This window comes from Mangifera indica, chromosome 2, assembly GCF_011075055.1.
Source record: "Mangifera indica cultivar Alphonso chromosome 2, CATAS_Mindica_2.1, whole genome shotgun sequence".
In the NCBI taxonomy this organism is placed as follows: Eukaryota; Viridiplantae; Streptophyta; class Magnoliopsida; order Sapindales; family Anacardiaceae; genus Mangifera; species Mangifera indica.
In genome coordinates, this window is record NC_058138.1 from 23256872 (window position 1) to 23401050 (window position 144179).

General features: G+C 32.5%; 10 protein-coding genes, 1 non-coding gene and 1 pseudogene across 15 annotated transcripts in view; 1 reads left to right on the forward strand and 11 right to left on the reverse strand.

The window, feature by feature from the left end:
• Positions 1-22202: 22202 nt before the first annotated feature.
• On the reverse strand, positions 22203-29010 carry LOC123205229 (UPF0481 protein At3g47200-like). 3 transcript variants are annotated; one of them, XM_044622166.1, is made up of 8 exons: positions 28957-29010; positions 26364-26486; positions 25374-25742; positions 25111-25156; positions 24911-24996; positions 24652-24697; positions 24494-24537; positions 22203-23583 (listed from the first exon to the last, which is right to left on the reverse strand). In XM_044622166.1, the coding sequence occupies exons 2-8, from the start codon at positions 26466-26468 to the stop codon at positions 22300-22302; spliced, it is 1980 nt and encodes a 659-aa protein (XP_044478101.1). In that variant the 5' UTR covers positions 26469-26486; positions 28957-29010; the 3' UTR covers positions 22203-22299. The 3 variants fall into 3 exon arrangements, with proteins under 3 accessions (XP_044478101.1, XP_044478095.1, XP_044478090.1); XM_044622160.1 differs by lacking the exon at positions 28957-29010 and adding an exon at positions 26792-27026; XM_044622155.1 differs by lacking the exon at positions 28957-29010 and having other exon boundaries at positions 26364-27026.
• A 27733-nt stretch (positions 29011-56743) lies between these two features.
• On the forward strand, positions 56744-56850 carry LOC123209850. Its single transcript, XR_006501157.1, has one exon. It is a non-coding gene; the product is annotated as a small nucleolar RNA R71 (small nucleolar RNA).
• A 1883-nt stretch (positions 56851-58733) lies between these two features.
• LOC123208729 (UPF0481 protein At3g47200-like) lies at positions 58734-59633 on the reverse strand. Its single transcript, XM_044626246.1, has one exon. The coding sequence runs from the start codon at positions 59631-59633 to the stop codon at positions 58734-58736; it is 900 nt and encodes a 299-aa protein (XP_044482181.1).
• Positions 59634-79935: 20302 nt separating this feature from the next.
• LOC123207420 lies at positions 79936-81890 on the reverse strand (annotated as a pseudogene).
• A 5529-nt stretch (positions 81891-87419) lies between these two features.
• On the reverse strand, positions 87420-90269 carry LOC123208730. Its single transcript, XM_044626247.1, has 6 exons — positions 90207-90269; positions 89539-90108; positions 88969-89130; positions 88544-88760; positions 88106-88451; positions 87420-88008 (listed from the first exon to the last, which is right to left on the reverse strand). Exons 1-5 carry the CDS (start codon positions 90267-90269, stop codon positions 88339-88341), a joined length of 1125 nt encoding a protein of 374 aa, XP_044482182.1. The 3' UTR covers positions 87420-88008; positions 88106-88338.
• Positions 90029-93081, reverse strand: LOC123209364. Of its 2 annotated transcripts, XR_006501059.1 has the most exons (3): positions 92100-93081; positions 90539-91006; positions 90029-90108 (listed from the first exon to the last, which is right to left on the reverse strand). XR_006501059.1 is itself a non-coding variant. In XM_044627370.1 (2 exons), the coding sequence occupies exons 1-2, from the start codon at positions 92961-92963 to the stop codon at positions 90656-90658; spliced, it is 1215 nt and encodes a 404-aa protein (XP_044483305.1). In that variant the 5' UTR covers positions 92964-93081; the 3' UTR covers positions 90538-90655. The 2 variants fall into 2 exon arrangements, 1 of the variants encoding a protein (XP_044483305.1); XM_044627370.1 differs by lacking the exon at positions 90029-90108 and having other exon boundaries at positions 90538-91006.
• Positions 93082-94215: 1134 nt separating this feature from the next.
• LOC123208731 lies at positions 94216-95495 on the reverse strand. Its single transcript, XM_044626248.1, has 3 exons — positions 95275-95495; positions 94736-94884; positions 94216-94628 (listed from the first exon to the last, which is right to left on the reverse strand). Exons 1-3 carry the CDS (start codon positions 95493-95495, stop codon positions 94216-94218), a joined length of 783 nt encoding a protein of 260 aa, XP_044482183.1.
• Positions 95496-104863: 9368 nt separating this feature from the next.
• Positions 104864-106384, reverse strand: LOC123208733 (UPF0481 protein At3g47200-like). The gene has a single exon (XM_044626249.1). The coding sequence runs from the start codon at positions 106329-106331 to the stop codon at positions 104955-104957; it is 1377 nt and encodes a 458-aa protein (XP_044482184.1). The 5' UTR covers positions 106332-106384; the 3' UTR covers positions 104864-104954.
• Positions 106385-114907: 8523 nt separating this feature from the next.
• LOC123208734 (UPF0481 protein At3g47200-like) lies at positions 114908-115707 on the reverse strand. Its single transcript, XM_044626250.1, has 3 exons — positions 115686-115707; positions 115148-115517; positions 114908-115079 (listed from the first exon to the last, which is right to left on the reverse strand). Exons 1-3 carry the CDS (start codon positions 115705-115707, stop codon positions 114908-114910), a joined length of 564 nt encoding a protein of 187 aa, XP_044482185.1.
• A 6722-nt stretch (positions 115708-122429) lies between these two features.
• LOC123203380 lies at positions 122430-124501 on the reverse strand. Of its 2 annotated transcripts, none has more exons than XM_044619742.1 (2): positions 123680-124501; positions 122430-123404 (listed from the first exon to the last, which is right to left on the reverse strand). In XM_044619742.1, the coding sequence occupies exon 1, from the start codon at positions 124426-124428 to the stop codon at positions 123772-123774; it is 657 nt and encodes a 218-aa protein (XP_044475677.1). In that variant the 5' UTR covers positions 124429-124501; the 3' UTR covers positions 122430-123404; positions 123680-123771. The 2 variants fall into 2 exon arrangements, with proteins under 2 accessions (XP_044475677.1, XP_044475669.1); XM_044619734.1 differs by having other exon boundaries at positions 122430-122929; positions 123013-124501.
• Positions 124502-124892: 391 nt separating this feature from the next.
• LOC123209548 (UPF0481 protein At3g47200-like) lies at positions 124893-127123 on the reverse strand. Its single transcript, XM_044627643.1, has 2 exons — positions 126894-127123; positions 124893-126292 (listed from the first exon to the last, which is right to left on the reverse strand). Exons 1-2 carry the CDS (start codon positions 126923-126925, stop codon positions 124996-124998), a joined length of 1329 nt encoding a protein of 442 aa, XP_044483578.1. The 5' UTR covers positions 126926-127123; the 3' UTR covers positions 124893-124995.
• Positions 127124-138619: 11496 nt separating this feature from the next.
• LOC123208735 (UPF0481 protein At3g47200-like) overlaps positions 138620-144179 on the reverse strand; it is a 7616-nt gene continuing 2056 nt past the window's right edge. The window contains exons 3-4 of the mRNA XM_044626252.1: positions 139934-140272; positions 138620-139130 (exon numbers count right to left, since the gene is read on the reverse strand). Coding sequence (XP_044482187.1) covers positions 138620-139130; positions 139934-140272 — 850 coding nt within the window. The remainder of the gene's footprint in view (positions 139131-139933; positions 140273-144179) is intronic.

Genomic DNA, 144179 nt, shown 5'->3' on the forward strand with positions numbered 1-144179 from the left:
ATGCCTCACAATTATAACGTCTGACAGAGCAGCACATGTCAGACAAGATGTGTGGGATTTTCCCAACAAATCAGTGGCTTTTCATTTTGTACGATACGTGTTCCTAACAGTTCAGCCACGTCAACACATTTAATAAATCGCCGATCCATTCCACACAAATCGGAAAAAAATCAGTTGTTGTTAAACAGCGCTCTCCACATGTCAGGATTATACGAGATAGCGAAAAAATTTTTGAATATCCGCCGCTGCAATTAATTTTTTTTTGTAGATTTCTTTTGCCCCATCATATGTAGATTCCACACATAGTTTTGAAAAAACAATATTTTATTATTCGTTTATTAAAACGAAAACAATTTCAAGTCAAGAGAGGAGCATGCCCTTTTTCCTGACGTTTTGCGTTGAAGTTCACTCTTCATGGGGTTTTTAATGGTTGATTAATGGGAATCTGATAAGACCGTAAACTTGGGTAGGAATATCAAAATTCAAAGTTGTATCACCTTGTATATATTTTTATTACCTCAAAATTAAGAATAATGCCCCTATTGTTCAGTTTGTACCATAAGAAGGTAAAACTATGAAGTTATTAATTGAAAGACAATTCACATCTCACTTTGTATACAAACTTTGTAATACTATTGATCAAAATTTAAAATATCTTTGAATAGAATAATTTCATTATAATTATTAGGAGCTTGTATTGATTCTTTTATATAAAGTAGAGATGAAAGTTTGTGTTAATAATGAGTTGTGTTTATGTTTTAGGATAAAAGACACTCAATTTGAAGTTTACTTAATTAAAATTGTGTCTAATAAAACACTCAACTTAACCCTAATATGTTCTATAAACAAACTGACATAATACGACTTAAATTACTCTGTTTAAGAAATAGATTGTCATGTTTTATTAAAACATAATTCATTTCAAAAAATTTACAATAGATATACTTAAAAGTTATATAATAATTTTTTTTATAAAACATTGGAATGGTAATCGGATGATGAAAAGTCAACTCAAACAAGATCTAAATCACATGAGTTAACTTTAACTTAATCTAAATTTTAGTTCTTGTTAAAAATAATCAATCCCAATTTTTTACATGTCAAGTCATGTGGGGTTGACAGATCAAATCGAAAATTGTCAACTCTTATACAAAGTGATATGTGAGAAGAATAATCTTATATGTATATATTTTTAGTACATAATTTAAATACACAGATGATGTGTGATCATGTGATTTGGTGTTACTTTATTTTTAATTCAAAATTATTCAATCACATAATGATACATTATTTGTATATATAAATTATATATAAAAAATGTATACATATAATTTCATTAATGTGAAAATATGTTATAATGAATTAATATAAAAATACTTGAGTTAAATCATGGTAAAGAAAATGAAAAATCTTGCATGCAAGACTATATATATGTTATTAACTATTCGAAAACTAGTTTATATGGGAGTAATATGATATGTACATAATTTTTTGTATATAATTTGTATATATAAGTGACATATTATCATATGATTGATTATTACTTTAATTTTAACATATAATTATATAATTATATAATAATATATTATCTATATATTTAAATTATATTAAAAAATACGTATATTTTATTTTATTAATAATTACTCCCAATTGATTATCACATGTGGAACGAAGTACATAAATAGGTAATGTAGAAGGAACCTGAATATTTTTGCACAGAAAATTAGAGTACCAGCTTCCCAAGATATCCGCCTCTAGCTTCAGTACATTGTCTCAGCTGAAGCATGTGTTTTGTACGTATACATGGGATTATATGTCATTGCTCTTATATATCAATTTAAAGATTAAATTAACACTTTAGTTAAGTCAAACGTCAGGGAATATAAATTAAAATAGTTATTTTTTTATTTTTTATATGTATGTGACTATTTTTTTATTATACAAATATAATCACTTTTTAGTTTGATTTTATCCTTGAAAAGAACAAATTTTAAGATATAAGATTGGTTGGATGGTTTGGCTAGCAGGTCATGGCTAGATAGGTTGGTAAGATAAATTTGTCAGCCAACTAAGTGTGCTATTTTATATATTGCTTGAGTGAACAGAAAGTCTAAAGATATTTTGGATATTTTATATTTTAAACTATATATATATAATAGGAAAAGAAAATGGCCACATATGTATACAGAAAGTAAAATAAGACTATTTTAATTGATATTTCAACACAAGCCTATAAGCAAGAGGTCGCTAAAGATGAATTAGACTATACTGGCTCCACTAACAAAAAATGGTCTTTAAAAAGAAAACATTAATGAACGGATAAAGAATTTGTTATTACAACTATTATTTTTATAACTTTAATGGTAAATTATAAATACTTTTGTTAAAACTGAACAAATTTATTTTTTTAACAATATACTTTTAATTTTCTCACTAAAACAACTTACAAATTTGTTGTTATCGGTCTTGTTAGTATATAAAAAATTAGGTGAATCATATAGGTGGTGTTAGATCTTTTAAGTTTTCATTCTTTGGATCTTCACACCAACTTATAATGAAGTTTTCACCTTATGCATAAAAAACTTACAACACCATGGCAAAACAGTATTTTTTAAGTTTGAAGTTTTACATATCACACCAAGGCAGTACCACCCCCTTAGGGGTATACCAAAAAATTTTCAGTAAAATTATCCTTAGAAATAATAACGAAAGATAAGAAAGGAGTAAAAGGAGGTAGGATTAGTAGACTCCAAATATCTCTTAAAAAATATTAAACTTTCTTATAGTCTCAATCTCTAAATTCTCCCACACAATTCCAATGGATTCGGTTAGATCCAAAGACAAAGAAAAAGACCGGTCCATGGATTGCTCAACCTCCTCCGATGACGACAAACTTTTCACCGGCATTGTAATGGTGTCAACGGCCTTGAGAGAGTCATTTTACGCAAGGTCTATGGCTCATCTGTTGAGGTATTGTCTATTCTTCTTTTTTTTAATTTCTTTTTTTCTCATTTTAGTTGTTTCGAATGATCTTGATTGATTCGTTTCCACATATTTGAGCGAATTGTGTGCGAATTGATGAATTCAATGTTAGTTTTGATAGTCTTGTGTATTTTTATCGATTATGTGAAGTTAATGATTGTGAAATTAAGTCTGAGAGTACTATAGGTTACTAACGTGTAGTGGTTCAGTTATGATGTATATAGAATCGATTATTTGTTGTAATTAAAATTACTAATGCCTATGATTTGATGAATGTGTGTAAATAGGGAGCAAAATCTAAAATGACGATATGTGATTCTTCAGTTTTGATGATGGAGAACGCAGGGAGTTGCTTGTGTTCATGCATCCTTAATTTTGTGAAATTTTTGTATTCTTTTCATAAATTTTGAGTATTGTTCTTAATTATTATTATTATTATTATTGATAGACTAAGTTATTGTTGTGTCTATGCAGATGGTATAAATTTTGGGAGAGGCACGTTGGTGGTGATGAACCATTGATTGACAAGCTGTCATTGGATTCTCAACATTTAAATGTGATTTCTTTAGAGGGGGCTTGGACCCATTGATAATTCTGATTTGATAGAAAATAGTAATGGTCCAGTAGGTGATGCTCTAGAGCTTCATAGAAATTTGGTGGAATGGTAGGACTATGTTTTAGTTCCTTAACAAGTTTGGGAAAAGCTTTTTCATTGGTATTTCATTTTCTTCTAATAACCTTTCCTTTCCTCTCCAGCCATCTTCGGCGGAGACGAAGGCAATTTCATCTTTGTCTCAACCAAAGATGACCAGAGAAGGAAATGAGAGAAACTGAGAGCGAGAGATAAAACGGAAGGAACGATAGCCGACGAATGGTGTGACAAATTGTTGTCGAAAATAAGAAGAATAAACCCTAAGGAAAAATTGTCACTTTTGAACTTTGGATAAGAGAAAATTGTGAGATTTTTAAACCTGAAAAGAAAAATATAATAAAATTTTTATTTTTTAAATTTTTTAATAAATAACAATTTTACTGTTAACTATAATTGAGATTTTTAATAAAAATTGGCTCATAAGTAAATATTTAGGTTTTTAAAAATTAGAGAGTGTAATTTTGAAATTTTACTATATCTTATACGTGAACAAGTCTTTTGGCCAAAAAAGATAAATAAAAGCATATTGATAAAAATGCATTTTCTGTTATGAGAAATTTTTAGTTGGAAACAGATGGACCCAGCATATATATATGGTCCATACAAACTAATAACTAGGTCTAATAAAAATTTGAAAATCTTGATTTTTATTGTTCGATTCTTTATTTTTTCGGTTTATAAAGAAAATCTTTCCAATTTAATAAGTTAAGATCCAAACTCTGTCTTAATATCATTGAATTTAAGATTAAGTCAAATACTATTCCATTCCGTTCAATTAGATTAATGAAAAGTACTTCATTGAATAATAAATAAATAGAAAGTCCTTATCATGAATTATCAAAATCACAAAGCTTCAAATGCAACATAATTCATTAATCTAATGTAGCCATTCCTTGACGTTGTACATGGTTTGTATATGAAAGGATATGTGAGATAAGCCAGCTAAGGATTTATGTATCAAGATCTAACCCTAGATTTACGAAAGAATGTGAAACGGAGAGAGTGAGAAACTCTCTGGAATGTTTTAGAAGGACAGAGAGAATATTTCTTTTTTTTATTTAATTGCATTAAAACTAAAATTAAAAGCACCACCGCCTTTTATATGCATGTGGTTAAAGTAAAAAGCAACGCCTCAATTGTTTACAAATAGCAATTAAGTCCACTTCATTTTCGAGTTAACTCTTAGTCCCTTAGGTTTGATCACCTTGCAATGACACCTTTATACTAACATCCACCCCCCCCCCCCCCCCCCCAAGCTTGACCCTTTCTGTAGGTCTATCTTTCACTAGCACTCTTTCTCCATCCTAGAGTGCACCTCAGTTCGAAAACTGGAGCAAAGCTAGAGGAGAACAGGTGTTGTGCCTTAGGTCACAAGCTAACCATGAGCAAATCATTGTAACCTCTAGGGCTAAGCAAATCATTGTAACTTGCAGAACAATACACGTTCATAGGAAACCAACACTACTGCAATGTCTTGAGTATAGTTTCCAAACTGGTACAAGATACTGGGTGGGGATAGACTCAGACTCTTCCCTTTCTTTCTTCTCTCCTTTTTCTTTATTTTTCAATTTTTTCCTCTCTTTTTTTTTCAACAACTTTTTTTAAATTCTTTTCCTTTTTTTTTCTCTCTCTTTTTTTTTCTCCTCTTCTCTTCTCTTTCTCAATTCTTTCGTCTTTTTTTTTTCAATTCTTTCCTCTCTTTTTTTTTTCTTTCCTTTTTTTTTTCACTAGCAATGGCATCTAGAATTACTCAAGTTATATTTGAGAGTTTCAAAAAATTACCTTTGTATACCTTCTGATTGACAGATTTCTCTCTTCTGATTAGCAATGTTTTCAGGTTCCTTTCCTGTCGTTTTCTTTGCTCCCTTATTATTATTTTTTTTTTTAAACTTTCATACTAGTAATAATATCACAAGTTATAATTGAGGGTTCCAGGGAAACTACCTTTACATACCTTTCAATTGACAGTGCTTTCAGATTTCTTCCTTTTGATTAGAAGTGCTTTCAGATTTCTTCCTTCTGATTAGAAGTGTTTTCAGATTCCTCCAGTTCTTGGACATAATGTCACTCTTTTGCACCAAGAACCTTTGCATACCTCCAGATTAGTGGTCTTCAAATTTCACCACATAACTTACTCACAACCTTCCAAATCAATATGTAGTGATTTTTTTTTTTTTTAAGAAAAGATTTAAGAGAGCACACCAAGAGTACACAAAACAAATTGTGCACAATTCAGATACCAATATCAAAATAATTCAGATCTCACATATTCATGTTACAGAATGATTAATCAATCAATTGCTTTAAGCCCAATTCAGATGCTGATGCAGACCAATGCATACCTCACAGCTTCATGTTCACAATATGATTAAAAAAAAACTTGTAAACAATTCAGGCACTAATACAGATCAGTGTAGATACTACTACAATGACTTGTAAACAATTCAGGCAAACAATTCAAGCACTAATACAGATCAGTGCAGATACTACTACAATGACTTGTAAACAATTCAAGCAAACAATTCAGACACTAATACAGATCAGTGCAGAAACTAATACAAATCAATGCAGAAACTAATACAAATCTATGCAGATACCAATATCATCACACACAACAATCTGTATATAATTCAGACAATTTAGACACCAAACAATTGCAATCAAAACATGATCAATCACTATTCCTAGAGTTTTCCAAGCAACTCATACTGCCTTTTGGTGTTTAGTAGGAACATACTGAACAACAACATTTTTGGTAGTAACTTGGTTTTTTATATAGTGAGCATTAATTTCAATGTGTTTTGTGCATGCATGAAAAACAAGATTTGCAGAGAATGCATTGGTATTTTGGTTGTCACACTAGATAACGGGTGGTTTGAAATACTCTAAATGCAATTCACTAAACAAGGATTTTAACAAAGCAATTTCAGTTGTTGTATGTGTGAGAGCACGATACGTAGCTTCTGTGGAGGATAAGGCAATCACCTTTTGTTTTTTTGAACTCCATTGAACTAAATTTTTACTAAGGAAAACATAGTAACCAGTTATGGACCTTCTATCATGCAAACTACTAGCCTAATCAGAGTCAGAATAACATTCCAACTGAAGATTAGATGCATTATAAAATAAGAGACCATAGTCAAGTGTTCCTTTGATATATCTTAGTACCAGTTTACAAGCCTTCCATTGTAATTTAGTGGGAACTTGCATAAACTGACTGAGTTTGTTTACAAATTATGTAATATCTAGTATAGTAAAGGTTAAATATTGTAGACCTCATATCATACTCCTATACAATGATGGATGTTCAAATTTTTCACTATCTTCTAGATACAGTTTGGTTTATGTTGAAAGAGGAGTAATACAAGGTTTGGACTCAAACATATTTGTTTTTGACAGAAGGTCTTTGCATACTTAGTTTGACTCAAATGCAGACCAGTATGGTTGCGAAGCACTTCAAAGCCCAAGAAGAAATGCAATGCGTCAAAATCTTTTAATACAAATTCTTGATTTAATTGAGTAATGACTTAAGTGATCATGAAACTATCATTGCCAGTTAACAGAATGTCATCCACGTACACAAGCACATACACAATCACATGACTAGACTTATGGATGAATAAACTTGTATCAGAGATTGACAAAGTAAAACCCTATGTCATCAATGCATTTCTCAACTTCTCAAACCAAGCTCTTAGAGCTTGTTTGAGCCTATATAAAGCTTTATTTAGCTTGCACACCTGCTTACCACTCTTAGACCACTAAAAAAATCCTTCTAGTTGGCTTATAAACACAGTTTCAGTAAGATCACCATTTAAGAAAGTATTATTCACATTAATTTGTTTAATTTCCCAATTGTAGCTCACAACAACACTTAAGATTATTCTAATAGTGGCAGATTTAACAACAAGACTAAAGGTTTCAAAATAGTCAACCTTAGGTGTTTGTTGCAACCCCTTGACAACCAACCTGACTTTATACCTCTGAATAAACCCATCAGGATTGTGTTTAACTTTAAAACCTATTTACACCCAACTACATGCATATCATCAGATAATGGAACTAAAGTCTAGGTGTTATTAGCAACCAAGGCATTATATTCATCTTGCATAACTTACTTCCAGTCTGAATCAAGTAAAGCTTCTGTAACTATTTGAGGTTCAGTTTTGGCAACAGAGGAAGTGACAGACATATGTATAGAACATCTTGTGACACTAGAGGTAATGCATTGTTTTGGTTTTGGAAGTTTTCCTATTTTAATTCTAGTTAACATAGGATGTGTGTTGATTACAGAGGGTTCAGGTTGGTTACTTTGACTGGTGGAAGTAAGACTTGGTGAATTGGATTGAGTGGTATTTGAAAAGGTTGTGGTTAGGTAGAGTTGGATAGACCTGGTTGAGACATGGAAACAGTAGGTTCAGATTGTCCTAGAAGAGATGTTGATGTAATAGGGGATAGGATGTAGTTCTTAGAGAATTGTTAAACATCATTAGGTGCACAAGCAGATAATTTAGCACCAAAAATACTGGAGTTTGATCTGTTTAACTCTAGAGAATAGTTTGTTTGGGAACTAAGACCACATGACTAACTCATTTGTGGAGGAGGAAATTTATATGTTGTAGTACACCTATCTTCAGGTTTAAGAAAAATCATCTTTGAAGATAACCTAGTTTGTTTAAAGTCTGGATCATGTGAAAAGGAAAGACAGTTTCATTAAATTTAACACTTTGAGTGATGTAAATTTTTCCTGAGAAGGATAAACATTTATACCCTTTGTGAGCTAGACTGTAACCAATAAAAGCACATTTTTCTGTGTGAAAGCTAAATTTATGTGACTGATAAGGTCTTATATAAGGAAAAACAACACACCTAAACACTTTGAAGGCAAGATAATTGGGACTTTTGTGAAACAGTAATTGAAAAGATGACTGAAAATTAAGGACAGGAGAAGGTAGTCTATTACTAAGATACACAACTGTTTGAAATGCAAGCCACCAGTATTTAAATGGCATACCACAATGAGCTAACAGAGTGAGATCAGTTTTAACTATTTAACTATGCTTTCTTTTAGCTCTTCCATTTTGCTGATGAGTATGAGGATAGGGATGCCTAAAGGCAATTCCAAGACTAGCTAAGTATGAAGCTAAGGATCTATATTCTCCTCCCCAATCAGAGTGGACATATATAATTCTAATATTGAACTGTCTTTCAACTAATCTATGAAATGTCATGAAGGTGGTCTTAGTTTCAGATTTGAATTTTAAAGGAAAAATCCATGTGAACTGACTATAGTCATTAATAAAATGGATGTAATACCTATATCCTTCAGATGACACAGTTGGAAAAGGCCTCCAAAGATCAGTATGTATGAGTTCAAGAGGTTTAAAGGCTATAAACTGAGACACAGGAAAACTAGACTGCTTTAGTTTACCAAATTGACATGCATTACAGAAGAAATTCATGCTAGAGTAATTCTACAAGGGACAAGCAGATTTGAGAATTACTGTAACAATTTTGGGACTAGGATGACCTAGTCTAGAGTGATAAAGAGCTTGAGTTAATTCAGACTTGGAAGGCTTAACAGTAGCTTCATAAGTTGTACCTTTATCTGTCTGATTCTTAAGAGAATTGTCATTAAAAGTATCATGAACAGAATTGCAATCAACATTATTTGTTGTAAAAATAGGAGTACAATCAACTTTGTTTGTAAAGTTGTCAACATTGTCATTCAAGAACTATTTATTTTCAATAGTAACAATATTATCATCATGATAGTCATTATTCTTGTGAATTGTATACAAAGTAGACTGATTTGTTAAGGCAATCATTTTATTTAGAATGCAGACAGGACAATATGAGATCCTTTGAGCCACTATTATTTTTAATCTTGCCTTGAGTTTGGGAACCAGATGGCTTGGGCAAAGACAACATATAAAGGCCATCTCTAAGGGTTCCCTGCAATAAGATAAAATTACTCAGTCTATCTTTAATCACATAATTGTCAGCTGAAAATTCAACTAGAACATTATAGTCTTTGGTGATTTTAGATATACTAAGGAGATTCCTAGTGATATGGGAAACACAAAGTACATTATTCAAGTGCATAGTTTTGTTGTGGATAAAACTTGGTAAGACTAACTGACCAGTATGGGAGATAAAGAAATTCTCACCATTTCCCACTTGGAGTTGATCAATGCCTTGATAGGTAGAGGTTGTTACAAGTTGAGAGGGATTAACAATTACATGATCAGTGGCTCCTGAGTCCATAAACTAAACACCATCTTAAAGAGCAATAAAACTAGTTATAGATGTATTGGGAACACCTAGAGCATTATTGGAAGGGGCTCTGATAGTGTTGTGAGGAGTGACATTGGGTTGAAAATAATTCTAGGTAAGATATGCTTGACAAACATTAAGAGATGTTTGTGTAGTGCCAAAATTCGTGAATTGAGTTGATGGAAAATTTGTATTGTACTGAGGTGCATATAGAACTAACACAGGTTGGGATTGTTTTAAATGATGATAGGTATTGTGAGATAAAGACATAGGATGAGAGTAATGAGATTGAGTTGGTAGAACAACAACAAGACCAGGATAGAATTGAGGCATGACATTTTGAGTACTGTAGTTTGGATTATACCTATGGTAACATTGTATGGCAAAATGTCCTGGTTTATTGCACAGTTGACAGATGACACGACCTCTTCCTCCACTTCTTCCTTTACCCCTAGTTGAACCATTGTAAGACTGGTAAGGGAAATTATTCTGACTAAAATGTCTATAGTTATGAGGATTAGAAAATTGTGTCTGATTACAGTAAGGTGGTGGAGTCTGATTGTAAGTGTGTTGACCATAATTCAAGGATCCAAGAGGGACACAGTTTTCAGTGTATGGATGTTTGTTCCCTTTAGTAGGAGTAGAAGAAATTTTGTGGCTATTTATTGTAGGTTCAGATAATTTATCCAAAGGTTTAACTAGATTGACAGAGTAAGCACCATGAAATTCTAGAGACACATTAGATGTGAAAGATTGCTGAGCTTTAGCAAGTCTAAGTTCATGTTTTTGTAACAGATATTGGGCATCTTGAAAAGTAGGTTTATCATATTTAGATTTAATTCTGGAATTGAGGGTGATTACAGTCGAGTCATAGTTAGAGTCTAATCCATTTAAAATGTGACTTAAGACCTCATCATCAGTAACATTGTGTCCCCCAGACATAAGAATCTCAACATACTCTTTCATTTTCTCAAAATATTCAGTGATGCTCATATTGTTCTTTTTGTACTTTGTATTAAGTTTTTCACATGCAACAGTTGATACTTAGACTCAGATAAGAACTTATTTTCAAGAGTGACCTATAGATCATGAGCATGTTGACACTTGAATATTACCCCAAACATGCATGCAAAGATTGAAGATAGAAGCCAACTCATTAACTATTTATCAATCTTTTGCCACAGTGAGTACTCAAGATTTGGCTTTTTGATGATTAATTGATCTTTAGTTTGGATTTGTATGTAAAGAGGAAGGCAAATTGAGAAGCCTAGAAGGTGATTATCTAGACCATAAGCACCAACAGTAAACAGGACTTGGGATTTCTAGAAATTGAAGTTAGACTTATCAAGTTTAAGACTAATGGATTGTAAGTAAGAGGAGCACCTAGATGTTCCTACACTAGTGAAGATACCTTCTACAACAGAACTAGCTGAATTTTCCATAGGACAGAGTTATAAGGGCTTAACAGATTCGAGAAAAAAAATACACCAGGATACACTTGGATCATAACTACAATGCACTAACAAATAATAGTAAAGAACCACTTGTATTATTTTACAAACACTGCAACTAACAATATAAAATTGCAATTACAAATGTTATAACCATTGTTATAGCCTGCATCAGAGTTACAGAACCTTGTTATACCAGAGAGACGAGGTTTTTTAAATAGACCTCCTCTTTTGTGCCAATAGCACTTGTATTACAAACAAATAACAGTATAAAATTGCAATTACAGATCCACCAACAAATAATAGGCTAAAATGCACGAACAAATAACAATAAAGAACCACTTGTATTATTTTACAAACATTGCAACTAACAATATAAAATTGCAATTACATATGTTATAACCATTGTTGTAGCTTACATCAGAGTTACAGAACCTTGTTATACCAGAAAGACGGGGTTTTTTAAATAAACCTCTTATTTCGCGTTAGTAGCACTGCACCGTCGGGTTACCAGTTCATGTAACTAGAAAGCAGATTACACACTGATTATACTATCAAGAGACAAATAGTGCACATAGAAATATAGCATCACAACAATCGGATTAGACATATAAAAAAAAACTTTTAACATGTTTTAATCAACCAGATCTAAAGATCATGGGAGCATTTTCTCATTAACACATTAGCAACTGCATCAGTATTGTTCAAGTCTTAAAAAAAAGGAAACGAGCTGTAACCAGGCAAATCTGAACAATTTCATACAAAAAAAAAATAGCAATAAAAAAATCAAACCTATTTAAAATCACACAGATCTAGGAAAGAACTTTAGCATTGAGATAACAGTTTAACACGTTGTAATAAACCAGATCTAAAACTTTGCATACAGAGAGTATATCAGATGCACACAGATCTAAGACATCAACACTGAGATGACATGCAAACATGTTGTAATGAACCAAATCTAAAACTTTGCATATTAAACAGACAAAAAAAAAACTACAGTATATTTGATGTGCACAGATATGAGGAGAAATCAACACTAAGATGACATGTAAAGACGAGTAATAATGAATCAGATCTAAGACTTTACATATTAAAACGACCAAAACAATTTCAAATATATTGGAATCAAAACAGATCTAACAAAAAAAAATGAATAACATACAAATCTTGCAGATCTAAAAAAAACTGAATAATATGCAAATCTTGTAGAGAACAAACCATTCGTTATCAACAAACAAGAAAAAAAATTGAATAACATGCAAATCTTGCAGAAAACAAGTCATTCGTTATCTAACAGACAAGAAAACAAATATATACTGAAAGAGAATCATTATCACAGTGATTGTTTGTTGATACCTTAGCCTTTTTTTTTTTCTCTCAAGTCCAGATTTGAAGACACGAGTCTTTGGCTTTGATACCATGAAAACATATGTGAGATAAGCCAGTTAGGGATTCATGTATCAAGATCTAACCCTAGATTTGTGAAAGAAAATGAAAGAATGTGAAATGGAGAGAGTGAGGAACTCTCTGGAATGTTTTAAAAGGAGAAAGAGAATTTTTCTTTTTTTTATTTAATTGCATTAAAACTAAAATTACAAGCGCCACCGCCTTGTATATGAATGTGGTTAAAGTACAAGTAACACCTCAATTTTTTACAAATAACAGTTAAGTCCACTTCATTTTCGAGTTAACCTCTTATTCCCTCAAGTTTGATCACCTTGCAATGACACCTTTATACTAACAGTATAAAAGTGAGTAACAAGATGATGACAGCTGCAACAGTTGCTGTGCCTTTCCAGATATCGCCAAAATACACGTTTTTCAATCTTGCCTTGTTGCGGTTGAATGGACTCTTATAGTGACCCTCCAGTTGCTCGTATAGTTTATCATAATGATTTTCTGCAAAAGGAATTTCTAGGCACAGCTTGTTGAACAGATTTGCTAATGCCTTACTGTCGCCCATCCAATTGCGGATAATTCCCTCGTCAACAAGCAGCTGCGCATCCCTTTTGTCTTCTATAAGAAAGTCCAGAAGTTGAACATAAGAACAGACGAACAGAGAATCGTGATAGCAACATTGCTCCAAAGCCATGATGTTCCTTAGAATGGTGTCTGTCTCGTGGAAAACGCTTAGTTCTGAGATTCTCAGCTCGTCTTGCTTAAATTCTATCTCGAGTGGGCATTCCTCTTCAGAAGCACATTCTGAATTTCACTTCTGATTCTTGTAGCTTTGTGGCACAAGGTAAGTGGCGAAAAGTAGACCAGCCTCTTTCGAAATTTCCCATTAGAACAGCTCTTTGCATATCGGTGAAATGTTTGAACTTTCTTTCGAACTTCTTTTCCTTGGCATTCTCCGGAAAATACATCTGATCACTGAAGAAGTTTAAACAAAGTTTCCTGAAGGACTGGCCACTGGGGACTAATAATTTGTATAAGTCCTTGAGTAAAAAATATGGAAGTTGATTTTCCAGTAAAAGCAAGTCCAATTGTAAAGCATACATTTCTGCTGATATCTTTACGAAAAAGTCCCTTTCATGTTCTCCAGCATTCCTCATGAGGAGCTCTATAATAAAAATAGCATCACGTAGAATCATCTCAACATACTTTTTACTGTCGAGCTTGCATTCCTCTGAATAAAGGTTTCGTATCTCTTGCTCGTGCCTTCCGATGAAAGCTAAGACTTCCTCACGTTTCTTGCCAGTTCGTTCAAAAAACTTTGCTACGTAATTCTCTTTTCGTTTTTCCATGCCTTTGAGATCTGGTCGATCGTAGTGAAGAGGGCCGATTGAAACTATTTGAGGAGTGTAAGCCTCTTGCTTTCCTTTGCGAATGCTTTTGGGGACTCTATAATTACAAAACTGATCAGGATGGGGCTCCAAGTCAGGATTGGGCTCCGAGTCTCCCGTTATGTCGATCGAGCCAATCTCTGTGCACATCTTCACTGGACTTTATGTTAATCGAAGAACTCATCTCACTGTCCAAATTGTCGTACGTCCTATAGTTAAAAACATAACACCCAATGATAAAATTGAACCTCAATCGGAGACTCAGAAACTCTCTTAGACCTTCAAAAGTCTAGACACCAACTAGATATAGGCCCCCAAAATATATAGCAAAATATACAGATACACACACTCGAAATTAATACTGTGCATCTTGTAGGAATTAATCCAACCAATTATTCATGAACAAATTAAGAACATGAATAAGTAGAGTAATTTGAGCCTGAATAATTTGGCCGGAAAATAAGAAATAAGAGTACTGTGGTTGAGAGCAGCAGCTTCCCGTGATCCTCCTCTCCAATATGTCTAGGAAGGAATATCAAAATAACCCAATATTTCTGTTTTTCTTTTTTTTTTTTTTAATTTTCCCTTCCTCTTTTTTCCTGCCTACTTTCTTTCCTCTCTTCCGTCGCTCTGAGCCTTTTTCTTTCTCTCAGTCTTTCTTGATTCTCCGCAGCCACAAAGACCTAACGTAGCGGGCAGATCTCTGGCAATCCGGGACCAGCCTCGCTCCGGTATGTATCATACTTTATAAATTTTTTAAAGGTAAAAAAAGTTATTTTAAAATACTTGACAAATTTTGTTTTTTGACCAGATTAAACATAATACAGTTTAGATTCGTATATCCAAGACTGACAGGTGTTTTTTAATTTCAAATAATTTTGCGTATCAGTATAAAAATCCTAAGATCAAATAAACATTTGATTAATTTTGGGTGGATGAAAATGAATAAATGATAAGAATATTCATAAAAACAACTAAACAAGTGGAATTGAACCTGAATCTTTTGGCCCCAGAAAATAAGAAACAGTTGTGTGGCAGATTGCACCAGAAAACAGCAAGTTTGCCGAGAGCTAACTTATATAATCCATCTATGACGAAGTATGGAAGTTGATTTTCCAGTAATACAATGTCTATATATATGTCTAAGTACATTATTAGTTTATCTAAATAAAAATCATCCTCAGCCTGGAATTTCCTCACGAAGAGCTCCAAGATGAAAAAAGCATCATATATAATCACTGTTACAAAATCAAGACTCTCAAGCGTGGAAGACTCGGCATAACAATTACGAATGCGTTGCTCATTGTTTTTTATATAACTTAAAATGTCATCCTGTTTAGCAATAGATATTCTCTTAAGAAAACGTTGTAAATATGAGGGTTTTCGCTTTTCCATACCAGCTAATTCCTCTTTACCACGATAAAGAGGCCCTATGGAGACTAATTGAGGAGTGAAGGCTTTTTCATTTACCATGCGAAGGCATTTAGGTACCCGATAAATACTACACTCAGGAGATGGCTGGGGTCGAAGTTTTCTCTTATGCTAATTAGCAACCCTCGGCTCTGATCCGGATGATCTCCATCTTGCTTGCATCACCTTGGTGATACCTCCAAAAGTGCTCGATGATGAAAATTGCATCATCTACAATCATCTTTACAGATTCATTCCTTGGAAGCATGGATGTTTCAGCATAAAAATTACGAATGCATTGTTCATTGTTCCTTAAAAAACCTGAAATTTCCTCCATCTTAATCACAGTTATTCATTTAAGGAAACGTTCCATGTTTCTTGGTTTTCGCTTCTCCATTTCAGCTAATTCTTTTTTACCATGATGAAGAGGGGTCTATTGAAATTGCTTGTCGGATTTGTGAGCAACACCAAATTTGGATAAAAAATTTTCTCCATATCGTATCGGAGAACAACGTCAAGACCATTTTGCAAGTGTTCTAGAACATGAAGCCCACAATGATGATGGCAACGTGCCCTTGGGTTTCTCCCACTGAGCCTGAATCCGACTCGGGATCGAGTCAGGCTGCACCACATCTTTTTTCAAGCTATCAGCTTGGCGATTGAAGGAAAATTTAATCGGATCCAGTGATTTTACAGGCAACATTTCACTGCAGGAGAACGAAACGGGTGTTACAAAATCACCCCAATCGTCATCAATTTTATCTTGAAGATCAGCGCCTTTGGTTATGGGATTTGAATGGCTGATAATTGGCGCGAAGGTGAATTCCCCAAATCCCTCGTCGTCGTCTTCGTCTTTTGTCGTTGTCATAGCTTGTCTCAGGTCTGGCGAGCTCGTAGTCTCCGAATCTCAAAGTTCTTTATATATCAAGGGCAATAATGCGTAGATTCATTTTGTGCACTCCACGTATTTTAGCTAGTCCCACTCTGCTTGGAAGGGAATTTTAGTAATCATTTAATTAATTTTTTAAAATATAAATATTATTTTGCAAATGTGATCCAACAAGGCAACATAATGGGGTCTTAGGTGGAGCCATCTATGCTTCCACGTCGGCACTAATTTCTCCCATTTATTATTATAATTGCATTAATTTTCTAAATAAATATTTCTATAAGCACGATTGCTCCATATAAAGCACTTTGTAATAATATCAAATAGTTGTACATAAGGTTGTAATCCATCCAGCCAAATTGAATATAGTTAGATTTAAGGTTAATTCGATTAGGTTTATATAAAACTCAAGTTTGAAATAAAAATGGTTAACTAAAATTTTAAATTCATAACTTCAAAATTTTTGGATTCTCCCTTGTATTTAGGGTGTAAGATTTTATGAATTTTACACATTAATATTATATTCAAATCAAACCACAAATTCATTAAGCCAAGCAAGAGTAAGCTTGAGCTTCACTCAACAATAATTGAATCAAGCTCAATTCAACTTATTTATTGGCCTAGTTGTGTGTTGTCCAATTTGATTAATAATGAATTCTTCTTCAATTGTCATATATAATTTTATTCAAGAGTTGTTATATTGTTCTTTTAGGTTTTCTCATATATAAGTTATATGTCAGGATTTCAGGTACAATCATTGTGGCATGGACAACAATGTGAGAAACGCATAAAAAGTTGTTGGTTTCGTGAGATTAATGGTGAGGACTGGTTTTAGGAGTAGGGAGTATAGGAGTGGATGATCATATTCAAGATTGAAGAATGTATGAAGTACTTATTCTTATACAAATTGGTCCAGAGCTTAATCCTCCTTGCTCATGAATTCAAGACATCGAAACCAAAAATTCTAAGCCTATAAAAAGTGTATGGAAATCAAGGGTAGGTGCATTTGAGATGTTGCATGGACAAATCCAAATTAATTCTTAAAAAAGAATCCAAAGAAAGAGGGAGGAAGCTTCATGAATATTGTTATGCAAAAGAGTAAGTGAACTAAGATTTAAAGAGAATAAATAGTCATTTCTTGGCCTAATAATCTTCATCATTTATAGTAAAACATTTTTCCAACTAGTACGGTGATTTTCCAGATTTGGGTTTTCTACATGCATGAGATGGCACTGCTGTGGTGGATCTTGTTGTTGGGTAGCAAACCCACTCCTGATACGAGTTCTGCAAAAACTGACGCCTACCTCCCTCTCTTCTTCAATTTCCTTATGCCCAACTACTTTTTGTGTCTTTCACTTGTGTTGGCCGGCAATCATAAAGTTAAATGAATTTATTCTGGTTGTCCCTTTGCCTAGCTTTTACGGCTTCAATTTATATATAGTTATACAATCAACACACACACACACACACACACATATTTTAAGAGTAAATTCATCAATGTGATTATATGTAAGCTGCACCTCCTGTTATGGACTTCCTTGAACCATGTTGTATTGTTTATCTGTAGAACTTTTTGGTGCCTTGGGGGTCTGGTTCTATATCGAAGAGGAGCATTCTATAACAAATAAAGGATAGGAATTGATTTATGGAGACAACTATATTTGGAGAATAAATTACTGATTTTTATCGAAGAATGAATTTAAATTATATAAATTGTTTTTAATTTATAGACTCTACAATTAACAGACTCTCTATTACTGTATAAACCTCCCTCTAAATAAACTCCCACTACTGTATAAATAGACTCTCACTATTATATAAAATTATCTCTAAATAGACTTGGCATAAAGTTATCCCTAAATAGACTCCCACTACTTGCACTACAAGATAAAATAATCTTTTATTTATATCTCACTTTTGAATTGGTCATGACCCAAAATAATAATAATATAAAAATACTTATTAATAGAAAATAATATCAACACGTAAGTTGCATTAATTTATAATACTCTCCCTTAGTGCAAACTTATGATCAATAACTCTAAGACTAGCTCTGAATTTTTCAAATTTAGTCTTTTTTAAAGACTTCGTAAATATCTCTGCAATTTGATAATTGGTAGGAATCGCTTTCAACTCAATTTCTTAGTTTAACACTTTTTCTCGAACAAAGTGGTAATAAACTTTTATATGTTTTGTTCGCCCATGAAAGATTGGATTTGAATTAAGTATGATTGCACTCTCATTGTCACAGTAAATCTTCACCACATAATCAACTTTACAAAAAATATCATTTATCAAATACTTTAACCAAATGTATTCTTGGGTAGCCATTGTTGTCGCCATGTATTCAGCTTCAGTGCTAGACAAAGTAACAATAGATTGTTTCTTGTTGCACCATGAAACAACAGGTGAACCAATATTGAAACAATATCCTAAAGTTGAACGACGATCAATTTCATCACTTGCCCAATCTGCATCAGTAAATCCTCTCAACAAGAAATTATTGTCTTTCTTGTACTTAAGACCATATACAAGAAAACCTTTTTACATAACAAAAAATTCTTTTTGCAACATCTAAATGAGTTTTTGGACTTTGCCTAAATTGAGAGATAATACCAATTAAGTATGCGATATCTGCTCTTGTGATAGTTAAATAAATTAAACTACCAACAAGTTGTCGAAATCTTTTCGCATCCTTTGACAAATTACTTTTCTTTTTCTTCAACTTGAGATAAGGCTTCATAGGAGTACTCATTTCTTTTGACTCTCCCATGCCAAAATGCTCCAAAAAACTCTAACCATATCTTCTTTGAGATATAAATATCCCTAATCTAATTTCTCCACTTTTAGGCCAAGAAAACACCCAACCTCACCTAAATTTTTCATTTCAAACTGAATGGACAAATTAGACCACAACTGTGAAATTTCAGCTTCATTATCTCTCGTAATTATCATGTCATTCACATACAGTAAAACTAGCAAATGCATATTTGATTCTAATTTTACAAATAAACTAGAATCAAAGACCCATAAATAGTTCGCAATTGGTTTTACATTGTACATAATTTCAAATGGAGATTTTTCTTTACTTGGCCAAGGAGGTAACCTATTTATCATGTGACATGCACATTGAACTGCTTCTGCCCAGAGTTCCTAAGAAAGCTTTTTATCATGAAGCCATGAAAGACTTATCGATGTGAGATGTGCCAATTTCTTTTCTATATCCCCATTTTGCTAAGGGGTGTTAAGACATGTCATTTGTCATTGAATACCATTGTTATCACAATAGAGAAAGAAATTATCTGACATGAGTTCACCGCCATTGTCACTTCTCAAACAGTTAATTTTTTTGTCCAAACTCTTTCCTTATAGTATCGTTAAATTCAATAAACTTGGATAATGTTTCACTCTTTCCTTTTAAGTAAAAAACCCAAGTGTACTTGGAATGGTCATCCACCAACACTATAACAAAGTGATAGCTGTTGTAACTTATTGCTTTTGTTGGTCCCACTAGATTCGTATGAACCAATCTGAATAATATTGATATGTGATTTGATGAGCTTTTGAAAGGAAGACGATGTGATTTGTCATATTGACAACCTTAACAAATCACATTTTCATGTACATTCTTCAGAATTGTTAAACCATCTAACAACCTTTTTGATGAAATTTGTTATAACATTTAATAGCCTACATGACCCAATTGAGCATGTCATATTGTTTATTGTCAGTTTGGTTTGTCTTCTTCACATACGCCTCCCTTATGACATGATAAATAAAGAGCTTTTCTTTTCACCAACAAGAACAACATCAGTCATAACATTTCTCACATTATCAAGTACCTTTATATCATTTGGACCAAACAAAACATATTTTCCAAAATTAGTAATTTGAGATACTAAAACTAAATTTTTCTTCAAACTTGGGAATGATAGACAACATTCAGCTTAGCACTTGTATCATCGGCATCTTCACAATACCTTCTTTCACTAACAGATAAGTTGAGTTGTCAATTTTAATAATAACTCGTTCTCCATTATGTTGATGCAGCTCTGAAAATAATGAATCATTACCCATTACATGATGTGAACAACCAGAATCAACAATCCATTCCTTTTGGTAATTTACGTAGTTGACCGAAACTTGATTTGATGCTGATTTGGGAGCAATATTGTTTCTTCCTACTATCACTTCAATAGTAAAACATTATTCCCAATTAAGCAAATTATCTTGTTCACCTTCACAAACAATATTGACTTTGAAAAGCTTAACACAACAATTTTTCTTGATATGCCTAGGTTTTCCGCATTTGTAACATTTGAAAGATTTGTTACCCTATGGTTTGCCCTTATTAGCCTTCTTTTCATTTGAGTTTTTCTCCGAAATTTCATTAAACTTTTCTTTGAAAAAAGAACAACATCATGTTCAAAATTAAAATTTTTGGACATATGCTTGGCCAAAACCTCTTGATTAGAGAGTAAATTCTCTAATTCTTCAACTGATGGTTGATTTGCCCATCCTTGAATAGAAGTCACAAATGGTGTGTACTCCTTCAAACCTGTATGAGAAATCATTGCAAACGAGCTTCACTAATCTTCTCATCCGTATCTAATTCTAAAATTTTTGTACAAATGTTTTTGACTTGTAAGAAATACTCTAAAATTGACATACCTCCTTGTATCATCATTGCCAGTTCATTTTCCAAGAACTGTATTCTTGTTGTGTTCTTCTTAGAGAATAGTCCCTCAAGAGTTTCCCATACTTCGTTTGGTGATCTGACATCTCGAACATGATCAATGAACTCCTTGCTAATTGATCTTCTCAAAGCAAACAAAGTTTTCCCACATTTGATCTTCCACTTCCTTCGTGGTTCAACATTGTCAATAGTGTCAACTAGAATCTCTTAATCAACCCTAGCAATTAATTCCCATAGGTCTTGACCTTGAAGATAAGCCTCCATACACATTCTCCAATATTTGTAGTTTGTGCCTACAAGCTTCTTAACACCATAACTAGTACTAGAATTGCTTCCCCATTGATTAACTCTATATTACAAAACAAAAAAAATCCTTCCAATTTTTAATCTTCTTTAAAAGGGAAAAGAAAGAAAATTAACGTGACTCTAATACCATATAACAAAGAAAGGGAATGAATTAATTTATGGAGACAACTATATTTGGAGAATAAACTACTGATTTTTATTGAAGAATGAATTTAAAATATATAAATTGTTTCCAATTTATAGACTCTACAATTAACAGACTCTCCACTACTACATAAAATTCTCCCTAAATGAACTCCCATTACTGCATAAATAACCTCCCACTACTCTATAAAATTATCTTTAAATAGACTCTCACTATTGCATAAAGGTATTCTGAAATAGACTCTCCTTACTTACACTACAGAGTAAAATACTCTTTTATTTACATCTCACTTTTGAATTGATCATGACCCAAAATAATAAAAACATAAAAATACTTATTAATATAAAATAATATCAACATGTAAGTTGCACTAATTTATAATATATTCACTCATCTTTTAATATTATTTTTGTGGCCAGAACGGAAAAAGAAGAAATCCGAGGCTTAGTCATATCTTCTATGAAATTTTTGGAATGCATGTTGACTAACATGTTAAAGATCTGCAAAACCTAATTTTTCTTTGTGCATGTAAATAGTAAGAACTGAGGAAGAAGCAAGACAACCTTATTTTGTGATCTTGTCATTTTAATTATTGAACTAGAAAAGTATACAAACACATATTCTTATTAAAAACAAGGAGCTTGAAACTGAACATTACAGTAATACAAGTGGATTTTGGATCTAATACAAGTATCACTTAAAATTACACAACTTGCAAGATAGAAGATACAGTTTGTGCAATAGTAAGAAGCAAGAGTATTATTGCTGCGATAGTTGCAGTGCCTCTCCATGGATTGTTGAAATATACTCTTTTCAAAGTTGCCCTGGCTCTGTTCCAAGGATTTTTGTAGTGTATTTTGAGCTGCTCGCATATGTTATGGTAAGAGGATGGGCGTGCAAGTACATATTGATTGAGTTTGTTAAAGGTAGTTGCCACTGAAGCTTTGTCCCCCATATTATTTGAAATAATTTCATTTTCAATGAGCAAATCCACGTCCTCTACAGTATTGATAAGGCAGTCCATCAATTCAACGTAATTGCAAACCTGGGCATCCTCTGGGTAAAGACATTGCTCCAAAGCCATAATGTTTCTGAGAAGACATTCAGTCATGTCATTTACTTCTAGTCGTGGTATCTGCAATTCATTGACTTCAAAAAATGAGATCAGATGCTTTGACTTTTCATATCTTATATCAAGTACGCTCTGATTCTCTTCAACTGTAATAGACTTAAACTTCAATCCTGACTCATGTAGCTTCACTGCACATGGTAAATCATCAATCCATCCTTTGGCTGACACTGATCTCGGGTAGTTTTCGAGTAGACTAATTCTTCTCCAATCTGTGAAATGTTTAACTCTCAAATGGGGGGGTAAACGACTTAATCTTACACCCATAAAACAACCAAAGAAATTATCAGAAAGGTTCATGAAGGAAGGTTCACGGATGCTATCAAAAGCCAACTTGTATGTTTCCTCAAGAATAAAATATGGAAGTTGATTTTCAAATAACTGTAAATCAGTCCATAAAGTACTGTGTACTGGCTCTATATCTAGTAATGTATCCCATCTATTTCGAAATTTCTTGCTTAAGAAGATCTCTATGATGAAGATAGAATCACACAGAATCATCGTTACAAACTCAAGACTCTTAAGCGGAGATGTTTCTGTGTAACAAGAACGAATCTGGTTTTCCTTGTCTTTGATAAAACTTATAATCCTGCATATTTTCTCTGTTGTTGTTTGTCTAAAAAACCTTTCCATATACTCTTTCTTCTTATTTTCCATGTCAACTAATTCTAATTTGCCATGGTGAAGAGGACCTATTGAAATTAACTTAGGAGTGTAGAGTTCTTCATTTACCCTACGAATCGTTAGAGGCACCTTGTAAATACAACACTGACCAGGAACAAACTCGAGCAACGGGCTTTTAGGAAAGTCATTTCGCAACTTTTTGACCAAATCTTCCGGCTTAAAGGTGGCAGTCATCTGCATGTGTTCATAAAAAAAAAGACTTTTACAATGTCATATTGTGAGTTAGAATAAACAACTCTAATGCATTCAAGATTGTCATGCAACATGTGGCATTTTCCTATTATTTTTTTCCAAAGACAAGAACCAGAAAAAAATATAGGCCAACGGACTATTTCCCACCAAGTTTTAGCTAAAACTTAAAAGTATACCCATGATATTTCAAAAACTCAAATACATACCCATAAGTTAACTTATATTAGAATTTTATGTTATAAAAAGGAGTAAAATCATTATTTTATCATTAAATCCTAAAATCCTAAAAAATTATATCATTTTCTCTTCATAGATTTTTAGTTGAAACTCAAAAGTACAAATGCGATAGTTTAAAAATTCAAATACTCACCCATAGGCTAATTCGGTCAAAATTTGCTATTAAATATAAGGATAAAATCATCATTTTATTATTAAACTCTAAAAATTTATATCATTTTTTCCTTATAATTTGAAAAACTAACCATTTTACCTTAGGATTAAATTTTAAAAAATTATCATTTCGCCCCAAGGTTTGAAAATCGTTTCCGGCCAAGCAATCTGACTAACAGACAATGGTTAGAACAAAAGCAATAAGACGTCTAAACAACGAGAAAAACTCAAACACCCTACACCAAGAACAAACTCGAGCAACAGACTTTCATCAATGTCAATTGGCAACTCTTTGACTAGATCTTCTAGTTTAAAGATAGCAGTCATCTCCATGTTCATAAAAAAAGGACTTTTACGGCGTCATTACTATTAGTTAGAATAAAAAACTCTATTTCATTCAAGATTGTGTCGCAACATATGGCACTTTTCGATTATTTTTTCCGAAGATAAAGAACAAATAAAAATTTATGAATGTTTGAGGGGAAAAAAAAAAGACCCTTACTGTGTCATTTTCTCGAGGTCTACTCGGCTCTCCCTCATCGTAGGCTATACAAAGAAAATACAAAACAAAGTGAAATCAAACCAAACAAATTTCAAATAATAACTCAAAATCATAAATTGAAATGACAGAAGTACACTTAATTAATAGATAACCATTACCCCAGTAAGGAGGAGGAGGCGGAACGACATTCTCAGTGATATCTCTCTGTCACATAACGATGGGATAATATCATCAAAAGACATGGAGACACAAACATATCAAGTAATGATCATATCATCGATAATTAAATGGTTTAGCAGCTTCCAGCAAGTAATATGATTCCACCACACGAAATACTCAAGATTGTGAGGTAACATGTGGCATTTTCCTATTAACCAGAAAAAAATATATGATGTTTGAGGAAGAAAAGACCCTTACTCTGTTATTATCACGAGTTCGAGTGTACACTTCTTCTCTGCGCTTGGGATACTGAGACAGAGGAGGGTATCCAGCATCCCTTGGTGCTATTAGATAAAGAAAATACAAAACAAAGTGACCAAATCAAACCAAGCAAACTTTAAATAATCACTCAAAATCATAAATTGAAATGACAGAAGTACACTTAATTAATAGATTACCCTTACAACAAGGCGAAGGCTGAACTACATTCTTAGTGATACCTCCCTGTCACATAACGATGGGATAATATCATCAAAAGACAGTCCATGAAGACACAAACATATCAAGCAATAATCATATCTTCGATAATTAAATGGTTTAGCAGCTTCCAGCAAGTAATATGATTCCACCACACGAAATACTCAAGATTGTGAGGTAACATGTGGCATTTTCCTATTAACCAGAAAAAATATATGATGTTTGAGGAAGAAAAGACCCTTACTCTGTTATAAACATCAGTTTTACCCGAGCGTTGACAACAAGGAGGAGGCGGAGGCGGACGTTGACAACAAGGGGGAGGCAGAGGCGGACGTTGACAACAAGGAGGAGGCGGAGGCGGACGTTGACAACAAGGAGGAGGCGGAGGCGGACGTTGACAACAAGGAGGAGGCGGAGGCGGACGTTGACAACAAGGAGGAGGCGGAGGCGGACGTTGACAACAAGGAGGAGGCGAACGCGGACGTTGACAACAAGGAGGAGGCGAACGCGGACGCGGACGCGGACGCGGAGGCAGAGACCGAGACCGAGGACGAGGCCGAAGCTGAGGCAGAGACCAAGGTGGAGGCGGAACTACATTCTCAGTTATACCTCCCTGTCACATAATGATGGGATAATATCATCAAAAGACAGTCCATGAAGACACAAACATATCAAGCAATGATCATATCTTCGATAATTAACTGGTTTAGCAGCGTCCAGCAAGTAATATGGTTCCACCACACTACTTCCTCAAGATTGTGAGGTAGCATGTGGCAATTTCCTCTTAACCAGAAAAAATATATGATGTTGAGGAAGAAAAGACCCCTACTGTGTTACCATCACGAGTTTGAGTATACAATACTTGATTACGCTTGGGATAATGAGACAGAGGAGGGTTTATAGCATCCCTTACCTCCACTAGATAAAGAAAATACAAAACAGAGTGACCAAATCAAACCAAGCAAACTTCAAATAATCACTCAAAATCATAAATTGAAACGACAAAAGTATCCTTAATTAATAGATAACCATTACTCGAGAACAGACAAGGAGGAGGCGAAACTACATTCTCAGTGATACCTCCCTGTCACATAACGATGGGATAATATCATCAAAAGACAGTCCATGAAGACACAAACATATCAAGCAATAATCATATCTTCGATAATTAAACGATTTAGAAGCTTCTATCAAGTAATATGATTCCCCCACACGAAACACTCAAACACCCTACCCTTAAACCAGGATCAGACTCGGACTCCGAGCTTTCATCAGTGTCATTTGACGACTCTTTGACCGAATCCTCTTGTGTCGAGGCAGCACTCATCTCCTTGTTCATTATTCTGAAGTCAAAGGTCTGTGTATAACAATAGTCAATAACAATCAACTGATAATCACCCTCAGAAGAAATTTTTGACAAATTTTGTTTTTTGATCAGTTTTAACATAATAGAGTTTAGATTCGTTTATTCAAAACTAACAGGTGTTTTTTAATTTCAAAATAATTTTATGTGTTAGTACAAAAATCCCAAGCTCAAATAAACATTTGATTAATTTTGGGTGGATGAAAATGAATAAATGATAAGAATATATCATTAATTAAAATAACTAAAAAAATGAAATTGAAACTGAATCTTTTGGCCCCGGAAAATAAGAATTGCACCAGAGAGTTCTTCCTCGCTCTTGATTATATTTCAGCTCGTACCATAATATATTTGATTTTATAGATGTGTCACTTAAACTTATGCTATCTCACTGCCTCATCTTGTATTGCTATATTTATCTGTAATGTGCTTCCTCTTCTGGCTTTATATTTGATTTTAAGGGTGTGTATAATTTACTTCAAATTGTAAAATTAAACCAAACTATTTAAAAATTACATTTTAGTTCGGTTGATTTGTAAAACAGTTTAGTTTAGATTAAAGATTTTTCAAACCATTTTTTTCTGTTTAAGTTACAGTTTAAGCAATTTTCAAATCAAAACAAACTATAAACTATATATTTTTTTTAAATATATGTGTTTGATAAAATTTTCTAATAAGTAATTAGATGTATAATTTATTTTTATATTTATTTTATTATTTTCTTTAAATATATATTATAAATATATTTTATATTTATATTATATTTTAAACAATTATAATTTTATTAATTTTATTAAATATTATATATATAAATAAATGGTTTTAATATAACACAAAAGAATAATTTTAAAAGATTTTCATTAAGATGATCCGATTATATATTAAGAATTTTATTTTTTATTATATATTTTATATACATTTTTCAATAAATAAAATATTAAAATATTATATTTCATACACCATTATTTGGGTTATTGAATAAAATAATTTATTTTTTTCATATATATATATATATATATATATATATATATATATATATATAGAGTCATTTTTTTAATTATACATATATATCCTACAATATAAAATATTTAAAATATCTTTAAATTTTATATTTATCCAGTTAAGATTTACCTAATCAAGTATAAACTCACCTAATTAAAACATAAGACTCACTCACTCATCCAATTAAAACATATGACCAACCATCAGACTAATTCTAAATCTTATAATTTTTTTCTTTCAAAGATAAAATCGGCTTAAAAAACAATTATATTTATATGTTAAAAAAATAATTATATATATAAAAAATAAAATAAATAACTATTTTAATTAATATGTCCTTCATCATTTTTATTTGACAGCAACTCTTCTAGGTGGTCCAAATCTTTGATTCACGTTCACTCAGACCAATTAAATTAAGAAAAAATAAATACATGTTGATAAAAGAATATTTGCTGTTATGAGAAATTTTTAGTTGGATACGAATAGATCCATCAGAATTTCATTTTGCAGCTTTGTCAGAATTATTGAACATACTTGCACCTGAATCAGCCATAATCTTGATTCTTGCAAACTTTTTCTTTTGAAAATTAGTTACATGTGGTTGTGCATCATCGTATAATGACTTTTGCAAACATGTTTTAATTATTTTGTTTCTTTTTGCGTGAAATTTTGTTTCTTCAAACTTTGTTTAGGGAATTTTTGTATTTTTTCTTTCTATCACTTTTGTTTTTGTTTGTAAGATGGATAGGTGGATAGTACCTTTTTTGAATAATTTTAAAAATATTTTTGACATAATAAATGTCATTTGTGTTATAAATATAATTGAATAAATTACAAAATGAGTGAGTTGCAAAATGAAAAATATAATTTCATTAAACCAAGGCTGCAGAAAAGAAGAAGAAAGAAGTAAGAGTGAAGAAATAGGAAACAAGAAGCAAGACTGTTTGGATGAAGAGGTGTGTAAACAAATGAAGGTAAGGGGATGTTTATATAGACAATTCACTGTCCCCATTATTGACTAATTTGCATGCTTATATTCTTGCATTCCTACCAATTTTTCTAAATTTGTGGCATATGGTGGAAAATTCATTAGACATGCAACACTCTTTTAGATTTTTACTATTTACAAATAATTATATTAATCTTGTTAAAAAAAACTTAATGAGATAAAAATCAAAACAAAAAAACATAAAGATAATTGAGATATCATAATTAGAATATTTGTATTTATAATATACAAATAATATAATGACATAATAAAAAGATTACAATATACCTGAGTTGATCGTATTGTTAGATTTCTACTACTTACAGATAATTATATTAACCTTATCAAAGAAAAACTCAGTGAGATAAAAATCAAAACAAAAAAACATGAATATAATTGAGACATCATAATTAGAATATATGTATTTGTAATATACAAATAATATAATGACATAATAAAAAGATTACAATATACCTGAGTTGATCGTGTTGTTAGATTTCTACTACTTACAGATAATTATATTAACCTTGTCACTACCCCCCATTATTAACTAATTTGCATGCTTATATTCTTGCATTTCCACCAATTTTTCTAAATTTGCGGCATGTGGTGGAAAATCCACCAGACATGCAACAATTTGGATAAATTTAAATACTAAAATATTTTCACACATCAATTAACATAAAAAATTCATTAATTCTTTGAAAATCCATAATAATTATGAGCTTATATTTTTGTTTGAACAATTTTTTTGCCAAACAATTAACGGTGTCCTGGATGCCGACCCTCGAGGAGCAGTCTTGTAGAAATTATAATCATTAAGCATCTTGAATCATTGCAGACAAAATCTGACAGAAATCTTAATTCTTGCAAGCTTCACCAATCGAATATTTATTTTGCAGGAGTGTTTGAGCATCTTTTCAGAAATCTTAATTCCAGCAAACCTTTCTTTTGAAAATTAGTCACGGGTGATTATGCATTATTTGAATTATTTTACAGCAGCATTGATATCTTTGATAACTTTATATGAAGTAAACTCTGTTCTTTTTCAATATGAATACCCTTAAACTCTATCCTTGACTCATGAACCACTTCTGTGGCTGGCATTTGTAGCTTCATTGTACAAGCTAAATCATGATCCACTTTTTTGGCTGACAATGATCCCAGATAATTTTTGAGTAGACTAATAATATTCTTGTGTCCTCTCATATATACTTTCCATCCAAAGTTCTTCTCACCACTTGGTCATTTGGACCTACAAAACCTTGCATTTTTTTTTAACAGGGAAAAAAAAACTGAAAGTTTTGGTTGATGCTCATAACAATTGAGCAAAGTCAAACAAATTATAACAACACCAAATACAAACATTTAGGGGGCGTTTGGTTTGGGTAATGTTTGATTACTAAAATAGAAAGATTAACTTAAAGATAGATTAATTAGAAGATTACTGGATATAAATGATTACTATGTTTGATAAAATTTGATAGGTATGAATAATTATTGTGTTTGGTTAAAGGTAATAAAAGATTACTAGTAAATTATTTTATTTAAATGCCCTTGAATATAATTATTTTTAAATATTTTTTTATATTATTTGTCATATTAATTAAAAATAAATTTATTTTTATCTCAAAAAATTAATAAATAATAATTTTTCTATAATAAACTCAAGATTATCCCAGTAATCTTTAAATACCTAAGGTGAAGGTGGTAATCAGATTACCACCTATATTACCTGTCACGTCAGCATTGGTAATTAAAAATTACTGTAATCTTTTATTACTGACAAATCAAACAAAAGAATAAAAGATAGATTACCAAGGTAATTTATCTTCCCATCAACCAAATGCACCCTTAGGGAATAATAAAAATTTTGAGTGAACCCGAGATTTCGCGTGTATTGCAGATAGATTATACGGTTGAAAAATTGACCTCCATTATGTGTAACTAAATTGCCTTAAACCCTCCAATATGTGTGCTATTCACCAAATAACCCTCCAATAAGAAAGTCTATTTCATAACCCCATGCATAGAAAAAATTTCAATTACCTTCTCCTATGTTTAATAATATTACAATAAACCCCTAAGACGATTAGTGAAATTGATACGCTTCGTCGGATTTAATTCCCCGTTATAGTGTACTAAAATTACCATAAACCCCCCAAACGCATGTGGTCAAATTTCACTTACCCCCATTATACATACTTGTATTCCATAAACTCCCCATTATGGGACACCATTTGTGGGGCCTAATAAAAGGAGAATTGAAGATGAAGTGGGCCTGATTTCACGTGATTCCGTAATTATATACATTTATGATTAAAGACGTGAAATCACAGTCACCATTTTGGGGCATTTTCTGATGTCTTCAACTTCAACCCCACCATTGATCTGTAGTAAAAAAGACAGATTTGATTCCTCCCATATGAGATCTACCTGTCACTTCCATGAAGACCTTCTCCTTCCACCGATACTTGCAAAATGAAGGAGAAATCTCAAACCTACCCTCGTAATTTCAACTAACCCTAATTCAAATTAGAATAGATTTGATTTGAATTAAATTTTTAATCAATTTGAATTTAAATTAAAGTTATAATATCTAACTCAAGTTTGATCTAATGGACATTAAACATCATAAATTGAACAATATTATCGAAAAAATAAATTATATAATCAACAAAATAAATAATATTATCAAATAAATAAATAAATTGATATCGGTTTGAGCTAACGAACTAGAGCTCCCATTCAAGACATGCCATGTGCTATGTTACCATACCTTGAGAAAGACATACAAACTGCATACGTTGAAAAGTCTTAGAGGTCGATGTCTGTAGTTTTCAAAATTTAAACATCTTTATCATCCTGCTTAGCATTCAGAAATATGTTTGTAAATCGATGACTTTCCACCAAATGACATGACCAGCAATTAAAGCAGGGCCGCACATAAATAACTTTGGTCGCTGACTTGACTTTCTTGGCTGAAGGGGCGGTGGAAATTTTGTATAAACACACCCCCTCCATTGCGTTTGGCAATGAACTTACAGTAGTTATTTCGCTGTAATATTTTCAACCCATTCCTTTACTCTCCACATATTCAGTTTCCGTTTCTTTGAAATTTCTCCCTTTAATTTTTTTTAATTATTTTCTATTATATTCACGATACGTTATCAATACGATTTGTTTAAGTATATTTATTTATTTAGATATAATATTTAATATATCTAAACATATCATACTGATACCATATTATAAATATAAATAAATAAAAGAAGATCGCGCAACTTTTTGCCGTCTGTCTTCATTGTTCTGACGTCAGAGCTGTGTGTATAACGAAAGTCACTGCCTCACCTTGCGCTATATATGTCTATAATGTGCTTCCTCTTATGGCTTTATATTTGATTTAAAAAATGTGTATAATTTGGTTTAAATAGTAAAATTAAACTGAATCATTTAAAAATTAAAGTTCGGTTTAATTTGTAAAATAATTTAGTTTGGATTAAAAAATTTTTTAAATTATTTTTTTCAATTTGAGTTGTAGTTTAAACAATTTTCAAATTCAAACAAACTATAAATAATATCTCTTTAAAATATATATATGTTTAACAAAAATTTTTAATAGGTAATTAGATATAAAACTTTTTTTTATATTTGTTCTCTCATTTTCTTTAATTATATATTGTAGATATATTTTATATTTATTTTTTTATTTATATTATATTTTAGAAAATTATAATTTTATTAAATTATATATATATATATGAATGATTTTAATATAACAGGAAAGAATGGTTTTAAAAGGTTCCAATTATAATATTAGAAAAAAATATTATTTTTTTAAAAAAAGTATATTAATTTATATCGATAATATTTATTATATGATATGATGCATATTATATCGTATGAGATATTTTTTGAATTATATTAATTTAATACATTTTATGATATATATCATTTTTTATATATATTTTATTATATCGTATTATAAGATATATACTATATATTATAAAATATTAAAAATTGTTATTCAAATTATAATCTAAATTAGAGTAAATTATTTTTATTAATTTGATTTAATTTATTTTTAAAAAATTTTAAATATTTTTTTGGAATCCACCGTATTTAATTTTATATAATAAGTGCCTGTCCGAAAATGTATACGAATTAAATGAAGTATATAATTCGTATACGTCATTTTAAATATTAGTGTTTTATTGATTAGTTTTCAGTACTTCTTCCACATAGCTTACTTTCAACTTTCAGCACCAAAAATCTACATTCACATTGGAGTGTATTAATTAGTTTTCCATTGATTCCCTTCATTTTTTATTTTATATAATATTACTAAAAAAAAAAATGACAAAGCGAAGGAAAGTTTAGCCTAACATGAAAATTTTGAAAAATGATGTGGAGGGATTTGCTCAAATTTTAAAAAGAAAGCTAACCATTATTTAGAATTTTTGCACTCTTAAATTAGGTAGCTTTGTTTGATATTTAAGGCATAATAGCATAATTTAATAATAATGACATTGTGATAAGACAGTTAAGACCCTATTGAAGCCCTTGGATCAACAAGCAATGGTCATGTCGAGGTTGATCCAAGGGCATATATCAATTGACATTACCTCATTTGTTACATGAATTTTCCAGAAACCACAAATATATAGGTGGTAAATTGGTAATGTTCAACTGCAGTGAATTCATGTTGTATTATTTCTTAATTAAATTCATCAAACTTTCGTCTTTAATAACATATGAACACGCCTCCATGAATTCTCCTCCTGCCCTTCATATGGTGTAAATATTTTAAGAAAAAGGTATGTTTAGTCTGCTGTAAATATCAAAAGCAGAATACAGACAGGTCCTGAGCTTGAATATGTATAATCGTATTACCTTTTAACATCCTCCAATGACAATAAAAGAAAGAGACACTGGACAGCAGCTTCAACCAAACTTTTATTTATAAAATTAAAATTAAAACATTGAATATTAATAAAATATATATTATAATTTTAACATGTTTTAAAGATGTTGCTTTAAATAATTTTAAAATGCATTTATAAGAATGATTGAATTCAGTCTGTATAACGTCAACATATTTTAAAATGCACTTATAAGAATGCTAATTCAACACTTCGTCAATCTGTGTCCTGGCTGCCGACCCTCGAGGAGCTAAGGGATGAACTGTCAATACATGTAGTGGTTGACGTGTCATGCATCACAGAGCTGTCTTACATTAATATTTATCGTACTAATACACGACAATAATAGTTTAGTTTGACAACAACATCTGAAGGATGATTCACGTTCATTGGGACCAACTAAATGAAATAAAAATAAATACATGTTCATGAAAGTCTATTGTCTGTTATGTGAAATTTTTAGCTGCACACGAATAGATTTCAATGATTTTAAAACTAGATCAGATTAGTTGATTTGTTTAATTAAATTGAAAATTAACTTTAAATTTAATTTAATTAATATAAAAAATTAATTTTATTATTAATTTAATCATATTTGATCAAATTAGATTTGATTAAATTTTTAAATTTTAATTTGATAATAAATTAAATCAATCAATATTTTTTTATTAAATTAATAAAATTACGAATTAATAAAATATTTGATTTAATTAGCAATCTAAATTTTAAAATATTGAGAGACCCATCAGATCCTCATTTGTAGCCTGGGACAGGCGAATTTGTCAGAAATCTTGATTCTTGCAAACTTTCTTTAGAAAATTAGTGACGGGTGATTGTGCATCATTTGAATCATTAAGCAACATTGCGTGTGAATTTGTCCAAAATCTTGGTTCCTGCAAACTTTTCTTTTGAAAATTAGGCACGGGTGCTTGTGCATCATTTGAATATTTATTTTGCAGGAGCATTGATATCTTTGATGACTTTTGCAAACATTTTTTAATTTTTTCTTTTAATGGAACATGTTTTTTTATTTTTCAAACTTTATTCAAGAAATTTTGTGTTGAAAGATCTTCACCTTAATTAAAAAGACTAAAAACTTTCGTAATATGCATACATAAATAAGTTATGAAATTTAGATTTTTTTTGCTTTGATAATATTTGAACTTACAAGAGTCGAAATCTACCGAAATAAATTCATAAAATTTTTGTAATTTTTTAAAATCAATTGAGACATAATGAAACCCTTTGGAAAAACAATTTTTATTAAAAATTTTAGATCTTCAATTCGGAATTTTTCTTCTAGGATCAGGACGATTATTGATGTTTATTTTAAAAAATATTTTTATCATGGTTTTAAAGATTTTTGAAAAGTTTTGTCAGTTGCAACAGCTGCAATTTTTTTGTGTTTGAAAGAGCAACTTCAACTGTTTTGTTTATATTTTTAAAGGATTTTTTCCAATATTTTCATAAATATTTGGATTTGTAAAATCAAGTTTGAGAAATTATTCTAGAATTTTTTTCTTTTCTTCCTTCAGAGGTTTCTCTTCAACAATGGTCAAAATCACTTTTGGGGTTTGTTAGAGCATTTAAAATATTTTCTAAAATTACTTCTCACAAGGCTATAAATAAATCATTCAGGAGTGTTTGAATTAATCATATTGATATAATAAAGTATGAAACTATGCTTTTTGATAGTCTCAATAGGTGTAACAAGGAGACTTAAATATTTAAAAAAATTTCTTCGATCTTGAAAGGTCTTTGCTTCAATAAAAAAGACTAAGAACTTTTACGGCGCATCGTGGACACAATTATCTAGTTATAGCCAACGCATAATAAAATGGTAAATAGAGTGACTGACAGACAATCAAAATGACAAAACTAAATAAACAAAAAAAAGTACAATAGATAAATAATAATGTCAATCCATTAAATTAAAGTACAATTAATGCATAATTAACAAAAGAGTAAATATAAATGATAAAAAATAACAAAAACTGAATGAATAAGAAAGATTACAGGAGATAGATACAGGTGAAGTGTGATTATTAATCTGTTAGTATTACCAAAGTGGTTGTTGGCTTGCCATGTATTATACAGTTGTCTGACAACAATAATGATTTAATTGTTGAGCGATATTGAATCTATCATATGTCACTTCTATCTTGAAATCTCTTTCTTTAAAACGAAATTGTGATGGAGATAGAATTATATAGAAACATCATAACAAATTTACTTTTCTCAAGAATAAATACTTTTTTATGTAATAAGAACAAATCTTTTCTTTATTATCCTTAATGAAACTGAAAATCTTTTCTATTTCTACTATCATTATTCTTTCAAGAATACTTTTCACATACTTGATTTTTTTTTCTTTTTTTGTAAACTAATTTTTGTTTTTTATAGTGGAGAGGATCTATTAAAATTAACTGAGTGTAGACTTCTTCATTTACTCTACGAATCCTGTTAGGCATCCTGTAAATACAGCACTGACCAACAGCAGAGTCGGAGTGTAGGTTTTCACCAATGTCATTTGGTGGAGAAAAATGAATAAAATTTTAAGAATATATCATCAAAATAATTAAGCAAGTGCAATTATATATATATATATATATATATATATATATATATATATATATATTTCATTCTTTAGATTTTAAACCATTGTTGCTAATAAGACAACAATGGCAATAATTTATGGCAATAAAATGCATTGAATAAAGGAAAAAGACATGGCCCAAGCTTGTCTTCAATCTGTGTCCTGGATTGTTAAGATGCATTAAAAAAAGATTTTGTTATAACAAAATCGTAGATTGATTAAACGGTGTGTGTAATGGCTTGAATAAAGAGACTGCAGAACTCTACAAGATATTTTTCTCTTTTCTCTCGATGGTTCCTGATTGCATCTAGGTTTGAGCGACATCACGGTAGATCCGACGGCTACGCAGAGCTTGGTTGATCAACAGTGAGTCCTTCACTATTTTAGCTTTTGACAGACTGTAATCGGCTGGTGTATATATATATATATATATATATAAGTTTTATGGTGCATACACAATTATTGCATAATTAACAAAAGAGTTAATAATTACAATGGTAAAGAGAATGACATACTGACAACCAAAAATGACAAAAACTAAATAATCAAAGAAGACTGCAGGACATAGACGAAGATGAAATATAACTGTCAATCCATTAATATATTATTGAAATTATTGGCTTGTCATGCATCATAGAGTTTTCTTACAAGGACAATAATTGAATTGTTGAGAGCAACTCTTCAACAAGATGGCCGTAACTCCCCTAAAAAACTCTTCAAGGCATGATTCACGTTCACTGTAACCAATTAAACGAAGAAAAAATAAATACATGTTGATGGAAGAGTATTTTTTATTCTGAGAAATTTTTAGTTGGATATGAATAGACCCATCAGAATTTCATTTGCAGCATTCTCGGAATTATTAAACATCTTTGCTGGCGAAATCTTGATTCTTGAATAGACACATGTGGTTGTGCATCATTTGAATATTTATTTTGCAGGAACATTGATACCTTTGATGACTTTTGCAAACATATTTTAATTATTTTTCTTCTTTTTGCATGATTTTTTTTTTTCCAAACTTTGTTAAGGGAATTTTGTGTTTTTCCCATTTCTCTCTTGTTTTTACCTTTAGGACGGTTAAGTGGCCATCACGTTTTTCAAGTAATTTTAAAAATGATTTTGACTCAACAGATATCAATTAGATAAGTTTAAATGGTGAAAGAATTTTGTAGAAATATATCAATACCAAAAATTCGTTAATTCTTTAGAAATTTATAATGATTGTGAGTTTGATATCTTATTTGAGTAATTTTTTATTTTAATATATTGAGCTAATGATTTTTTGAAAATTTTGCCTTGATTAAATATTTTGAAAATATTAGACGATTTCATAGCGGCCATCCTCATTGTTTTGAGCATAATTAACTGATGAACTTAAACTTTTTTGGCTTGACTCTTCACCATCTTATAATTGGAACAACAAACTTTTTAATTGGAATTTGTGTTCTTCTTTTGATTGGGCTCCGACCAGAGAAGATAAAGCCATTAATTTGTTTTGCAAGAATTTTTCAATTTCTAAAGTGATGGCATTTGTCAATTGAAGGGTGTTTGACAAATATAATTGAATTTTCTTTTTGGTTACATGGGAATGAGCGTATTTTTCCCACCATTTGACTATAAGTTTTCTTATTAATTAGGAAATTTGGGCACTTAATCTAATAATTTAATACTCTGATGAAAGAATCCATGAGAGATAAATTTTTGATAAAAAATGAATGATTGTTGGAAGAGAGCTTCTTTTTTGAAGCATTTAAAATTTGATTTAAAGAAATTGTAGGATTCTTGGATAAGTTGAAGAAGGATATATAGTATAAGACCAAATAATCTCCACTATTGAATAAACCAATTTGAAAATTTGAATATTGTGTTTTGTTTGAAATGGATCATTCAGAGTACTTGAATTGATCATTTTGATAGAGTAGAACATGAAATTATGGATTTTGGTAGTTCCAATATGTGTAACTAAGAGAGTTAAACATTTAAAAAAAAATTTTAAGTGTTAAAAGATCTTTTTCCCAATTAGAAAGACTGAAGAGTTTCATAATGTATAGACATGAAAAGGTTATGAAATTTGGATCTTCTTCGCTTTAATAATGTTTGAACTCACAAGAATCAAAATCTACCAAAATGAATTCATAACATTTTGTGTTTTTCTTAAATCATTTGGGACATAATGAAATCCCTTTGGAAAAACAATTTTTATAAAAAAATTTTGATTTTTGGCTTCTAGAATTAGGATGGTTGTTGATGTTTCTTTTGAAAAATATTTTTGTTCTAATTTTAGATATTTTAGAGGACTTGCATCAATCACAACAGTTTCAATTTCTTTGTTCTTTGAAAGAGTAATTTCAATTGTTTTATTGATATCTTTAAATTATTTTTTTTTCCAATATTTGCATAAATATTTGGATTTGCAAAAGTAATTTTGAAAATTTGTTCTAGAATTTTTTCTTTTCTTCCTTTACTGTTTGTCTCTTCAACAATGGCCAAAGCCATTTGTGGGGTTTGTTGGAGCATTGAAAATATTTTCAAAAGTTACATCTCACAAGGCTGCAAATAGATTATTTAGGAGTGTCTGAATTGATTATTTTTACAAAGTAGAGCATGAAATTGTGCATTTTGGTAGTCCCAATATATGTAACTAAGAGAGTCAAACATTTGAACAAATTTCTTAAGTCTTGAAAGATCTTTGCTCTAATCAAAAGAATTAAGAACTTTCATGATGTGTAGACATGAATGAGTTATGAAATTTGGGATTAGTACAAATTGGAATTAAACCATTAAGTATAGAATAAATGAATACTACAATTTTAATATGTTTAAGAGATGTTAGATTTAACAATTTTAAAGATTTACTCATAGGAATTATTGAATCCAACCTATCCAACAAGCCAATATATTTCAATTGTTACCCAAATTATACAGTCTGTCTTGATTACCCAAATATATTAGATGTTTTAACTTTAAATATCAAAACATTTAATTATGATATTAAACTAGGATCAATACCCATAACATGCATTTATAGAGTTCAATACAAAGTAATGCAATCTACCATTGAATCTAGAGTTGTTAGGCATGACTGAAAAGGACACACAATTTTATTACAAGCTGAATTAAGTAGGTCAAACAGTACAATATCAAAAACTATTAGATAATATTCTTTCTTTCATCGTTAATGATTGAAATGAACGTGAATCATACATGATCGCAAGACTTTATAATAGAGTTATGACCATCTTGAAAAGTTGTTCTCTACAATTAAATTTTATGATAAAATTTAATTGTAAAGAGTGACTTTTCAAGACAATTGTAACCTCCTTATAAAATCTCAAGGTCATGTGTAATTTACATTCATTGCAACTATTAATAAGGAAAAGAAGAGTATTGTCTATTATGAGATATTTTTTAAATTAAAAGAAAATTTAGGATTTTAAAGATTAAAAATACTTTAAAAAACATTGAAAAAGCTGAAGTAGATTAGCACAATATTGCAGAACCTGGGCCATTTGGTCCAACAAGAGACCGATGAAAAAATTAGTCTTAAATAATAATTAAAATTCATTTTAACTATCACATTGCATAGACTCAGAATTAAAATAGACATAGATTAAAATATGATTCAGTTTGGTGCAAATTCATTTTTAACAAAAATAGTTGATTTTAGATTTAGAGTGGGTGTGTTAGTGTTGGGGCTGCTGGAGATGAATTCAGAGTTAGGGCTGGTTTGGTTAAATAGGCATGGCATGTTAGGACATTAAAACTAGGCCAAAAGATTTATTTTCATCCAAAGTCTAGTTTATTGACAAATTTTCACTTATTAACTTTAAAAAATTTAAATACCTATTTGTTGTTCAAATAGGTTAATATTTTCTATTAGTTTAAATATAAATTATTAATGTACCCCTATTTTATCATGTAATCATGTATGTATACATACACATGAAATCTATATGGATCACGATTAATTTTGTAAATTTTTTTCTTTTTACTGAAATGCACTTTACCAATATCCACAAACCACACTTTCTTCCAGTTTACAGGCTATCCATCATTCTTGAAAGTTGCAATAATTTTCTTGAAAATTAAATATCATTCTTCGAATATATTTAAATATTTGAAGCTCAAAGAAAAACAGCACAGCCACAACTTGCAATAAAATATTTCTTTGATATATTTCATTATTTTTAATCTTAATTTCTTTGGGACAAAGCACGGTTCAGGAAGAAACAAAAAGGTTAATTCTCAGGGATAAAGAATAGCCATCCTCCTCGCTGCGTACATTAAAGCCAAGCACACTGCTTATGTATGTATTCACGGTCAAACTAGAAGTAGGTAAATAAAATTTTCAACAAGGGTTGGGTTGTGATTCTTCTCCATTCTCTTCGGCCCTTCGCTGTAGTTCCGACCCTTCATGTTTTCACTATCTAACATTCAGGGATAAAATTATGATGAGGGTTTTTTGTTCAAAGAAATAAAGCTAAATGGTGAAGAAAGAGTAACTGAACCTTGGGATGGGAGAAGACAATTACTCTTAGGGTGCTTTTGGTTGAGAGATTTTAAGATTACCTTAGTAATCTATTTTTTATTCCCTTGTTTAGTTTGTCAGTAATAACAGATTACAGTAATCTTCTATTACTAATGCTGACGTGGCAGGTAATATAGGTGGTAATCTGATTACCACCTTCACCTTAGGTATTTAAAGATTACTGGGATAATCTTGAGTTTATTATATAAAATCAATATTACCTCGATAATCTTTAAATACTTAAGTTGAAAGTGGTAATTAGATTACTACCTATATTACCTGTCATGTCAGCATTAATAATAAAAAATTACTGTAATATTTTATTACTAAGAAAACATCTGAACACTGAGAATTCCAAAGAAAGTTTAATGAAGGAAGGGCTACTGGCGACTAAACTGTATAATCCCTCGCGTAAAAAATATGGAAGTTGATTTTCCAGTAATAGCAAGTCCAACTGTAGAGCCAATATTTCCGCTGGTGTATTTATCAAAAAGTCACTTTCATGTTTTTCAAAATCCCTGATGAGGAGCTCTATGATAAAAACAGCATCACATAGAATCATCCTTACGTACTCATCACTCTCGAGCTTGCAGGTCTCTGGACAACACTTTCGTATATTCTGCTATTGGTTTTTGATGAAGGCTAAGACTTCCTCACGTTTCTTTCTAGTTGTTCATTGGAAAAAGCTCTTTACATATTTCCCCTTTTGCCCTTTACATCTTTTTCGCTGTAGTGAAAAGGGCCTACTGAAACTATTTGAAGAGTGTAAGCCTCTTGCTTTCCTTTCCGAATACAGTTAGGGACTCTATAAATACAGAACTGACCAGCATTGGGCTCCGAGTCTTTCTCTATGTTGATTAGCCAATCTCTGTACGCATCCTCACGGACCTCTCCACATCCGAATTGTAGTACATCCTATAGTTAATAACATAACACAAAATGATAAAATTATTGAACCTCTCATCAAATTCAAAAACTCACTTACACCTTCAAATATATATTGCATATATAATATATTTGAAGCAGCAAAATCTATAGTATACATACATACATACATACATACATATATATATATATATATATATATATATATATATATATATATATATATATATATATATATATATATCTCAAAATTAATGACATGCATCCTGTAGGAATTAACCCAACCAATTACTCAAACCTATATACCGAGTTCCAATAATAGACAAAATGAACTACATATATATTATGATATGAGTTTGAAGCAATCCTATGAATTATCTTAAAACAAATTAAGAACATGAACAAGTACAGTAATTTGAACCTGAATATTAAGAAATAAGTGTACTGTGGTTGAGAGCAGTAGCTTCTCGAGATCCTCCTCTCCAATTTTGTCACAGCTCCCTGCAGGGATTTCTTACTTAATTATGGTGTGTGTGTGTGTGTGTGTCCAATTTCATCTTGCTATGTAAAATCAATCATGTGATCACATGTTTCCTTCGGGGCTAATGCCCATGTTTCCATTAAAATGAAAATGCAACTTGAACAATTAAATAAAGCACTCAAATTAGGTCAATGTAGATGACTGGGGTATACCACGTATTATAATTAAGATCGACTGTAATCCGTATTAAACAACAAGGACGGAGCCAAGAATAGTGAAATAAATATGGGTAATGTATTTAACATATATATTAAAGAAAACTGTTAAAACTAAGGGTCAAGTGACGCCCCTTGCCCCCTCTCTCCATCCCTATTGAACAATTAAACATAGATAAAAAAGGAATCTATTTCATCCAGTCTGAACCTCTTGGTGAAGAAAAATAAATAAAATGAGGTTTCTAGCAACCAATTATCACATGGAAATCAGAGAGAATATAAGTGAATATATATGAACCTGAATATTTGGGCAGGAGACGAAGAAATAATGGTGTGGTTGAGAGCAGCAGTTTCTCGAGATCTTCCTCTCTAATATGGTGGAAGCTCACAAGGATTTCTTGCTTCTGGCATCTCTCTGCATACAAACACTAGAGCAATGTGAGACAGGCAGCCTTGCGCAAACAACAGGTTTGTCACATGCTTTCTAATCCTCCTCGGCTTTTGCACATATATATCCCCATTTTAAAATGGCCGATCGATTATGTCCCACCCAAATTTTGATGAAATGAAATTTCTCATTTTAAGTTTGAAATTTTCATTTTTTCAATTATCTATTAAATTTATTAATAAAATATGATAATTTTTTTTTATAAAGCTGGTAAAACAAAAATGGTTTCTGTCTTTACTCAAGTTAAATTATAGTTTATCTCAAAAATTTATAAACTTTTATACACAATTGGTTAATAAATATAAAACTAAAAATTATTAAGCAGTTGGCAAGACTATCCATTTCCAATTGTTACCACCCTTACGTCGTCCTCAATTAGTTGTTGGTGAATATGTTGCTTTTACTCAGATTTACCATAGAAGAACTCTAGTTTGTTTGGATCTTATTGGTTCATCAATTTTGAGATACATGTTACATATACAAACTTTAATAATATTCAGATCTATCAACTATCTTTAAGTATTTTTTAACAATAAAAAATAATAAAAGAAAGAGAAAGAAAAAATATATAAAATAGTTAGAGTGAAATACAATTTATTTGTATCAATTATAGTTTAAGTGATATTAATTATATTATATAACAAAAATATTTTTTTAACTATTAAAACTAACATTTAACTTTTATAAATGGGTGAAAACTTGATTTTTCAAACTTCTAGTGAAGAGAGAATTATTTTATTAAAGTTCAGGTGGAAAATAGTTGTTTGGCATTTTAAAATTGCTAATTGACGACAAGAGAAAAGATACCAGCATCAGCATGCCTATGTAGCACACCTGGTCACGTGCTTTGGTTCCTCCTCGGCTTTCATAATTACCTATTTAATAATGCTAATTAAAGGATTAAAGAGAGACTAAATTAACATCAACATTACATAAACTGGTTCTACTCAATCAGATAAGATGACAACCAATTGGGCTTACAGACAACCTGGACTGCGTTTCATCACAGAAATAAAAAAGGCCCACGGGCCATGAAAAGTTGGAAGGTGTCCGCATCTTATGGGTCAAACATTTATTACCTCAAAATTAAGAATAATGCTCTTATTGTTAAGTTTGTACCATAAGAAGGTTGAAACTATGAAGTTATTAATTGAAAGACAATTCACATCTCACTTTGTATACAAACTTTGTAATACTACTGATCAAAATTTAAAGTTTCTTTGAATAGAATATTTTCATTATACTTACTAGGAACTTGTATTAAATCTTTTATACAAAGTAGAGATAGAAGTTCTTGTTAATAATAAGTTGTGTTCGCATAGTATATTTTTATGTTTTAGCATAAAAGACACTCAACTTGAACCTTATCTGAATTAAAATTGTGTCTCATAAAACACCCAACCTAATCACAATATATTCTATAAATAAATTGACATGACACAACTCAAGTTAATCCGTTTAATAGGTTGTCATGTCTTATCAAAATATAACCCATTTCAACAAGTTAAAACCTATTTTACTTGTTTTTACATAAAATGATGCACTTTGTTAAAATGAAATTACTCCTTTGCAATTTCATTACTTGCTTATTTTGTTTGTTACTCATAAAGATCATAAATAAAGAAATTCTAGTTTAATGTATAATAAAATTAGGTAAACATTTAAATATCATAATGAGAATTAAGAAGCACACCTATTAAATATTACCTTACATAAAACATAATTAAATATCTATTTGCATATATATTACAAAGTTAATTATAAAGAAGTATACAACTGATATATTTAAAAGTTACATAATAATTTTTTTATAAAACATTGGGACTGTATTCGGATTATGAAAAGTCAACCCAAACATAATCTAAATCACAAATGAGTTAACTTGAACATAATCTGAATTTTAGTTCTTGTTAAAAACAATCAATCCACATATTTTACATGTTATGTCTTGTGGGGTTAACAAATTAAATTGAAAATTATCAACTCTTATACAAAGTGATATATGAGAAGAGCAATCATATATATATATACACTTTTAGTACATAATTTAGATACGTAAATCATGTATCATTCTATGATTTAATATTACTTTATCTTTAATTCAAAATTATTTAATCACATAATAATACATTATCTGTGTACACAAATTATATATAAAAAATATGTACGTATAGTTTTATTGATATGAGAATATGTTATAATGAATTAATATAAGAAAACTTGAGTTAAATCATGGTAAAGAAAATGAAAAATCTTGCATGCAAGACTATATATATGTTGTTAACTATTTGAAAACTAATTTCTGTAGGAGTAATGGGATATGTACATATTTTTTTCATAATTTGTGTATATAAGTGATATGTTATCACATGATTAGATGTTATTTTAACTTTAATTTAAAATTATTTAATTACATGATAATAAATCATTTATATATATATATATATATATATATATATATATATATAAAATCCAATTATATAAAAAAGATATGTATATATAATTTTATTAATAGGTATTCCCAACTGATTATCATATATAAAACGAACTAAGTACATAAATAGGTAATGGAGAAGGAACCTGAATATTTTTGCACAAAAGATTAAGCGTAGTTGAGAGTACCAGTTTCCCAAGATATCCGCCTCTAGCTCCAGTATATTGTCTCAGCTGAAGCATGTGTTATGTACATATACATGGGATTATATGTCATTCGTCTTTTATATCAATTTAAAGATTAAATAAACACTTTAGTTAAGTCAAACGTCAGAGAATATTAATTAAAATAGTTATTTTTTTATTTTTTATATTTATGTAGCTATTTTTTTATTATACAAATATAATCATTTTTTCGTTTGATTTTGTCTCTAAAAAGAAAAGATTTAGAATATAGGTTGGTTGGATGGGTTGGCTAGTAGGCTATGGTCAAATAAGTTGGCCAAATGGGTTGGCCAGCCGACTAAGTATGCTATTTTATGCATTGGTTAAGTGAGTAGAAAACCTAAGTATATTTTGGATATTTTATCTTTTAGGGTATATATATATAATAAGAAAAAAAATGGCCACAGATGTATACAAGAATGGGGATGATAATTTGAACCCGATTTTAGGAGTCACAACCCTCCTCGACCCTAACGGGGAGGGGATTCTCCGATAAAAACAGGAAAGCGAACGGGGACGGGGATGAAAAAAATTCTTGTAATCAGGGACGGGCCGGGGATGGGGATACATGTGTCCCCTCCTCGCCCCGCCCCGCCCCGCCCCATCCCCATCCATTTATATTAATATATTTATTTAAAATATTAATATATTTTTTATAGTTTTAAATTATTTATGTTTTTCAAATTTATTTAGGTTTTTGTTGTATATATTAAAATAGTTAATATATTATATATGTGATATTTGAAATAGTGGGTTAATTTTAATTTTATTTAATATATTTATATTGTGTTTATATTTATATTTAATTTTTAATATTTTATTTAACCTCTTATATTTATCTAACAATTTGTTTAACAACCTTTTATGTAACCTTGTATCAAAATATATCTATCTATTCTTAACATTTCATTTAAAACGTTCTTACAATATTTAATATCAAAATATCTCATATATTTTTTAACATTTTTTTAGTCCCCCATACTTATCTAATATTTTATTTAATATCTTCGTATGTTTCCTATTATTAAAATACATCTATTCATTCTTAACATGTTTTTAAATCCTTCATGATATTATAAAATATCAAAATACTCTTATATTTTTCTTAACATTTCATATAACCCCCTACAATTATCTAAACTTTTATTCAATACCATTTTATGCTTTCTTGTATCAAAAAATATCTATCTACTCTTAACCTATTATTTAAATCTTTCATGTATTATGTAATTTCAAAATAGCCCATATTTTTTTTAAATATTTTTTTTACCCCTACAATTACCTAACATTACATTTACCATCCTTTTATGTTGTCTCATATCAAAATACATCTATCCATTCCTAAAATTTCATTTATAATGCTCTTACAATGTTTACTATTAAAATGCACCCCATATTTTTATAACATTTCATTTGACCCCTCATAATTATCTATTTCTTTATTTAACACTCTTGTATCAAAGTATATCTATCTATTCTTAACATGTTATTTAAATCCTTTATATATTATATAATATCAAAATACCCCCCATATTTATCTAACATTACATTTAACCCCTATATTATTATCTAATATTCAAGTACCCTCTTTATATGATATATAAACTAGATTTAACAAATAAAATTAAGTTTTTAGGTTAAGATTCGTATAAATACATTTTTCTCATGAATAGTCTTTTTTCGAGTCGAATTTAAAAATATGAACTTCTTCCGTCTGAACGAACCCGTGCTAATTGATATTGAGTAAAAATGAGAGTGAGAGTGAGTGTTTGAGTGATATGAGAAGTGTGTATAATAAGAGTGAGTAAGGAGGGCTTATATAGATGTGGGAGAGGGTAATTTTGATATTTTAGAAAAAGTTTAGGGCATTTTTGCTTGGGAATAGAGAATTTGGGTATTTTTGCTTAAGAATAGTGAATTTAAGCATTTTTGCTTAATGGAGGGGTATTTTGGCCATTTATTAAAATTTCCAGATATTAAAAGGCCAAACGACTTGTTCACACCCAAAGTTTCCTGCTTTTTAAATTTTCACCCATTAACTATTAAACCCCAAAAATCTAACCTTAACATTTTCTGCTACTCTGTAACTAAAATAATTGTTTTACTCTTTTTCAAAAGAATACCAAAAATATTCTTTAATTAAAATAATTGTTTTATTCTTTCTCAAAAGAGTAGCAAAAATATTCTTTAATTAAAATAACTATTTTATCTTTTTTTTTTTAATGAAATGATCAAAATATCCTCTCATTTAAATTACCAAATTAGTGTATTATTTGAGTAATTTAATTTAAATCATAATAATTAATATTAATAATAGGAAGAGTAAACCCGAATTGCATTAATGCTTCATGCAAGAAAAATAATAAAAGGGTTTACATCTTCCTATTATTTAACATCTTCCTTTTCAGATTACCAAATAAAAGAGTAAACCCGAATTGCATTAATTCAGATTAACAGAAGATAATTATCGATGAAGGAGACACATGGATGAAGAACAAAAGAATCTTGTGTCTTTGAATTTAGACAAAAAGGGAAATAGACGTATTAGATGAAGCTGCGGCCTGGTCCGTGCAGCCCTTCTATTTCAGAGAAAATAAAAGAATTTTGCACCGTCGCCGTGAACCGATCATGGTGTGGTTTTTTCTTTGACAAGAAGAAGGTGAAAAAAGAAATGGAAGAAAGGTTTTTCGGTGACTTCTTCAGTCATGGTGCGGCTTTTCTTTGAAAAGAAGAAAGTGAAAAGAGAAAGGAAAGGGAGAGAGAAAATCTTTGTGCCAACTGCCAAAAGACTTCGTTTCTTCTCTTCAAATTTTGTTTTTTTTGTGTGATGTGTGGCTGTATCCTGTTCGGTAAGATATAAAAAACAATATTTAATTCACCGATTTTTTTTAATTTGAATGTTAAATAATAAAGTGACCTCCAGGTGTCACCACTCTATTAGCCAAATCTTCCCAAGTGAATCAGAACCGTCCATTTTTCTCAAAATTTTACAGTCGTGGATGCCTCAAAATTATACGTCTGACAAAGCAGCACAGGTCAGACAAGATGTGTGCAGTTTTCCCAACAAATCAGTGGCTTTTCATTTTGTACGATACGTGGTCCTAACAGGTTCAGCCACGTCAACACTTGTAATAAATCGCCGACCCATTCCACACAAATCGGAAAAAAAATCAGTTGTTATTAACGGCGCTCTCCACATGTCACGATTATACCAGACAGCGCAAAAACTTTTTGAATATCCGCCGCTGCATTTAATTTTTATCGATTTCGTTTTAATGAAGGCCAAACGCTATGTCCCACCTAAAGTATGCGCATTTCCCAAGCTCCCTCGATTAACTTTAAAAATCTCATTTACCCATCTATGGGTTGTTAAAATTAATTGAGTCCGTTAGTTATATCATTTTCTTCTCCTAAACCGTAAAAACTAATATTTCAACCCCAACACAAGTTTTAAAAAATAGTATTTTTTTTCCCTAGGGTTTCTAGTTTTTCCGGTGGAGTTTCTTCCTCTTCGATGACCTCCAGGTGACGACTCTTTCTCTTCGGCACAGTCTTCTTCTGGCTAGGGGGAAAACGCTATTTTTTAAAACTTTAGTTGAGATGAAATTATTAGTTTTTAAGGTTTAGGGAGGAAAATTAAATCAAACTTAAGTTTATTTTTTATAATACAGATAAAATAACGATTTTACCTTTGAAACTGTTAGTCTTAATCGTATGCGAGTAGGTAAATGAGATTTTTAAAGTTAATGGGGGGAAACTTGAGAGATGCGTATACGTTGGGTGGAAAATAGTCCTTTGGCCTTTAATAAACGAATTTTTATTCGTTTATTAAAACTAAAACCATTTCAAATCAAGAGAGGTGCATTTTCTTTAAGAATAATTCTATATATACCCAAAATTAATACCCAAAATGATACCCACTGATGTGGCAACCAACGTGACAGATGCCATTTCATGTCCCACGTTGACAACTTACCACATCAGCTGAAAAAAAAAAAAAATTAATGAAATGTTTTTTTTTTTTATAAAATAAAGATATGACACAATCTATTAAATTTTTTGAAGAAAATTTTTCCTCTGATGTGGCAAATTGCTAATGTGGCAGATGAGATGTCATCTGCCATGTTGGCTGCCACATCAGTGGGTATGATTTTGTGTACCAAGCTTGGGTACATGTAGCTTTGCTCTTTCTTTAATGCCCTTTTTCCTGACGTCTTGCGTTAAAGTTCACTCTTTATGGATGGCCTTTGGGTTTTTAATAATTAATTAATGGGAATTTGATAAGACGGTAAACTTGGGGTAGGAATATTAAAAAGCGAAAGAAGCATTTCAAAATTCAAAGTTGTGTCACCATATATATTTTTATTACGTCAAAATTAAGCATAATGCTCCTATTGTTATTTTTGTACCATAAGAAGGTTAAGACTATGAAGGTTAAAACTATTGTTATTAATTGATAATTCTGATTTGATAGAACATAGTAATGGTCCAGTAGGTGATGGTCTAGAGCTTCATAGAAATTTGGTGGAAGGACAGGACTATGTTTTAGTTCCTTGACAACTTTGGGGAAGCTTATTCATTGGTGTTTCATGTTCTTCTAATAACCTTTCCTTCCCTCTTAGGCCATCTTTTGCCAACATGAAGACAATTTCATCTTCATTTCAATCAAAGATAACTAGAGAGGGAATAGAGAGAGATTGAGAGAGAGAAATAAAACGAAAAGGAGGACAATTAATAGATGGTACAACAAATCGTCATCAAGAATAAGAAGAAAAAATTTTAAAGAAAAATTATCACTTTTTAAACTTTAGATGAGAGAAAATTGTGAGATTTTTAAACCTGAGGAGAATAATTTAATAAAACTTTAATTTTTTAAATTTTTTAATAATAACAATTTTACTTATAACTTTAACTGAGATTTTTAATTAAAAAATGGTTCATTAGTAGACATTTAGATTATTGAAAATTAAAAAAGTGTGATTTTGGGATTTTACTATATCTCTGGCAGAACAAGTCTTTTGGCCAAAAAATAAATAAAAAAATACATATCGATAAAAAAGTATTTTCTGTTATGAGAAATTTTTAATTGGAAACGGATAGGCCTATCTTTTTATATATATATAGTTTAACTTTCCATACTTCTTATTAGTAAGAATATATTTTGCCGTCTAATCCATTCAAACTAATAACTAGGTCTAATAAAAATTCGAAAATCTTGATTTTATTGCTCGATTCCTTATTTTTTCGGTTTATAAAGAAAATCTTTCCAATTTAATAAGTTAAAATCCAAACTGTGTCTTAATATCATTGAATTTAAGATTAAGTCAAATACTACTCCATCCCCTTCAATTAGATTATGAAAAGTACTTCATTGAATAATATATGAATAGAAAGTCTTTATCTCAATTATCAAAATCACAAAGCTTCAAATGCAACATAATTCATTAATCTAATGTAGCCATTCCTTGACGTTGTACATGGTTTGTATAAAAGTGAGTAACAAGATGATGACAGCTGCAACAGTTGCTGTGCCTTTCCAGATATCGCCAAAATACAAGTTTTTCAATCTTGCCTTGTTGCGGTTCCATGGATTGCCATAGTGATCATTCAGAGCCCTGTATAGTTCAGGATAATGATTTTTTACAAAAGGAATTTCTACGCACAGTTTGTTGAACAGATTTGCCAATGCCTTACTGTTGCCCATCCAATTGCGGATAATTCCCTCGTCAACAAGCAGCTGCCTGGTACGTGCTGTCGTTGACACCCAAATTAAATCCTAAATTCCTGCGACAAAAATATAGTAAAGGAAAGTAGAGATCATTCCCTCGAAGAGCTTTGATTAGTATGCCGTCACAAATAATCGAAACAAAGAAATAGAGGGGGGGTTTTGAAGTGAATGCAAATTATAATGAAAAACAATAAATAAAAATTCAGTAAAATAATTTAAAAGGAATAAATCGATTTAACAAACCTTGGTCTTCGGTCACATCCACCATTGGAACTACGATTGATCATCGAACCCAAAAATATCAAATTAATTATTCAAATATTCATTGTGGTATTAAATTTACCCGTCCTTCTTTACGATTAGTTAACCAAAAACATGTATTCCAATTAACCCTTATTGATTAATAATTCGGATACGATCTCGAATTTAATTAAACAATAGCATTACGAATTAGAAAGACCAACGAAGCAAGACAACACAAACGTACGACGTTGCATTTAATCTAGTTGATTATTTTCCTAGGATTTAAAGTTTCTGACGCAGCAAACGATAAACTTAGTTGCCACTTCGATTAGATGGATTGAACAATTACGGATTCAACACCTAAACTAGCAATAGATTATATTAATTGATAAACTAATTGCGCACCTTAGAAATCAACCAACACAATCATGAAAAATAATTCAAAAAGATAACCAATACTCAAATAATTAAAAGATGCATTAAAGAACAAAAATAAATCTCACAATCATTGTAGTTCCATGGTTTCAGATCCCTTCAACCAAGATAAATTATTCAGCCACTGTAGACCATGTTTTTCTCTCTAATTCCCTAAGTACAATGGTTTTTATTCTCAAATAAAGATAAGAGTATATATATTATCTTCCTACTAAAAATCTGGAAATTGAAAGTCAATCTTAATCTCCTAATCCAATCAAGCAAAGTGATACATATCTTCCCAAAAAGAAAGCAAAAGATATGTATCTTTAATGTATATCTTTCCTCCAAAAATATCTTTCCTTATCTAGCTCAATTAATCCTCTTTTCCAGCTGGTGATTATCCCTTTCCTAGGAAGCCAATCTTAATATTTTATGGACTCTTGCAGCTGATCTGGGCGTTCAGATCTGTTTTCCGAATTCTGCTCTCATCTTTCATGTGCCCACGCCTAGTCTGCATTACGGAAATTCCAGATTAATAGATCTGTTCCAGTTTTTCATCTTTTTGGCCCAACTTATTCCAAAATTGCTCAAAGCTTCCTAAATGCAAAAAGATAAGTAATTCCATTAGATTAAATTAAATTTCCACACAACATAAGAGAATTATAAATCAAAATAATCACAATTAATGGCATTATCAAATTCCCCCACACTTATCTTTTGCTCGTCCTCGAGTAAAACAAAAACAAAAAGGTTCTATCAATCTCTTTTCTCATGATACCAAAAAGTGTGCATACCTTAAAATTCAAACCAACCAAGATTCAAACATCAACACACATCATTATCAAACTTTATAAGGAAATATGCACAAAGACAAATCAAAATAATCACATTCTAAAGCATGTATAAAGTTTTGGTGAATCTCCTCACAATTATCACTCATATCACTCATGTGTTTAAAGGTTCGGTGTTTCGCTCAACTTCTTCCAATGCAAACATTCTACCATAAGCTTGCTTATGCACCAAATCTCCACCACTTAGATTATATACATGCATAAATCAAAAGGACTTTGTTTTAGGTTGTAATGGGGCTTTGGGTAAAGGTGAGGATCAATGGATACAAAAGGTTAAAACCATGAACATTAACAAAGCATTTAAACATCTAAGGGAAACAAAAATGTAAAGCTAAAGCCACCACATTTATCACATTTTCTTTGCTACTTGCTTTTGCCTTTCTCTTCTCTCTTTTTCAACTTTTTTTTTTTCTTTTCTGTCTTTTCTTTTTCTTTTTTTTTTCTTTTCCGTTTTCTTTTTTTTTTCTTGAATAACTAAGAGAATTGGATAGTAAAGATACAACATAAGGCAATCTCAATAGCACTCTTCTTGCCAACTTCTGTTCATCATCTCTTCTTATGCAATTAAGTCCCCTTTTCCCCCACACTTAAATTTCTCAAGATAACAAATTCACCAAACAACAAATTATAGTTTAAATGCCTTGCTAATTTTCATGGTTGGGTGAAGATATTTGCTTGAAGGCTTGGGTTTGTAATATGGTTTTAGCACAAAGAGTCAAGGGCTTTGTAAGGCTCAAGGGGCTAACTAGGGAAATTAAAATAGGTTGGCTTTAAGCTAAAGGGTTCAAACAAGAATGCCTTTATCATTTTCATGCATGCATATTTCAATGTGGTCTCGAAACGGTTCAAAGCAAGTTCTAGAGATATATTCACATGGAAGAATATCACTCATCAAAGAAAACATAGATTGATATGAATGTTTCAATCTTTTTCGGCTCAAAACTCACAGGTTAATTAAATTCACCTCAACTTCAAACAAACTTGAGCACTCAATTATCAAAATTTGTTTAAGTGCATACCCCTAATTAATCTAACAAATCAGTGTACAATGCTCTCCTATTGAATCGGCTAAATTCCAAGGCATGCATACAAATTAATTCATTCAAAGTGAGATTAATGGACTGTTTAGCTGACTAACAACAGGGAAGGATACACTAGCTGCCATAAAAATCAAACTTTATCCAGCAAGGAGCAGCAACATAGACAAAACAAAGCAAAAATTTTAGGCATAACAGAATATGCCTAACACAAGGAAGACAGAACAAAAAAAAAAAAAAACTGACAGAGAAACAGAATAGAATAAAAGCAGAACAGAGAAGACTAGAGCAAAGAAGAACAGAACAAGTAAACAAAACAGAGCAGAAAAAAATAAATAAAATAAAACTGAAGGACATAATAGTACACAACAGAAAAATAAACAGCAGAAAAATAAAACATAAATAAACCCTCCCCCATACTTAAACCAAACATTATCCTCAATGTTTAAACAAAACAAAATATAATGAGAACTGAAATTTAAAAGAAAAGGGAAAGAAGACTTCTCTGGATTTGGGGAAAAGGAACAGTAGTTCGAATTATGAAGAGTTGCAATTGATGGAGAATTCTTCATATTTTGATAACAGCTCTGGTGTAGGAGGCCTCCGATGGGTGGGGTTTTGCTGCTCTTTGATGCTTGTGAACGGGTTCTGACCATGGCATTGTAGAATGAGGAAAGGGGCTGCTAGGTTTTTATTTTAGTTGGAGAGAAATTGTGAGGCGTAGGTTTGGCAAATATGGTCTCTGGAAGCAAATAAACCCAGCCTTATAATTACACTAAATCATATGGCCCCCTTGAATTTAAGAAAATAACAAAGCAGAAGTTGGACTTTTGACAAAAGCACATGACCCAGTTCCAGAATACCAAACTGCAGATTCCTCCCTCGTGAACATTTACAGAAAGCTAATTGGGACCTACAAGAGGAAGAAGACGATTGAACAGTAACATTAAAATAAACCTAAGCGAAAATCATAAAATAATTGCTAATTAAATATCTAAAAATCATAAAACTGAAATTTAAAACTAAAATTGGAAAACATAAACCGAAATAAAAAACAAATTTCTAGAAAATTAAAATTGCAGCATTAATCAAAATAAGATTGAAAGCTTGGGTTGCCTCCCAAGTAGCGCCTTTGTTTACTGTCATTGACTCGACGTAATGCCTTCATCTATTTATCCAAGATCTTTCAGCTCCACTTCTCCGATGTTTTCAACTGGCACTCCTTTGTAAAACAGTTTGAGTCTATGGCCATTAACTTGAAATACTTTTGATGTCGCTAAGCTCTGAATCTCTAGCTTCTTCGGAGTTTGCACCAGTTTCTCTTCTTGCTGCTCATTTAACTTGCTGGAGATGATCACTGGTAAGATTTTCCCATCTCCTAGGTACACATATTTAAGGTGATTTGGAAGAGGTTTCAGTTCCAGCTCTGGTACCTGCAAAATAGAAGGTAACAATTTTTCATTAGGCACTGGCAGCTCAATATAAAATAAATTACCTGTATTTTTCAGCTCTTTGAACTCATTCATCTTTGTCCCTGCATTCTGCACATCTGAAATTAATTTAAATTCATCTCTTTCTTTCAAAATATTTTTATGGTTAGCCACCTTTAACTCATCATCACCGTCAAGTATATCCTGCGCTAGAGAATCAATTAAATCAACTTAATACACAGGAAAATCCATATCAAAATATTTCATAGCATCATAAATATTAAATTGGACAACTTCACCATCAAACTCCATGGTCAGTGTGCCTTTGTGAACATCAATTTTCGTTTTAGCTGTTTTCAGAAAGGGTCTTCCTAGCAAAATAGGTGCAGATTGGTCATTATTTTCCATGTTAAGAACATAAAAATCAGCTGAAAAAATTAATTTATCATTAACCTGAACAAGAACATCTTCAATTAACCCCTTGGGATATATATTTGATTTATCGGCCAACTGAATAATTGTGCTAGTTTTTTCTAAAGGTCCAAGATTAAGAGCAAAATAAATAAAATATGACATTACATTAATGGATGCTCCTAAATCTATCATGGCTTTTTCAATTTTTGTGCCTCCTATTGTGCAAGAGATGCAAAACATACCTGGATCTTTGCATTTTTCAGGAAGATTTCTGTGAATTATGGCTGAAACATTTTCTCCTACCTTTATTTTTTCATACCTTTTGAGTTTTTGCTTTCTTTTCAATGTACACAGCTCTTTCAAAAATTTAGCATAGCGAGGCACTTGTTTTATTGCATCAAACAGTGAAATATTGACTTCATAGTTCCGAAAGGTGTCATATAAATCCGCATTGCTTTCGTACTTCAGTTTTAAAGCTTCAGGAAAAGGAGGAACAGGTTTGTATTCGTTGATAGGAGGATATTTACCTGTCGCTACCTTTTCGGAAGAATTATTTTCTGCTGCCAATTTTTCTCTGTTTTCTGCTGGCTGTGTTGGTGCAAGTTGTGCTTTAATTGGTATCTCCAGCTCCTTTCCACTCCTCAACATTATGACACTAACATTCTCCTTTGGGTTCATCACAGTTTGTGACGGTAGTTTGCTTGAATTTTGTGCTTCCAGCCTACTGATTGCATTAGCCATCTGGCTCATTTGATTTTCCAGATTTTGAATGTTGATTCTGGTTTCCTGTTGAAATTTCACAGTGTTAGTAGCCAAAGTTTTAACAATATCTTCAAGAGATGTACCTGAATCAGAATTTTGAGTTGGTTGCTGCTGTCTAGGAATATAGGGCTGCTGATACGGCTGAAAATTATTCAAAGGCTAATTCGCATTTGCATTCCCATAACGAAAATTAGGATGATCTCTCCAACCTGAGTTGTAGGTATTCGAATAAGGATTATAATTATGATTTCGCTGCTGCTGTCCTAAAAATTCTCCCACTGCATTAGCATGTTCAGAGCAGTCATCTTGAAGTGTTGGGCACATATCAGTTGGATGTCCTCCTATTGAACAGATTCCGCAAACTTTTGCCGCCTCTATTTTTCCTACAGCCATTTGACGTACAAGAGTAGTTAAATCATCAAGTCGTCTATCAAGAGAAGATACATTTACCTCATTGACACGCCGAGATGAATGGTCTAATATATTCCCAAATTGTTGTGAATTCGACGCCATATTTGCAATTAAATTTCGGGCTGCTTCAGGTGTTTTGTCATCCAATGCTCCACCACTCGCTGCATCAATCATATTTCTCTCATTTGATAGAAGTCCTTCGTAGAAATATTGAATAAGCAGCTGGTCACTAATTTGGTGATGTGGACAGCTTGCACAGAGTTTTTTAAAGCACTCCCAGTATTCGTATAAAGACTCTCCACTCTACTGCCGAATGCCACAGATTTCTTTCCTTATGCTGGCTACTCTTGATGCTGGAAAAAATTTCTGCAGAAATAGTCTTTTCATCTCATGCCAAGTGGTGATACTTCCAGCGGGTAGATAATACAACCAATCTTGCGCATCATCTTTCAAAGAAAATGGAAAAGCCCTCATCTTGATTTGTTCTTCGGTTACTCCATTTGGTTTCATTCCGGTGCATACCACATGAAATTCTTTCAAATGTTTATGAGGATCTTCACCTGCGGAACCACGAAAAATAGGTAAAAGATGGATTAGTCCAGATTTTAATTCGAAAGTGGTATTAACATCTAAATTCGGAAAAGTAATGCAGTGTGGTTGTTGATTCAAATTTGGAGCAGCAAGCTCTCTTAAAGTCTGATTTTCAGCCATGTTCTCCTCTGTTTCACAAGCAGATTTGTGTGCTTGCAGTCTCCTTTTTGTTTCCTTTCTCAGCCCTTTTGTCGTCTTTTCAATTTCTGGATCAAATTGTAAACTAGCTTGTTTCGAAGATCGCGTAACGAACATACAAATTAAAAACTCCCCGGCAACGACGCCAAAATTTGGTACGTGCTGTCGTTGACACCCAAATTAAATCCTAAATTCCTGCGACAAAAATGTAGTAAAGGAAAGTAGGGATCATTCCCTCGAAGAGCTTTGATTAGTATGCCGTCACAAATAATCAAAACAAAGAAATAAAGGGGGGGTTTTGAAGTGAATACAAATTATAATGGAAAACAATAAATAAAAATTCAGTAAAATAATTTAAAAGGAATAAATCGATTTAACAAACCTTGGTCTTCGGTCACATCCACCATTGGAACTACGATTGATCATTGAACCCAAAAATATCAAATTAATTATTCAAATATTCGTTGTGGTATTAAATTTACCCGTCCTTCCTTACGATTAGTTAACCAAAAACATGTATTCCAATTAACCCTTATTGATTAATAATTCGGATACGATCTCGAATTTAATTAAACAATAGCATTACGAATTAGAAAGACCAACGAAGCAAGACAACACAAACGTACGACGTTGTATTTAATCTAGTTGATTATTTTCCTAGGATTTAAAGTTTCTGACGCAACAAACGATAAACCTAGTTGCCACTTCAATTAGATGGATTGAACAATTACGGATTCAGCACCTAAACTAGCAATAGATTATATTAATTGATAAACTAATTGCGCACCTTAGAAATCAACCAACACAATCATGAAAAATAATTCAAAAAGATAACCAATACTCAAATAATTAAAAGATGCATTAAAGAACAAAAATAAATCTCACAATCATTGTAGTTCCATGGTTTCAGATCCCTTCAACCAAGATAAATTATTCAGCCACTGTAGACCATGTTTTTCTCTCTAATTCCCTAAGTACAATGGTTTTTATTCTCAAATAAAAATAAGAGTATATATATTATCTTCCTACTAAAAATCTGGAAATTGAAAGTCAATCTTAATCTCCTAATCCAATCAAGCAAAGTGATACATATCTTCCTAAAAAGAAAGCAAAAGATATGTATCTTTAATGTATATCTTTCCTCCAAAAATATTTTTCCTTATCTAGCTCAATTAATCCTCTTTTCCAGCTGGTGATTATCCCTTTCCTAGGAAGCCAATCTTAATATTTTATGGACTCTTGTAGCTGATCTGGGCGTTCAGATCTGTTTTCTGAATTCTGCTCTCATCTTTCACGTGCCCACGCCTAGTCTGCATTACGGAAATTCCAGATTAATAGATCTATTCCAGTTTTTCATCTTTTTGGGCCAACTTATTCCAAAATTGCTCAAAGCTTCCTAAATGCAAAAAGATAAGTAATTCCATTAGATTAAATTAAATTTCCACACAACATAAGGGAATTATAAATCAAAATAATCACAATTAATGGCGTTATCACTGCCCATCCCTTTTGTCTTCTATAAGAAAGTCCAGAAGTTGAACATAAGAACAGACGAACAGAGAATCGTGATAGCGACATTGCTCCAAAGCCATGATGTTCCTTAGAATGGTGTCTGTCTCGTGGAAAACGCTTAGTTCTGGCATTCTCAGCTCGCCTTGCTTAAATTCTATCTCGAGTGGGCATCTCTCTTTAGAAGCACATCTGAATTTCACTCCTGATTCTTGTAGCTTTGTGGCACAAGGTAAGTGGCGAAAAGTTGACTCCTTTCTTTCGAAATCTCCCACTAGAGCGGCTCTTTGCATATCGGTGAAATGTTCGAACCCATTTTTGAGCTTCTCTTCCTTGGGATCATCTGGAAAAAACATCTGATCACTGAAGAAGTTTAAACAAAGTTTCCTGAAGGACTCGCCATCGGGGACTAATAAACTGTATAATTTCTCGAGTAAAAAATATGGAAGTTGATTTTCCAGTAAAAGCAAGTCCAATTGTAAAGCAAACATTTCCGCTGATATATTTATGAAAAAGTCACTTTCATGTTCTCCATCATTCCTCATGAAGAGCTCTATGATAAAAATAGCATCACGTAGAATCATCCCAACATACGCATCACTGTCGAGCTTGCATTCCTCTGAATAATGGCTTCGTATCTCTTGCTCTTGGCTTCTGATGAAGGCTAAGACTTCCTCACGTTTCTTGCTCGTTGGTCGTTTGAAAAACTCTCTTACGTATTTCTCTTTTTGGTCTTCCATGTCTTTGAGATCTTCTCGGTCGTGGTGAAGAGGGCCGATTGAAACTATTTGAGGAGTGTAAGCCTCTTGCTTTCCTTTACGAATGCTTTTGGGGACTCTAAAAATACAAAACCGATCAGGATTGGGCTCCGAGTCTTCCGTCATGTCGATCGTGCAATCTCTGTGCACATCTTCACTGGACTTTATGTTAATCGAAGAACTCATCTCACTGTCCAAATTGTCTTACGTCCTATAGTTAAAAACATAACAGCCAATGATAAAATTGAACCTCAATCGGAGACTCAAAAACTCTCTTAGACCTTCAAAAGTCTAGACACCAACTAGATATAGACCCCCAAAATATATAGCATAATATATATATATATATATATATATATATATATATCTTGAAATTAATACCGTGCATCTTGTAGGAATTAATCCGACCAATTACTCATGAACAAATTAAGAACATGAATAAGTAGAGTAATTTGAACCTGAGTATTTTGGTCGGAAAATAAGAAATAAGAGCACTGTGGTTGAGAGCAGCAGCTTCCCGAGATCCTCCTCTCCAATATGCCTAGGAAGGAATATCAAAATAACTCAATGTTTCTGTTTTTCCTTTTTTTTTTTTTTAAATTTCCCCCTCCTCTTTTTTCCTACCTACTTTCTTTCTTCTCTTCCGTCGCTCTGAGCCTTTTTCTTTCTCTCAGTCTTTCTTGATTCTCCGCTGCCACAAAGGCCTAACGTAGCGGGCAGATCTCTGGCAATCCGGGACCAGCCTCGCTCCGGTAAGTATCATACTTCATAAATTTTTTAAAGGTAAAAAAAGTTATTTTAAGATAATTGACAAATTTTGTTTTTTGACCAGATTAAACATAATACAGTTTAGATTCGTATATTCAAGACTGACAGGTGTTTTTTAATTTCAAATAATTTTGCGTATCAGTATAAAAATCCTAAAATCAAATAAACATTTGATTAATTTTGGGTGGATGAAAATGAATAAATGATAAGAATATATCATAAAAATGACTAAACAAGTGGAATTGATGGGATATATTTATCATAAAAATGAATAAATGATGAAAATAAATAGCTTATATATGTAGCTATTCATGTACAACTTAAAGGAATATTTTTATCCTTTTTATATGCTTATAATGGGATGACTTTTCAAATCTGGCAACTATTAAGAAATCATTTCAGGCTCAGGTGTAGGCATTAAAGAGTAAAGAGTAAAGAACCTTCGTACAATCTCTAAAGGCAATGAACTAATAGAATCTAAAAAAACTTCTTCATTCATCCTCTGGGAATAATTCCTTATAGAACTCATTATCCAACTCATCAAAGAATGTTGTCCAGTCGTCTCTATGACTATTAGCAGGGTCTTCATCTGCACTTGAATTTGTATCAGTTTAAGTCTTGCTTACACTGCCATTATCAATTGTCGTTTGGTAAGAGGATTGTACTTGTTCTTTATCCTCTGCAAATAGCTCCCTATAAACTCATCGTCATTAAAGGAAACACTTGAACCTGTAGCAGTTTCAGACTTGCTTCTACAACCATCACCAACTACATGGAAAGAAGATTGTATTTGTTCTTCTTCGTTAAAAAGATCTACAAGGTCAACACAGTCAAAATCATTAGTCACACCAGGAAAAATCACTTCTACAAGAGATAAATTTGCTGCATTGTCTTCAATTACATCATTATCATTCATAGGTGTTGTGGCTTCCGATTCCACTTGTTCTTGATAATTTTGTGACTTGAAAAATTTGTTAGACCCAAGATTCTCATCAAAATGTTCAATTTCATGCAACTTCCTCCTTTTTTCCAAACCCCTTTTCTTTGCGGTCGATCTTTCTTTCGAATTCGACAGAGTACATATTCATCATGGCCCAATAAAGAATATTCATACATTATCCACCCTCCGTCATGTTCAAACCCTTTATGTTCGTATCTATATCTTTTTTTGGACCCGATTACGTTCCCATTAGTTCGAATTTCCTTAGCTGCATCCTCACCCTTGATGTTGAAATCGCAATCCTTGATGTTGAAATAACTGAACAATGATAAACCACCAAAAATCTTGTGGTGCAAGTAATGACCAATTAGTTCATCATCTTTTGGACGAAACTTTAAGCTGGGAAAAATTGTACTGAAGTTTTCTGGGAATTGCATGGAAGCTATGGAATCAAGATACGAAGGAAAGGATCGGATGGGGAGAACGGAAGAAGGCTGCAGGTGCTGGATGAGGAAAATTGAAAGCAGCATTTTCTGGGGAGAGAAGAGATTCAAAAAGGACAGCAGGATGCAGAAGGGAACTAATATTAGATGGAAGAGGAATCCCAATGGCCGCACGGAAAGCAACTGTAAAAGTCACTGCCATTGGCTTGCACAAAGAAGGAAAGGAGGCAGAAAGACTGAAACTAGATGTCAAAAACTGCTCTGCTGGAAAGGGCTTCCACTGCGGCTATCAAAACACAAAGAGAGAGGAATTGAGTTTCTCGAGAAAACGAAGCAGGGCTTTGCATGTGAGATTGAGTGAGTAACAGTGGCAGCTTGAATGGAATTTATAGAAAACGATTTCAGAAGGAAACTTGGAGAAGTGGGTATTAAACTTTCCTATTTGGCTTTACAAATATTTTGCTTATTTACAGGAAATTAAAACAGGAAAGAAATCTGAGTATACCTGGAGAATCTTGATTGCGAATCTGAAATCGGCGGGAACTTAAAACAGGAAACTTTCTATTTCTTGCTCTTATTTATTAGTATTATCCCGATTTTGTTGGCCTGCTAGATGACAGATGTTCTCATATTTCTTTTCTGTATTTCTTGTGCCTTTGATGCAAATTTTATTGTTCTTCATGCAAGGAGTTTCTTTTCTTTTGGAAACATGACTACCATTGTGACGGAGCATGCAGAGAGCTTAATTTCCGGGTACCACTTTTGGAACAGAACTCAAAGGAGCTCTTCATTTTGCTCAGCCATTTGCTCTTCAGGATTCTGTTGTTGGCTTGAAGAAATAGGAAAATTTTATACGAAATAAACACTCCACAGATTTGACATAATAAATCCTCGCTTACTGTAAATTACATGTCGGTAAATTGAATGACAGAACTTTGATTATTGGCCATTGGTTGAACCAGTATGCTTATAATATGTCAACAAATGGTATTTGGGTATCAGAGCACCCAAATTCCTATTACACTATTTGGCAACCACTTTGCAAGGGAGAGAACAGTGATTAAAATGAGTTTGCTAATTCTGAAATATTTTTGTAAATGCTTTCTGTGTTGCCAATTAACTTGGAGCCATAAATTTAATCATACAATGCTATATATTGGAAGCAAAAAGTAAACAAAAACTACAAAACTTTCGTAAAATATATTTAATCAAATGAATAAAATTGAATCTTTACACTTGAACAGTATTCTTACAATATATTTCAGTAACTAAAATGACATAAAATCTGATATTAGAAGCTTTGTACAATCTCCAAAGGCAATGAGCTTATCAGCTGTCCAGCCAAACTCATAAAATCAAAAAGATCTTCTTCATCCTTTACGAATAACTCCTTATAAAACTCATTTTCTAACTCATCGAAGAATGTTGGCCAGTCTTCTCCATTACTATTAGCAGGGTCTTCATCTACAGTTGAATTTGTATCATTTTCAATCTTGCTTACACTGTCATCATCAACTGTCATTTGGGAAGAGGATTGTACTTGTTCTTCATTCTCTAGGAATAGCTCCTTATAAAACTCTTCATTATTCAACTCAACATTTTCCAAATCATCTCCGCTTCTTTTAGAATCATTGCTTGCATCATAACATTTACCTCTATAGAATGGCATTCGAGAATTGGTTGCAAATAATGTTGTGGAGCTGCAGTATATCAACACTGAGGAGCAACCAGCAGTACTCTCACAAAAGCTATAATTGAAGCCAAATGATGGGTGTTGAAGCCCTTCCTTGAATTAAAGGGGGGAAATGTTGGATATTATTCAAGTGGTTTTTATTTACTGTTACTGTGATTTTTGATTTAGTATTTGTTGGATGTTAGTTCTTAATTAATTAAGGTAGAATAAGTCCAAGTAACGAGTTGTTTACTAAGTGTTTGTCAGAAAAATTAGGAAATTATGGATACGTCATGTAACAACCAGGTGGAGAATCTCTATTTAAACTCTTAATTATGGGCTAAGTTGAATCATCTTCAATTAAAAAAAATTACTAAAATCCCTACTTCCAAGTTTTACACTCCCGTACGATAAACTGGACCTTCTTCTGTTATGGACTTCCTTGTACTAAGTTGCATGGTTTATCAGTAGAACTTTTTGCTCTGGTATTGTATTGAAGAAGAGTATTCACTCGTCTTTTAATATTGTTTTTGTGGCCAGGAGGGAAAGAGAAGAAATCCAAGGCTTAGTCATATTTTTCTTAGTGGAACAAATGTAGATTGACCGACATGTTAAAGATCTGCAAAACCTAATTTTTCTTAGTGGAAACAATAAGAACTGACAAGAAGCTAGATAGCCTTATTTTGTGATCTTGTCATTTTAATTATTGAACTAAAAATGTAAACAAACACATATTATTATTAAGACAAGATGCTTGAAACTTAAAATTACTCTAATACAAGTAGATTTTGGATCTAACATATACAAGTATCACTTAAATTGTACGATTTGCCAGATAGAACATAAGGTTTGCACGATAGTAAGACGCAAGAGTATTAATGCTGCGAAACCTGCAGTGCCTCTGTTAAAATATGCTCTTCTCAGTTCTGCCTTGCCTCTGTTCCAGGGATTGTTATAATGTTTTTTGAGCTGTCTGCATATGATATGGTACGGTGATGGTTGTCTTGCAACTACAAGTTGATTAAGTTTGTTAAACATTATTGCCACTGAAGCATTGTCTCCCATATAATTGGAAATAATTCCATTTTTAACGAGCAAATCCACATCCTCTTTAGTATTGATAAGATAGTTCAACAGTTCAACATAACTGCAAAATTGAGCATCGTGTGGATAAAGACACTGCTCCAAAGCAATCATGTTTAAGAATAGACATTCAGTCTCGTCAGATACTAGTAGTTGTGGTATCTGCAACGCATGGATGTTTAAAAATGGGATCAGATACCTTTCAATTCTTATATCAATTAAGCTCTCTTCTTCAGGTATACACTTAAACTTTATCCCTGAGTCATGTAGCTTTGTTGCACAAGGTAAATCATTAACCACTATTTTATCTGATATTGGGTGGCATTGGAGTCGACTAATTCTTCTCCAATCTGTGAAATGTTTAACTCCCAAATTGGGGGTTAAAGGACAAAATTTTACATCCATAAAATGGCCAAAGAAATCAACAGCAAGGTCCATGAAGGTAGGTACGTCAAGGCCAGAAAAGGCCAACTTGTAAATTTCATCAAGGACAAAATATGGAAGTTGATTTTCAAATAATTGCAAGTCGGTCCCTAAACTATAGCTTACTGGCACTGTATCTAGTAATATGTCACTTCTATTTTCAATTCTCCCTCTTAAGAAGATCTCTATGATGAAGATAGAATCATATAAAATCATCCTAACAAACTCAAGACTCTCAAGTGGAGATATTTCTGTATAACAAGTACGAATTTCATTTTCATTGTTTTTGATGAAACTTATAGTCTCATCTATTTTCTCTGTTGTTGTTCGTTGAAAAAACCTTTTCACATACTGTTTCTTTTTTTTTTCCATGTCAGCTAATTCTGGTTTGCCATAGTGGAGAGGACCAATTGAAATTAACTGAGGAGTGTAGAGTTTTTCATTTACTCTACGAATCGTTACAGGCACCCTGTAAATACAGCACTGGCCAGGAACAGATCGGGACTCCAGGCTTTTATCAATTTCAATTCGCAACTCTTCGACCAGATCGTCTCGTTTAAAGGCAGCAGTCCTCTCCACGTTCATTGTTCTGAAGTCAAAGTTGGATATATAACAATAATCAATAACAATCAACTGACAATTAACCTTCAGAAGAAAATTAGGTTGCATGCATGAGGTAAATATTTTCTTTTCTATAAATAGCTTGCAGAATAATACACAATCTCTCATAAATCGCTTGAAATGTACATTAAATTAAATTATGTTGATATAGTTGCCTAGGAACGAATATCAAAATAACGTAATATTTCTGTTTTATTTTTAAGTTTCTCCTCCTCTTTTTTTCCTGCCTACTTTCCTTCTTCTCTTTGATCTCTAGCAATCTAGGGCCATCCTCGCTCCGGTAAATATCATACTTATTTGTTAATAAGGATTAGATCTGTAATTTGTTTTTTATATTTATTTTGTTATTTTCTTTAAAAATATATTATAGAGATATTTTATATTTATTTTATATATTTATATTATATTTTAAAAATTATAATTTAATTAATTTTTTAATATATATATATATATATATATATATATATATATATATATATATATATATATATATATATATATATATATAAATGATTTCAATATAATAAAAAAGAATGATTTTAAAAGGTTCTAATTATGATAGTCGAATCGTGTATTAAAATTTTAATTTTTATTATATATTGTATTATATAATATATTTTTTAATAAATAAAATAGTAAAATATTAGAAAATTATATTTGATACGTCATTATTTTGATAAAAATAAAAAATATTCATAACATTTTAAAATATTTTATATATACCCTTATTGCACTATCATTTTCTCTAAAAAATGTATTGATTTGTATCGATAATATATATTATATAAAAAGATACATATTATATTATATAATATATTTATTATATTATATTAATTCAATATATCTTATTATATATATCATTTTTTATATATATTATATCGTATTATAAAATATTGATAATTATGATTGAAATTATAATATAAATAAAATCAATTTTTTTTAATTTGATTTAATTTATTTTAAAAAAAATTTAAATATTTTTTTAATTTGATTTATAAAATCTCTCTAAACGCATCAAATCAAATCAATATTACTTTTAACGATAAAATTTCAATTTCATCATAGAATGATTATTTTAAGAGACGAAATCCAAAAACTTAGGATTCATTTTTTGAAGTAATTTTAGTTTCGTCTCAAAATGATAATTTTATGGATAAAATTTTAATTTCATTCTAAAATAATTACTTTTAGGGATAAAATTCCAATTTTTTCCTAAAATGATTATTTGAGGGGACGATTTAAAACATAGGATATCACAAAAAAATTGTATATGCTCATATGTATAATATAAAGCTGTTGCATGTGGCCTGTAACAAGTTTCAAGAAAGGCTATCCATGTGGCATTTGATTTTTGGCCAAAACGCTATTTTGAACTCAAGTTTTAACTCAATCTAAAAACTACACTAATGACAGAAAAAAATCTAAACATTTATCCACCTTAAACTTTTGTTAAAATTGTCATTAAATATAGGGATAAAACTGTTATTTAATGATAATATTGAAAAATATATAATTTTATCTTATTTCTTTCCTCAGATTTTGAAAATTCATATTCACTTCAAACCTTAACTTTGAAAAAGTGACTTTTTTTTTTCAAATCCCTAGGTTTTTTCTTCACCCCTTCCTTTAGCTGTCACTAAACGCCTTGAACTTTGTTGGACGACAAGTGTCGTTCATTCTTGTCATCCAGATCTAAATGACGCTCATCACTCATGTTTAAACGATAAAGCGTCATCCTTGGACGATAGTCGTTGTCTAGAGATTGTCTTTTGGATGACAATGATATCTTCGTCCACCGCAAGGGCCACTGTTTGCCAAAGGAATTAGTCAAATTTTAGGTTTGATATCCTAAGGGGGAAAAGTGAATTTTTCAAAATTTAATTCTAAAAAAAAATTGTTAGTTTTTCAAACCAAAGGGAAAAAATGAGATATAATTTTAATTATTTTAATATTATTAATAAAATAATAATTTTACTACTTAACCCTAACAGAAAATTTACGGGTGTGTCCTAACAAACTAAAACTTAGATGAGTATTAAAATTTTTCATTTAACGCAAATATATATTTGTCATTTCACCAAAACTTGGGTGGGAAATAGTCCTTTGGCCTTGATCTTTCATCTTAGAATTTAGACAAACTTCACAAATTACCTATTATGTATAAGCCAAAGTGTTTGTGCACCTAAATAGTTGAGGGGTCGAGATGGCCTTCCAGTTCCAGAGAGCTTCCTTCTTCTCAGATATCAAAGGTTGCAGAGATTTATTATTATTTGTGGTTTTTTTTATTAAGTAAATAATTTTTTCATAGTTCACAAACATGAAAGAGATTTGATCCTGCGTCTTCTATTTAAAAGTTTCCTCTTTGATAATGTCTTTTGTCTCTTCTTCCTCGGCGTAAGGGATTAAAAGATGCTAATTCCTTTTTTTAAGCTGTTCAACTATCAAAGGAATAAGAATGAACTTCAAGAATCCATATCCCTCTTCATAAATTATTTGCAAAGAATAACTTGAAAACGAGCAAAGAGCATTCATTAATTGATAATTATGTATCTTTCTAATCATGCACAGCTTCCTTTATTATAAGGGAAATTATAAAAACTAGGCAAAATTAAAGGGGTCTAAGCGAAATTGCCCAAAAAATTCAGGTTTAAGCAAAAATGCCCAGGTTTTGTGAAATGACGAAACTGCCCCCATATATAAACACAGCAAATTTTCACTGTGCAATTCAAAGAAAATTCGAATTTTTTCCACATCCCACGGCGAACGTCATTTCCGCCGATTTTCTTGCTTTCCGGCAACCGAAAATGGAAAATAATGTTATCACATCTCCCGTAATCTTGTTTGGATCAAGTTATTGCTCATATTTTTGAGATTTGATTGAGATTTTTCGGTTTGAAATTTTAGGGTTTACAGTTTAAACAATGCTTAAAATGTTTTGTTTATTGGTTGTTTTTGTTGAATTAATTGAGGGGTTTTGTGTTATACAACGTGTAGATTCGATTTATGTGAAAATCGGAGGCTGAAACGACCAAAATTTGGCCGAAAATGACTGCCGAAGAGATCGGCAGTCCGATGTGGGAACAATGGTTCCTACGTCAAAATCATGCATCCCACGTTCAGCCAAATTTAGGGGGGTAAATTAGCTTTTTAAAACTATTGGGGAGTCGTGGGAGACTCCTTAGCCCACGTCGGGTTTTTTTGAAATTTGTCACATCAACGTGAGTTTGGCAAAATTACGAAAATGTCCCTATATATAAACACAGCCAAATTTCTTATTTCCCATGTTAATATTTGCGAATTTACTGTGCATTTCTTCCAAATTTCAAAACTTTTCACGTCACCACGTTCATCCCACGACCGATCAGATTTCCGTCGATTTTCTTGATTTTCGGCATCCGCAAATGGCAAAAAAGGTTAGTATATCTCTCGTAATCTTGTTTGGATCAAGTTATTGCTCATATTATTGAGATTTGATTGAGATTTTTCGGTTTGAAATTTTAGGGTTTACGGTTTGAACAATGCTTAAAATGTTTTGATTCTTGGTTGTTTTTGTTAAATTAATTGAAGGGTTTTGTGTTATACAACGTGTAGATTCGATTTATGTGAAAATCAGAGGCTGAAACGACCAAAATTTGGCCGAAAATGACTGCCGAAGAGATCGGAAAGTCCGACGTGGGAACAATGTTTCCCACGTCAAAATCGTGCATCCCACGTTCAACCAAGATTGGCTGTTTTTAGGGGGGTAAAGTAGCTTTTTTAAAATATTGGGAAGCCGGTGAAATTCCTTAGAACACAGTGGACCTGTTTAGAGTTGGAGTTTTCATGAGGGGGTAAATTGAGAATTTTCTTATCTAGGATTTTTGATTGTGTAGTTTTCGAATTTTATATCCGTTTTTTCTGTTCTAGGGTTTTTCAACTTTTAGAATTCGAATTTCAATTCCGTTTTTTTCCAATTTCACTGTTTTACGAGATATGGACTCGTATTTCTCAGATTTCCGAAGGATTTTTCGATTATTCCTATTTTAGGGTTTTTCAACTTTTAGAATTCGAATTTCAATTCCATTTTTTCGGATTTCACCGTTTTACGAGATATGGACTCTTATTTTTCAGATTTCCGAAGGATTTTTCGATTGTTGCCATTCTAGGGTATTTCAACTTTTAGAATTCGAATTTCAGTTCCATTTTTTCGAATTTAACCATTTTACGAGATATGGACTCGTATTTTCCAGATTTTCGAAGGATTTTTTGATAGTTACCATTCTAGAGTTTTTCAACTTTTAGTATTCGAATTTCAATTCCGTTTTTTCGAATTTTACTGTTTTACGATACATCGACTCGCATTTTTCAGATTTCCAAAGGATTTTTCGATTGTTGCCATTCTATACTATTTCAACTTTTAGAATTTGAATTTCAGTTCCATTTTTTCGAATTTAACCGTTTTACGAGATATGGACTCCTATTTTCCAGATTTCTAAAGGATTTTTCGATTGTGGCCATTCTAGAGTTTTTCAACTTTTAGAATTCGAATTTCAATTACGTTTTTTTCGAATTTCACCGTTTTACGATATATCGACTCGTATTTTTCATATTTACAAAGAATTTTTCGATTGTTGCCATTCTAGGGTTTTTCAACTTTTAGAATTCGAATTTCAATTCCGTTTTTTCCAATTTCACCGTTTTACGAGATATGGACTCGTATTTTTCAGATTTTCGAAGGATTTTTTGATTGTTCCCATTCTAGGGTTTTTCAACTTTTAGAATTCGAATTTTAATTTCGTTTTTTCAGATTTCACCGTTTTCGAGATATGGACTCGTATTTTTCAGATTTCTGAAGGATTTTTCGAATGTTGCCATTCTAGGGTATTTCAACTTTTAGAATTCGAATTTCAGTTCATTTTTTCAAATTTAACCGTTTTACGAGATATGGACTCATATTTTCCAGATTTCTGAAGGATTTTTCGATTGTTGCCATTCTAGAGTTTTTCAACGTTTAGGATTTGAATTTGAATTTCGTTTTTTCAAATTTCACCATTTTACGAGATATCGATTCGTATTTTTCATATTTACGAAGAATTTTTCGATTCTTGCCATTCTAGTGTTTTTCAACTTTTAGAATTCGAATTTCAATTCCGTTTATTCCAATTTCACCGTTTTACGAGATATGGACTCGTATTTTTCAGATTTTCGAAGGATTTTTTGATTGTTCCCATTCTAGGGTTTTTCAACTTTTAGAATTCGAATTTTAATTTCGTTTTTTCAGATTTCACCGTTTTCGAGATATGGACTCGTATTTTTCAGATTTCTGAAGGATTTTTCGAATGTTGCCATTCTAGGGTATTTCAACTTTTAGAATTCGAATTTCAGTCCATTTTTTCAAATTTAACCGTTTTACGAGATATGGACTCGTATTTTCCAGATTTCTGAAGGATTTTTTGATTGTTGCCATTCTAGAGTTTTTCAACGTTTAGGATTTGAATTTGAATTTCGTTTTTTCAAATTTCACCATTTTACGAGATATCGATTCGTATTTTTCAGATTTCTGAAATATTTTTTGATTGTTCCCATTCTAGGGTTTTTCAACTTTTAGAATTCGAATTTCAATTCCGTTTTTTCAAATTTCACTGTTTTACGAGATATGAACTCATATTTTTCAGATTTTCGAATGATTTTTCGATTGTTGCCATTCTAGGGTTTTTCAACTTTTAGAATTCGAATTTTAATTTCGTTTTTTCAGATTTCACCGTTTTCGAGATATGGACTCGTATTTTTCAGATTTCTGAAGGATTTTTCGAATGTTGCCATTCTAGGGTATTTCAACTTTTAGAATTCGAATTTCAGTCCATTTTTTCAAATTTAACCGTTTTACGAGATATGGACTCGTATTTTCCAGATTTCTGAAGGATTTTTCGATTGTTGCCATTCTAGAGTTTTTCAACGTTTAGGATTTGAATTTGAATTTCGTTTTTTCAAATTTCACCATTTTACGAGATATCGATTCGTATTTTTCAGATTTCCGAAATATTTTTTGATTGTTCCCATTCTAGGGTTTTTCAACTTTTAGAATTCGAATTTCAATTCCGTTTATTCCAATTTCACCGTTTTACGAGATATGGACTCGTATTTTTCAGATTTTCGAAGGATTTTTTGATTGTTCCCATTCTAGGGTTTTTCAACTTTTAGAATTCGAATTTTAATTTCATTTTTTCAGATTTCACCGTTTTCGAGATATGGACTCGTATTTTTCAGATTTTTGAAGGATTTTTCGAATGTTGCCATTCTAGGGTATTTCAACTTTTAGAATTCGAATTTCAGTCCATTTTTTCAAATTTAACCGTTTTACGAGATATGGACTCGTATTTTCCAGATTTCTGAAGGATTTTTCGATTGTTGCCATTCTAGAGTTTTTCAACGTTTAGGATTTGAATTTGAATTTCGTTTTTTCAAATTTCACCATTTTACGAGATATCGATTCGTATTTTTCAGATTTCTGAAATATTTTTTGATTGTTCCCATTCTAGGGTTTTTCAACTGTTAGAATTCGAATTTCAATTTCGTTTTTTCAAATTTCACTGTTTTACGAGATATGAACTCATATTTTTCAGATTTTCGAATGATTTTTCGATTGTTGCCATTCTAGGGTTTTTCAACTTTTAGAATTCAAATTTCAATTCTGTTTTTTCGAATTTCACCGTTTCAGGATATATCAACTCATATTTTCTTATTTTCGATCGATTTTTCGATTGTTAACCTTCTACAGTTTTTCAACTTATAGAAATCAAATTTAATTGCAGTTTTTTCGAATTTCACCTTTTTTGGCTATATCGACTCGTATTTTCTAGATTTTCGATCGATTTTTCGTTTCTTAACATCCTAGGGTAGTTGAACGTGTATAATTCGAATTTCATTTTCATTTTTTAGAATTACACCGTTATCAGGCAGTTAAATCTTGTTTTTTAAGTTTTGTCATTTCCTATTTGATTATTTGGTATTTTTCATCTTTTTATGTGTTTTCCACGTATACATTTGTTTACATATTTGTTTTTACTCATTTCTAACGAATTTTTTACATTGTTTCAGGATATTTCTCGCAAAAGAAGACGGGTTGACAGCGAGCTGCAAATCCTCGACGAGTCCAGACACTTTCGGGCAGAGGCGATATGTCGTGCACAACGTGCCGCATTATCTCGAATTACTACTACATTGACCCCACATCAGCTACGACTATTTGGGAGGACATGTTTCGGGTATCTCTTTCGTTTACTCGAAACCAAATTCTCCAGGATGTTGGTTCATGCGTTTCTACTCCGACAGCTACATCGACCCTCTGTCAGAGACGAGTTTTGGTTCAGGGTTAGTGGGGTTGATGCGAGATTTAGTTCGTTCGAGTTTGCACTAGTGACAAGTCTATCGTTTAGTCGACAAACTGATGTCTCTTTATATATGCCTCGCTCTTTCGGACATAGGATCAGAGATACTTACTTTCGAGGTTTTTCGACGGTGCAGTATCACGACTTAGAGCATATTTTCTTGTCGAGGCCATGGGGGGATGACGATATTGACGTTGTCAAGATGGCCTTGTTGTATATTCTTCACATTGTTTTGTTGGGAAATGATCGACGAAAGAAGGTGTCCACGGATTACTTCTAGTTAGTTGATCATTTGGACTGGTTTAATTCCTACCCGTGGGGTGTTACTGTGTGGTAGATGACATACGATTCTATGTCACAGGCGAGTGAGAGAGTCTGTTCCTGACGGATGCCGAAAATCTGTAAATACGACCTTTACAGATTTTCGTTCGCATTTCAGGTAAGTTTTATATTATCATTTATATATATTAATTGACAAAAATATAAATTGATTTATTTACATCGTAAATGATTATATTACAGTTTTGGATATATGAGACTCTAGAGATGTTACATGATTGGATTGACCTTGTCGATCTCTATTCGTCCCCCCGGATGTTGAGGTGGCGTACGCGAGACGTCCTTAGTTGGACTCATATAGGGCGTATTTTCCCCGAGAGTCGTCTACCTCTATGCGTAGACGATTAGCGGCGCAGTTGTATTTTCACTGTATCGATTAGCTCACAGATGTATATTTATCGTTCTTCCTATGTTTAGATGTATATATTTATTGTTTAGTCGTTTACTTGTATGTGTATGATATACTTTATTTGTGGTTATATATTGATATGTATTGTATTTGATTTTATTTTTTAAATAATCTTGTCATGAAAAAACAATAAAAACGTATGATTACTCAAACATTTACACACTTGAAACAATTAGAGGAAATAAAGTAATACTGAAATAACTCATACGAAACACTAAATTTATTATATCAAATGACAATACATTTACACGTTTGAAACAATAATAAAAATACATCGGTTACATAAAACTGAAGTACAACAATGAAAAATCATATAACAAACAAAATTGAGTATAAGCATGTCAAGATCTTGTTCCTTTACCTTTTGTAGATGAACGCTGCGGGGCGGAGCTCGGGACCGGTGCTGGGGATTTACATTGGGTTCGTGTATGCCCCGGTTCATGGCAACGACTGCAAATCCTCGGTGTAACAATTTCTCCTTGCGATGGACGTCGATTTCTATTGGATGGACGACCTGGACGACGACTATTGAGGACGGGGGGCAAAATAACTCTGTCTTCCGGTGAGTGTAACCAATCACATTGATTTCCAAGAGGATTGATCGGTTCCTGATATATTGCATGGTAAATATCGGTCCGAAAGAATGGATGAACCCATGCGTGCACATTCGTGAGTCTCATATGTCGTGCAACGACAATGGCATGCTTGCACGAAATACGTGAAAGCTGAAGCTTTCTACACGTGCAAGACATGTCACCAAAGTCCACAATACCCATGAATCCACCAAATCCAACAACCTGATACCGAGTAGGTGTAATCGGTCGAACATCCAGACTTGTAGACTTTGATAGACGATTACTGATCTTATCTTCCGCCCAAGGGGTGAGAAAGTTATGACATTCATCTGTAATTTGAAACAAATATTAAGAACACATTTGGTAATATGATTAATAAAGTGAAAAAAAGTACATGAGACAACTTTTAATTAATATTGATTTGATACTTACTTGCATGGGTTCTCCTCTCGTAAAACCATCGTTGCATGGTACCACGAATAAACTCCAAAAGCATAGTTATAGGTAGACCCCGTGCATGTCTGACAAGGGCATTAAATGACTCAGCAATATTTGTGGTCATGATGTTGTATTGATGTCCTGGAAAGTATGCTCTACTCCAATGCTCAAATCTGACATCCCGTAGATAAGCTCTAGTTTGGGGGTTCATTGAGTCAAGGGATTGCATCATCGAACCAAATTCAGATTCTGTGTATGATTTTGCGGCTTTCCAATATGCACCAGCAACCTGTAAAATAGTAATAAATATGAAAATTCAGTATAAGCAAAATGTATGAAAATGATAAACTGGTATAAATTTAAATACTTGTTTACACTATACCTTTGAGTCTCGTTTATACTTTGCCCGCATGTTACACAGAAGATGATGACAACAACATCCATGGTGGACATCTGGAAAGACTTCAGCCATTGTCGAGTAGATAGCATGATATCGATCTGAGATTATTGCAAACTCAGAGAGGTCGGGGATGCATTCTTTAATTCTCATAAGAAACCAACACCACGTGTCGTGATCTTCTTTTTTGCCGACACCGAAACCAATAGGATATATCTGATTATTACCATCAAGAGCCACCGCAATAAATAAATGCCCCAGATATCGACCTTTAAGAAAAGCAGCGTCAATACAAATAACAGGGCGAAGATATTCTCTGAATGCACGAACAGAACATCCTAATGCCATGAAAAAATTTGTAAACCGATGGTCATCATCTGTTTCAATAGCAGTAACGGTGCCCAGATTAGTACGTTGTAGATTGTAGCAATAATCTGGTAAAAGCATAAATGATTCCTCCGGTGAACCCTTCAATGAATTGATAGCCCAATTTCTTGCCCGCCAAGCCTGTGAGTAGGAAATATCAATTTTATATCGATCGGCGATGTCCACAATTATTTCTTTAGGCCGATAAATTCGATCAATCATCACAAACTTTGATCTCATTAATTGACCTAAAGCTCAGGCACCAGCTTGTCTGTGATGTGGCATAATTTGATCAACTAAACATGTATGGGTAGGATTCATAGAGTTGATCCCCCACACATCACTGACAGTGGACTTGGTTGCATGTATATACCACTTACAATTTTCAGTCTTGCACTTAATTTCCCACCGTTTCTTGTCAGACTTTTTGACACCAAATTGAAATCCTTTAAGTAAGGTGAATTGTGTCACGACGTCTTTCAATTGGACTTTATTATGAAAAATATCACCAATCTTGACACCATTCTCCTCTCGGATTGATCTGAAACCACTTGATGATGCTGATGGCTGTGGAGGAAAATCAGGAAGCCACCTAAATGGATCAGTGGGGACATTGTCAAAAAATGGCCCAGAATAATTTCCACCACCTGAAGTAGGATCTTCAAGCTGTAAACTATCCATACCCTCGGTAACTGATGCCATATACTCAGGCTCTACATCTTCTGAAGGAATGTCGGACATATCATTTCCATCAAAGTCACCCCAATAGGGAACTATATCTTTTTCTCCATGAGCCCATGAGTTTGCAATATACAACAGGTCATTACTGAAATCAATCAACTTTTCCAAATCATATTCTTTTTCGACCCAACTACTTTCTTTTTCATCTTTATCTTCATCTTCTTCTTTCTGCCCTTCAATTGGGGTACATGTAACAAAAACAGGAATACATTCCTGAAAGTACTGGGACATATCAAGAAGACCCTGGACATCTTCATCATTTTGGATCTGGATGGGACAGTCGAGCTCAATTTTTCTTGGCTTCATTGATACTTGAATGTAGTTTTTCATTGGATCAATACTGCAAGACTCCGTCAAAAACTCAATAAATCCCTCGAATGTTGTTCCATAAGGGATTTTAATCAATTGTTTGGCTCCTCCAACATATTTCATTGTGTTGTTGCGATCTTGAATCCATTCTCCCTGGTAACGAACCGATGCATAACCATCCATTTTAATTATCAATCCTACAATGACAAGTTTTTGAAGATAATTATTCATTTATAATAAAAAAAATCAATAATAACTATGTAAATCAGTCGTACAATTATTAATAATTAAAAAAACTCCTCATATTTTTCTAATATTTTATGTATCCCCCTATAATTATTTAACAATTTATATAACACTTTCGTATGTTATCTTATATCAAAATGCATCTATCTGTTTGTAACGTTCCATTTAAAACGTTTTTATAATATCTATACTTTGAAATAGATATTCAAATTCTATACTTTGAAATACTTTAAAATATCAATAATAAAAAATTTCTTCAGAAATCTGAAAAATACTAGTGGATATATCCTAAAACAGTGAAATTAAAAAAAACAGAACTGAAATTTGAATCCTAAAAGTTGAAATACCATAGAATGACAACAATCAAAAAATTCTTCAGAAATCTGAAAAATACGAATCGATATATCTTAAAGCGATGAGATTCGAAATAACAAAACTGAAATTCGGAATCTAAAAGTTGAAATACTCTAGTATGACAACAATCGAAAAATTCTCCATAAATCTGAAAAATGTGCATTGATATATCCTAAAGCGGTGAAACTCGAAAAAACCTATAATTTCAATTATAATGCGCCTACAATGTTTAATATGAAAATGCGCCCTAATTTTAATAACATTTCATTTGACCCCTCAATTATCTCTTTCTTTATTTAACACCCTTGTATGTTGTCTTGTATCAAATCAATACCTATCTATTTTTAACATGTTATATAAATCCTGTATATATTGTAAAATATCTAAAACCCCCATAACAATGTAAAATAACCAAAAACCCCCGTATTTATCCTAAATTACTTTAACCCCCCATACTTGTCAAAGATTACATTTAACCCCCATATTATGACATAAAACTAGACTTAACAAATAAAATTAAGTTTTAGGCTAAGATTGGCATAAATACCTTTTTTTGATGAATAGTATTTTTTCGAATCGAATTCAAAAATACGAACTTCTTTAGTCCGAACGAATCCTTACTAATTGATGTTGAAAAAAAAGTGAAAGTGAGAGTGAGTGTTTGAGTGATATGAGAAGTGTGTGTAAATAAAATGAGTGAGGAGGGTTTATATAGATGAGGGGAAGGGTAATTTTGACATTTTAGAAAAAGTAATGAAATAAATAAATAAACATGAAAATGCTTTTACAATGTTAAATATCCAAAAACCCCCATATTTATCTAAAATTACATTTAAACCCCCATACTTGTCAAACATTATATTTAACCCCCATATTATGACATAAAAACTAGACTTAACAAATAAAATTAAGTTTTAGGCTAAGATTGGCATAAATACCTTTTTTTGATGAATAGTATTTTTTCGAATCGAATTCAGAAATATGAACTTCTTTTGTCCGAACGAATCCCTACTAATTAATGTTGAAAAAAAATGAAAGTGAGAGTGAGTGTTTGAGTGATATGAGAAGTGTGTGTAAATAAAATGAGTGAGGAATGTTTATATAGATGAGGGGAAGGGTAATTTTAACATTTTAGAAAAAGTAATGAAATAAATAAATATATATGAAAATGCCTTTACAATGTGAAATATCCAAAAACCTCCCATATTTATCTAAAATTACATTTAACCCCCCATACTTGTCAAACATTGTATTTAACCCTCATATTATGACATAAAAACTAGACTTAACAAATAAAATTAAGTTTTAGGCTAAGATTGACATAAATACTTTTTTTGATGAATATTATTTTTTCGAGTCGAATTCAAAAATACGAACTTCTTTCGTCCGAACGAATCCCTACTAATTGATGTTGAAAAAAAAATGAAAGTGAGAGTGAGTGCTTGAGTGATATGAGAAGTATGTGTAAATGAAATGAGTGAGGAGGGTTTATATAGATGAGGGGAAGGGTAATTTTGATATTTTAGAAAAAGTTTGAAATAAATAAATAAATATGAAAATGCCTTTACAATGTAAAATATCTAAAAACCCCCCATATTTATCTAAAATTATTTTAACCCTCTATAGTGAGTGAGGAGAGTTATATAAATGAAGGGAAGGGTAATTTTGATATTTTAGAAAAAGTTTGAAATAAATAAATAAATATCAAAATGTCTTTATAATGTAAAATATTTAAAAACCCCTCATATTTATCTAAAATTACATTTAACCCCCATAGTGAGTGGGAGAGTTATGTAAATATGAAGGGAAGGGTAATTTAGGTATTCAAAAAAACTCATAGGTATTTTTTTTTTTTAAACAGTGATTTTGGGTATTTTAGCTTGGAAATAGTGATTTTGGGCATTTTTGTTTAATGGGAGGGCATTTTGGCCATTTTTTAAAATTTCCCTTATTATAATGCTAGTGTCCAGACCACTCACCGGTGATCCCCTCTCTCTCTTCACGTCAAAGCCCCGCAGCTTTGGCTCCCTCAAAATCACTATTGTTACTGAAATTAAGACCAAGTTTCTCGATGACAGTCTGCAGAATGTAACTGTGAAACAAGCATAAATATCTCCGAAATGGGCGATGCCACTTCAAATTAAGGGTATACTCGAACCAAACTAATTCAGCTTGAATAGATGTTTTCAAATTGAATTCAAGCTGATGTTCCAGTTCTACAGTATAGTATTTGACAGATTTTTCTAATAAATTTTGATTCTTTTCAGAGTTAAAAAGTGGGAAAATGTTTTATTTTACTTCACTTGGGAAGCTTATAAAATTTTATGCAGTAATGTTCTTTTATGGCTGCTAGCTCTTCATATTGCACAGACGCTCAAAATCAAGGGCAGACATGAAACCCAATATGAAGGTGTCGACCAACTGATGATCAGATCAAATATATCGAAGTCTGATTTTTGAAGATACGTTACAAAGCAAAAAATGTTGCAGTACAATTACAGAGAGAAGTATTATTAAACGCCAACTTAGAACACTCCATCTAATACAAAATTATAATAAAAACATGTTCCAAGTTTGAAGGCTCTGCCCCTTGCACCCCGTATACGCCAACGCGAGGACTTATAGGCTAATCGGTCGCCAATTCCAATATTTTGTTGGCATTTAAAAAAATGTTAATAAAAATGTTAAACACCTGGCCGAAAGTTACATGGGAGTGATTGTGACTCCTTTCTTGCCTTTTATACGAATCCCGGTAGTTGAGAACGTATGTTCCTCATCTTTTGTTTTATCATGCGCTTTAATTCAGCTTCCTTTGCAGATATCTTCACTAAATCCTCGTCAGTAACGAGATTGTCCAACGTTACTCATAAAAAACATACTGATTTCCCCTGCTGCCGGTAACTCTGCCATGATCACAAAATCGAGCTGAAAATAAAGTTGTATGAAGATCCATATCATTAATGGAACCACTCATTTCCAAATTCATTGTCCCGATAACAAAAGACAAAGTAGTCACTGACAAGAGAAAGAAGATGGCTTTTTCAAACATAAATGATAACATTACACCCACAGATATTGGTCGGTTTATAAACTACTAATTAAAATCAATTACATAGTTTACTTCATAGAAGACATGAATTGCATGAGCTTGAGCAACGAGAATCCGGCCGCTGTAACAGTGGCTGTGCCTCGCCAAAGGTTCTTTAAGTAGACACTTTTTAACGTTGCCTTTGTATGGTTCCAAGGATTATTGTAGTGTGCCTTCAATTCCATGCCAGTCTTATAATAACACGATTTACTTCTATGAATTTCTAAGCTAAGTCTGTTAAACAGATTCACTACAGAAATATTGTCCCCATACGATTCTTAATAATCTCTTTACTAACAAGCAAATCGACATCTTTTTCAGTATTAATCAGATAATCCATCAGCCTCACGTAATTGCAAACTCGAGTATCCGATGGGTAGTGACACTGCTCCAAAGCCATTATGTTTCGAAGCAAACGTTCAGTTCCATAATCAGCCACAACCAAATGAGGTATTTGCAGTTCATGAACTTCAAACCATGGAATCAGCCGCTTTCGCTTCTCAAATCTTATGTCAAGCAACGATGTTCCTGCAATGCCCTTTAACTTCACCCCCGACTCGCGCAACTTCACTGCACAAGGCAAATCTGAAATGAATCCCTGCTCTAAATTCTTTCTCCGGGGGAAGTTTTTAAAAAGGGTGCTTCTTCTCAAGTCGGTGAAATGTTTAACCACAATCTCAGCTGGTAAGGTATTGGATAAATATAAGAATTTATGACAAAGTTCCCGGAAAGTTGGGGTTTCGAAAGCTAAACTGTATAGCTCCTCCAGGGCAAAGAATGGAAGTTGATTTTCGAGTAGTTGCAGGTCCATCCTTAGAGCAAATCTAGTTGTTGGTATCTTCAACAGAAAGTCATCACTTCCATCGTTATGGTAGCTTCTGAGGAAGAGCTCGAGAATGAAGACAGCGTCGTGTTCAACCATGGTTGTAAACTCAAGACTCTCCATTTTAATTATATCTCCATAACACTTTCGAATTCGTTGTTCGTTGTTTTTGATGAAGCTTAGAAGTTCGTTCCATTTCTCTTTCGTTATTCGCTGAAGAAAACTTTTCTTGTATGTGGCTTTCTGTCTTTCCATAAAAGCTAGTTCTTCTGTGCCCCGGTGAAGAGGACCTATTGAAACTAATCGAGGAGAGTAGGCTTCTTCGTTTATTCTACGGATGCATTTAGGAACCCTGCAAATATAACACTCAACAGCAAGCTCAGGATCTAAATACTGCTCTGCAGTTATATCAATTAGCAAGTCCTTGCTCTGGTCCTCATCTTTAATGGGAGCTGTACCAGTACTCATCTTCAAACCCATATTCCTAAAAACAAAGAAGACTAGGATTAAGATCGACTGTAATCCATATTGAACAACAAGGACGGAGCCAAGGACAGTGAAATACATATGGTATGGGTAATGCATTTGACATATATATTAAAGAAAAATGTTAAAACTTAGGGTCAAGTGACGCCCCTTGCCCCCTCTCTCCATCCCTATTGAACAATTAAAACATAGAAAAAAAAAAAAAAGGAATCTATTCCATCCAATCTGAACCTCTTGGTGAAGAAAAATAAATAAAACGAGGTTTCTAGCAACCAATGATCACACGGAAATCAGAGAGAACATAAGCGACTATATAAGAACCTAAATATTTGGGCAGGAGATGAAGAAATAATGTTGTGGTTGAGAGCAACAGTTTCCCCAGATCTTCCTCTCTAATATGGTGAAAGCTCACAAGGATTTGTTGCTTCTGGCATCTCTCTGCGTACGAAGACTAAAGCAATGTGAAACAGGCGTCACATGCTTTCTAATCCTCCTCGGCCTATGCAAAAAATTCCCATTTTAAATGGCCGATCGTCTATTTCCCACCCAAATTTTGATGAAATAAAAATTTCTCATTTTAAGTGTGAAATTTCCATTTTTTCAATTATTTATTAAACTTATTAATAAAATATGATAAAAATTTTTATAAAGTTGGTAAAACAAAAATGGTTTCTGTGTTTACTAAAGTTAAATTATAGTTTATATAAAAAAAATTATAGATTTTTATACACAATTGGTTAATAAATATAAAACTAAAAATTATCAAGTAATTAGCATGACTATCGTTTCCAATTACTGCCACCTTTACGTTGTCCTCAATCAGTTGTTGGTGGATATGTTGTTTTTACTGAAATTTACCATTGAAGAGCTCTAATTTGTTTGGATCTTACCATTTCATCAATTTTGAGATATTTCATTGAATATTTATATCTATTAACTGTTTTTGGGTGTTTTTCAATAATAAAAAAATGATAAAAGAAGGAGAGAAGAAAAATATGTAAAATAGTTAGAGTGAAGTATAATTTGTTTATATCAATTATATTAATTATATTATATAATAAAAATATTATTTTAACTATTAAAATTAACATCTAACTTTTATAAATGGGTGAGAACTTGATTTGTCAAACTTTTAGTTAAGAGAACTTTTTATTAAAGTTCCGGGTGGGAATTAGTTCTTTAGCATTTTAAAATTGCTAATTGGCGACAAAAGAAAAGATACCAGCATCAGGATGCCTATATAGTACACCTCGTCACGTGCTTCGGTTCCTCCTCGGCTTTCATAATTACCTATTTAATCATGTTAATTAAAGGATTAAAGAAAGACTAAATTAACATCAACATTAAATAAACTGGCTCCACTCAATAAGATAAGATGGCAAGAAATTGGACTTAGAGACAACCTGGACTGAGTTTCTTCACAGAAAGAAAAAAGGCCCACGGGCCATGAAAGGTTGGAAGGTATCTACATCTTATGGGTGCCGAAAGGCCATCACTTATTGAGTTACATAATCAGCTTATAGATGTAACACAAGTTTTAGCATCAGTTATTTATAATAGTTTTGGATGTCGAAAAACCATCACTTATTGAGTTTTACTCACATGTTTTCTTTTATATGTTTATAGATAAAAATGAATAACAGGACAAATAAGAGATCCAATAGTCCAACTAGTAATTGCACAAGGAGAGAGACCTTTTGCTATTCAATTTTTATCAGACATATAGTTGTTATTATTATTTGTTATCATTGTTGTTGATATTTTTAGATATATGATATCATTTGAGTATTGATTAATAAAGTGTTGTTATTACATTATTTTTTTACATGCTTTATAATTATGATCATGCATTAAAATTTTTAAATAGTCTAATTATGCATGTCTCTTATAATATATTCTCATCAGAGGTATGTATCTAGAGAGAGGTGTTACAATTATTTTACCAATGATTGGAGATTAGACATAATAGTTACACTTTTCAACCAAAGAACAATATAGAAATAGGAAGTATCATTGAAAAACCCAATGAAAGTATAACAATTAAGCCTATCGGACCACCAAGAATAAGTATGGATAATACCCGAACTTCATTTTTTAGATTATTGGATTCACCCTAATTATATTACACTTAGATTCATAATATTACTGAGTTAAGACAATGTTCTTTGTCCAGAGAAGGTGCTGAAAATGGGGAGAGAGAGAGAAACTTATCGGTGAAGCATCGGAAAAGAGAAGGAGAAAAAAAACTCTAAGGAAAAATATAATATTTCAAAATTTAATATTAAAGAAAATTATTAGTATTTTAAATTTACGAGAAAAATAGTTGATTTTTTTATTTTTAATATATTTTTAGTGAAATAATAATTTTATTTTAAAATTTAATTAATTATATTAATTTTAATTATTTATAAATAAATGTTTAAATTTTTAATAATTAATAAATAGAACTATGAAAATGCAATAAAGTTTAAGTGGGAATAGATGCTTTGGCCGAATTTAAAACAGCTTGAGGAAAAGAGTGGCTTTTCACGTCAGCACAGTCCTCCACTCTTCTCTCAGAATAAACACCTGCCCTCATCCTTGGGAATCCGATGTGTTTATTATTATTTTATTATATTTAAAATGCACCATTGGTTCTTTCAAAATAAACACGGACCGTGAATTGTACATCTAAGGCCAGGAACCACAAGAGAAGGAAAATCAACTTGGGTCAGTCCATGCTGCTTTCACATTTCATTCATGACTCTCCTTGGCTCAACAGCCATATTGACTATTGTTATCCTCCTTTTATTATAGAACAATCAACTTGGAGATGACTGCTGCCTTTAAACATGGAAACCTGATCCATATGAAGTCAATGCACACAACAAAAATGACAAAAAAAAACAAAAAATCAATGGTCAAGTTCAAGTAACAAAATTGGACAACTTATTATAGCTCCGAATGGAGGATCTTGGTTCATACAAACTCAAATAACCAAAACATGCAAATGCTTGAGCAAAGTAAAAGGAATTAATAATAATGCAAAATTTTGGGAACATCATCAAAGCATAAGAGAACCAGAAAAGGCAGTGAAATGGAATTATAAAATCACCCAATCATAGATTTATTCATCATACCAAGGACTACCTATCATAAACAAAAAGTTATACGTCTCATCTCCAAAAGAGAAGACAAATAAATAATAAAGCCTGAATACAAGTAAAAAATTTTAATACCTTTCTTCAAATCTGCAATTCCAAGTACACTTGAAACATTTGCTCAACGTGATTCTTCAGTTTTGGCTCCATTCTTTTCTCTCCCCGTGTTCTAATCACAGCATTATCTGCCTACAAAAATCATTCCCACTTCATCACCCACAGCATTATGCGACATATATGTACACTAACTCAGACAAGTCACATACCTCATCATCACTGACTGGTACCAGGGAAGCACGGGAATGCAGGGAGGGAGGAATTTCGCCATTTCCGAAACGTTTTGGCATCTGAAAAGCCTTGAAACTGGTACAAAACGTTTTGGGGGCGTTTCGAGAATTTAAGAAAAAAAGGAAACACGCCTCAGATTTTGAAACTCGTTTCTTCGATTGAAAAATTGATATAATGGAAATTTGCAAAACCTTCTCTTCATTTCCTCTCCTCACAGTCATCGTCTGTTTATCTCCTCTCCGCCATCAGCAATTCATCGGCTCATCATCGTCATTGGCAGTCGACTATTCGTGACTTCTTCTCTGTCGTCGTCTATATTGATACAATCGTTCATTTTGGTCTGAACGGAAGTATTCCTCTCTGTGGTCGACTGTTCGTTAGCTCTTCATTGTCATCGGCAGTCAGCTTCTCTTCAGTTCTTCACAGTCATCGGTAGTTAGCTTTTCAGTTTGTCTTCATCTTCGGTAATCGGCTATTTGTCAGTTCCTCTCTACTGTCAACCATATTGATAGCCTACGATGTTGTGCTATTCATTTTCAGGTACAAAGATGTGTGTATATCGTATGCATGTTTTTTCACATGTTTTTTTTTTTAACTTTCTGTATATCACCCAAATGGTGACTTTTAAAAAAATGAATAATTGTGTTCATTTGCATGTTGTATCTTATTGTATTCAGCTTTGTTTTATGAAATTATTAGACCATTGATTGTTCATGAGGGTGAGACAAAAGGCAAAAATCAAATGACTGTGAAGATGGATTATGTAATATTTTATGCCATAATGTCAAGGCAAAAACTAAGTGACTATGAAGATGGATGTTTAGCAACCAGCAGTCCGGTACTTGTTTTGAATATGGAGGGATTGTATTTGAATCTGGGTGTCAACATGATAGCCTAGGTTGTTTTTAAAAAAAATTTGGTATTTATAAAAAGCCCTTATATTTTTTATATTTATATATTTTCCTATGTTTCTGTTTCCTCCGTGCTATTTAGACTCGTTCTGAATCATGCACAGGTTTCCTACTATTTCCAACATTGATTTCAATACAATGCATGCCTCATGAACTTCAACTTCTTTGTCTGCAGTTGCTAGCTTGACCTCCTCTGACTTTGCAATCAGCTCAGTTGCATCATCTTTCGATTTTAACCAAGACAATTACAGAATTCAGTTTCATAATGAACACCAAGAATTTTGAAACAAAATAGTGATAATAATAATAATAATAAAAAAGTGATAATTCAGTTTCATTAAAAAAAAAGTGTTCAACTGTAAGCAAATAATTTACACAACATTAGGTTGACTATATTCACGTCAGCAAGCACATATAGAACATTCTGCTTCATCGTCCAAATACAATAGTAAGTTTTCTAAGAATTTCAGTTAGGCTGTGTTTGCTGGCACAAATTTCAGCAATCTAATTGTATGTAGACCAATCTGAAGGCCACCGTACATTACATCCTCGACAAACTCAATTTCAGTTCATAAACTCTTGCTCAGTACAATGTTCATATCTTTTCCATTTGTAGCTGCTTTAGTAGCTCTTATATTCTCAATTCTGCCGATGATTTCTTAGCTACCAAACAGAACATAAAACATTAGCGACATCAAAATCCAAAAAAACTCACAATTTTGAGCTTAGCTATTTCCTTATTGATCTTGTTGATCTCGTTCCGGATATTCTCTAGATCAAATTGACCTACACAGAACAAGCAAATAAACAAAAAAGGCAAAAAGCAAAACAAAAGAAAAATCAAATGAAATTTTATTGATATGACATATTTATTTATCAATTGTATAAATTAGATAAAAAAATTTAGGTGTATAAATATAAAATTTAAAATTTTTAAAATTTTATTGATATTATATTCAACTCAAATGAAATTGAATAGCATTAAACTTCAATTCAAACTTGGTTCCATACAATTCTAATCACGAATCACATACAAATAACCAATTTGCTCACAACTCTAATTCATTGTGAGGAGTATACATAATTCTCAAACTATAAGGGTTATAGTAAACTAAAAAAATACTCATAATATAGTAAAAATAGACTAGTTTTTTCTATTTTTTTCTTATTAATTTTTTTATTTTATTCAGAATGGATAATTTTTCATTCATGTTGCAAAGTTAACATAATTTATAAATTTTTATGTTAAAATAATACAATATATATTTTACTATATTAACATCCAAAGGAAGAATCCAGGCATTCGTGTGAGTGAAGAGTTCATATCCAATCTGAACATTGACATGAAGAAAGGATTGATAATTAAAATTTTAACTTCTAATAAATTTTCAAAATAAATTCATTAAAATCCAAAATCTACACATTGTTCTAACCTTGCAATTATATACCATTCACCAGTTTTAACCATGGGTAAACATGTTTTAAGCAAAACCGGACCAGAAAATCAATTTTAGAGGGTATAGGCAAGTTGACTTGAATTTTATGCACGTGATGTAACAATTAGATAAAGCCAGGGAGATTGTGACAAGTCAAAAAGCCATAACAATGCAGGAGAAAACTTGAATTTGAATACAGAACATGGAGAAGTGAGTGGCAACAAGAATCCAGATATTGCACAATGAACATTTTGACAACCAAAAATCAACCAACTTATTATTATTATTTTATGAGATATGACTCTGTAACTCACCAGTCACCATTACAAAGAAGTTAGAATGATATTCTCATCTGTTTTTTTCACAAAATTTCTATTTTTTTTCCCCTTCCTTTATGGGTGTTTCTTCTCTTGATCCACCCAATCACATATAAATAAATAAGTAATACAACTTTTTTCTACACTGAATTGCTATGCTACAGCTTCCACTAAAAGAATGGCAATCAATTTTAAGTAATGCAATATGGAATCTGAAAATTTGTTTGATCAATCAGGCACTGTGTTCGCTGGGTTCCCAGAAACTCGAACTGTGGCTTTTTCTACCAGACACAGTCCCTTTGTCTGCAATTGATGCCCCAGAAGCTTTATTATCCAAGTGGGATTCAATTGACAACTGAGGCTGCAGAATTTCTCAATAGAAAATTTCAACTTCCACTGGTATCCTTATTAGCGAACATGCAGGCGCAGTAAGTTCGGAGGATTAGTTGTTTCAAGATTTGCCCACAAGTTTGCAAGAGGTAGGAAATAGTGCTCACCATTCCATACCACCATTTTCATATCTGATACATGCAATCAAATAGAAACTTGGAAGATGAGACACAGAATTCAAAAACATGGTTGTGATTTCAATCAAGCTGAGATATTATCAATTGTTACCTGGCACTGCTCCAGAACTTAGGAGAGTTAGCCGACAGGTAGGTTCTTGTCAGGAGAAAACATGGTTATCAAGTGCAAGTGCATCAAGATCATGAATATGCTTGATGGATTCTAGTAATTCCTTGGGAGTTACATTATACTCAAAACCTGTTGGATCAGAAATACTTCCGACAGCCTCTTCGAGTCCTGAACTTGACCATAAGGTAAAACACTCGCTGAGAAGAGCGAACAAGTCAGTGGGATTTGTAGAACTTAGTAGCATGAATGGCTTGCAAAATTTTGGCCAAGGATCCAAGAACTTCAACAACCCTGTAAATATCTCCAAGTGCAAGTATATACTGCTTGCCTGTACTTACCCATAATATAGCATTAACCACACCACCATAGAAAAATTATATATTCAAGAAACAACTACTAATATCGTTAAATAATCAGTACCTCGAGGGTCAGAAAATAATTGACTGGAGACATTCTTTTCTAAAGACTCTTTCCAAACCAAGGCACCATGTCTCAGCTCTTGCGCACAAACAGACACCATTTTGAACCAAGTGGAAACAAAAGAAGACTGCTCCTCCCACGATCCCAACTTTAGAATCTTTGATGTTGATGCCACATGTTTTAGGAGTTCAATTGCTGACCTCCAATCTTTCTCTGCCTATTTAAGCAAAGTATATGATTCAAATGGCAAAAAACCGAATCCCCTACTTTGCAATATAACTTACACAACCAATTCTAAAATAAAAAGAAGACATGTATATGATCATAATACTTCTGGTTTTCATTCTTTAAAAGATAGGAACATGTAGTATCCATTAAATAAAATCATGGTTCTTCATCATAAAATAAAAGAAAAAGACACTTACGAGTAGCAGCCTCATTGATAATTGATATTCTGCCTCAAGCACATGGAACTTCGGTTCCTGGAGAACTTCAATGAATTCATTAAAGTGAATATTGGTCAGTGGCTGATTCTCTGAGTGAACCATGGAAATAATACCATCTTGGTGCAATTCATTATACAGATCCTGTAACAGCCGAGACAAGAAAAGATTACCAAGTGTAGTTTTCTCAGAAGCAATTATAGAAAACGGTGATCAATTTCTACAGTATCATCATGAAAGAGGAAGCACCATGAATTTTGTCAAATTTTTAGTTACGTCAATATCATTGTTTTACTACCATTCTTTTAACCATGCAAGAAAAAAAAATTATTGCATAAAAATTTCCATCCTGAATTTCTCAAAGACTCCCAAAGATACAGAGAGTAAAACAAAGACTAACAAATTTCATATTTTCTTTAACAGATATTGATAATATTTGGTTGCACTATTAAAAACTATCATAACTAGAAAAGAAGTTAATGGCCAATAAATAGAAAGCCAACGAAAATACTCATAAACAGGATATTTCCTTGTCAATGGCTTCTAGCTTACCATCTTCACCACTAAGAGCAGCAGTACTTTGTGCTTTCGAACAAATCTTACAACCTTTAGATTGTCAAGACGGCACTGTGCAACAAACCATAATTCATCCTCTAGTTTGGAATAAAAATCAGCATAATCTTTCTGCTCAATCAATTTTTTTGGCTCCACCTTGGTAGAGTGTTTCACATGTGGATCTTCAAGACCAGGAACTGAGATCTGTTCATCTACTGTCCTGGAAACAGCATCTTTAAATTCCCAAGAATCATCATCAAAATCACCATCACCATCTACTAAATTAGAATCCACAGCTTTAATTAAAGAATCAAGACCATTTTCACTTGGCTTTTGTGAATGGTTAACAGGAGCTTTCTGCTCAGCTTGATTGTACAAACTTGTTATGAGATCACTGATAGATACACTCGACCCCTGACTCTTCTTAATGTCATCTGTCCTGGAGGAAGCAAGATTGTAATTAGAAACATCTTGATGAACTGAGTCATCATCATTCTCTAGTTCACTATCCCCAAAAATGGACAGAGGTAAGGCTCCCCTATGGCTCTGTGACTTAGTGTCTTTTCCCTGAGTAAGTAAAAACCAGATTAGAACATGAGAAAATTCTTATTAAATAAAAGCATGCACATGCAAACTTTTAACTTGTTCATGACACTCAAACTTGCCAAAAGATACAGGTTGACCAATTTGAAAGTAAGATGAAATTTAGATAGAATACAGATTTCCATTAATGTAAATTTCCTCTATGTTGGCTCCTAAGCACAAACAATTGAATTGCCAAAGATCCAGTCACAGAGTTTTAAGAAACACACACAGCCAAACAAATGAGTTAAACCTGAATATCAACGTGACAAAAAAAATGCTGTCTCTAAAGCAGGACAAATTGGAGCTCACTTTGACTCATGTTACAAATGTGAGGAAGCTTTCACTAAGTACATTGTCCAAAATCTAGATCGTAGTTAATTACATTTAAAAGGAAGTCTAAGTAATTCATTACCGTATCATTTGATCCAGTTTCTGAAAAAGCATCCTTGAATTCCAATAAGGTTTCTCCTTTCTCAACATTGCCAATAACAGATGTAGAATCTAGTCCATTTTCATTATCATTCTTCTGCTAGCTTTTTGACAATGAACTGGAAATACCATCTGGTGCCACAGAACTTTTGCTGAAATCAAAACCAAAGTCAAATTGACCAGTTTTTTGAGAGATGCCATTTGATGCAGCAAATAAATTGGTAGGAACCTGCGCCCCACTATCATTCTTCTGCTCACTGTTTGTGAACGAACTATTAATACCATCTGATGTCAGAGAACTTTTGCTGAAATCAAAACCAAAGTCCAATTCACCAGATTTTAGAGTCATCCCATTTGATGAAGCAAACAAACCAGCAGGAACCTGTGCCCCACTTTCAAAGACAAATGCCTGCTGAGCTCCCTCAGAATTCCCAGTCCCTTTGTTGTTGCCCTTCAAATGAAGGATGTCAGTCTCTTACAAACCAAATGAAAATAAAATCAAAAGTCATATATGTATATATTTAATGATGCCTAGAAATATAAAACATAAAATCAATGCAAAATAACAAATATAGCTTAAAATTTTAAACAAACTCCCTCTCCAAGTACACAACACTTGAATGCAAAATTAAGTACTAGGCAGTACCAATTGTAGATAAAGACAGTTAATTATTCCCAAACTTCCATACAAAGATTCTTTCAACTGTCATAATTCAGAAATCTCTAAAATACTCATACTGTTACAGTCCATAAAAGACAAATTACTACAATATAACATTCAGTAAGCTATATTCAAAATTTCTATTTCACTGTTCATGACTTCAACAAGAATATTCCTCGTGTTAGCCTTAAGCAAAAAATCTATATTCAAACTACAAAAACCCCAACAAAACAAAAATGAAGATTCCAAACTCAAACATCAAGCAATTTAAAAAACCAATGAAAAATCAGATCAAATCAAGAGAAATAGATTTACATTAATATTCCTATCGCCAGACCATGGTTCTGGTTTTGCATCCTTAAACTCCCACTCATCATCACCTTCAAAATCCTCACTTTTGTCAACTAAACTTGAACGAAATCCATTTGCATCCTTATTTACTCCATTAAGGCTTGAACTTAACCCATTTAAGTTTGAACCACAGACATTCCAGCTTGAATTAAGTCCATCAACATTTGGCATTGGTACATTTTAAGGTTTCAGCTCGTGTTGACTCTGATTCAAAAAGTTGGCCATAAAACAGCAATTTAACAATTTAATTAACTCAGATAACAAGAACTCATAATCTTGAAAAGTTTTCTTTTTTTATGAGCCAAAAAAAAAAAAAATCACTTTATCACATTACAAAGTTTAAAGTGCATTACGACTTTTATGTTTAATTTTCAGAGCAATATTTGCATAATCTGTTGCATGTTCTACAAGTTTTTAACTTCAACATGGCAAGTTCATATTTTTTGCAAGATTAACACCCATCTAATATAATAATTTTTTTTTAAATTTTCTTTCCATTTCCACGATTTTATCAACAATTATGCAGAATTACCTTAAAATTAAAATCTCCGTTTGGTAATTTAGTCTCTACAGCCTTAAATTCGCACCCATCATCATCCTCGTCTAAAACTGGATTAAATCCATTTGAATCCAAATTAATCTTCGAATCCATTCCATTCAAACCCAAATTCGACACACTTCCCTTCAAGTCCGACCCTTTTGAATCCAAATTGAACCCATAAGAACCCCAATCCTCCAATTTTAAACTCGACCCGTTTATTTCAAAATTCGACACACTTCTCTTCAAATCCAACCCCTTTGATTCTGATTTCAACCCATAAGAATCCCAATTTTCCAATTTTAAACCCGAACCGTTTGAATCCAAATTCGATGCACTTCTTTTCAAACCCAATCCATTTGAGTCCAAATTCAGACCCGTTCTACTTACCACCTTGCTCGGCTCGCTCCCAGCATATAAATTCGAAATCAGATCGCTCATATTTAACTCCGATCCCACCTTTTTCTCGGTTTTTTTCAACTCGGTTGCACCATTAAATAATAAACCCGGCTCACTTGATTCATCCTCCTTTTCTTCCTCTCCAAACAACGATAACGGCAACGTGCCCCTGGTTTTCTCCCACTGAACCCGATTCCGACTCGGGACCAAGTCAGGCTGCGCCACATCATTTATCAAGCTATCAGCTTGGCGATCTACGGACAAATGAATCGGATCCAGTGATTTTACAGGGAGCGTTTCGCAGCGGGAGAACGAACCGGGTGCAACAAAATCGCCCCAATCGTCATCAATTTTATCTTGAAGATCGGAACCGCTGGTTTTGGGATTTGAATGGACGGTGATTGGCGCGAACGTGAATTCCCCGAATCCCTCGTCGTCGTCGTCTTCCGTCGTTGTCATTGCTTGTTTCGGGTCTGGCGAGCTCGTAGACTCTGAGAGTACTTTTTACCAAGGCCGATGATGCGTAGATTCATTATGCGTACCCCGCGTATTTTAGCTAGTCCCACTCTGTTTGAAGGGAATTTTAGTAATCATTTAATTAATTAAAAAAATAAATATTATTCTGCAAGCATGATCCAACAAGGCAACACGACGGGTCTTAGGTGGAGCCATCTATGCTTCCACGTCGGTGCAAATTTCTCCCGTTTATTAACATTATTATATTAATTTTCTAACTAAATATTTTTATAAGCACTTTTGCTCTATAAAAAGCACCTTTGTGATAATTACAAGTAGACGTGGTTAGGGTTCTAATCAAGACAAATTGAGTATTGTTGATTTTAAATTTGGTATGACAACTTAAACTTGAGATTGAAATTTCTAATTAAAGTTTTATTCAAAAAATTATAATTAAAGTCTATAACTTATAAATATATTATAAAAATAAGATGTAAAATATCAAGGATTTTAATTTTTAAAAGTTTTTTAATATTATATTCAAATTAAACCATGAGTTCATTAAGTTATACGATAGTGAGTCCGAGTTTGACTTAATAATAATTAAAACAAACTCAATTCAAGTTAATCCTAATTGTGCATTATTTGATTTGATTTCAAGGATTGGTACATTGAGCTTCTTGTACATGTTATATGTCATGGTTCAAGGTGAAATTACTGTGACATAGACACCAATGTGAGAAAAGCATAAAACTGTCTGCCTCTCCTCTTCTTTTCTTCTTCAATGATACTTATGCCCAACTACTTTTGTGTCTCTCACTTGTGTTGGCTGGCAATCATAAAGTTAAATGAATTTATTCTGGTCGTCCCTTTGCCTAGCTTTTTTACAGCTTCAATTCACATATAGTTATTCAGTCAACATATATATATATATACACACAGACACAAAAGCAGTTGAAGAGTATTCGTCCATGTGAATAATATATTTAAACTGGACGTCCTTCTGTTATTACTATTTTTATTGTTTATCAGTACAACTTTGTTGGTGCCTTGGTGGTCTGGTTTCACATATAGAAGAAGAGGATTCACGTACTCATCTTTTAATATTATTATTGTCGCCAGGAGGGAAACTAAGGGAAGAAATATTGAACTAGAAAGTATTCAAACACACATTCTTATAAAAACAAGGAACTTGAAACTGAATATTACAGTAGTACAAAGTAGATTCTAGATCTAATACAAGAATTAATTAAAATTACATAACTTGCAAGATAGCACACACAGTTTGTACAATAGTAAGAAACAAAAGTATTATTGCTGCGACAGTTGTTGTGCCTCTCCATAGATTGCTGAAATATACTCTTTTCAAAGTTGTCTTGGTTCTGTTCCAAGGATTTTTGTAGTGCTGTTTGAGCTGCATGCATATGTGATGGTATGACCATGGGCTTATGGGTACATTTTGATTAAGTTTGTTAAACATATTTGCTACTGAAGCATTGTCCCCTATAGAATTTGAAATAGTTTGACTTCCAACAAGCAAATCTACATCCTCTCCAGTATTGATAAGACAATCCATTAGGTCAACGTAATTGCTAAGCAAAGCATCACCTGGGTAAACACACTGCTCCAAAGCCATAATGTTTCTGAGTAGAAGTTCAATCTCGTCAGCTACAATTAGTTGTGGTATCTTCAATTCATGAACTTTAAAAAATGGGATCAGCTGCTTTCGCTTTTCAAATTTTATATCAAGTAAGCTCTGTTCTTTTTAATAATACCCTTCAACTTTATTCCTGACTCATTTAGCTTCACTGCACAAGGTAAGTCATAAACCTCTTCTTTGGTTGACTCTGATCTTGGGTAGCCTTTAAGTAGACTAATTCTATTCCAATCTGTGAAATGTTTAACTTCCACCTCGGGGGTTATTCTACATAATTTTACACCCATAAAAGAGCCAAAAAAATTAATAGAAAGGTCCATGAAGGTAGGTACATGGATGTCGTCGAAAGCCAATTTGTATATTTCCTCAAGGATAAAATATAGAAGTTGATTTTCAAATAATAGCATGTCGGTCACTAAAATAAGTTTTGTTGGTTTTGTATCTAGTGATATATCACTTTTATCATGAGATTTATCTGTTAGGAAGATCTCTATGATGAAGATAGAATCATAAAAAATAATTCTAATAAACTCAGTGCTCTCAAATGTAGATGCTTCTGTGTAACAAGCACGAATCTGTTCTTTTTTGTCTCTGATGAAACTTGGAATCTTATCTATTTTCTCTATTGTTGTTCGTCGAATAAAGCTTTTCACATACTGTTTCTTCTTCTTTTCTATGTCAGCTAATTTCTGTTTGCCATGGTGAAAAAGACCTATTGAAATTAACTGAGGAGTGTAAGCTTCTTCATTTACTCTACGAATGTCTTTAGGTACCCTGTAATTACAACACTGACCAGGAGAAGACTCGGACTCCAGGTTTCCATCAATGTCATTTAGCAACTCTTTGACCAGATCTTCATGCTCTAAGGCTGTAGTCATCTCCGAGTTCATTTGCTCTAAAGCCAAAGGTAGATGACAATAGCATGAGGTATTTATTTTCTTCTCTATATGTAGCTTTTAGAGAATAACACGAAATCTCTAATAAATCACTTGAAATGTACAGTTTCAATTAAATTATTTGGTTATTTAAAGTTTTGGAGTGAATCAATTTGGTTGATACAAATTTATATTGAAAATAATTTGGATTAAATTTTTTTTTTCTGGTGTTGGAATCCGGCAATGCCTCTATTCTTTAATTTGATTTACTGAAAAAAGTAACAAGATAAATAAGCAAATGAAAATCAAGTAAACAAGAAACAGAATGATAAGAGTCTAATATTTTGCAGTAAATACAAAACCCTATAAAAGTAAAAATTGCCATTATCAAGAACCGATTATGCTGCGTATCATAATAGGGTAGTGTTTTAAAATCAAAATGAAAACGACCAGTCTAATTAAGAATCAATGATAAATCTGATTCTAATCATGGCCGAAACTCATTTAAATTATCGAACCGAATTGACACAATCATCGACCTAGAGACAACACTTTGACTAGGTCTGAAAACATTGAACTGAGGTTAATATCTTATCAAACTATCACATAAATTAGGCTAAAACAAAGAGGAGGAATAAGTGATAAAGAAAAATATGTGCACCTGAATTTCAGTCTCCGAGAGATACAAGTGTGATATCAGTGTGTAGAATCCTCTCTCAAAGGTCACAACTCACAGCCACAGCCCACAGACACGTCGTAGTTCCTCTCTTTGCTCCTGTATACTATATGTATACAGGTTCACCTTATTAATGTAATTCCTTTCTTGCGCATATTATAATCCCAAGATTGAAAAAAAAAAAAATGCTGTCCCTTTGGTCAAGTTAAGAACATATACCTGCTCTTTTGCTTTATGATTGAGAAGATTTAAGAGAGAAAAAGGATTAAGTTTGAATTTTTGTGAATAACACGTCTGGTGGTATTTTCTTCCACTTCAACAAAATGTTACTAGAGGCTTGAAGCTGAAAATAACACTACTACAATGATAATTAAAATTACAGAACTTGCAAGATAGAACATACGGTTTGTATGATAGTTAGAAGCAAGAGTAATATTGCCGCAACAGTTGTTGTGCCTCTCTATAGATTGTTGAAATATACTATCTTCAAAGTTGTCTTGGTTCTGTTCCAAGGATTGTTTAAGTTTTTGTTGAGTTCCTGGCATATGCTATGGTAAGGCAATTGGCTTTGGTGTACATTTTGATAAAGTTTGTTAAACATATTTGCTACTGAAGCATTGTCCTCTATTTAGTGGAAAATAATTCGATTTCTAGCAAACGAATCCACATCCTCTTCAATATTGATAAAATAATCTATTAATGCTACATAATTGCAAACTCGAGCATCATCTAGGTAAAGACACTCTTCAAAGTAACAATGTTCTTGAATAGACGTTCAGTCTCATTGTTTACTAGTAGATGTGATAATTGCAATTCATGGACTTCAAAATATGGGATCTGTTGCTTTTGCTTTTCGAATCTAACATCCAATAAGTTGTGCTCTCCTTCACCCGACTCATGTAGTTTCACTGGACAAGGTAAATCACCAGTCAATCCTTTGGCTGACACTGATATTGGGTAGCTTTTGAGTAGTATATATCTTCTCCAATAAGTGAAATATTTTAACTGCCACATCAGAGTTCTACTTAATTTTAGACTTCTAAACTCGCTAAAGAAATAACAAGAAAGCTTGATGAATGTAGGTATGTCAATGCCAACAAAAGCTACCTTGTATATTTCCTCAAAGATTAAGTATGAAAGTCAATTTTCAAATAACTGCATGGACGCATAGAACATATTATAATGGTGTTGTAACTAGTAGTCTAGTAATATATCATTTTCATCATTAAATCTCTTTCTTAAAAAGATTTCTACAATGAAGATGATATCATATAGAATCATCATAACAAACTCGAGACTCTTAAGTGTTGATGTTTCTACATAACAAACGCGAATGTCTTTTCATTGTTTTTGATGAAAATTATAATCGTAGCAATTTTCTCTGTTGTTATTCATCTGAGAAAACTTTTCACATAATTTTTTCTTCTACTTTTCTATGTCAACTAATTCTTGTTTGTCATGATGAACTTCGAATGTCTTCTGGCACCCTGAAAATACAGCACTGACCAAGATCAGACTCGGACTCCAGGTTTTCATCAATGTCAATTAGCAACTCTTAGTCATCTCCATGTTCATTACTCTGAAGTCGAAGCTGCATAACCATGAACTCATAAAAGACGGAATGAGGTATATTATGCATTTGAAGCAAATAGCAATCCTATCCATTATCCTAAAACAAATTAAGAGCATAAACAAGTGTAGTAATTTGAACCTGAAATCTTTACATCGATTCATTCAATATATAACTTATCCTATGGCAGGACTTGAGAACATATTGTAAAATAAATCCATATATAAATAATTCACATCGAACATATTGACATTTTTAAAGATTGCATACTTCTATTACATAAGAAGTGAGTTATATATAAATAGAAAGTCTTTATTATCAATTAAAATAACCACAAAGCGTCAAATGCAACATAGTTAATCAATCTAATACATCTAGTTCTATTGCTTGACAGAGTAAATGTTCTGTATAAAAGTGAGTACCAAGATGATGGCAGCTGCAACAGTTGCTGTGCCTTTCCAAATATCGCCAAGATACACGTTTTTCAATCGTGCCTTGTTGTGGTTGTATGGATTCTTATAGTGATCGTTCAGAGCCTTATAAAGTTTAGCGTAATGATCTCCGACTAAAGCAATTTCTACGCAGAGTTTGTTCAACAAAGTTGCTAATGCCTTACTGTCGCCCATCCAATTGAAGATAATTCCGTTGTCAACAAGCAGCGGCACATCCCTTTTGTCTTCTATAAGGGAGTCCAGAACTTGAACATAAGCACAGACGACGAGAGAGTAGCTCTTTGCAGACGATGAGAGTGTCCAGAACTTGAACATAAGCACAGACGACCAGAGAGTCCAGAACTTGAACATAAGCACATCACTTGCTAATGCCATGATGTTCTGTAGCATGGTGTCTGTCTCATGGAAGACGCTTAATTGTGAGATTCTCAACTCGCCTTGCTCAAATCTTATCACCAGTAAGCGTCACTCTACAGAAGCACATCTCAAATCTTATCACCAGTAAGTGGCACAGGGTAACTCACTTATATCAACGTTATAATTTTCAGTATACTCTTCTACTGGGAAATTTTCCACTAGAGTAGCTCTTTGCAGATCGGTGAAACGTTTGAAAACATCTGAACCCTGAAGAATTTGAAACAAAGATCAATGAAGGAAGGGCTACTGGCGACTAAATCTTATAATCCCTCCGCCAAAAAATATGGAAGTTGATTTTCCAGAAAAAGCAAGTCCAATTGTAAAGCCAATATTTCTGCTGGTGTATTTATCAAAAAGTCACTTTCATGTTCTTCAAAATCCCTCATGAGAAGCTCTTTGATAAAAATGGCATCACATAGAATCATCCTTACATACGACTCTCAAGCTTGCAGGTCTCTCAAAAACACTTCCGTATCTTTTGCTCTTGGTTTTTGATGAAGTCTAAGACTTCCTCACATTTCTTGCTAGTTGTTCGTTCGAAAAACCTTTTTACATATCTCCCTTTTTGGTTTTCCATGTCTTGGAGATCTTAGTTTTGGTATTTGAATTGATGGTGATTGACGCAAAGGTGAATTCCCCGAATCTCTCATCGTCATCGTCTTTTGTCATTGTCATCGCTTGTCTTAGGCCAAGCCAGCTCGTAAACTATGTATAAATTTATTATGCACCCCGCATATTTTAGTTGGTCCAGCTCTGTTGGAGGGGAATTTTAGTAATTATACAATTAATTTTAAAAAAAAATATTCTTTTGCAAATGTGATCCAACAAGGCAAGATGACGGGGTCTTAGGTGAAACCACCTATGCTTCCATGTTGGCATAAATTTCTCCCATTTAATACCATAATTACATTAATTTTCAAATAAATATTTTTATAAGCTTTTTGCTCCACAAAATTTGAGCTTCATTTCAATTAGATTTATATAAAACTCAACCTTTGGATAAAAACTATTAATTAGAGATTTAAATTCATAATTTATAAATTTATCAATTACTTTTTAAGTGAAAGATTTTATGAATTTTAAATGTTACTCAAGTCTAACAATAAGTTCATTAAGCCAAGCTATAATGATCTCTAGTTTGATTTGACAATAATTGAGTCGAATTATATTCAATTTATTTATACCTGTAATTGTGTATTGTTCAGTTTGATTAATAATAAACTCTTCTTAAATTGCCATTATTTTATTCAAGGATTGTTAAATTTATTCTTTCAGTTTTTCTCACATATGTTAGATGTCCATGGGTGAAGGTGTAGTCATCATGACATAGGCAACAATGTGAATAAGGCCTCCAAGGTTTTTGGTTTTATGGGTGAGATTAAGGGCGGGGAGTAATTGCCGAAGAGGAGAGAGTATAGGAGTGGACTCATAGGCAAGATTGAAGAATGTACTAAGTTATATTTAAACAAATTGGTCAGGAGCTCAATCCTCTTTCCTGATGAATATAAGGCAGACCGAAACCAAAGGGCCTAAACATATAAAAAAGCGTATACAAATCTAAACCCCATTAGGTGCATTTGAGAAGTATGGACAATTCCAAATTCTTAAAAAAATCCAAAGAAAGAGGGAGGTGTGTGTGTATAGTTATGCTAAAGAATTAACTAAGATTTACAGAGAATAAGTAGCCAATTCTTTGCCTAATAATCTTCATCATTTATAGTAAAACATTTTTCCAACTACCACGGTAGGTTTTTCAGATTTGGGTCTTCCTCCCTCTCTTCTTTTCTTCTTCAATGATCCTTATGCCCAACTACTTTTGTGTCTTTCACTTGTGTTGGCTGGCAATCATAAAGTTGAATGAATTAATTCTTGTTGTCCCTTTGCCTAGCTTTTACGGCTTCAATTTATATAGAGTTATACAATCAACATATATACACGTATTTGAAGAGTAATTTCATCAGTGTGAAGATATATATAAGCTGGACCTCCTGTTATGGACTTCCTTGTGCTATGTTGTATTGTTAATCTGTAGAACTTTTTGGTGCCTTGGTGGTCTGGTTTTATATAGAAGAAGAGGATTCACTCATCTTTTAATATTATTTTTGTGGCCAGAAGGGAAAAGGAAGAAATCCGAGGCTTAGTCATGTCTTCTATGAAATTTTTGGAAGACAAATGCAGATTAACTGACATGTTAAAGATCTGCAAAACCCAATTTTTCTTACTGGTAACAGTGAAACTGACAAGAAGCAGGATAGCATTATTTTGTGATCCTGTTGTTTTATAGAAAAGTATACAAACACATATTCTTATTAAAACAAGGAGCTTGAAATTGAATATTACAGTAATACAAGTAGATTCTGGATCTAATACAAGTATCAATTAAAATTACACGACTTGCAAGATAGAACATACGGTTTGTATGATAGTAAAAAGCAAGAGTAATGCTGCAGCAACAGTTGTTGTACCTCTCCAAGGATTGTTGAAATATACACTTTTCAAAATTGTCTTGGTTTTGTTCCAACGATTCTGTGGTGTTCTTTGAGCTGCTTGCATAAGTCGTAGTAAGGCGATGGGCTTGTATATACATGTTGATTAAGTTTGCTAAACATATCTGCCACTACAACATTGTTCCCCATAAGATTGGAGATGATTTTATTTTCAACGAGCAAATCCACATCCTCTACAGTATTGATGAGATAGTTTATCAGTGCAACGTAATTGCAAACTTGGGCATCATTTAGGTAAAGACATTGCTCCAAAGCAATAATATTTCTGAGTAGATATTCAATCTCGTCATCTACTTGTAGTTGTGGTATCTGCAATTCATGGATTCGCTTTTCAAATCTTACATCAAGCTGTCCACTGCTTCAATTTTACCCCTGACTCATAAAACTTCGTTGCACATGGTAAATCATGAACTTCTTTAGCTGACATTGATCCCGGATAGCTTTTCAGTAGACTACTTCTTTTCTAATCGGCAAAATGTTTAATGTCTGAGGGGTTAATCTACTCAATTCTATACCCATTAAATTGCCAAAGAAATTAACAGAAAGGTCCTTGAAGGTAATACCTAATTCATCGAAAGTCAACTTGTATATTTCCTTTAAGGATAAAATATGGAAGTTGATTTTCAAATAATTGCAAGTCGTTCCATAAAGTACTGCTTTCTGGCATTGTATCTAGTAATAATATATCACCTCCATCTTGAAAGCTCTTTCTTAAGATCTGTATGACCAAGCTAGAATCATATAGAATCATCTTTACAAACTTAAGACTCCCAAGTGTAGATACTTCTGCATAACAATTACAAATCCTTTCTTCATTGTCTTTAATGTGACTCAAAATCTGATCTTGTTTCTCTGTTGTTATTCATTCAATAAATCTTTTCACATACTTTTTTTCTTCTTTTCCATATAAGCTAATTCTTGTTTGCCATGGTGAAGAAGACCAATTGAAATTAATTGAGGAGTGTAGATGTCATCATTTACTCTACGAATCGTTTTAGGGACCCTGTAAATATAGCACTGGCCAGGAACACACTCGAACTCCAGGCTTTCTCTAATGTCAATTAGCAACTCTTTGACCAGATCGTTTTGTTTAAAGGTATCGTTCTGCCACATCTTCATTACTCTGCAGTCAAGGTGTATATATAACAATAGTCAATAACAATCAACTGATAATCAACCTTCAGAAGAAAATTAGGTTGCATGCATGAGGTAAATGTTTTCATTTCTATAAATAGCTTTCAGAATAATACACAATTTCTCATAAATCGCTTGAGATGTAAATTAAATAAAATTATGTTGATAAAGATGCCTAGGAAAGAATATAAAAAATAACCCAATATTTCTGTTTTTTTATTTTCCCCTCTTTTTTCCTACCTACTTTCCTTCCTCTCTTCCGTTGCTCCCAGATTCCGCCGCCACAAAGACCTAACGTAGCAGGCAGAGGTCTGGCAATCCGGGGCCATCCTCGCTCCGCTAAATATCATACTTGATAAATTTTTTAAAGGTAGAAAAAAAAGGTTCTTTAAAGATACCAGTTTTAACATAATAGAGTTTAGATTTGTGTGTTTAAAACTAACAGGTGTTTTTAATTTTGAAATAATGTTGAAACTAACAGGTGTTTAGATACCATTTTTGAATTTTGAAAGGCCAAAGGACTATTTCACACCCAAGGTATGCTGCATTATCAAGTTTCCCCCTTTTAACTTTGATAATCCCAAATACCCACTTACGAGCAGTGAAAATTAACGATAGTAAAAGTAAAATCGTCATTTTATATTTAATATTAAAAATAAACTTAAATATGATTTCATTTCCCCCCCTAAATTTAAAAAACTAACTTTTCTCGCCTAAGCCAAGTTTGAAAAGATCACATTCCCCCCCTAGGGTTTAGTTTCCAAACCCGTTCATTTTCTCCGACGCCATTGTCGGCCATCTTTCCCTTCCAACGGTTTCTCTTCCACCGATGACCCGCCTTAACTCCACCCCAACCCATCTAGAGCCAAGAGACGTCGTCTGGGAAGAGAAATTGTCTTCTCAGATGAAGACGAGACGACTCGTCATCCTCTGGGAAGACGAGTCGTCTTCATCTGGAAAGACGATCGTCTTCTCAGGCGATGAAGACTAGATCGATCGATCTCGTCTTTGTCGTCTGGGAAGACAATTTCTCTTCCCAAACGACATTTCTCGGCGTTGAATGGGTTGGGGTAGAGTTGAGGCAGATCATCGGTGGAAGAGAAACCTTCAAGAGGGAGAGACGGCCGGCGATGGTGCCGAAGAAAGTGAACGGGTTTTGAAACTAAACCCTAGGGGAGAAATGTGATCTTTTCAAACTTGGCTTAGGGATTAAAATGTTAGTTTTTAAACTTTTAGGAGGAAAATGAGATTAAATTTTTAGGGGTTAGGGGTCCATTAAATTTAACCAATCATGGGTGGGTAAATGGTATTTTCATAGTTAACGGGGAAAACTTTGAGAAGTCAGCATAGTTTGGGTGGGAAATAGTCCTTTGGCCATTTTGAAACTAACAGGTGTTTTTTTTATTAGTACAAAAATCGTAAGATCAAATTAACATTTGATTAATTTTGGGTGGATGAAAGTGAATAAATGAAAAGAATACATCATCAAAATAACTAAGCAAGTGCAATTGAACCTGAATATTTCGACCGACGGAAGAAAAGCCACAGTTGTGTGGTAGATTGCACCAGAGTTCTTCCTCGCATTTAAATATCCATCAGCAGGTACCATAATAAATAAATAAATACACACACACACACACACACAATTACGGCCTTTAGATTTTAAACCATTGACTGATCAAAGCTTTGCCCTCCCAATTTGTCGAAGGTTAACAGTGAGTTGCTAATAAGTCAACAACGACAAAAAAATGCATCGAATGAAGGAAAAAGACATGGGCCAAGCTTGGCTTCAATCTTTGTCCTCGATGAGTTAAGAGATGAACAGTAAGTCAGTCCACACATTTATTAAAAAATTGCCTTGTCATGAAAGAACTCATGAGTATGTCATGGCTGAATCATAATCTCCTACCAGTTGCATATGTTAAACGGTGGTTACATTTCTTGCCACAGATGACCCCAAAAACTTGTATTGTTCTTCGATTCCAATTTTATGGCACATACACAATTAATGCATATTTAATAGAAAAGTTAATAATTAATATGATAAATAGAGTGACAGACAGATAATAAAAAAAGACGAAAACTGGGTGAACAGGGAGGACCTGCAAGAGATAGATGAAGATGAAATAAGACTGCCAATCTATTAATATATTATTGCAATGGTTGGTTGTCATGTATCATAGAGTTGTCTTACAACAACAATGATTTAATTGCTGAGAGAAACTCTTCACGGCGGTCATAAATCCCTTGAAAAACTCTCAAGATCATCAATGTGAATATATATAAGCTGGACCTCCTGTTATGGACTTCCTTTTACTATGTTGTAATGTTTATCTTTAGAACTTTTTGGTGCATTGGTGGTCTGGTTTTATATAGAAGAAGAGCATTCACTCATCTTTTAATATTATTTTATTGGCCCGAAGGGAAAAGGAAGAAATCCGAGGCTTAGTCATATATCTTCTATGAAATTTTTGGAAGACAAATGCAGATTGACTGACATGTTAAAGATCTGCAAAACCTCATTTTTCTTAGTGCATGGAAACAAGAAAAACTGACGAAGAAGCTGGATAGCCTTATTTTGTGATCTTGTCATTTTAATTATTGAACTAAAAAAGTATACAAACACATATTCTTATTAAAAACTAGGAGCTTGAAACTGAATATTACAGTAATACAAGTGGATTCTAGATCTAATATAAGTATCACTTAAAATTGCAGAACTTGCAACATAGAAAATACGGTTTGTGCGATAGTAAGAAGCAAAAGTATTGTTGCCGCGATAGTTGCTGTGCCAGTCCATGGATTGTTGAAATATACTCTTTTCAAAGTTGCCCTGGCTTTGTTCCAATTACTTTTGTAGTGTTCTTTGAGCTGCTTGCATGTGTTATGGTGCGGCGATTCGCTTATATCTACATTTTGATTAAGTTTGTTAAACATATTTGCCACTGAAACATTGTCCCCCATAAAATTTGAAATAATTTTATTTCCAACTAGCAAATCCACATCCTTTTCAGTATTGATAAGATAATCCATTAGGTGAACGTAATTGCTAACCAGAGCATTATTTGGGTAAACACACTGCTCCAAAGCAATAACGTTTCTGAGTAGACGTTCAGTCTCGTCATCTACCACTAGTTGTGGTATTTGCAATTCAGGGACTTTTAAAAATGGGATCAGTCCCTTTCGCTTTACAAATCTTATGCCAAGTAAGCCTTGTTCATTTTCAATAGGAATACCCCTAAACTTTATCCCTGAATCATGTAGTTTCATTGCACAAGGTAAATCACTAACCTCTCCTTTATTTGACACTGACAGGTCGCTTCCGAGTAGACTAATTCTTCTCCAATCTGTGAAATGTTTAACCTTGAGGGTTAAACTACTTAATCCAACACCCAAAAAATCCTGAAAGAAATTAACAGAAAGATCCATGAAGGTAGCTACAGGGATGCCATCGAAAGTCAAGTTGTATATTTCCTCAAGGATGAAATATGGAAGTTGATTTTCAAATAATTGCAAGTCGCTCCGTAAAGTAGACCTTACTGGCACTATATCAAGCAATATATCTCTTTTATCTCGACATATGTTTATTAAGAAGATCTCTATGATGAAGATAGAATCATATAGAATCATCTTTATAAACTTAAGACTTTCAAGTGTAGATATTTCTGCATAACAATTACGAATCTTTTCTTCATTGTCCTTGATGTGGCTCAAAATCCGATCTCGTTTCTCTGTTGTTATTTGTTCAAGAAATCTTTTCACGTACTTTTTTTTCTTCTTTTCCATGTCAACTAATTCTTTTTTGCCATGGTGAAGAGGACCAATTGAAATTAACTGAGGAGTGTAGACTTCATCATTTACTCCACGAATCATTTTAGGCACCCCGTAAATACAGCACTGAGCAGGATCAGACTCGAACTCCACGCTTTCTTTAATGTCAATTAGCAACTCTTCGACCAGATCTTCTTGTCTAAAGACAACAGTCATCTCAGTGTTAATTGTTCTGAAGTCAAAGGAGTATATATAAGAATGGTCAATAACAATCAACTGATAATCAACCTTAAGAAGAAAATTAGGCTCCATGCATGAGGTAAATATTTTCTTTTCTATAAATAGCTTTCAGAATAATATACAATCTCTCATAAATCGCTTGAAATGTAAATTAAATTAAATTATGTTGATAGAGATGCCTAAAAACGAATATCAAAATAACCCAATATTTCTGTTTTATTTTTAATTTACCCCTCCTCTTTTTTCCTACCTAGTTTCCTTCTTCTCTTCCGTCGCTCTGATCTCTGGCAATCCGGGGCCATTCTCGCTCCGGTAATATCATACTTATATTTTAAAGGAAAATAAAAAAAGTTATTTTAAGATATTTGACAAATTTTGTTTTTTGACCAGTTTTAACATAATAGAGTTTCGATTCGTGTATTCAAAAGTAACAGGTGTTTTTTAATTTCGAAATAATTCTTTGTATTAGTGTAAAAATCCTAAGATCAAATTAACATTTGATTAATTTTGGGCGGATGAAAATCAATAAATGATAAGAATATATCATAGAAATAACTAAACAAGTGGAATTGAACCTGAATCTTTTGGCCACGGAAAATAAGAAATAGTTGTGTGGTAGATTGCACCAGAGAGTTCTTCCTTGCTCTCGATTATATTTCAGTACGTACCATAATATATTTGATTTTATAGATGTGTCACTTAAACTTATCCTATCTCACTGCCTCACCTTGTACCATATTTATCTATAATGTGCTTCCTCTTTTGGCTTTATATTTGATTTTAACGGTGTGTATAATTGGGTTAATATCTTATCAAACTATCACATAAATTGAGCTAAAACAAAGAAGAAGAATAAGTGGTAAAGAAAAATATGTGCACCTGAATTTCAGACTCCAACAGGTACAAGTGCGATATCAGTGTGTAGAATCCTTCTCTCTCGAATGTCACAACTCACAGCCACAGCCCACAGACACGTCGCGGTTCCTCTCTTTGTTTTTGTATACCATATTTATAAACGTTCACCTTATTAATGTAATTCCTTTCTTGTGCATATTATAATCCCAAGATTTAAAAAAAAAAAAAAATGCTGTCCCTATGGTCAAGTTAAGCACATATACCTGTTCTTTTGCTTTATGACTGAGAAGATTTAAGATAGAAAAAAGATAGAAGCTGAGCTTTTCTGAATATCACGTCTGGTGGTATTTTCTTCCACTGCAACAAAATGTTACAAGAGGCTTGAAGCTGAAAATTACAGAACTACATGTAGATTCTGGATCTAATACAAGTATAATTAAAATTAAAGAACTTATTACAGTAATACGAGTAGTTTTTGTATACTCTATATATATAGTATAGTCGTTCACCTTATTAATGTAATTCCTTTGTTGCGCATGTTATAATCCCAAATTAAAAAAAAAAAAATGCTGTCCCTTTGGTCAAGTTAAGCATATATACCAGCTCTTTTGCTTTATGACTGAGAAGATTTAAGAGAGAAAAAAGATAGAAGCTGAGCTTTTGTGAATAACACGACTGGTGGTATTTTCTTCCACTGCAACAAAATGTTAAAAGAGGCTTGAAACTGAAAATTATAATAATACAAGTAGATTCTGGATCTAATACAACTATAATTAAAATTACAGAACTTGCAAGATGTAGTCTACGGTTTGTATGATAGTTAGAAGCAAGAGAAATATTGTCGCAACAGTTGTTGTGCCTCTCCATAGATTGTTGAAATATACTCTTTTCAAAGTTGTCTTGGTTTTGTTCAAGGATTGTTGTAGTGTTTGCTGAGTTGCTCGAATATGTTATGGTAAGGCGATTGGCTTTGATGTACATTTTGATTAAGTTTGTTAAATATGTAACATCCCTGGTCCAATAACCAGGCCCACTGTCAAGATATTGTCCACTTTGGACAAACAGTCCATCATGGTTTTGTTTTTTGGGTTTTGCAACCCAAAATGCATTTTTACAGTTTAAGGAGTTCACAGACTATTTAACCAATCAAATTCTCCCACCACTAACCGATGTGGGATACATAGACAGAGTACAGACAGACCCAGCATCTCTCTCGTGCTTTGTCGATGTGGGATTTGCCTAAGGGTATCACATACACCCCCCCTTACGGGACTCAGTGTTTTCACTGAGGTTTGCCCCACCATCGTTCAAGAGGACACGCGGAGCGGCTCTGATACCATTTGTAACATCCCTGGTCCAATAACCTGGCCCACTGTCAAGATATTGTCCACTTTGGCCACACAATCCATCATGGTTTTGCTTTTGGGCTTTACAAGCCATGTATATGAACAAAACAATCATATATATATAAATCAAAGAAATATCTATATTATATAAACAAAACATTTGTAGAAATTCTTTGGGTTTGATAGAAAACATTTATAAAAATATTATATAGCTTACGAAAACCAAATTTTTCAGATTTGACTATCATTTCCAAACATATAACATTTATATGCATATAAGAAGAATAGTTTCTACTTACCTCGACTAATAACAAAAGTCTACACAAACCCTTATACAATCCAAGCTATCATGTACAACCTATTCGGATCCTAGCCAAAACCAATGAATTCAAATTGTAATAATACTCTTAGTAATATCCTTAAATCCCGCTGAAAATCCTTAATTCCAAAACTAATTTTACAAATTCTAAGAGTGTCTAAGGTGAATAATCATAGACCTAACTAACACATGTTTACACTGTATAACTTTTGTTCTATGAATTTTATAAATTTCTACACAAATCGAAACGTTACAAAACTTTGCAGGGACAAAGAAGACATATAGATGGTTTACCCAAAAATTATTCAGTTTAAAAAATATATATATAAACTTCTCAAAAAATTACTTCCGTCCACAGCTCATGAACACAACAACAGTTTTCAAGTTTTACAGTTCATGCTTCCAGCAATTTTATAAAATTCTGTATAACTTGAAAATTCACGAAATTTTGCAAATATAAACTTAACATATTGACGTTTTTATCAAAAAAATATGAACCTAAAAATATTTTAAAAGTCATGCAAAACGAAATTTTTATCACAGACTATTAACACTGTCAAAAATATTCCAAATTGAACATATACTCTTATAATAATTTTTGTAGATAATATATAATTTATAAAATTTTGAAAACTTCCAGAATTAAACTATACATGCTAGTTTAATTATAAAAAAAATATTCAAGTCACAATTAATTCAAAAAGAAACTAAAAATTATATTTTTTTACTAGTCACAAATTCTGTCAAATAAATTTCAGGTTTAACACTCAATACTTTAACAATTTTAATAAATTATATTAAATTGATAAAATTATGAAAATTTTTAGAACATAACTAGACATATATATTTATAACCCAAAAACAAAACCATGATGGACTGTGTGTCCAAAGTGGACAATATCTTAATATGGGTCGGGTTATTGGACCAGGGATGTTACAAATGGTATCAAAGCGACTCCGTGTGTCCTCTTGAAAGATGGTGGGGCAAACCTCAGCGAGGACGCTGAGTCCTGTAAGGGGGGGTGTATGTGATACCCTTAGGCAAATCCCACATCGACAAAGCACGGGATTGATGTTGGGTCTGTCTGTGCTCTACTATGTATCCCACATCGATTAGTGGTAGGAGAATTTGACTAGTTAAATAGCCTGTGAGCTCCTTAAACTGTTAAGAAGCGTTTTGGGTTGCAAAGCCCAAAAGCAAAACCATGATGGACTGTGTGGCCAAAGTGGACAATATCTTGACAGTGGGACGGGTTATTAGACCAGGGATGTTACAAATGAGGACACATGGAGCCGCTCTGATACGATTTGTAACATCCCTGGTCCAATAACCCGACCCACTGTCAAGATATTGTCCACTTTGGACACACAGTCTATCATGGTTTTGTTTTTGGGCTTTACAACCCAAAACGCATCTTAACAGTTTAAGGAGCTCACAAGCTATTTAACCAGTCAAATTCTCCCACCACTAACCGATGTGGGATACATAGACAGAGTACAGATAGACCCAGCATCTCTCCCCTGCTTTGTCGATGTGGGATTTGCCTAAGGGTATCATATACACCCCCCATTACGGGACTTAGCGTCCTCGCTAAGGTTTGCCCCACCATCATTCAAGAGGACACGCGGAGCCGCTCTGATACTATTTGTAACATCTCTGGTCCAATAACCCGGCCTACTATCAAGATATTGTCCACTTTGGACACACAGTCCATCATGGTTTTGTTTTTGGGCTTTGCAATCCAAAACGCGTCTTAACAGTTTAAGGAGCTCACAAGTGATTTAACCAGTCAAATTCTCCCACCACTAATCGATGTGGGATACAAAGACAAAGTACAGACAGACCCAACATCTCTCCCGTGCTTTGTCAATGTGGGATTTGCCTAAGGGTATCACAAAATATATTTGCCATTGAAGCATTGTCCCCCATACGATTGGAAATAATTCGATTTCTAACGAGCAAATCTGCATCATGTTTAGTATTGATAAGATAATCCATTAGTGATAGGTAATTGCAAACCCGAGCATCGTCTAGGTAAAGACACAACTCCAAAGCAACAATGTTTCTTAGAAGACGTTCAGTCTCGTTGTTTATTAGTAGCTATGGTATCTGCAATTCATGGACTTAAAAAAAAAGGATCAATTGCTTTCGCTTTTTGAATCATATATGTAGTAAGTTGTGTTCTCCTTCAATACCAATACACTTGAACTTTATACCTAACTCATGTAGCTTCACTGCACATGGTAAATCACCAATCAATCCTTTGGCTGATGCTGATTTTAGGTATCTTCTGAGTAGAGTGATCTTCTCCATTCTGTGAAATGATCAACTGCCACCTTGGGGGTTATTCTACTTAATTTTAGACTTCTAAACTCACTGAAGAAAGAACAATAAAGCTCCATGAAGGTAGGTACATCAATGCCAATGAAAGCTAACTTATATATTTCCTCAAGGATGAAGTAAGGAAGACCTCAAAAGTTAGTAAAACTGGTAAAACATTAGAACTTTCAAAGTGAATGACTGAGTTTAAGCCTTTGCCACTCTTGTGAAACCTTAATTTATGTGCTGCAGTGGTTCGAGCCTCAGTCTCATCTTTGTGGGTTCGGTCATTCTCTATCACGCTTGTAAAACTTTGATTTATCTGTTACAGTGATTTGAGAGTCCAATCATTATGCCTTGGGTTTGTGAAATCTTGATTTATCTGCTGCAGTGGTTCGAGTCTCAGTCTCATCTTTTGGGTCTGGTCATTCTCGACCACGCTTGTGAAACCTTGACTTATCTATTACAATGATTCGAGGGTCCGATTATTGTGCCTTGGGTTTAGCCATCTAATAAATACGGGCGGAGTCATGGTTATCCAAAAAAAAGTAAGGAACTTGATTTTCAAAGACCTGCAAGTCGGCGCATAAAGTATATTGTACTAGCGTTGTAATTATTAATATATCATTTCCATCACCATATCTTTTTCTTAAGAAAATCTTTATGATGAAAATGACATCATATAGAATTATCATAACAAACTTGAGACTCTCAAGTGTTAATGTTTTTATGTAACAAGCACGAATCTATTCTTCATTTTCCTTGATAAAAATTGCAGCAATTTTCTCTATTATTACTCATTTAAGAAAATTTTTCACATACTTTTTCTTCTTCTTTGCCATGTTAGCTAATACTGGCTTGCTATGGCAAAGAGGGCCAATTGAAATTAACTGAGTGTAGACTTCTTCATTTATTCTACGCGTCTCTTTTAGCACCCTGTAGATACAGCACTGACTAGGAGCAGACTCGGACTCCAGGTTTCCATCAATGTCAATTAGCAACTCTTTGACCAGATCTTCATGTTTAAGGGCAGCTGTCATCTCTATGTTCATTCTTCCTGCAGTCAAAGGTGTATAACCGTCAAACTCATAAAAGACAAAATGAAGTATATTATGCATTTGAAGCCAATAGCAATCCTAGTGATTGTCCTGAAACAAATTAAGAGCATGAACAAGTGCAGTAATTTAAACCAGAATATTTTTGCTCGAGATCCTCCTCTCCTCTCCAATATTGTCGCAGCAACCTGCAGGGATGTGTTCCGTATTCATTAAAGCACGGCCTATTCGAGAATTTCTAATTAGCTGATGAAAAAAATGCCACATCAACGACTTGTTGGACAGTCGTTGCAGGCAGCGGCAATTAGGTGGAGACTATCTGGCAAAATTTTCAATTAATCAATTTTTTTAGATCCATGCCAAACCTTCCCCACTCAAAAGGATCAATTCACATGTTGATAGACATGATATAAGTGTAATATAATTAAAATTTAAAAATTTATACGCAACCTGAGACTAAATTTGTCATTATTTTTAGTCGGACTGTTGGACCAATCAATTTGATTTAGGTCTTAAAACTAAGAGAAATATGAAAAATCAATGTGACTAGAGAGTGAAAATAGATTTTTTTTTTTTTGAAAATGAGCCAACGGTGAATCTTAATTTGTTTTCATTGAAATTTCAAAGAGTTTATGTCAATGGCAAGATCTTTGCATCCAACGATCAAATTTTGGAGAATTCTCTTCATTGTGGTACTTTGGTGAGATCTTTCCTTTTTCCTCCTTGAGTGTTCATCTTTTGAGATTCATCTTATTAGGATGATCTTTGGTGATATTTATGTAGCTTTAGTGTTATCCAGAGAAGAAATCGTTGTATTCATTATTTAATATAGTGGAAGTTGATATTAGACTATGGTTCATTGGTTCAGTGGTTTTTTTCCTTTGGATTTTCTACATTAAAAATTGGTGTATCGTTTGCGATTAGTTGATTTTTTTATGGTTACTAATTTGATTTATCAAAGTGAAATCTTTTAATCACCTTTTCCAGCAAAGTTATGTGTTTAGTGTGTTTATAAATTCCTTACAAATATTTTATTGTTGCATAGAATATATCTGTAAATATGGTGAAATGCATCTTATTTATTATTATTATTTTTTTAATAAAAAAGTGAGTTCTATAGGCCCAAAGAAAACACACATCAGTGGACACTTAAATGTTTTCTGTCATAAGGGTCACTCGCTTGCAGGCACGTTGGTAAAGTTTAATAAAATATCCATATATTAGACAAATTTAAAACAAATTTGAACATTTAATTAATAATTTTATTTCTACTTCTTCTTTGTAAGTACTCTAAAATGGGAAAAAATGATATTTTTAAATCATCTAGGAGGGTTAGACAAGAAGATCAATCCTCTATCCTTTTACATCTTTGTTATTTGAATGGAAGTCTATCTCACCACATTCAAGATTGTGTAAATCACTATGGATGGAGCCCTTATAAAATTGGACTGACAGGCCTTGGAATTGCACCTTTAGTTTGCTAATGATGTATTATTTGCTAAAGCTTCTGTAAGACAAATAAAGATAATCATGCCCAGACCATTTTTGTATTGCTTCCGGTAACAAGGTGAGTGCTGATAAGACAGTCACTTATTTTTCAAAAAAAAATACTCTCCAAACATTGCTGAAACACACACTCAAATTATCTCGTGCATGGAATAATTGATTTCAAAGCCATTTCGAGAGCATATGTAACTAGTAAGACTTTTTATTAATTATTAAATCGACAAAGCTTAAAAAATGCAACATAATCAATCAGTGTAATGCATCTGTTTGGCCAGTTGATTGAGAGAATTCAAGGCATTTATAGAAGTGAGCAGCAAGGCAACAGCAGCCGCAACAGTCGCTGTACCTCTCCAACGATCCTTGAAATACACACTTTTCAAGGTTGCCATGGCACGGTTCCAAGGCTCATCGTAGTGTGCTTTCAGCGACTTATGAATCTTATAGTAATAATCTATTTTTAAAGGAGTATGTGAGCAAAGTTTCTTAAACATGCTTACCAGTGCCGTTTTCTTGCTCATACAATTGGAAATAATCCCACCCTCGACAAGCAAATCCACATTGCTTTCGTCATCAATAAGAGAGTCTAGCAGTGCAACATACTCACAGACGAGAGTCTCATGTGGATGGTAACATTGCTCCAAATCCATTATGTTCCTGAGTATGACTTCTGTGCTGTCGTAAATTTTTAATTGTGGTATTCTCAACTTCTCTTTTTCAAATCTTATCTCAAGTAAACCTCCCTTTTGACGAGCTCGTTTAAATTTCACTCCTGACTCATGTAGCTTCGTGGCACAAGGTATATCAGTTTCACCATATTCATAATATAAATTCTGTCTCCGGAAGCCATTAACTAGACCAGCTCTTCGCAAATCGATGAAATGTTTTTATTGGGTCTAGGTTTACCCATGATGGACTAACCTAAGCCGGTTTGCTTAACTGTCAATAGACAGTTATTAAATGTGGTTGAATGACAGTTAAACTGTTATTTAAATATTTAAAAACTACCGTCCTAGAGATAAGGTAAAAGAATGCAATTTACAAAAGAAAGAACCCACAAACACAAAGATCAAGTCTCCCAAAAGAATGCAATACATGAGGCAAATTGGGTTGTAGAAATAACTCACGTCAATACCTCGTGTTGTATGTGGATTGCTTTCATCACAAAATAGAAGCCAAATATGTCTAATTTATATTTACTGTAATTTACGAAATGTTGATTTTGACATGTTTAATTATTTTCAACATGTTTAAACTCTATTGTCAGGTACACTTGTAAGCATCTGATCCTCGAAGAATTTGAAACAAAGATCAACGAAAGGCTGGCCACTGACCACTATCTTGTATAATCCCTCGAGTAAAAAATACGGAAGTTGATTTTCCATTAATTGCAGGTCCAAAATACGGAAGCAATTTTCTCTGCTGGTCGATGTAACAGAAAGTCACTTTCAGCATCACTTTTATCTTCCTCAAAATTCACCAGGAGGAGCTATATGATAAAAATAGCATCATGTAGAATCATCTCTGTATACTCAGGACTCCCAAGCTTACAAGGTCCTGCATAAGAATTTGGTATCTTCTGCTCCTGGGCTCTGATGAAAGCCAAAACTTCCTTATGTTTCTCATCGGTGGTTCGTTCGAAAAACTTGCTTACAAGTCTCTTTTTTAGATTTTCCATGTCTCTTAGGTTTTTTTTACCATAGTGAAAAGGGCCTATTGAAATTACTTGAGGAGTGTAGGCATCTTGCCTGACTTTACGAATACGTTGAGGGATTCTACAAATGCAACATTCAGGCCTAGGCTTCCAACTTTTGTTACGGGGAAGCACCTGGGACACGGGCTTTGGTCTAGAACTAGAACCTGTTGGAAAAGGGAGGTAACCTTATATAAGGGAAAGACTTTGTGTGAGAGAATTATTTGAGAGGAAGACTTATAATTCTTTTATTTTTCTCTATTCTAAATACAAAACAACTAGAGTATTTATAGGTACAAGGATTACTTTTAAAATCCTAAATATATGAACCTAACATTGAACTTGTACATTAGCCATTAACACCTAACATTGAACTTGTGCTACTAACATTGAACTTGTATATGCACATAAACTTGAACTTGTACATGAATCATGTATGAACATGAACTTATGCTATAAGCATTGAACTTTGAATAAAAAAAACCAAAAGTTTTTTATAGAAAATTAAGTTTAATTCAACACCCCCCCTTAAACTTAATTCTGTCTCCATCCTTCATGCCAAGAAGATTCTTAAGTTTTTCAAACAACTTGACAGGCAATGGCTTTGTAAAAATGTCAGCCACTTGATCTTCACTCTTCACATAAACTAATTCGATATTTTTCTCCTGTATATGCTCTCGCATAAAATGAAATCGCACGTCGAAATGTTTGCCTTATGATGTACCGGATTTTTAGCCAATTCGATTACCGACTTGCTATCCAAATAAATTTCGGTAGCTGCACCTTGTGGAAAATTTATTTCTTCAAGCAACCTCCTTAGCCAAATTGCATGACACACGCAGGTTGTTGTAGCCACATACTCTGCTTCACATGTTGAAAGTGATACTATTGGTTGTTTCTTTGAAAGCCACGTGAAAGTCGTATCGCCCATGTAGAATACAAACCCCGAGGTGCTTTTTCTATCATCCATGTCTTCACCCCAATCACTATCCGAATAACCAAAAATTGCTAATTTGTCAGTGGATGATCTATAAAATAACCCAAGTGATAGAGTACTTGAATGTAACGAAGAATCCGTTTGATAGCCTTCCAATGTGTCGATCTTGGCTCCTCCATGTACCGACTCACAAGGCCAACTCCATACAAAATATCCGGCCTTGTGCATGTCAAATATCGTAAGCTTCCAACTAGGCTTTTGTACAATGTTGCATCAATCACCTTCCCTTTGTCATGCCGAGATAACTTCACGCCACAGTCAACCGGTGTATTGACCGGCTTGCAATCTGCCATTTTGAAACGTTTCAAAATCTCCTTAGCATAGGCTTTTTGTGAAACAAAAATACCATTACTAACCTGCTTCATTTCAAGACCCAGAAAATAGGACATAAGTCCCAAATCAGTCATTTCAAATTCACTCTTCATGGCCCTTTTGAAGTCATCAATCATTTCTCCATTATTGCTCATCAAAATTAAATCATTAACATACAAAGCCACAATTAGCATGTCTCCATTTTTAACCTTCACATACAGTGCATGTTCATACGGGCATTGCACAAAACCATGCGACTTAAAATATTGGTCAATCCAAGTGTTCCAAGCCCTAGGGGCTTGTTTCAAGCCATATAAAGCCTTCTTTAATTTTAAAACTTTATCTTTATTACCTTTTTTCTCATACCCGGGGGGTTGCTCAATGTATACTTCTTCTTCCAAAATCCCGTTAAGAAAGGCTAACTTGACATCAATTTGATAAATACGTCATTTCAATTGAGCCACAAAAGAAATCAAAAGTCGAATGATCTCCATTCGAGCCACTGGTGCAAACACCTCTTCATAATCGATGTCGACTTGTTGCTTGTAACCTTTTGCGACCAATCTAGCTTTGTATTTCTCGATTTCGCCTTGTGGATTCATTTTCTTCTTGTATACCCACTTGACACCAATAGCCTTATGACCTTCAGGAAGAGAAGTGAGCTCCCATGTGCCATTTTTTCAATTGCATGCATCTCATCATCCATAGCGGCTTGCCACTTGCCGTCTACAATCATTTCTTCAAAAGAGATATTTTCGCCTTGAGCCAGGAGACACACCAAGTGCAACTCGCTTGTTGCCTCATATAAGTCACATATACTCCTAGTTTTCTGGGTTCTTGCCTTGTCATCCGAAGAAATCGACTCGGATGTCACAATCGTTGGTGCCTCCTCATGGTTGTTGGATGTCGGCTTTGATATATTCATCGATATGAGCATCTCATCTCTTCCCTTCTCATGTATGATTTCCAACATTGAATTCCAATCCCACATGGCTTCTTCATTTACCTGCACATCACGACTAATATGCATCCTTTTGTTAATAGGATCAAAGAGTTTATAAGCTTTAGATTTCTCATCATACCAAACAAAAATCAACTTCAAGCTCTTGTCATCTAACTTCACGCGCTTTTGATCCGGTATGTGCACATACGCCACACTGCCAAATACTTATAAATGTGCCACCGTTAGTTTTAAACCACTCTATGCCTCTTGTGGAGTTATATATTCCAAGCTCGATGTTTTGCAACGATTTAGCAAATAGACGGCACAATTCACTGCCTCCGCCCAAAACTCTTTTGGCATGTTTTTACTCTTGAGCATTCTTCGGACCATGTCGAGAATAGTCCGATTCTTACGCTCCGCGACTCCATTTTGTTGTGGTGAATATGGCGCTGTCAAGTGGCATCGAATACCATGTTCTTCACAAAACAGATTAAATGCGGTCGAAATAAATTCACTGCCTCGATCCGATCTCAAAACCTTGATGTAACAACCACTTTGTTTCTCAACAAAAATTTTGAACTTCTTAAAAATTGCAAAAGCTTTTGATTTTTCTTTCATGAAATGAACCCAAGTTTTGCGTGAAAAATCATAAATAAAAGTTATGAAATACCTGTTCCCACCAATTGAGCTCAGCATGATCAGCCCACAAATATCGGTATACACTAATTCAAGAGGCTTTTTTGCTCGATAGTCTGCCATTTTCGGAAAGCTACTTCTCGGATGTTTGCCAATCACACACCCTTCACAAATTTTGTCGAGAAAATCAATCGATGGCAGTCCATACACTATGTTCTTGCTAGCCATTTCTTTTAGGCTTCCAAAATTAACATGTCCAAACCTCAAATGCCACAACCAAATTTTGTCTTCTACACAAGCCTTCAAACACTGTGCTTGAATGTTTACCAAATCCAATTTAAACATCCGATTTTTGTTCATCTCAACTTAGGCTATTATCCGATTATTTTTGTCTCGCAAACAAAGAGATCGGTTTTTCATGGACACCGTATGACCCCGTTCCAACAGTTGTCCCAAACTCAAAATATTAGTCTTCATTTCTGGGACATAATAAACATTTGAAATAAACTTTTGTGTCTCATCTTTCAATTTAATCAAAATATTACCTTGCCCTTCGACACGTACTCTGGAAGCATCACCAAAAGATACATGACCATTTGAAATCTCCTCCAATTCAGTGAACATATGCTTGTATCCACACATATGGTTGCTTGCACCCGTATCAAGATACCACACCTTCTCCTTTTCGGGACTGTTCTCCTTACTCGCCAACAAAACAACATTATTATTTTTCGTTTCTTCCTTAGCAACAAAATTAGCATTTTCCTCCACCTTTTTTCTGGACCAGCACTCATTTGCATAGTGACCATATTTGCCATAATTGTAGCATTCAACATTATACTTACTTGATCGGCCGCCTCTTCCACGACCGCGTCTTCCATCATGTGAATTATTGAAGTTTCTTTCTTCGTTCTCGCCTTGTCCACAACCACGACCTCTACCGCGACTGAAGTTGTGACCTCTATGGCTGCCACGACCTCGACCTCTAACTCTATCAACATTGCTTGGTTTCTCTCCTTTTAGAGTGGCTTTCACTTGCAGCGCTTCTTCTAACAATTCTTGTTTTTTTTTCTTTTTCCTTTGTTCATGAGCCTCTAATGAACTTGTGAGATGGTCGACGGTCATCCCCTCTAAGTCTTTTGACTCTTCAATCGCACATACTACATTCTCAAAATCATCGGTGAAAGATCGTAGTATTTTCTCTACCACTCTTGCATCAGTTAGAGTCTCGCCATTTTTTTTAAGTTGATTGATAACAGTTTGCACCCTCGTTATGTAGTCGGACACGCCTTCCGACTCCTTCATTTTCATTGCCTCAAGCTCGCCACGTAGAGTTTGTAATCGAACTTGTTTTACTCGGTCGGCACCTTTGTACGCCTTTTCTAAAATGTCCCATGCCTCCCTCGATCTTGTCACGCCGGCGATCTTCTCAAAACTAGATTCATCAACTGCTTGAAAAATGAGGTAAAGAGCAATTTTATCTTTCATACGGATTTCTTTCAATGTCCTCAATTGATTCGCTGTCATAGTACCTGTTACTTTCGTCTCTTTGTAGCCGATTTCAACTACTTCCCATGCGTCTTGTGCACCGAGCAAGGCCTTCATTTGTATACTCCATTTATCATAGTTGTTCTTTGTAAGACGCGGCAACGAAACTTGTCCAAACGATGTCACGCTGGAGCTCACCATAGCTCTGATACCACTTTGTTGGAAAAGGGAGGTAACCTTATATAAGGGAAAGGCTTTGTGTGAGAGAATTATTTGAGAGGAAGACTTATAATTCTTTTATTTTTCTCTATTCTAAATACAAAACAACTAGAGTATTTATAGGTACAATGATGACTTTTAAAATCCTAAATACATGAACCTAACATTGAACTTGTACATTAGCCATTAACACCTAACATTGAACTTGTACTACTAACATTGAACTTATGTTACTAACATTGAACTTGTGTATGCACATAAACTTGAACTTGTACATGAATCATATATGAACATGAACTTATGCTATAAGCATTGAACTTTGAATAAAAAAAACCAAAAGTTTTTTTATAGAAAATTAAGTTTAATTCAACAGAACCCACATCCACGCTCATACCTAAATTCAGAAATATTTAAATAAAAAATAATTAAGAAATATTTTAAGGATGTAGAAAACTAAGAATACTTTAAGAATATTTAAAAAAAAAAAGTCAGACTAAACTGGGTTAGCACGGCGTTTAAAACCCAAACCACTAATCTGACTAAAAACTTATATTAGCCATTATATTGAATTAACTCAAGGTTAAATCGAACTTAGATTCAAGACCTATCCATCTTGGTTAAAATCCACACCAATTAGGAAATGACTTGATTAACACTTTAATCTTCATGTGTGAAAGTTCATTTAGAATTGTTCACAAGATTAACAATATCAGATGAATTGATATTGCAGTCTTAACTGATATTGCATTTTTAACACCTTGTTCTTTTTTTATGGGATAAGAGGGAGGTGCAGGAATATTGTTACAGGAGGGTGGTGCTCCAAGTTGACCAGGGTAAAACTGAGGTTGCACATTTTGATAGTGATAGGGAGGACTGTACCTATGGTAGCACTGCAGAGCCATGTGACTAGGCTTGTTACAGATTTGGCATATGACTCTTCCTCTTCCATAACCTCTACCTCTAACTCTAGTAGGACTGGGAGAGTATTGACACTGATTTCCCTATGTGTTTTTGGTTGATTGAAACTGAGGATAATAGGTGTTGGGTTGAAAGATGCTGTTTTGGTAAGGTTGAGACTGAGGATAGGAACGATTATTTGCCATGGACAGATTCTCAAGTTGAGAGATAGGAGGCTGTGTTTGGAGTTGTTGAGATGGAGGCTCAGCTTTGGCAACATAGGCTGAAGAGGTGACTCTCTTTTGCTGGTTGACAGTAGTAACAGAGTTAACAGTTGCTCCAGAGAACTCATGGAAACATTTGAATTCAGATAATGCAGTGATCTGTCAAGTCTTAGTTCATGTTTTTGTAGCAGATATTGAGTCTCTTGGAGAGTTTAACTTGTCAAATTTTTTCCTCGTAAATCTAGGGGTTACGACAAAAGATAGCAATAACCACAGACAGCACGACCAGTATCGAAAAGTGGCAATAACCACACGAAAAAGCAATATTAATAAAGAAAAATGAAGGACAAACAGTGGGTTTCGCAGAAAATCAGGTAACACAGCAAAGACACAGAGGATATAACATCTGAGACAGCAACAAAAAATTAGCAATAATCACATGAAATAGCAGTATTAAGAATGATTTCGTCGCGAGAAATAAAAAAACAAACAGTGGATTTAATAGAGAAACAGACAAAGTACCAAAGACAATATCTACAATCACAGATCTATACCAATAAGTAATGAAATCAAAAGAAAACCCAGTAACACGAGTAGATCTATAATAACAAGTCGCTTAAAAATTGAAAAACTTAGCAATAAAGGTAGATCTGTAACAATGGGTAACAAAAACAAAAAAAAAAAAAGAGCATCATAAAAAATCTTGGACCTGCAAGGGAAACAGTCAATCAAGGAAAAAAAAAAAAAAAATTATTGATAAAAATTAATAGTGCATGAGAACCTGAGTACGTAAGAAGAGTAGGCCTGACCAAAATGTTTAAACTATACAAAAATATTATCAACAAAATGGAACAAGAGGTCAGAATTTTCAGTTCTTTAGCAGCAGGGATGCAGTATATGTACAAACAAGTTCACCTTGACTTGTTGGACAGTCGTTAAAGGCGGCGGCCATTTAGTGGAGACTATCTGACAATTTTTTCCATTAAATTATATTTTTAAATTATGATTAATTATTAATCCATTAATAAGCAGTCAAGAATGGCAGCCAAAGTTAGGAAGCATTTGTTGGGTCCAGTTCATGCTGGGGCTCTCCAAATTTGTGTATAAGAGAGGAGAGAGTTGGTTTCTGCTTAGAAGATTTAGAAGACAGATAGAAAAGGTGGAGACACAGTGAAATCAATGTTTTTAGACTCATCCAAACCTTCTGCTGTAACGGATATTACAATTAGGTAAAAGGCAAGTTGACTTGATTCTTATCCACATGATGCTACAATTAGATTAAAAAAATACTTGAATTTAAACACAGAACCTGATGAAGTGAGTGGTAACAAGAATCTAGATATTGCACAATGAACATTTTGAGTTTGACAACCAAAAATCATCCAACTTATTATTATTATTTTTTCTATGAGATATGACACTCTAACTCACCAGTCACCATTACGGAACAGTAAAAATGACATTCCAATCTGTTTTTTACACAAAGTTTCTGTTTTTGATACAGCCTTTTTCTACATTGAATTGCTATGCTACAGCTTCCACTAGAAGAATGGCAATCAATTTAAGTAATGCAATATCGGATCCGAGAATTTGTTTGATCAACCAGACACTATTGTGGCTTTTTCTACCAGAGCACAGTCCTTTGTCTGTGACTGACGCCCTGAAGCTTTATTATCCAACTGGGATTCAATTGACAACTCAGGCTGCAGAATTCCTCGATAGAAAATTTCAACTTCCATTGGTATCCTTATTAGCGAGCATGCAGGCAGAGTAAGTTTGGAGAATTAGTCGTTACAAGATTTGCCCACAAATTTGCAAGAGGTAGGAAATAGTGCTCACCATTCCACACCACCATTTTCATATCTGGTACATGCAATCAAATAGAAACTAAGAAGATGAGACAAATTATTTGAAAAATGCTCCTCAATCAATTTTTTTGGCTCCACCTTGGCATTGTGTTTCACATGTGGATCCTCAAGACTGGGAACCGAGATCTGTTCATCTAATTTCCTGGAAACAGCACCTATAAATTCCCAAGAGTCATCATTGAAATCACCATCACCATCTACTAAATCAGAATCCACAGGTTCCATTACAGAATGAAGACCATTTTCACTTGGATTTTGTGAATGGTTAAGAGGAGCTTTCTGCTCAGCTTGATTGTACAAACTTTTTATGAGATCACTGATAGATACACTCGACCCCAGACTCTTCTTAATGTCATCTGTCCTGGAGGAAGCTAGATTGTAATCAGAAACATCTTGATGAACTGAGGAGTCATCAGTTTCTAGTTAAGTATCCCCAAATATTGATCCCCTGTGGCTCTCCGCCTTGGTGTCTTTTCCGTGAGCAAGTAAAACTCACATTAGAACATGAGAAAATTATTATTTAATAAAAGCATGTGCAAGCAAACTTTTAACCTGTCCATGACGCACAAACTTGCCAAAAGAAATAGGTTGACCAATTTGAAAGTAAGATGAAATTTAGATAGCACACAGATTTTCATTAATGTGAATTTTCTATATGTTGGGTCTCAAACACAAACAACTGAATTGCCAAAGATCCAGTCACAGAGTTTTAAGAAACACACACAGCAAAACAAATGAGTCAAACCTGAATATCATTGTGTAAGGAAAATGCTGTCTCTAAAGCAGGACAAATTGGTGGTAACTTTGACTCACTTAACAAATACGTGGAAGCTTTCACTATGTACATTGTCCAAAATCTATATCATCGTTAATGACATTTAAAATACGAGCTAACTTTGATTCCGATTTCAACCCATAAGAATCCCAATTTTCCAATTTTAAACCTGAACCGTTTGAATCCAAATTCGATGCACTTCTCTTCAAACCCAATCCATTTGATTCCAAATTCAAACCCGTACCACTTACCACCATGCTTGGCTCGCTCCCAGCACATAAATTCGCAATCAGATCGCTCATATTTAACTCCGATCCCACCTTTTTCTCGGTTTTTTTCAACTCGGTTGCACCATTAAATAATAAACCCGGCTCACTTGATTCATCCTCCTTCTCTTCCTCTCCAAACAACGATAACGGCAACGTGCCCCTGGTTTTCTCCCACTGAACCCGATTCCGACTCGGGACCAAGTCAGGCTGCGCCACATCATTTATCAAGCTATCAGCTCGGCGATCTACGGACAAATGAATCGGATCCAGTGATTTTACAGGGAGCGTTTCGCAGCGGGAGAACGAAGCGGGTGTAACAAAATCGCCCCAATCGTCATCAACTTTATCTTGAAGATCGGAACCGCCGGTTTTGGGATTTGAATGGACGGTGATTGGCGCGAACGTGAATTCCCCGAATCCCTCGTCGTCGTCGTCTTCTGTCGTTGTCATTGCTTGTTTCGGGTCTGGCGAGCTCGTAGACTCTCAGAGTACTTTTTATCAAGGCCGATTATGCGTAGATTCATTATGCATACCCCGCGTATTTTAGCTAGTCCCACTCTGTTTGAAGGGAATTTTAGTAATAATTTAATTAATTAAAAAAATAAATATTATTCTGCAAATATGATCCAACAAGGCAACACGACTAAGGTGGAACCACCTATGCTTCCACGTCGGTGCAAATTTCTCCCATTTATTAACCTTATTACATTAATTTTCTGACTAAATATTTTTATAAGCACTTTTGCTCCATAGGAAGCACCTTTGTGATAATAACAAGTCGAATTGGTTAGGGTTCTAATAAAGTCAAATTGAGTGTTGTTGAATTTAAATTTGGTATAATAACTTGAATTTAACGTACTCATCTTTTAATATTATTATTATTGTCACTCGCCAGGAGGGAAAGAGAAGAAATATTGAACTAGAAAGTATACAAACGCATATTCTTATTAAAACAAGGAGCTTCACACTGAATATTATAGTAATACAAATAGATTCTGGATCTAATACAATTATCAATTAAAATAACACAACTTGCCAAATAGAACATACGGTTTGTACGACAGTAAGAAACAAGAGTATTATTGCTGCGACAGTTGCTGTGCCTCTCCATGGATCGCTGCAATATACTCTTTTCAAAGGTCCCTTGGCTCTGTTATGAGGTTTTTTGTAGTAGTCTTGGAGATGCTTGCATATGTCAGAGTATGGTGATGGGCTTATAGGTACATTGTGATTAAGTCTATTAAACATTTTTGCCACTGAAGCATTGTCGCCCAGAAAATTTAAAATAATTTCCTTTCTAACAAGCAAATCCACATCCTCCTCAGTATTGATAAGATAATCCAGTAGTGCAACATAATTGCTAACCAGAGCATTATTTGGATAAACACACTGCTCTAAAGCAATAATGTTTCTGAATTCACGTTCAGTATCGTCAATTACTATTAGTTGTGGTATCTGCAATTCATAGACTTTAAGAAATGGGATTAGATGCTTTCGCTCTTCGAATTTTATATCTAACAAGTTGTCACATTCAATAACCTTAAACTTTACCCCTGACTCATGTAACTTTACTGCACAAGGTAAATTTTCAACCCACCCCATGTTTGTCGCTTCTTTTGGATAGTCTTTGACCAGAGTGATTCTTTTCCAATCAGTGAAATGTTTAACTTCCATCTCGGAGATTATTTTGTATAATTTCGGATTTTCTTGCTTTTCTTCACCCTCAATGAAATGAAAAGAAAGCTCCATGAAGGTAGGCATGTCACCCTTGTCAACAAAAGCTAACTCGTATATTTCCTTGAGGATGAAGAATGGAAGTTGATTTTCAAATAATTGCAAGTCGATTTGTAAAGTACGGTTAACTGACTCTGCACCCCGTGGTACATCATGTACAGTAGCTAAGAAGAACTCTATGATGAAGATAGAATCATAGAAAATCATCCTAACAAAACCATGACTCTCAAGTTGAGATTCTTCTGCGTAACAAGCACGAATTTGTTCTTCTTTGTTCTCGATGAAACTTACAATCTCATCTATTTTCTCTTTTGTTGTTCGTGCAAAAAAGTCTTTCACATGTTGTTTTTTATTCTTTTCCATATCAGTTAATTCTGGTCCGTCATAGTAAAGAGGACCAATTGAAATTAACTCCGGAGTGTAGAGTTCTTCATTTACTCTTCGAATCCTTCTAGGCACCTTGTAAATACAACACTGATCAAGAACAGACTCGGACACAAGGTTTTTATTAATGTCAATCAGCAACTCTTTGACCAGATTTTTTTGTTTAGAGACAATAGTCATCTCCGTGTTCATTGTTCTGAAATCAAAGTTGTTTATATAACAATAGTCAATAACGATCAACTAATAATCAACCTTCAGAAGAAAATTAGGTTGCATGCATGAGGTAAATATTTTCATTTCTATAAATAGCTTTCAGAATTATACACAATCTCTCATAATCGCTTGAAATGTAAATTAAATTAAATTAAATTATGTTGATAAAGATGCCTAGGAACGAATATAAAAAATAACCCAATATTTCTGCTTTTTATGTTCCCCTCCTCTTTTTTCGTACCTACTTTCCTTCCTCTCTTCCCTAGCTCCCAGATTCCGCCGCCAGAAAGACCTAACGTAGCGGGCAGATATCTAGCAATCCGGGGCCATCCTCGCTCCGGTAAATATCATACTCGATAAATTTTTTAAAGGTAAAAAAGAAGTTATTTAAAGATACCAATTTTAACATAATAGAGTTTAGATTCGTATATTCAAAACTAACAGGTGTTTTTTAATTGTGAAATAATTTTGAGTACTAGTATAAAAACTCTAAGATCAGATTAACATTTGATTAATTTTGGGTGGATGAAATAAATAAATGAAAAGAATACATCATTAAAATAACTAAGCAAGAGCAATTGAACCTGGCTATTTCGGAGATCGGAAGAAAAGCCATAGTTGTGTGGTAGATTGCACCAGAGAGTTCTTACTTGTTCTCGATTATATTTCAGCTTGTACCATAATATATTTGATTTTATAGACGTGTCACTTAAATTTATGCTATCTCACTGCCTCACCTTGTACTATATTTATCTATAATGTGCTTCCTCTTCTGGCTTTATATTTGATCTTACATACAAGTGCTAGTCCGAAAATCAAAGTAGACTAGTAGCTAATTCAACACTTGTGTTCCACGTGTTGCCTACAAAATATAACTTCAGTCTTTAGATTTTAAACCATTCACTGATCAAAGCACTGCCCTCACTATTTGTCGACGATGAAAGACTAACAAAATTTTCTGATAAGGATTAGATCTATAATTGTTTTTATATTTATTTTATTATTTTTTAAAAGTATATTATAGAAATATTTTATATTTTTTTATATTTATATTATATTTTAAAAAATTATAATTTAATTAATTTTTTTAAATTATATATATTTATAAATGAATGATTTTAAAAAATTCTAATTATAGTGATAGAATTGTGTATTAAAAATCTAATTTTTTATCATATATCGTATTGTATGATATTAGAAAGTTAATTTTTTGATTAATTTTTTAATGAATAATTTTAATTAATTTTTTAATAAATAAAATAGTAAAATATTAAAAAATTATATTTAACACATTATCATTTTGATAAATATAAAAAATATTCTTAACATTTTAAATTTTTTTATATATACCCATATTATACTATCATTTTCTCTAAAAAAATATATTGATTTGCATCAATAATATATATTATATGATAGGATATATATTATATCATATAATATATTTATTATATGACATTAATTCAATCGTTTTTTATATATTTTTTATTATATTATAAAATATTAATAATTATAACTTAAATTATAATATAAATCAAATTAAATTATTTTTTTAATTTAATTTGATTTATTTTAAATATTTTTTAATTTGATTTATAAAATTTCTCAAAACACATCAAATCAGACCGAGCCCCCCATATTTGATTTTATATAACAGCTCCTGATCCAAAAATACTAATTCAACACTCTCACAGGTGTTAAAGATGAATTATCAATCTATTAATATATTATTATAATAATAATAGGTGTGTATGCGTTATAGAGCCACCCAACAACAATAATTTAATTTGACCGCAACTACTCTGGCCGAAATCCTTTATTTACATTGACTTTGACCAAATAAATTAAGAAAGAATAAATACATGCTGACAAGGTGTACAATTTTTTATATTTATTTTATTATTTTTTAAAATATATTATATTTGATTGTATAGATGTGTCACTTAAACTTATGCTACCTCACTGCCTCATCTTGTACTATATTTATCCACAATGTGCTTCCTCTTCTGGCTTGATATTTGATCTTATATAGCAAGTGCTAGTCCGAAAATCAAGGTAGACTAGTACGTAATTCAACACTTGTGTTCCACGTGTTGCCTACAAGATGTAACTTCAGTCTTCGGATTTTAAACCATTCACTGATCAAAGCACTGACCTTACAATTTGTCGATAATGAACAGTAAGTTGCTAATAAGTGTAAATCCTATTTCTTTAAAATATATATATATATATATATATATATATATATATTTGTTTCACAAAATTTTCTAATAAGAATTAGATGTAGAATTTGTTTTTTATATTTATTTTGTTATTTTCTTTAAAAGTATATTATAGAGATATTTTATATTTATTTTATATATTTATATTATATTTTAAAAAATTATAATTTAATTAATTTTTTTAATCTATATATATGAATGATTTTAATGTAACAGAAATGAATGATTTTAAAAGATTTTAATTATAGTAGTCCAATCGTGTATTAAAAATCTAATTTTTTATCTTGTATCATATTATATTATATACTTTTTAATAAATAAAATAGTAAGACATTAGAAATTATATTTGACATGTCATTATTTTGATAAATATCATAAATATTTTTAACATTTAAAAATATTTTATATATACCCCTATTGCACTATCATTTTCTCTAAAAAAATGTATTGATTTGTATCGATAATATATATTATATAGTAAAATACATATTATACCATATAATATATTTATTATGTTATATTAATTTAATATATGTTATGATATATATCGTTTTTTATATATATTATATCATATCATAAAATATTGATAATTATAATTTAAATTATAATATAAATAAAGCTAAATTTTATTTTTTAATTTAATTTGATTTATTTTAAATATTTTTTTAATTTGATTTATAAAATCTCTCTAAACACATCAAATCAGATCGAATCCACCTATTTAATTTTATAAAACAACATCTGTCTGAAAATGCTAATTCAACACTCTCGCAGAGCTCAAAGATGAGTTGCCAATCTATTAATATATTATTATCATAGTAGGTTTGTATGCATTATAGAACCATCTAACGACAATGATTTAATTTTGATAGCAACTCTTGTGGGTGGTTGAAATCCTTGATTCATGTTCACTCTGACCAATTAAATTAAGAAAGACTAACAAAATTTTCTGATAAGAATTAGATCTACAATTGTTTTTATATTTATTTTATTATTTTTTAAAAGTATATTATAGGAATATTTTATATATTTTTATATATTTATATTATATTTTAAAAAATTATAATTTATTTTATTTTTTTAATTATATATATTTATAAATGAATTATTTTAAAAAATTCTAATTATAATAGTCAAATTATATATTAAAAATCTAATTTTTTATCCTATATCGTATTGTATGATATTAAGAAGTTAATTTTTTGATTAATTTTTAATGAATAATTTTAATTAATTTTTTAATAAATAAAATATTAAAATATTAACAAATTATATTTGACACATTATTATTTTGATAAATATCAAAAATATTATTAACATTTTAAATTTTTTTATATATACCCATATTGTACTATTATTTTCTCTAAAAAAACATATTGATTTGTATCAATAATATATATTATATGATAAAATATATATTATATCGTATAATATATTTATTATATCATATTAATTCAATCGTTTTTTTATATATATTATATTATATTATATTATAAAATATTAATAGTTATAACTTTAATTATAATATAAATCAGATTAAATTATTTTTTTAATTTAATTTGATTTATTTTAAATATTTTTTAATTTGATTTATAAAATCACCCAAAACACATCAAATCAGACCGAGCCCACCATATTTGATTTTATATAACAGCGCCTGATCCGAAAATGTTAATTCAACACTGTCACAGAGGTCAAAGATGAATTGTCAATCTATTAATATATTATTATAGTAATAGGTTTGTGTGCATTATAGAGCCACCTAACAACAATAATTTAATTTGACCGCAACTCCTCTGGGTGGCCGAAATCCTTGATTCACGTTCACTTTTGACCAATTAAATTAAGAAAGAATAAATGCATGCTGACAAGGTGTACAATTTTTTATATTTATTTTATTATTTTTAAAATATATTATCGAGATATTTTATATTTATTTTTTATATTTATATTATATTTTTTAAATTATAATTTAATTAATTTTTAAAATTATATATTTGTAAATAAATAATTTTAATATAACAGAAAAAAATGATTTTAAAAAATTCTAATTATGATAATTGAATTATATATTAAAATTTTAATTTTTTATTGTATATCGTACTGTATCATATTAGAAAGTTAATTTTTAATTAATTTTTTAATAAATAAAATAGTTAAATATTAGAAAATTATATTTGACACATTATTATTTTGATAAATATCAAAAATATTCTTAACATTTTAAAATTTTGTATATACACTCATATTGCACTATATATATTTTTTTAAATATATTGATTTGTATCGATAACATATATTGTATGATAAGATACATATTATATCATATAATATATTTATTATATCATATTAATTCAATATATTTTATGATATATATCATTTTTTTTATATATATTATATGTAACATAAAATATTAATAATTATAATATAAATTAGATCAAATTTTAATTTTAATTTAGTTTAATTTATTTTAAAACTTTTTTATATATTTTTTAAAATATATCAAAACACATCAAATCAGATCGAATCTACCGTATTTGATTTTATATAACAACGCCTGTCCAAAAATGCTAATTTAACACTCTCGAGGAGCTCATAGATGAACTGTCAATCCATTAATATATTATTATCATAATAAGTTTGTATGCATTGTAGAGCCATCTAACGACAATAATTTAATTTGACAACAATAATATATAATAATAAGTTTAAATGGTGAATAAATCATTAATTTTTTATATCCACCCCTGTTGCATTATATAATATATTTATTATATCATATCAATTCAATATGATATAATAAATATATTATTATAAATCGTTTCATAGGATACGTTTTCTAATAAAAAAATAAAATATTAAAAAATCATAATTGATATATTATTATTTTGTATTAAAATTTTTAATTGAAAATTTTGACGAGTAACTCCAGCTCAACCAAGCTCGTATAAAACTGACTTGTTTTAGACTTATTCGAATCAAACTCGAATTCAAATTTGAATGAGTTCAGTTCGAATCTAATCCTAATTATTAGAGAGTTAAACATTTAATCTTAAGAATCAAAAGGATGGAGGACTTTTATGATGTGACATGAATAAGTTATGAAATTTGGAATTAGTATAAATTAGAATTAAACCATTAAATATGAAAAGAATAAATACTGAAGAATTATTGAATTTAACCTTACCGACGGACCAATATATTTTAAAGATGTCCAAAAATGCTAATTCAACACTTGTGTTCCACGAGGAGTTAAGTGAATTAGAAAAAATGTCATGCATCACAAGATGTCAACCCTCATACGATGGTGGGAATTAGAAAAAATGCTAATATTAAGATGTCAACCCTCGAGGAGCTAAGGGATGGATTGTCAATCCATATAGTGGTTGGCTTGTCATGCATCATAGAGCTGTCATACATATTATAACAATAATTTAATTTGATTCACGTTGACCGCAATAATTAAATTAAAAAAAAAAAACATGTTGATAAAAGAGTATTGTCTGATATGTGAAATTTTTAGTTGGACACAAATAGAGTAGACCCATCAGAATTTCATTTGCAGCCTTACAGGAACTATTGAGCATCTTTACGGACAATTTGCCAAAAATCACGGGTGATTCTGCATCATTTGAATATTTATTTTGCACGTCTTATTAAAATTATTGAGTATCTTTGCAGGATGAATTTATCATAAATCTTGACTTAGTCCTGGCCACGGTTCGTAAACCGGTGGTTTCAATTCAAAATCATCGATTTACGGTTCGAAAAAATAAGGACCCTGAACCAAAACCGTAATAGAACGGTTCGTCTACGGTTCGGAACTGACAGTTCCGGTTCATGACCCCTGTTCAGAATCGACGATTTCGATTCCAAACCGATATTGAACCGTTAATTCTAATATATGATCTTGATTTAATTTTTAAATTATTAATTACAATAATTAAAAATTAAAAGAAAGGCTTTGACTTAATTTTTCAATTATGCTTCCTACGTATCTTCTTGGGGTTTAGAAGAATCAAAGTCTAAGTAATTCTCTTACCTTTGCATATCTAATAGCTCGCGGTACTCCCTTACCTTATTATTCACCTCCACTATCTTGAGTATTATTTCCCGTCATCAAACTATCCGTAGTTAAATCAAACGATTTTTCATTGAAGTCCACTTTTATTTTTTGTTGGCGTAATTCGGCTCTTGTCCAATTGTCCACGCATACTTGGGCTTCAATAAATTTGGGAGCTAAACTTGATCGCCTCTCATCCAATATATTACCCCTTTGACTAAAAACTTGTTTTACTGCGACAGTTGATAGTGGTGTTGCCAGAACTTGTTTAGCAATAACTGCTAATGTTAGAAAAGTTGATGCATGTCAACTCCACCATTCTAATACTGGAAAGTCTTTACCTATATTGTTGTCACCAAACTCAAAAATAGTAGTTAAATAAATATCAAGCTCCGAGGTGGAGTCTAATGTTCCTCTTGGTCTTTTGCCCTTTTGCATCATAATACGATTCTCATAACTCATATTTTGGGTTGATGATAGGGCAATACGTGGTAGAGAGGAAGAAGAACCACCATAAATTAATGAATATTCAAAATAAATTTCTTTAATTAAATTCATAATATTAGTTATAGTTAATGGAATATTAACTTCGTCTAATTGCAAACATTCATAATATAATGTCAAATAATCTGTGACACCATCTAATTTAAATTTAGGATAAAAAAATGCAACAAGAAAAAGTTTTGAAATTGTTTTATAGTAACTTAACCATTTTGTTTTCATTAAAAAAATAGTTTCTTGTAGAATAATATCTTGTTTGGCTTCTTGTAAAGTCTAATAATATTAACAGTTTCATTTAAAAACAAATGAGAAGTGGGATAACAAATTTCACTTAAAGTATATGTTGCATTATTAAAATTTCTTAATACATTTAAAATTATTTTACAAATATCCCAATGTTGGGGATATAATGTAACTTGTGGCACATGTTGTGAAATAAATGAGCATAATAAATCTCTATAATCAAAAGATTCGTTGAGTAATTCATATGTTGAATTCCAACGAGTCGGCATTTCTTTAGGAAATCTTTTTGGTCTTCTATTATGTTGTTTATAAAATTTATCTCACTCTTTCATAGTTTGGGGATGTGTCCATAAAAATGAAATTGTTGTTTTTATTAGACTAATAAAATTATTAAGATAATGTAAACTATCTTGTACACATAAATTTAATACATGACATGCACATCTAATATGAAAAAATCTACCACCTAAATTAGGTCTGCAAATATTAATTAAATCATTTATTGAGGCAGTATTTGAACGTGTATTATCAAATGAAATTGAAAAAAATTTATAAAGTAATTTATTTTTTTCTAATATTCCTTTAATTATTCTATAAATATTCCTTTAATTTTTCTAATATATATCATATAGTAGGATATATATCATATTATATGATATAATTATTGTATTGTATTAATTCGATACACCTTATAATATATATTATATTTTACATTTGTTATATTGTATAGATATTATAAGATATTGATAATTATTATTCAAACTATAATCTAAATCAGATCAAATTATATTTTTTAATTTTAATTTGATTTATTTAAAAAAATTTACAAATTATTTTATAAAATTTAGTTTAAAAAACCTATGAAATCACATCAAATCAAGGTATGTCCGCCGTATTTGATTTTATATAACAAGTGCCTGTCTAAAAATGCTACGACCAATTAAATGAGGAAAAAATAAATACATGTTGATAAAAAAGCATTGTCTAATATGAGTAGAGCTGGACTCGAACCGAGTCTGTTCGAGTTTGAGCTCAGTTCGAATGAGTCAGTCCTATAAAAGCTTCGTCGAGCTCGAGCTATTTGTCAAAATTTTCAATAAAAAATTTTAATATAAAACGATGTCGTTTTGACCAATATGTATTAAAAAAATATTGTTTTAATAATGAAATAATTAAAAACTTGAACTCGAAACAAGTCAAGCCGAGTTCGAGCTTGATTTCGACGAGCTTGAGCTCTGTTATATATAAATCGAACTGAGTTCAAACTCTGTTATATATAAACTTAACTGAGTTTGAGCTCGAGCTTAGCTCAACTTAAATCCAACCCTAATTATGAGAAATTTTTAGCTAGATACCAATAGACCCATCAAAATTTCATTTCCTCGAGTCCAACCCTAGTTATAAGAAATTTTTAGCTAGATACCAATAGACCCATCAAAATTTCATTTCCTCGAGTCCAACCCTAGTTATGAGAAATTTTTAGCTAGATACCAATAGACCCATTAGAATTTCATTTCCGGCCTTGCAGGAATTATTGAGCGAATCTGTCATAAATCTTGATTCTTGCAAACTTTTCTTTTGAAAATTAGGCACGGATGCTTGTGCATCATTTGAATATTTATTCTGCAGGAGGATTGATGCCTTTGATGAATTTTGCAAACGTGTTTTTTCTTCTTTTTTGTACGAAACTTTTTTCTTTTCAAAACTCCCATCAAGAAATTCTGTGTTTTTCCCATATCTTTTTTGTTTTTACTTTTAGGATAGTTAAATGAATATCACCTTCTTTCGGTAAATTTGAGAATGATTTTGACCTAATAAGATATCATTTGAATAAATTTAAATAGTGAAAGATTTTTGCGGATATCTCCCAGCACAAAAATATTCATTAATTCTTTGAGAATTCATAATGATTCTGAGCTTGATATCTTGTTCCAACAATTTTTTGCTCAACATTGGGTGTTTGAGCCAATAATTTGATAATTCCATGAAAAAAATCCATAAGAGATAAATCGTGATGAAAAATGAAAGGTTGGCTGGAAAAGAGATTTTTTTGGGGCGCATTTAAAATTTAATTTAAAGAAATTGTAGGATTCTTATTTGAGGGAAGATATTTAGTATAAAATAAAATAACTTTCATCATTGATTAAACCAATCGAAAATTTTGAATATTATCTTTCATTTGAAATAGGGTATCTAAAAGTGTTTCAATTGATCGTTTTAATAGATCAAAACATGAAACCATGCATTTTAGTCGTCTCAATATATCACTACAACAAATATTCAATTTAGTGATAAAATATTTATAAACAATTTTAATTTCGTCTCAAAATACTATTTTTAAGAACGAAATTCTAATTTTATCCCATAATATTACTTTTAACGACAAAATTTCAATTTCATCATAGAATAATTTTTTAAGGATGAAATTAAAATTTAGGATTCATTTTCTGAAAAAAAATTATTTTTGTCTCAAAATGATAATTTTATAGATAAAATTTTAATTTCGTTTTAAAAAATTACTTTTAAGAATAAAATTTTAATTTTTTCCTAAAAAGATTATTTTAGGGAACGATTTAAAACATAGGATATTACCAAAAAAACGTACATGCTCACATGTATAATATGAAGCTGAAAGCTGTTGCGTGTGGCCTGTAACAAGTTTCAAGAAAGGCTATCCTTTTGGCATTTGATTTTTGGCCTGAGTACTATATCCCACCCAAGTTTTTACACAATAAAAAAATCATATCTATGACAGATGAAAAATATAACACCCATCCACCTTAAATTTCCATTAAAATTGTCATTGAATACAAGGATAAAACTATGATTTAATAATAATATTAAAAAATATATAATTTTATCTTATTTTCCCTCTCAAGTTTTGAAAATTAACATTTCACTTTAGACTTCAACTTTGAAAAAATGACTTTTCCCTTCCAAATCCCTAGATTTTTTCTTTACCTCTTCCTCCGACGGTCACCAGACACCCTGAACTTTGCTAGAAGACAGCGTATCATTCGTTCTCGTCATCTGGATCTAAACGACGCTCATCGCCCGTATCTAAACGATGAAGCGTCATCCTTAGACGATAGTCATTGTCTAGAGGTCGTCTTTTGGGTGACAGTGACATCTTTGTCCACTGTAGGGTCACTATTCACCAAAGGAAGTGATCGGATTTCAGGTTTGGTATCTTAAGGAGGAAAAGTAAATTTTTCAAAACTTAATCTTAGGGGAAAATTGTTAGTTTTTTAAACCAAAGAGAAAAAATGAGATATAATTTTAATTATTTTAATATTACTAATAAAATAACAATTTTACCCCTTAACCCTAAGAGAAAATTTATGATTATGTCCTAACGGACTAAAACTTGGATAAGTATTTGAGTTTTTCATCTTTTACAAATATGTACTTGTCATTTCACCAAAACTTGGGTGGGAAATAGTTCTTTAGCTTTGTTTTTTCATCCTAGAATTAAGACAAACTTAACAAATTAACTATAATGTATAGGACGAAGTGTTTGTTCAACTGAATAGTTGAGGGGTTGAGATGGCCTTCTAGTTCTAGAGAACTTCCTTCTTCTCAGATATTAAAGCCTGCAGAGATTTATTATTGTTTGTGGTTTTGCTTGATAAGTAAATAATTTTTTTATGATTTTACAAACGTCAAAGAGATTCGAACCTGTATCTTCTATTTAAAAGTTCCCTCTTTAATAATGTTTTTTGTCTCTTTTTCCTTGGCGTAAGGGATTAAAAAATTAGGATTTCTTTTACTTTGGTTTTGGATTAATCCTGAAATACAAGTGATGCTAATTCCTTTTTTTAAGCTGTTCAGCTATCAAAGGAATAAGAATGAACTTCAAGAATCCACATTCCTCTTCATAAATTATTTGCAAAGAATAACTTGAAAACGAGCAAAGAGCATTCATTAATTGATAATTATGTATCTTTCTAATCATGCACAGCTTCCTTTATTATAATGCCAGTGTCCAGACCACTCACCGGTGATCCCCTCTCACTCTCTTCACGTCAAAGCCCCGCAGCTTCGGCCTAAATCACTATTGTTCCTCAAATTAAGAACAAGTTTCCCGATGACAGTCGTGCAGAATGTAACTGTGAAACAAGTATAAATATCTCCAAAAACGCCCCATGCCACTTCAAATTAACCAAACCAATTCAGCTCGAATAGATGTTTTCAAATTGAATTTAAGCTGATGTTCCACTTCTATAGTATAGTATTTGACAGATTTTTCTAACAATTTTTGATTTTTTTCAGAGTTAAAAAGTGGGAAAATGTTTTATTTTACTTCACTTGGGAAGCTTATAAAATTATATGCAGTAATGTTCTTTTATGGCTGCTAGCTGTTCATATTGCACAGACGCTCAAATTAAAGGGCAGACATGAAACCCAATATGAAGGTGTCGACCAACTGATGATCAGATCAAATATATCAAAGTCTGATTTCTGAAGATACGTTACAAAGCAAAAAATGTTGCAGTACAATTACAGAGAGAAGTATTATTAAACGCCAACTTAGAACAATCCATCTAATACAAAATTATAATAAAAACATGTTACAAGTTTGAAGGCTCTGCCCCTTGCACCCCGTATACGCCAACGCAAGGACTTATAGGCTAATTGGTCGCCAATTCCAATAATTTGTTGGCATTTAAAAAAATGTTAATAAAAATGTTGAACACCTGGCTGAAAGTTACATGGGAGTGATTGTGACTCCTTTCTTGCCTTTTATACGAATCCCGGTAGTTGAGAACGTATGTTCCTCATCTTTTGTTTTATCATGCGCTTTAATTCAGCTTCCTTTGCAGATATTTTCACTAAATCCCTGTCAGTAACCAGATTGTCCAACGTTACTCATAAAAAACATACTGATTTCCCCTGCTGCCAGTAACTCTACCAGAAACTTTGCCATGACCACGAAATCGACCTGAAAATAAAGTTCTATGAAAGATCCATATCATTAATGGAGCCACTCATTTCCAAATTCATTGTCCCGATAACAAAAGACACAGTAGTCACTGACAAGAGAAAGAAGATGGCTTTTTCAAACATAAATGATAACATTACACCCACAGATATTGGTCGGTTTATAAACTACTAATTAAAATCAATTACATAGTTTACTTCATAGAAGACATGAATCGCATGAGCTTATGCAACGAGAATCCGGCTCCTGTAACAGTGGCTGTGCCTCGCCAAAGGTTCTTAAAGTAGACACTTTTTAACGTTGCCTTTGTATGGTTCCAAGGATTATTGTAGTGTGCCTTCAATTCCATGCCAGTCTTATAATAACACGACTTCTATGAATTTCCAAGCTAAGTCTGTTAAACAGATTCACTACAGAAATATTGTCCCCCATACGATTCCTAATAATCCCTTTTCTAACAAGCAAATCCACATCTTTTTCAGTATTAATCAGATAATCCATCAGCCTCACGTAATTGCAAACTCGAGTATCCGATGGGTAGTGACACTGCTCCAAAGCCATTATTTTTCGAAGCAAACGTTCAGTTCCATAATCAGCCACAACCAAATGAGGTATTTGCAGTTCATGAACTTCAAACCATGGAATCAGCCGCTTTCGCTTCTCAAATCTTATGTCAAGCAACGATGTTCCTGCAATGCCCTTAAACTTCACCCCCGACTCGCGCAACTTCACTGCACAAGGCAAATCTGAAATGAATCCCTGCTCTAAATTCTTTCTCCGGGGGAAGTTTTTAAAAATGGTGCTTCTTCTCAAGTCGGTGAAATGTTTAACCACAATCTCAGCTGGTAAGCTAAGAAGCACGGAAACGCACAGCAGTGTGCGTTTCCACGAATCCGAAACGTTTCGGTTTCCGAAACGGCCCGAAACTGGTACGAAACGTTTCGGGGCGTTTTGGTAATTTTAGATAAAAGGGAAACGCGTTTCTTTAACAGAAACCTGGGCGTCTTCTGCTTCTGCTTCTGCTTCTGCTGGGTGTCTCAATAAATTAATTTGTTCCAGCAAAAAAAATGTCAATTCTGGCAGCATATATAATACTGGATATTAGCAGAGAAACTCACCAAGAAAGCATAAAAAAGCTAATTATGGAACAATGTATGTTTTTCAAAGAGAATGAATGTTATAGGAATTGGTAAAAATGAAAGAATATAAAAAAACATCTTTGAAACAGAATTTGCTTTCTGCTTGTCCTCGAGATTATCGCTGGAAACATTCATTCTCTTTGAAAATAGGACAGCATTCCATATATTTTGATAAAATATATTGATTTATATACATGATTATTTTTCATTCTAAAAGATGAATATATAAGCATTAATTTAATTTATATATACATGTTTCAAGAACTTGAATTTGTAATTTATTTTTAGTATAAAATTATTTTGTTATATGTTATTTTAAATTGATTGGAAAAAATCAATTGTTGTATTTTTTTAATTAAAATATAGGTTATCGTATTTTTTATAAAAATTTCATATTTATAAAAAAACTCTATATTTTTTATATTTACACGTTTCCCCACGTTTCCGTTTCCTACTTTTTTAAAAAAATACGTTTCCACGTTTCCACGTTTTCACGTTTCCGTTTCCGTGCTACCTAGCTGGTAAGGTATTGGATAAATATAAGAATTTATGACAAAGTTCCCGGAAATTTGGGGTTTCGAAAGCTAAACTGTATAGCTCCTCCAGGACAAAGAATGGAAGTTGATTTTCGAGTAGTTGTAGGTCCATCCTTAGAGCAAATCTAGTTGTTGGTATCTTTAACAAAAAGTCATCACTTCCATCGTTATGGTAGCTTCTGAGGAAGAGCTCGAGAATGAAGACAGCGTCGTGTTCAACCATTGTTGTAAACTCATGACTCTCCATTTTAATTATATCTTCATAACACTTGCGAATTCGTTGTTCGTTGTTTTTGATAAAGCTTAGAAGTTCGTGTTAGAATTGTGAAGCCTGAAAGGATTTGAATTCTAGAAGAATTCGGATTCAAAAACAGGATTAAACTTTATCTGTCCCGAAAGCATACCAAACGAAGTCCGTTTTAAACAAATAAGGTATCGTTGGAAAGCGTGTTTCGATACGAATCAAACGCCGCAAAAATCGCAGCCAAAGACGGTCAGACACGCCCTCACTCGCCCAAACAACGTCCGGTGGTCAGTTTTACACGGATTCTTATTTCTTTAAGGTTTTTTGAGTCCGAATCAGTTGTGGGTTGTTCCTATCCTATAAATACACATGTTGAACGTCTTATATGGGTGTTACATGATGTATTAAGGGTCTCTAAGGGTTTAGGCTTAGATTGACAAGTTTAGGAAGGTGAGAGAGACTTGTGAGGGAGAAATTCGTGATTGAGAGTGAGAGAGACAAAAGTGTCAGTTTGTAATTATCAATTTGATAGTGAAGAAGTGCTGGTGCACTCCGTGGACGTAGGGAATTTCCTGAACCACGTAAAAATGTTGTGTCTATTCGTTTGGTGTGTGCTTGATTGTGCTTTACGACTTTCTTTTTTTTTTCTCTTTCGGGGCTAATTTATCCCAACAACTGGTATCAGAGTCTGGTTCGTTAGTAGTTGGTTTTGTCGTTTGAGTGGAAGAATATGGGTTCAGAGAAAGACCATTACAAGGTTGAAAAGTTCGATGGGACGAACTTTAGTTTCTGGAAGATGCAGATGGAGGATTATCTGTACCAAAAAGACTTGTACTTACCGCTCAAAGAAAAGCCAACAGACATGAAAGATGAAGATTGGAAAGTTTTAGATCGTAAAGCTCTAGGTGCGATTCGATTGAGTCTATCGAGATCAATAGCCTTTAATGTGAAGAATCAAGACACGACAGCGTCTCTCATGAAATCCTTATCAAATCTCTACGAACAACCTTCTGCGGCAAATAAGGTACATCTGATAAAGAAACTCTTTTCTCTCCGAATGTCAGAAAATAAAAACTTCAAAGAACACCTGAATGCGTTTAATGAGATTACGGATCAACTAACGTCCATAAAGATCGAGTTTGATGATGAAGTACAAGCCTTACTCATCCTCGGTCAGTTGCCTGAAAGTTGGAAGGGTACCGTCCAATCAATCAGTGGTGCGTTTGGGAAAGAAAAATTGAAGTTTTCAGAAGTTGTGGATATGATCATGACTAAAGAGATTCGTAGGCGTGAAGATGGGTTTTCTAATTCAAATTCAGTCTTGAATATGGAGAGTAGAAGAAGAAGCAATACTAGAGGTGGGCAATGTGGTAGATCCAAGTCGAGGCGTGGTAGGTCTAAATCAAGGAGCCGTCAGAACAATTCACATGGTGGTAAGAAAGACATCGAGTGTTGGAATTGTCACAAGATGGGGCATTACCGGTCAGAGTGTAAAGCTCCAAAGAAAGAAAGTGATGGTCAGACTAGTGCAAACTATGTTTCGGAAGGCTCGGATGATGCTTTAATTTGCTCTTTAGAAAGCAATACTGAATCATGGATATTAGACTCAGGAGCGTCGTTTCATGCTACCTCTAGGAAGGAATTCTTTAAAGAATATGTTGCAAGCAACTTGGGTAAGGTTTATCTTGGTAATGATAAGGCATGCGACATCGTAGGTGAAGGAAATGTGGAGATTAACCTAAATGGATCTATTTGGAAATTGGATAATGTAAGGCATGTACCTAGTTTGAAGAAAAATCTGATTTCAATTAGGCAGTTGGCAACACAAGGTTATGTGACAACGTTTTCAGAAGATGCTTGGAAGATTTCGAAAGGAGCTATGACTATTGCCAAAGGGAAAAAGATTGGAACTCTCTATACAACCACAGATGGACGTGGTTTATTTGCTGCAGCTGAAAGTAGAGATGATCCAAACCTATGGCATCAGAGGCTTGGGCATATGAGTACTAAGGGATTACGAGTCATGCATTCTAATGGCAAGTTGTCAGATTTGAAATCGATTGACCTAGACATGTGTGAAAGTTGTGTTTTCGGAAAGCAGAAAAGGGTGAGCTTTAAGAAAGCTGGGAGAACTCCAAAGACAATGAAATTGGAGTTAGTGCACACAGATGTTTGGGGACCTGCACCAGTTTCCTCAGTTGGCGGAAAATATTATTTTGTCACTTTCATAGATGATCACTCAAGGAAAGTTTGGGTTTATTTTCTGAGGCAGAAATCTGAGGTGTTTGAAGCTTTCAAAAAGTGGAAGGCTATGGTTGAGAATGAAACCGGTTTGAAGATCAAGAAGTTGTGATCCGATAATGGTGGTGAGTATGAAGATTCTGAGTTCAAAAAGTTCTGCTTCGGGAGTGGGATTTGTCTCGAAAGGACCGTGCCTAGTACTCCACAGCAGAATGGTGTTGCAGAACGTATGAACCGAACATTGACTGAGAGAGCTAGGAGCATGAGGCTACATGCTGGTTTGCCGAAGCAGTTCTAGGCAGAAGCAGTCAATACAGCAGCTTATTTGATCAATCGTGGTCCATCAACACCTTTAGATTTCAAACTACCCGAAGAAGTTTGGAGTGGTCAGGAGGTAAAACTTTCTCATATTAGAGTTTTTGGTTGTGTAGCATATATCCATGTTAGTGATAATGCTAGAAACAAACTTGACCCAAAATCTATTAAATGTACTTTTATTGGCTATGGGGATGACGAATTTGGGTATAAGTTTTGGGATGAAAATAGTAAGAAGATGATTAGGAGTAGGGATGTCATCTTCAATGAGAAAGTTATGTATAAAAATAGGAAATCTATAGAGTCTTCTAGTGGGGGGTTGTCTGAACCTAACTATTTTAATCATGATGATGTGCCTGTTTGGAAGAATCCTAAGTTAGGTAAGGAGTTAGAAGCCAAGGAAACCGCAGAAAAAGAACCAGTCACTACTTCCACTTCAGGCGTAGACTCAAAACTAGCAGAAAAGGGTATTGCAGATTTATACCCTGATGAATTAGAGGATCCAGCGAATGCACTGAGAAGGTCCAAGCGACGTCGAATACCAAACAAGAAGTATGACTTGAACTATTTGCTACTGACTGATGCTGGGGAGCCTGAATGCTATGCTGAGGCATGTCAGGTAGATGATTCTAGCAAGTGGGAGCTAGCGATGAAGGATGAGATGAAGTCTTTGAATTCGAACCGTACATGGGAGTTGACAAAGTTACCAGAGGGTAAGAAGGCACTCCAAAATAAATGGGTCTTCAGAATTAAGCAAGAACATGATGGCTCTAAAAGGTATAAAGCTAGATTGGTGGTCAAGGGTTTTCAACAAAAAGAAGGCATTGACTACACAGAGATATTTTCCCCTGTTGTGAAGTTGAGCACAATTCGATCAGTTTTGAGCATTGTGGCAGCAGAAAATTTATATCTGGAACAACTAGATGTAAAGACCGCTTTTCTACATGGTGATCTCAAGGAGGAGATATACATGATGCAACCAGAAGGTTTTATGGAAAAAGGAAAAGAAAATCTGGTGTGTAAGCTGACTAAGAGCTTGTATGGCCTCAAGCAAGCTCCACATCAATGGTATAAGAAATTTGATGGTTTTATGCAAAAGAATGGATACATGAGATGTAATGCTGACCATTGTTGCTACTTCAAGAAGGTTGGTACCAGTTACACTATTTTATTACTTTATGTTGATGACATGTTGGTAGCTGGTGCAGATTTGGAAGAAATAAACAAATTGAAGAAACAACTGTCTAGTGCATTTGAGATGAAGGATTTGGGGGCAGCAAAACAGATTCTTGGAATGAGAATTAACAGAGATAAGAAGAGAGGTACATTGCAATTGTCTCAAGCAGAGTACATTCGTAAGGTTCTTCAACGCTTTAGTATGAGTGATGCTAAACCAGTCAAAATTCCCCTAGCCAGTCACTTTA

Coding starts and splice junctions, on each gene's coding strand:
- LOC123208734 (XM_044626250.1), bottom strand. CDS start 115,707: ATGGCTAATGTACAAGTTCAAT. Junction 115,518..115,685: donor GGCTAATGTACAAGTTCAAT/GTTAGGTTCATA, acceptor CTTTTCCAACAG/GTTCTAGTTCTAGACCAAAG. Junction 115,080..115,147: donor GATGCTATTTTTATCATATA/GCTCCTCCTGGT, acceptor TACATCGACCAG/CAGAGAAAATTGCTTCCGTA.
- LOC123208729 (XM_044626246.1), bottom strand. CDS start 59,633: ATGACGGAAGACTCGGAGCCCAATCCTGATCGGTTTTGTATTTTTAGA.
- LOC123208730 (XM_044626247.1), bottom strand. CDS start 90,269: ATGGAAATCTGTATTCTATCTAAATTTCATCTTACTTTCAAATTGGTC. Junction 90,109..90,206: donor TGGTCAACCTGTATCTTTTG/GCAAGTTTGAGT, acceptor TTACTTACTCAG/GGAAAAGACACTAAGTCACA. Junction 88,452..88,543: donor ATTATTTTCTGACCCTCGAG/GTACTGATTATT, acceptor GGGTAAGTACAG/GCAAGCAGTATATACTTGCA.
- LOC123209364 (XM_044627370.1), bottom strand. CDS start 92,963: ATGACAACGACGGAAGACGACGACGACGAGGGATTCGGGGAATTCACG. Junction 91,007..92,099: donor ACGGAGATTTTAATTTTAAG/GTAATTCTGCAT, acceptor CTTCATTTGAAG/GGCAACAACAAAGGGACTGG.
- LOC123209548 (XM_044627643.1), bottom strand. CDS start 126,925: ATGGCTTTTCTTCCGATCTCCGAAATAGCCAG. Junction 126,293..126,893: donor CCGATCTCCGAAATAGCCAG/GTTCAATTGCTC, acceptor CTTTGATTTCAG/AACAATGAACACGGAGATGA.
- LOC123208731 (XM_044626248.1), bottom strand. CDS start 95,495: ATGACTACAGCCTTAGAGCATGAAGATCTGGTCAAAGAGTTGCTAAAT. Junction 94,885..95,274: donor ATAGAAAAGAAGAAGAAACA/GTATGTGAAAAG, acceptor AAAATTATGTAG/AATAACCCCCGAGGTGGAAG. Junction 94,629..94,735: donor GTCAGGAATAAAGTTGAAGG/GTATTATTAAAA, acceptor AACTAATTGTAG/CTGACGAGATTGAACTTCTA.
- LOC123205229 (XM_044622155.1), bottom strand. CDS start 26,576: ATGTTAAAACTGATCAAAAAACAAAATTTGTCAAAAATTTCTTCTGAG. Junction 24,997..25,110: donor GCCTTCGCCTTGTTGTAAGG/GTAATCTATTAA, acceptor TTTATCTAATAG/CACCAAGGGATGCTGGATAC. Junction 23,584..24,493: donor GACCTCGAGAAAATGACACA/GTAAGGGTCTTT, acceptor GAACACATGCAG/ATGACTGCCACCTTTAAGCC.
- LOC123203380 (XM_044619742.1), bottom strand. CDS start 124,428: ATGACAACGACAGAAGACGACGACGACGAGGGATTCGGGGAATTCACG.
- LOC123208733 (XM_044626249.1), bottom strand. CDS start 106,331: ATGGAGCCTAATTTTCTTCTTAAGGTTGATTATCAGTTGATTGTTATT.